A 144,179-nucleotide genomic window follows, 5' to 3' on the forward strand; every position below is an offset into this window, starting at 1 on the left:
TAATTTATGCAAATACGCTTCGCACAAATCTAAAATATTATTAAAATTAGACAAAAAAATGCTTTAAAAAATGAGTAGGTAATTTTTTCTTTACAAATTATTATGACCAACTAGCTTTTTTATGGAGTTAAAAAAATTATTTTAGAAATTTAAGATTTGTGCAAAGACCAATTGCTTACGGAATATTGTCTCGAAGGTTGAACGGAATCGGTCAAACAGTTATATGTCGAGTTACCGTGTGCGATCTCGCAATTAAAAATTTCGAAAAAAATATGTTTAAGGTTTTGAGCAGCATCGCAATCGAACACACGCTAGTTACATTAGTTGCATTGAGTAGAAAGGCCACTGAAGAGCTGCTACTGAATTAATGTGATATAATTGGTCAGTCAGTTTAAATGAACCAATCATGATGCGCATTTTGGGGTAGCAGATTAGGAGATGTTACATCTGCTAAACGGGACCATTAACAATTTTCCCATCATGTGATATTATGTGTGTATGAAAAAGGAAAGAGTCAAAGTCAAATATTTTGCAAATTGATTGATTGTATATTAAATATCTTAATGTTTGGTACAATGACTGTGATAAATTAACAATTTGCACAAAGAATTGTGCAAGCGGAGCAATACTTTGCATGGCAGCTATCACCTTATTTCTAATAACGGACACAGGTAGGTAATAAAAAGTAACGCGTTATATACAAATATTTCAAAATTTTTAATTTTTTTCATTATCAAAAGTCATTTGGAAATTTTTTTATACAGTCAACAATTTATTGTCGAAAAATATATTTTTGTTTTCATAACGATGCAAATCACTTTTAAAAGTAAATTTCTAATCTTTAAAACACATTAATCCATTGTAAAAGATATGTTGGGATGAATGTAGGATACGTTGACATAAAATCATAGTTACCATGCAAAAGTTTTCATCTCAAAGATGCATCGAAGATCTAACGTAATTCTACACTCTTATATAAAACAAAGCTCATTATCAAATTATTAAACGAAAACTGTAAAGCGACACAGCCTATGTACTGTGTACACATTAATTATCCTAGAATTTTCGCATTGCGAAAAAATCAAAGCGCAGGATGTATACGTCTAACTGCGAAATATAGTGCACACAGTGAGCAGTGCCCTCTAGATACAAAAATAGGTATTTTCCACTCTTTCACGTTGATACGAACTGTTCCTCACTCTTTCACCTAAAAACGGCGCTCGTATAAAGAACGTAGACCATGTTTTTGAAAAGTGTCGATATATGCTTTAGCACTGCTGCAAGAAGTTAATGTGAAGTTTGTAATTTCAAGTCATAATTATATAATACACGATAAATAAAATATCCAAGTAAAACTAGAATTTCTTATTTTATTTAATACTGCATTGAAAGCGAGTAATTCATTTTATTCCAGCCAACTTGACCGATAATTTTGTCAATGAATATACATACTCTACTATATATATATATATATCCATACTTTCGAATCCTGCCTAATTTGTTTTCTCCCATTGAATCAGTCTTTGGCTATTCGAGGATGCCTAGCCTATCGACAATCATTAATCGCATCGATCATCCAAACCGAAAGACAAGAGGATGATGCATAATTAATATTTGGCAGTGCTACGCACGACTACGCCCATACATACATGTAATTTCGTAGTTTTTCCCTTCTATGCAAAAGCTTGGAAACACCTGACATGGTACCTTTTGCGTAGAAATGTTCTCTGACCTTGAGTCTGCAATTTCTCACTGCAAAAACTCTCTTCGACAAGCTCCGCTTCGTCATCGAGAGGAATCTAGTCGACGTTACATTACGGACTAGCAAACGTGCATCACGATATTACATATCTACGTGCCATCCTGACCAATACTCTTAGCTTAATCTTTTCATTTTAATGTTTCATGTGTATGTGTGTACGTGTGTAGGTAATATGTGTTCTTTTTTTTACAGTTTCGTGCATCACGCACTAGGAACTGACCAGCAATTTTTGTTTCATAGTCCCCGATATAGATTGGACGATCACTGCCTCGCTCTACGAATGATTAGTATCTTACAGATGGTTGTTTATCGCGAAAGCTTTAATGAGGGAACGCGCGCGTTTTACGCCGAAGCGTGGAAAAGCATATATGATATAGCTCCTCGTGGACCAACGTCTGAAAGGAAAACACGAACGAGCCCACGCACGGAGCGTGTACTAACACCCTATAAACGCTTTGATACGCTTCTTACCAAGCGATGATCGAACGCACAAGGTTTTCTAGCGAATAATCGCACGACGCTGAACCGCCCCGCAGTTTCAGACGATGGTAGCTTTTCGTCACCGTGGAGAACACGGTCGACGCGACGGAAATAAATTAATCATGAGGGCACACTACGTGTGCGTATGTATAAGCAAATTTGTCGTGTCGTCGACGAAGGATTGCTTGACGGCGGCGTTGGTATTCGGGTTGAGGATCTCTTGGATGCTGACGTAGGAGCCAGTGACGAAGCCCAGCACACCGAAGCAGATAATGGCAATGTTCTTCCACAGTATCCAGTTAAACCTGCCAAGGCCGTTGTCCTGCTCCCACACGGTTACCAGCTCGATCACCGAGGGGAACATCAAGCCAAGAGTGGACAAGCAAACGGCTCCCACCAACGAAATGAACGGACCCAAGTTTGGAATCGCGATGGCTACGCCTGCCGTGAACACCACCATCGTAATCCGAATGGCGTATTCCGCCATCCTCTTCCTCGATCCAAAGTACTGCTTCAGATTCTTCCAAATGATTTCCATCGGCACGTAGAACTGCAGTCCGTAAGTGAAGAAGATTGCCACTGCTATCATGACCTTGACAGAATTAGCCAACACCTCCTTATCATTGAGATTCAACGTGATGGAAGCTCTGGTGTCTATGCCGTATTTCCAGTATCCGAAGAATCCCACGGTGCTGTACAACAGGACGACGAAGAACATTCCGGTGTTGAGTACACCGGGACATCCAATGAAATGTGTCGGTGTCTTCATATTGTTCTCCAGTGGCATTACCTGAGGGAAAATGCATCGATCAGTTATCAAGAGTGATCCGAAAAGCACGGGGAGTCTTTTCATACAGCAGTGCTGAAATAATACTTACAACACCGATGCCCTCCAGAGCAAAAATGGCGGTACCAAAGAAAAACGGTAGTTCCGACCAGCTGGAGAAGTTCGGTATATCGTCGATTTTTGGCAAATCGGTAAAAATGTAATAGAAGGTAATTCCCATGCCTACGGCGATCAGCACGTTGGCCACCATGGAGAACGGCGCCAGATACTTGAGATTCTTTATAAAGGCGAATATGAGGAGAAATGGCAAGAGCATAGCCATGTACACTCTAACGTCTCTCGTCGTACCGGAGTAAACGTCGATCACCTCCTTCAAGTTATCCGAGATGAAGACTATGTAGACGCAGCAGCAACCGATCAAATCGATCACCAAGAACGAATTTATCACAGCCCTGAAAGATAAGAGAAAAAAAACGGCCATTAGAGTATTATCACAAATAAGCAACAAAAGCAAAGAAAAAAACAAATCCAACAGCGAAGAAGAAACTCTTGAAATCAATGGCATGTTCTCTTCTTCTGCTGGAAACTGATATAAAATTGATTTCGAGAAATTCTTGCTCTCTGTGTATAATGTATCCAAAACACTAACTTTGCCAGCCTAGCATATTTCTGAACAGATTCCGGTCCCACCAAGAACGCAGCTTCCGCAACATCGGCAAAGCCGAGGCTGGGTGTTTGCGTTCTCCTGCAGAGATTGTGAGCGCATTTCACCAGTACGTGCACGCAGTAGGTGCAAACTGCGCCGATGAAGAAGGTGGCGAAGAGTCCAAAAGCCAATCCTGCGTGTTGGAAGGCCATTGGCATTGCGAGGATACCAGTTCCCAAGCTTCCCTTCAGCAAGTGTATCAAGGTGTCCATATCCGATGTAGGATGGGACAACTTCCGGTGTTCGAATGGATTGTACAAGGCGACATCTTCGTCGTTTGGTCTCTCTACGAGGGGCAACGTCGAACCGTTCGTCACCGTGATAGGAACGTCGTTTTTCTCACATTTGTATCTGCAAAACCATCGTTATTAGTCATTGGTTCGGACTGAGATTCATCTGCGAAGCAGCTTTCTCGTCGACAGTATCTCTTTAGGATGTGTAGCGTGAATAGAGATCGTCGCTTAAAAGCTAAAATGAGCGGAAGGGACCTATACGTCCGTTTCGTGAAATTTACACCTCTACTCTATATACATATATATATATATATGTTCTTTGCCAATCTACTTGAAGCACGTAGCGGAGAGAGACATCCGAAGAAGATCGACGCTAGATCTATAGCTTCTCTACAACTATACATGGCATACAAACATGTGGATATATATATATGCCACGGATGATCGTTAGCAAGTCGCTGAAGAAATTTCTACACCTTTCGGGTAAGCAAGCATATATATGTAAGGCGAACATTTATCATTCAGCTCGATGACATATCTATTGTGATTTTGCGATAAGCACTATAATGCTGCATGTTCGATAAACAGTGAAATTTTGAGATCGTTGAGCGCGTCAAGCTCGATGTATGCAGTTTGCAATAATAATTATAATCGTACACATATATATATATATATATATATGGAATTTTATCGTTCGATCGGACAATCTCAACGGAAGCAAATCTATCCGGTTGTATCTGAGGATCGATGATGTTATCAGTGATATTGGAGTATGGCGATAAAGCGACCCCTCCCCTTCCATTATTGCATCAGAATATCTTTCTCAGTTCCCCCCCCCCCTCTCTCTCTCTCTTTCACACACACACACATACACAAATACACACATTCTATCCCTAACTAACCCTCTATAGTCATCTCTCCGCAGAAATAAGTAAAAAAATAAATGAAGAAAGAAAGAAAAAAAATTCCGCTCACTTATCGCAGACTGAACGACGATCGCTATTGCGCTCGCACATTCGACTATTACTATTGAATTTTGTTCTATTCTTTGCATTTCTTTTCTTTTTGCCGTAGTTTGCTGCTCCGTCGCAGGAATCAAGAACCGTGACTGATTATAGATCTCTATATATATATATATATATATATATATATATATATATACATGTATATAAAAATTGTAATCGCGAGGTCTTGCGAAGAAATCGGTACAAAGACTGATTAAGGCAGTAAGAAGAGAGCAAGACCGGTAAACGAGAGACAGAATTGAAGTTTCAACTAATATCGTATAGGTATGGTGTGTAGGTATATATAGGTACCCGTTGAGGTGCGGTAGTTTCTCTCCATAGTCGAGCGAATAGTGTCTCTGTCTGTGTGTCACGTGACACGTGACAAGAGTTCACGCGCGAACAGATCTGGCGTTAGATAGGCAGCTGTCCACCACCGCACTGCATCACCGCGACGCCCAGCGCCACGACGCAGTACGACGACTAACAAGCCATCTTTTCCATTCAGACACAGACATTTGCGCTTCACGGACTACTCATACACGTTTACGAGATAATCAACGAGTGCCAATTCGATTTGTCTAATGTATTCAATCAAGTGTCTGTATTGTACGGGCCGCGACGTATAGTCTTATACAGTCTCGAGTCTTTCGTCCTTGGTCCCCTATGAGTAATTGGTCCGTCCGCGTCCATTCTCGTCCGTAGCGGTCGTTACAATCAAATCGCGCCGTCTCATTGTCCGTTACTGTCTATCACTTTCGTTCCATCTCTCTCTCTTAAGGTGACATTACACGGCGTGTGGAGTGACACGCCGCAAGTCTATACACACACACACATATATATATATATATATATATATATGAGTAGAAAAAAGAACCAAAGTAGTAGTCTTCGTTCCGGCTTTCTGTATAGGTAGGCCTATATACATATATGTATTGAAAGACGTGGCGCGAAGATCCGAACTTTGGACTTTTTTCAACCATACAGATACATGTTAGGCGTACGTGACGCGTTTTTCCAGACGTCGTACAATCGCACCCTTACTCGTGCATCAATTATCACTCTCGCTCCCTTTTGCACGCACGCACACAGCCATCTATACCTCCCTTTCATTCCCTCTCTCACTCATCCACGCACACGCACACGCACTCCGTCCCCCTCCTCTCTATCGTCACTCGACGTCAACATAATTACTCGACGACGCTCGTCGTCCATCAAGCGAGCGACGTCTCCTCGCAGTCCATTATTTACTTTCGCAAAGTCTTTACTCGTCTCTGTCATTTTCGTTTTTTGCACTTTCAGCACTTTCATACTGCCCGAAACTACGCCCGGAGTTTATACGCAAGTCTGGAATCATATAAATGCACATATTATACAGTAAAGACAGATTCTCCATCCTTGAGGGAAAGAATTTTTCATTATTGCATACCCCATGATCTCTCTTTCGAAGCATGCCCAACCAATGACGAAGGAACCACGACTAGACCCTCGTCTCTCTCTGCACCTTCCACTATATTATTCTATCTTACACTCGATATTCTCTATCCGTATACTCTACGATACACTAGACTCTGTGGAGAAACAACGGACAGTCTTCGAATTTAACGAGCTGTCTCGTGTATATATACCATAGAGAGCCAATAAAGTATGAGTTTTTTGCAACTGCAACTCGATTATGTATCATTATCGATCGCAACGTCATTGGAATATTTCTGCAGAGCGAATGCAGATTTTAATAAGGAGAGATATGTAACTGAAGTGTAAATATAGAATAACGTGGAAGGTGCAGGTGAGAGGAGACTTTGTCAAGCGCGCGTCACGGGGCTCGAAAACCTCCAAGCAAGGCTGCTGCTGCTGCTGCTGCTGCTGCTACTGTTGCTCTTTCCTTAAGCTACGTGTTATTGTAATCTTATATTGTGTGTGTGTCGTGTGTGTTTATCGCACAACGATCGCTCCCCTTCTTACCTCAGCAAGGGCAACAACTGCCGGCTACTCTCGCGCATCTCTATTCTGGAACGATGATCGAGTCTTCCGGAACTGCTGCGCGCACACTTTCCACGATTTGTCATTTTCGTACGAGCTTTCTGGTACATGTGTGTATGATATATTTCAAAGAAAAAGCAGAGCCACGTATTCCTATACCTCGCGACTGATAACGCTCCTCGAATATATAAGTATGACTGTAAAAAACTAACATTGGTCGTAAAAAAAAAAGAAGAAGAAAAATGCGTTATCGGAAAAACGAACACGAGCCAATTGGTAGGGGAGCAGCACCAATCGCGAATCAATCAATATATATATAGACATAGTCTTTCCATTCTGCGCTGTTTTTATTTTTCTAGTATCGTTGGTCGCTGATTGGCCGAGCGTAATGACATTCGTCGTTTATCATATAATAATTATCGTAAATTGTGCTAATGTCCGGGTTGATAATGCGTCGAGGTGAAATGCGAGACTTATGCGTACACGCTGTATGCGTCGTGACGGCGGCAGGTCAGGATTTTAGCAGCCAAGCGAGGATTTTCGGGACCAGTTACGCTTCAAGTTCTACGTCAGCGATCAGGCGGTATGCATTTGTACGTTGAAAGTTTATTATACGAATAGAAAGAGTAGAAGAAGAAAAAGAAAGAGAAAGAGAGAGAGAGAGAGAGAGAGAGAGAGAGAGAGAGAAGAGAAGAAAAAGAAAAATTAAAGTTATGTAAAAAAAAATAAATAGAAAAATTAATATTAATAAAGAAAATAAAATAAAAAAAAAATAAAGCAGCAGGAGAGTGAGAGAATATACATATATGTTGATAATGCAACAATAATACGATCCTCCTGAATTGTCACTCACGTTTGCCTGAGCACGGAGCTTTTGGGTTTGGTATAAAAGCAATGATGATGATTGGTCTTGGTGGCAGATAGCGATTGCTCGACTATCGTTGACCATTCTTTCGCGTCGTACTTAAACCAACTAGGAAACTTACTTGACAAGAACCATGTCTGACAGTTCTGTTTTCACCCCGTGCTTCTTCGGGTCGTATTCCGCTATCATCGGGCGCATCGGTGTTCTCTGAAAATAACAAAATTCAACGATCAGTCTTGGAACTTTGCACTCTCGATAATACAATGGATCGTCGAAAACTTCATTTGCATATAAAACAAACACGACGCCATAAATAACAATATTTCTCACGCTCGAATAACTCGTTGTTTTTTTATCGAGACGTCTATTGGTATAGACGCTGCAACAATCATCTGATATCGGGGCTCCCGAAAGCTTTGCAAGTGTCCACCGAGCAATAATTAATCGATTCGAATAGATCGGTTCTACGGTAACCTTCAACTCTATCTTGAGTTACTTTCTAAGTCACGCGTATAGAAATGTTTAATTGGTATTTTATGCCGTTTATTATATAGTTTTTTAGATATGTTTTACAGCTTTTTGAAAGATTATCTCTATGTTCTATTTAACGCAAGTATATTTATCAGATATACAACCCTAAGAGATTCTAGACGAGTGTTTGTGTACAAATATATTCTTAAAGTTTGTATTAATTTTACATTAATATAATGTTTTAGAAGGCTATTGACAACAATTATAAGAATATGTTACAAAAATATATGCGTCTATTGAAAGAGCCCAAGTTTACCTTCATTTAATCGTGAAAAAGCTAAGATTAAGATTAAATTCATTTTTTTAACCGAACAAGTGTTGTTCAAGTCAATTTTCAAACTCACATTGCATTTGTGAGATAGAAAATATCGATATGCTATATATCGTAAATAGGTTATGTCAGTGTAGCGCGGTACACACACATGGAAATAAATTCGTGTGCTTCTTCGTTTAAGATCCGTTAGATGGCTACCACTCGTAGTTCTTTCTCGTAAGCGACCGATGCGTATTCGTGAAGGATATATATGAAGTATAGATATATAAAATCATATTACTTTAGTATCTTATTTTTATATACTTTGTTCACACTAATAAAAGGAAGTTAATGACAACTAAAATTTTATTGCGAGTCTCCACTTATACCGAAGAAAGGGTGACGTGTTAAAAATGTGCAGGGATGGTTTTAAGGAAAACAGGTTAATTTAGAAGAAAAAAAAGTTAATGGAAAAGAAAGGAGAGAGAGAGAGAGGGATAGAAGGGGGAGGGGTGCGTGAAGAGAAATGAGCAGGACCCAGAACTACTCGACACATTTGTACAATGCTTTCATTTGCTTTGAAAACCGGTTGCATTTAGCTTTGCTACGAAGGCTGGTCGATAGATATTTAAGGAGGAGAATATAAATCATGGAATTTCTCGAATAAATACAATATATTTTTGGTTTATCGCCAGCTTTGCACATTTACATTACTTCATCCTTTTTACTTGACTTGCCTTTATTAATACCCCCTCCTTCTATTTCCTCTTCGTTATAATGATAATTTAAGGGAAGAAATAAATACAAATAACTTGTTTCTCTAGAATTTCTGTCTTAAAAATTACTACATACATTAGACTTAAATTTTCCATGATTATTGCTTTCTACAAAAACAATAAAGAACTATTTGGTTTATTCTATGGCCAGTGAAAATAGGTGCTTAAGAAACAGCTGTGATACTTTTGGAATGTTTTGGAACCATGAGTAAATCTGGAATTTGAGGAGATAGAAAACCTTTTCATATAATAAGATAAATTGTAAGGGATATGAAAGAGGGAGTACAACAAGGTGAAAAGCGGTAAGAGATAACTTATAAGGAAACTGGCTAAGAACTAGCAGTCACTTTTTGTAGAGCAATATACAATTGACAAGAGAGTAGAAAAATAAAACAGAAGAAATGTCAGTTTTGGAATGACATGAAGGGGAAAGAGTTTTTTGCGCGTTCTGTGCTTTTCGAATGGAGGCAAAGTGGCCGGAAAACCCTGGAGAACGCGGCGTGTCGATGAGAAAACTCGGTCAGGGTTACTGAAGATCATAGAGCGCAGTTGCTTGCTTTTCAGTAACTGTCAACTTTCAACACAGAAACCGAATTCACCACTATAAAGAAAATCCATTGTTTGCTCATCCACGAATCTTTGACAATGTCACAAAAACTCATACAACTTGAAACTTTTCACTTAATCTGACGGGACACAAATAACCCATGTGTCAAACTCGAGGATTCATACTGCTACAGCGAACCTTGATATTTTCGTACGGTAATAGAAAGAGATAAACTAATATGCGAGGAAATAATAATCGTTTGTTTAAACAGCCTTAATAATCGGTCGAGGATTCTAAAACGATCGCTTCATGGTTTATCGTTCACACTCATTTTTCAACGGTTTTCCTCGTACCGAAAAGTAGAGTAGAGAGTAACGTTTAATTGTCAATTTTAAATAAGCTCATCAGCTTCGCTAAAATAATTCTCGATAATAAGAGTAAAAAGACAGTATAGGATGTGTGCAAAATATAATCACCGTAATGTAGGGCCGGTCATCGGAGCTAGTTGGTATGGAGCTAAGCTCCAAATCGTCGGAGCTCGGAGTATTTCCCATTTTTTCGTCTCAGGACAATATCGATGTTGTCATGCCTCTGGCCTCGGTATATCAGGGGCAGAGCCGGGCGGTTTCGGAAAAGCCAATTAACTGACCAGCTTAACTATCGTTCGCTCTATTAATGGATTCAGGTAAGCAGCCAAATGGCACTGATGACGCGTAAACGTCACTGTTAAATATAACACGTGGTTGAACGATTATTCCCCGGTGCAGTGAAGCGCGAAGAAGCATAAACAGCAGAGCGGGTCTTGGTCGCGGGAGAGAGTACGCGTCTTCCTCAAAAGTTGAAAATTCGTGGCACTAGCCAAACGCCACTCCGTGGATGGAGTCACGGTCGTTCATTTCAGTCCCGATTAGCACTGGACCGTAGACACGCGAGCTTCATTCGTCGCATTAAAACGTTTTTCCTCGTTTCAAAAATATCCCCCTCTCCCCCTCTGCGCCTCACTCACTCTCACTCCGTGTTCGCGACGCGAGCGACTCACTCTGGCTGGCGTGGATCCGTCGCCGCTGGATTTCCGCGGGTAAACTATTCCCTCGACAGAAATTTTCTAAGAACGCGGCTAGCTCTATCTCTGAGCGACGCAGAAAAGCGCGGATCGTTGCCAAATCTTTCGCCAATGTCCCGAGGACGGCTGCTTATATACCAAACGACTACGAAAATAGGAAGAGCAAATAGACGCGCACTGTCTCACGTGTAACTCGTGCCTTTCCGTGCCGAACAGTCCACTGACCATCTGACTATTCCTCACTGACCCGTTAATTTTATGGAACTACGCAAATCACTGCTTTATATATATATATATATATATATATATATATAAGTATATATAGATTCTTCGAGTATTTACAACACACGTCCATGTTCCATATTCGCCGAACCTCTCAGGCGTCGGCGATTCCATTCATTCCATATCGAAAATACTGTGGCTATTTTATTCCTGGCCGCGCGTTCGATCCACAACGATTACTCATAACCTATATAAAATAAGACTCTTTTTGCCAAACTACAATAAAGCTGTATTTATAGGTCGATATCGCTCCTCCAGGTTTTCCTTGACGAAAATAAATGCGATAATGCAATGTTCTGTTGTAGACAAATTTTCCAGCAAAATTTATATCGAATACACGAGGCAGTAGCCAGGGTGTCAAGGCATTTCGGAGCGTACTGTATTACGACGATCCAGGAATAGCCATGCTACAAACACGGAGAGAGCCAGATGATACGTGTGTTCTTTCGTTGCTATGTCAAAGTGGTTATGACAATTCACAGGGTAAAAAACGTCAGCGGAGACGACATCGCGCACGAACCGCGAATAGAACTGTCCGCTTCCACTTTTACACGGGCACAGCATACATACATGCACACGAGTATCACTATTCTCTTCAGGATTCCACACTTTGTAATGCAAACATTAGGACGCACACGGACCAACGTCAGGAAAATATTTAGAAGGGGATAAATGATAGTCGCGAATTTGTAATAAGCAGAGTTTTCTCTGCCTCGCGACCCTTAAGTTTTCCGAGAGTTTCTCCTCCTGCTCTTCCAGTTTTCCGAATGAAAGCTATTTGTCTCGGATAATTTATTCGAACGTGTCACGCGAAACGTTTGATAGAGAAGCAAACGGTAGGACGTATTCGCAGTAGTGTGCTCTAGGCGACTTTTACTGTTCGATGTGCATTTCGTAAATATTGACTATTCGGGACGAGAGAGTAAATACTAGTTTGCTTGTGTAGAGTTGCCCTATTCTCTCTCTCTCTCTCTCTCTCTCTTTCATTCGTACTCTCCAGCGCTTAAATAAACTCGTAGTCACATACTCCCCTTTACCGTTTCTATCTCCGTTCCCTCTCATAGCCTCCTCGCCTCGTCTTTCGACCAATTCGACCATCCAAAGTGACTCGCACTCCCTGTCAGCCACTTCTTGGCTCACATTCGCCGTTTATTTTTATCACGGCGCCTCGGCGAAAGGCATCGTCGTCGCACCGGGATTTGGAGGTATCGCCAGAAATTATATTCTCGCTACTCTCCACTCTCGAGCTGCACTCGCGCTCCTAACTGATTAACGCACGCGCCCCATTACACTCCGACTGTCGCATTTCACCCTCTCAAAATGACTCTTGCGTAATCTCTAAATTTATTCAAACTTTCGCTTCCTTAAAATACCCGGTTTCGCAGAATCGAGCGTAGCCCCTACTTCCCAGAGTGAGCGTATGAAAAGAGGAATCATATAGGAGGAACGTATACAATATTGCATGACCATTTCATAATATCAAAATAATTTGAGAAATTGCCAAAAGTGCAAATAAAAGTGCTTTGTCTTGAAACTTTGTAAAATAATAGATATAACGTGTGTGTAAGGAAGATTCTCTGGATTTTCATTGGAAAATATTATGTGGTTTAAGTACCATTTACGGGTTTATTAGCAGGACTAGAGTAGAATAATAAAATGAATGAAGCAGGTCGACGATCCAGCAAGTTCGTTCATGAGAAATGTTTTTGCAAACGGTTAAAAATAGCTAAGCCAGGAACAAGTTTGCTCGAGCATCGTTCATTCTTAAAAGTCAAGTTGCTCTTACGGTTTAAGTTATCCCTCAAAATTTCTATTACGTAATAATGCAATGTTATCGAGTCGTGTAAAGTCTACGAGTATGGATAAATATTCCACACATCTGTTCGGAAGAGCAAACATTAACGTAGTCAATGTTTGATCCGAACCATTCTCTGAGTAGTCAAATTCTTCAAGCGTCAATGTTCACATTTAAGGATAAGCTAATAAGCTGCGATAAGAAGATCTCTTACGAAGCTTAATGGGTACTTTGTATTGGAATCATTGGGATAGAGGAGTAGGAGGGAGATTGGAGAAGGGGGAAAGCATTACTGGACTACTAATGAAGCAGTTGCAGCCTGTAGCACTCGGCCAAGGCCTCGGCTCGCTATCGGACCGTCTGCTTCCGTCTGTTACACGTCGAGATATTTTACACACTATGAACCCGTTTGCCTACCACTTACGAGATAATATATCGTAACGAACAGTCACAGAGCATGCAATCGTTCATCGGTCAACTTGTGAAGAATCATTGCAAATTACTCGACGAATTGCCCTTCCTTATACAAGTTCATCGGGCATGTACAGGGTGATCGCGGTGAACTCGTAAAACTGCAAACATTTAAACGGAGAATGGAATTCTAAGAAAAAAGTTTTAATAAAATTTTTTTTTCTCTCCTATAATTTCAGAATAACCGACGTTTGAAATGTATCTATTTCGAGACTTCCTATTGGTCGAATCTGTTAACCAATCCAAGGCAAAAGATTATAAAGTGCCACCGTCGCCTATCTTTCCACTTTTTGACAGCCAACTGAGAAAATGTTCTCGCTCAACAAGTTTATAACGACATTCCTTAGATTTATAACTCGAGCGTTCCAATATCATAATACAAACAATCCTGCGTCTACGTTATTTTCACATATTTTTACATTGTTGTGTTTCAGGCCAAGGCTCGAATCAATGGTATGCGTATACAGATAAAAAGATGAGAATGCTGTGAGTAAGTGAAGTCTATGGAAAATTTTGAGCGACGCATCATCGATAAAGACCGAGATTGTTATAGGTTATACATTTCTAGAGTATAGGAGGAGAAGGAGGCGCGTAGATCTGGGATGACTTTGCGAGTTGGGTGCAGTTAAAAGTAGGATCCGAATCGTAATTAGCTGGAATTGCGAGGGATCGAAGGTCTTGTTGGTCGTGGACGGTTATAGGAGGCACGTGATTTTGAGAAAGCATTGAAGCGAATCGACGCTTTAAAACGTAATAAGCCTACGTGATCAATTCAACCAGTCTATTTGCCAGTCGTAGGCAAATCGAGATAGGCGTATACGTAAACGGTTGATGTACGAGAGTCGACGCGCTGCTAATGGCAGGATTAACGAATCTGAGAGCACCCCTCGTTACATCCTCTCATATATCTATGCCTCGGAAGCCTCCTCCGCCTCTGCCTCTCTGGTCTCGTGACGCTCGCGTGGGAGGCCTGCGCGATCTTGCACTCGCCTCGTTTAGCCTTCAATCCTCGTACCAACACTCGCTCGTCTTTCGTTCAACCTCTCGCTAACAGCATTGACCTTCTTCATTCGCTCGCGCGTCATTCTAACATCATCCGGTCCTATTCCTTCAATTTTCCGCTTTTTACGTCAACTCCCCTATGATTCGTCCAATTCATTCTGCTCATTTGCATCTCTCATCCTCTGCCAAATATCACGCTCCGTGTTCCTGAACTTGTTGCAAATCTAACGCGTCAGGAACGTTCCTGGACTCGATTAGACACGTTGCTGCGCGTTTTTAGGAATGTTTCTGACGCCACTCGTATTAACGTACTGTACGAAATTTTCTTTAGGTGTGTCTATGGTTTATGCATGTATATAACGTGTTAAAAATATTGATGAATTAAAAAGTGAGACGTTTGATTAATTATTCTTTGTTTATCCTTCGATTACGAGGACTCGACTATTTGTGCCAGTAATAATAATATATGTTATAGGAGTGGCGGTTATAATGCCTATAATATAACGCGTATATGTGTATAACTGTGGTGAATCGATTGGCAACAGCATTGATCTTAATTGGATGGCGTGGAGTGAAACAATTTATAAGCGGTTCGGTCGGTGAGAGTGACTGGATTGGGAGGCTAATTGTCTGATTAAAACGTGCCTGACTCAACACGGCGCATGTCACTTTGGGATGTTGAACTCTCGTAAAAGTCGCACATCCATTTAAAGAGTGAAAGAATGACGCTTGTGAATAAATTGTTTCTCTCGTTCATTTTGTGAGCCAAATTCAAACCGTCTTTTCCACTAGGTTTGGTCATCGCACGATGGGATATTAAGATACCTAAATGGGGTTAGTTAAAGTGCAATTTTGGACCGTTTGAGGACGACAAATCACGTCCCCCCTTTTATATCATTAAGCTCGTATTAAACGTCAAGTATCATAACAATTCTATTTTTGACTCCGGACTCGTTTCTAACGCGTACTTGTCGCGTGTAATCTGGTCGGATATTCGGTAACATTGACCTTCTTCCTCCGTGATTTCATTAAATCTATTCAACCGCGATCGTCGCGCCACCCCTCGTCTGCCTACGGTTCTTCGGTGAGCGTATACGTATATGGTGCGCACACACACACATACAGTACGTACCACACAAAAACTTCGCCTGTAAAGAAAGGCGGCACAAGTAACATAAATCGTCTAGCGTAAATAATACGGTAAAACAAAATATTCCAATTAAAAAAAATAGTGAAATTCAAATGTTAGGTAAATATATATTTTTGCAGTGGCAAAATATAAAATTTTGAAAAATAAAAATAGTAACACAAAAAATTTACTTATCGAGGACCTGTTTTATGCAATAGAACTAAACAGCCACATTTGGAAATTACGAGAAGCAATGCTTCCATGCAGCACATTTGACTAAAAGTTGCCTTATAGACATATTCTAGTCACCCAATTGACTAAAAGACGCCTAAAAGATGTCTTTCAGTTATTTAATGCTACATGGATTGTATTGTAAGATAGCGACTTACGTAGGAACATTACGGGCCCGGTTCTAAGGAAAAGAGACCTACATCTAGCAACAAAATAAGATCCAGGAAAAAAGGGGGAAAAAAACCGATAATGTGATATCTCACAGGATTGCATGAATCGATTTTTATGTTTCCGGTCTCATTTTAAAGCTCTTTAAAAATATTCTAATATAAGCATATCGTCAAATCATGAAATCTTAAATCCATATAGATAAAAAGATTCAAAAATATTTTAGAGGTTGGGGCGTACAATCTTGCTGTGTAAGAGAAGGTAGTGACACGATGGTATATGCTTATATGTACTTGCCGTCGAGATACTAGTGCCACTACCGTGTCTCTTGATACGTAATAATAAGCGCGCGAAATGAATCGCGTGACTCTATCGAGAGAACGCTGAACTCTTCCAGGCAGTAGCGCCATCGATCGCAAACTCTCTCTTTCCCTCGTTTTAAGCAACTTGCGTCTCTGTTTACTCGCGCCGGTTACACGTGCCGTCGAGCCAAACCACAAAGATCGATAACCATGTGCCTTGTGCGACGCACGTTATTCCTACTCCTCTCCCCCCTCCCACTTTCGTCCGCCGACTTCCTTTTCCCTCAAAGACCCTCTTCTTCTCTTCTCAGTGCAAAATCTCTACCTAACCTAACCTTATATGCCCGTGCTTCGAATTTACATTGAAACTTTGTATGAGCCTCGGCATAAATCCGGGACTCTTCTAAATTCTAAACGGGTAATGTATTCCGGCCTTGTTCGTATGTACAATGTGTACCACGTGTGACTCGCGATTATGGATGAAACATGAGAAACCGGTACGAGCGAGACTTTTAATCGTAGCCACGTGCAATTCCAACTGGAGAGTCATCGATTAACCGGGCCAACCTACAATTTTCTTCGAAAAAATTACTGTAATTCTCATCCGCCTTTAGCTGGCTCACACGCCTCCCGATTCTTTGGTCGAATTGTACAAAGCTTTTCTTGCCGTGCAACATACGCATAAGCGCCGTGTTATTAATGCGCAGCCATTAAAATTGTGTGTATAAGAAAAGCCACCTTCCCCTATCGTCGCATACTCCATTATTTCTTTTACGAGCATATGCCAACGATACGACAAGCGAGCGCTAAAACTCTTTAAACAGTTTAACGGTTGTGCGTTACTATCTTCCACGTTGCTTCGACTATGAAAATAAAACTCATCTGATTTACAGATGAGAGTATGGGCTCAAGTTCAAATAGTACAGCTGAATGACAGAATTAGCATCCTTTTTCTTATTTACTGCACTAACTTTGTATTGCAATCTCTACAATCGGGACATGCAAATATTTTCTCGAGTTTTATCCGACAATATCTGTGCTATATTTCTTGTTTAATCAAACGTGTGGAAGATTTGGATGGAGATTGAACAATTTGCCATTGAAAGTTAATCTCGCGAAATCTTCGGAGATTATTAGATATCTCAAGTAGCTGCAATAATAATGCTGCAATAATTTATCGGTTGCGCGTGCATGACTTTCTTCTACAGAAATCAGTACATAGTTGCTACAAATTGCTTGTAAAAAATGAGGGTAAAGTTCCTGGTAAAAACTAGAAGCCTGGAAAATAACAGTTTATATTAATTCCTCTTAAATATAATCTTTACAACCATTTCTTTCGCAAATTGCAAAAAAATATCTTCGTTTATAACCGATGTTTCAAAGGTTTCCGGCCATCTTAAATTAATTCTTGTGGATAGTATATTTAGTATTTAATTGTTTGTTGACGATTATGTGTACAAGAAAAAATTGCAATTGGAAAGGACACCCGAAACACTCGTGGGTCACGTGTTTCATGACATTGCATAAAATGGCCCCAGACTCGCATTCCAAATAAGACAGCAAATGGTGGCTGAAATCCGTAGTGAGTCGACTTGTCATTATTTGTTTAAAATCGGCGCAATTGCAATTTGGCATACGTCACGTATATTACTCAGATCATTATCTAATCACGGCTGATTTTATCAACGGACAAATTCGAGGAAGTTTATACACCGCGTGTAGCAAGACTAGCGGTCGACGGCACTATTTCTTCTTTCTCGGGTCAACCTTATCGCTCGAGGACGTCTGGTAATTTTTTAGAAACCGGAAAAGATTATTTGTCCAGGGAGAAATTTGTTGAAACTAAATGGAAAAGCGTGGCACATGTGCGGCGGTAAATGGGAATAGGGGGTCTCTAATGCGATGGTAGAAGTGGTAGAGAACTCCCAGGGGGAGAAAAGGACAGAGAAAAGGGTAGAAGCCCGAAGGAGAAATATGGACGGGGGGGGGGGGGGTGGGGCACAAGAGGAAGAAGGAAGAAGAACGGGAGAAGGGATGTGGTCGAGAGCAAGAGAGTTGCGTAACGAGAAAGTGAGATAGGAAAAGGAAAGGAAGAGGGGGGGAGAGAGAGAGAGAGAGAGAGAGAGAGAAGGATGGTTATTCCGGCAGGGAATGGACGAGGAGAGACTGTCCTGTAGAGAAAGAGAGAAAGAAGGAAATAAAGAAAGGAACAACGAGAAGGAGAGGGAGAGATGTCAGTAAGGAAATTTCCATGACGTAGACAGCTCGCCGTCGTCGTTTGCCATGCGATTGGTTTCTCGCGACTGTTATGTTTGTGTGGCTGTGTCAGTTTATGCATGTGTCACCGCGTAGCTCCCGTAACGCGTCGCGTTAGCACCGAGTCGAGGAGCGCCGGCAACAATTGACCCAAACTTATTGAATTCTTAATTCTTAACCGTCCAACTCGGTGAGTCGTACCGGTTTCGGAACTAGTTTTGGTTACGAAAGGGCTCCGACCCTCATCTCCTTCGAGAGCCTCGTCGACCTATTATTAGCACGAACTGTTCGCCAATGAGTCTTTCTGACGCACCAGCGACCAATCGTTTCAGCGCTTTGAGCGAATTTCATTGGTCGAATCACGAGACTCGATCGTGGTGGCAGTATGTAGCAGCACTATAGCTTTAGCCAACCTTCGCGAACGTGCCGCGTGCCTTCTCTAGAAAAGCGACTTTTACGCCAGACCTATGCCATGGTGAAATTCTGCACTAAGCATTCGAGAGATTTTATCCAAACGGACATTCGCGCACGTGCGCAACGCGGAATTCTCAAAATCATTATTGACTTGAGAAGTATACTTAAACTGTATGAGATGGTTTATACGCGAGACGACGATCATCGGAAAGTTTTGAAAAAAGAAACCTTGTTAAGAAACGTTGCGCTTAAACCTTTCCGGACTTGATTGGTTAACGCGGTTTTAAGTACGTTTTTGAAACTCTATGTGTGCTATTTGGGGATTCACGAGGTGAGAAGGTGGAAACTCGACCGAGATTGCGAATCTCTGAGGAACGATGGGTCGATTTCGTAACCGTTGCTTCGCATTGTTTCGTCACGTTTCGCAAATGACGAGCACGAGCGTCGATTTGCTCGGAGAGAGAGAGAGAGAGAGAGAGAGAGAGTCCGGTGTAGTTGTTGGATTGGATCGATCGCCTTTGGATACATGCACGATACGATGGCAAAGTCAATGTACGAGCGTGGAATCGTTAGGAATCCTATCTATCTAGCCAGGTAGGCAGTCAAGCGATCGATTCGGGTCATAGTAGAAACTGGAAGTCCTCTCTTCTCGCGCGATAAAAAGGAATTTCGCCTTTTTCGTGCCGATCGAATTGAGCCAATTAAGGAAGGGAAGAAAGGCGCGGTGAAGAAAAAATCACCTCCTGGAAAGTCCAGGCGAACTTGGCGGAAGTCTCGAAGAGGAAGAAAAGATGCTTCTCATTAATAATGCATGCCTTGTAAGATAAATGAACGGCAACTATACACCGAAGCGACACAGCTATCATAATATTAACCTGACGTGGTTATACCTTACCGGTTCGGCTTGGTTCCATTTGCCTCTCCAACTCCGATGGTAACCACTTTTATCTCTTGGTTCGATCCGTTTAAAGGGAAATCGATCCGCGATGCAAGGAGCACGCAAAATACATTCGTTCCTCCGGGTTATACGCGCGATAATCCTTATAACTTACCCAGTACGTACGTACACGGTACATTGTCTTTCCAAAGTATTGCGCTTCAAAATGGCTCCTCTTATCGAGACACGATGTTTTTATTATAGAATCATTTAGGATTTACGATTGAGCACGATTCAGAATTTACATTACATTGATAATTACGAATTGCATGTTTGCGATATATAGATACGCTGGAAAAGTTTGACGTCCTCGACAAGAATCTCATCGAATATCGCGCTCGAATGAACTTCCAGCACAAGATTCGTAAACGATCGATAAAAGATTTGTTTTTTTACTAACGATTAAAACGAAATTTTTGACACGATAAGCATTTTCTGCAATAATTATAATTGTTTGTCAACCCCGAGTGTCGTTGTATTATTTTGAACATTTGTTGCGTGAATTTCTTGCAAACACAAATGGGAACGATACAAAAAGCGAATTAACGGACGGATTACGTGTACTTCCTAACACAAGACTTTGTTTTTTACACTACCGTGCGAGTTCCTGTTATCGAATTCGCGTTATTGTTATAAATCAGGGCGAAACTTGCATAAAACGCAAGAGTCTCGCACGGTCGCACCACGCATTTTTCTCTTAACGTTCATCCAACCATTTATTACTGACGTTTATTAACGCATAATTCAATTTCGTGGTACTTGTCAATGCGTAATTAGACAACTATGTGCAATGTAATCGCGTGACAAAAGTACATAAACTTTTATCTCGCCTGTAAAGTATCTATAAATTAAGTTTCTCGGGAATATAGCGATCCGATCGATAAGCATAACTATATCACTGTTCCTCCAGATTAAATTGCGAATCATGACGTTTCCCGCAAAGCTTTTAGCGTTTTCCAAACTGAAATTTTGGGCGAGGCAGAGCGCGCATAGTCGATTTCGTCATCGCTCGGTTATAGGAATTTTTAATTGGACGAGTTGCGCAACGCGATTCTTACAGGGATGTAGTAAAATTGTACAGGGCACAATTGGAAAATTTGCAAGTATGTAAAATGACTCACCTGAAATTTGCCCCCGTGAACCGGCGGTACTCCTTGATTCTGCATCTTGTGCGACATCCTTGCGAGACCCGCGCGCAACGATCGATCGAGTGATCTGAGAACTGATCGTAATATCAACCAATACAATAACCTTTCTCTGATCCGTTATCTCTTATATATATCTCTCTTCTTTTTTCTCTCTTAAAAAAAATTGGAGCGCGTGCTTATAGGTCACTCTCAGAAGTATGCACGCACACAAGCAAGCGAGCACATGTGCCGGCGATGGTCGGTGTGAGAATGATAAATATATAGAAATATATTTAGAAGTAGCAGTGTTTCCACGTAGATTCTTGAGGTCCGCTCTGGTCCTCGGTCGAGATTATTCGAGTCGACAGTCTTTTTCCTACTGGCTGTATTTCCGTTCGGACGCGAGCCTCGTCGCGATTCAGCTGGGGGAAGAAGGCAAACGGTAGCAGGAGGAGAGGGGGAACAGGTAAAGAGGATCAAGGTGGGTCCCCCGCTATCGAGCTATTTCCTCGGACAAGCACGAAGAAGAAGCAGCAGCCTCGTGCGCTTTCCTTTCCTCGCGAGTCGAGCTGTGGGTGATCGCAGAGGGGGGAGGGGGGTGTGAGGTGGTGGTCAGAAGAGTGAATGGATGGAGGAAGAGGAAGAAACGGCGAAGGAAAGGGCGAATTAAAGGAAGTACGAGATGACGACGACGAAGGAGAGTTTTTTTGTAGCTGCCCTCGGTCCGTTGCGGCGTTACTCGTCTATTTATCGCGAAGACTTGGCGAGGAATGACGATCCCCGTCGTGGGAGTCCGGTCGCGCGCCTCGGTTTCGTCGTCGATTCTATTTCTCCCACCTATCCTCCACACTTCCTACCTTCCAACCCTCCTTCCCCCACCCTACCACCGCCTCACCCCCACTCTCGCTTTCCCGCACGCGTGTGTGCGTCACACGCGTAGCATGCAAGGGGCACCCTGTACGCTGCACCAACACACGCGTGCGCTGTCACTGTACCCCATGCGTCCTCGACAGTTCCATACACATCTGTACACAATGTATACCGTCTGCACATACCACCAACCATACTCGACCGTAGCACTACCACACCGACGAGACGACAAAAGGACGCTCTAATTCGATATGTACCGAAACAACCCTGTGTCCTGGAACACTCGAGAATTGTCTTCCCGACGCGAGCGCCTTCCACGAACCGATTCCTCCTCTCGGCGTTTCCTACGAGTGCTTGAAAACAAACATCCAGTTCGCCTATTGTTACGAGAGATTGCGAAACCTCAGCCGGCGTACGGATTGCTGATTCACGCGATTCTGCCACTGGAGGATTTTTTTCCTTCGATCCAGCATAGGGTATGGCGTGTAGCGTGTGTTGTGATAGATAAAGGTATATGACATTAGTAGCAGCGTCCATTTCATTCTTATCTATAAGCCACTCGACGGTATCTTATTCGTCATGAGAAAGGCTTCGGCTACGGTGAACGATAAGAGAATGTACGCGCTCGAACTGAAAGACGACACGGCTAATCATTTCGTATCTAGGTATATCCTAGACCTTCCACGTACATATTCTAGAACGCGTCTTTCCGTTTACCATCGTTGCGACCTTTGTTCTTTTCTCCCCTTTGCCGCTTCAACGAACAAAAGGATCGAGAGAGCCCGGCTCCTTCGCCTTTTCTCTCTTTCTATACGAGACCCATACCCATAATCCCACTCTCTCCAAGTCTCTCGTAGCATCTAGCACTCGTGCCAAATGGTTTTTGCGTCTCGGTCCACGTCTACCCCCACCACCTTACCCTTTCCACCATGCCCTTCCTGGGGGCAACTGGTTTTCATCGTGGTAGCCGAGAAGCAAATGGTCCCAAATGGTGTACCAGCTCGAGGATATACGTGTTACACACGCGCGATGGCAAGAATTTCATTAAAGGGTCGGAAAGAAAATGATTTAATTACATATATGCATGTGAATATAATTCTTGTGAGAAAGGGACAAGCGGGACGCTCCGAGACGCGAGCAATCGTTCGTTAAGAGCGTCGAACCGTTATTGTCGAAGATTGGTGCTTTTGTCAGCAGATTTATCGGCGATTCGTTAAAAATTCCGTCGTTTTGGCATCAAGGTTAGCAGCACCATCAGGCTTCCGCCTGCTCGACTGTCGAGTCGCATTTCGCTTTGCTCAAGCGTGTAGATTACGTTCCGTTAATTTGCGCTCTTCCGCGCTCCTGTGGAACGTGCTACGGGCATGATTAGAACATCCCGTGAGTTTTGCTGGTTCGATAAATTTCTCGCGTTCCAACGTGACTCGATGCGGCCGCCGAAGACCTTTGGATAAAGGAGAATTCCACAGACGACGAGGCTACGCAATTCGCCGAATCGGGAAAAGAAAAGCTTTCCAAGAAGGAAAAATGTAGGTCTTCGCGCGGTGGGTAGTATAGGGAACATGCGTGCGCCTGCCTGCCGCCGGCCGCCCGCCCGACTACTGCGCTGCGCGCCGTGCGCTTAGTGGCCGACGCGGCCGCCCGGCTCGCTGGTAAAACGGAAAGTGGCCGATGATGATTGGTGGCACAACGAAGCCGGTTGGTCGGCCGGTCGGTATTGTTGCTCGTTTTGCGCGCGCACTCGTCGCCGTCGCTCGTGGCCGCCGCCGGCCGGTTGCCTCGAAAAACAAAAAACTGGAGAAAACGTACGTACTTACTCACTACCAAAGAAATATATCGTTCATGGCCGCGTAACACGACGAGACTACAAACTTCTTTCTCGCCATTATTTCCCATACTTCCAGAATTATTCATACTCTGCTGGAAAAAATATCGTCTTGCCTAAAGGAAAAAATTCAAGTTGGTACCAGCTTGAAAGTTTCGGGAAGCATAATACAGAAGTCGAACGTCCCAAGAAGGTTTTTGTACATAGATCCCTTACGATAGTACCCTAGCTTTCTGGACAATGCGTTAAATAATTCTAGAATTCCAAGTAAATTAGGAGATTGTTTGAGCAATGATGACGCAATGTCCAATAACACGCACTATCATCAGCAACGCGATATTACGTTGAGGATTTGAACTTCGCAACGTTATAATGTCGTAGGTAATACGAAACTCTTTCGTACTCCTTGTGCGGTTACACGTATATAGAGAGCGGCGTCCAAGAAGCAGAAAACTTTCCATTAAGTACTTACTAGCCGAAGCGGAATTGCCAATATCAGTTTGCTGTATAAAGACGATTAATGCACTGGCACTAATTTATATATTTGCTTGGATCTGTTCAATCGATCAAAACAGCTCGCTACTGCCAACGAGTCTATTGTTTATACTTTTTACGGGACTCGATAAATGCACCAGTACTCGTGTAAATTAGATTTTCATTGTACATTTGGACAATTGACTTGACAAGTGCCATTCCCCTTATACCGTTTAGTACCCATTGTGCTTAGGCCACTAAATTAACCTAACTTCAAATTTGTCCGGTTTATTCCAAAGCTCGAATAATAGAACTTCCAACTTCCCGAAACCACTTTGGTTTTTGCAGAAATATCAAAGTGGAAATCCTTGATATTGCATGTGCAAGACGTCATAGATATAGATTATATAGGACCGAAGCAAACCTAGGCTAGAAGTATAGAATAACCGGCGCCGTGTCATCCAATATTTTTCAAGAAGCTTCTCGCGCGTTTCGTTATTGCTATACATGCGAGTTAAATATACTATACGATCGATCGTTTGTTGACGCATCGTTGTTGCCGTCACAAAACACGCCTCTCTTCGCCGAATTCGGACCGACCAAAAGTTTCCCTTATAAATCACTTGTTTACGCGAATGAGAAAATCTATCTCTGTGGAGAATGAAAGCAGGAGAAAGATCGAAGGAGTGCAGTGACGTAACTAGACGAAAACCGAATAAAAAGGACGAATTATGACCTTGTACCCACGCTAACCCAGATTTGCCATTTGAACGTTATCCAACTGCTGACGAAAACAACATTTTTCAATGTCTAAAAAATTCATTTTTCTATGATAACATCTTCGCGACCATTATCGTTCCGCGCAGTAATTAAGGCGATATGCGTTTTTAGCGGCAAGAAAACTTTTGCGCTTTTGTATACTTGGAGCTTATTTTAAGAGCGTGTGGTATTCGCAGACAGCGCGTTCCTCAGGAGAGTGAGCATCTAATGCGAATATGTATGCCCTGCAAATACTAGCAAACGACAAACAAGGCACCTCTTAAGCCTCGACTATCTGACTGAGAGGGACCTGGGACCAAGCCACGCAAGCCCCGTCGCGACCCCTCGTGTACATTTCCCCACAAAAGTATTCGACTTGTCTTCCCAAGTAGTTCTACCAAATGTTAGATTCGCCACTTATCCCATTCATCGTATTTACTTCTCTTATTTGCTCGCCTTTCTTTTACTTTAGTTGTTATTTTTTCTTTCTTTCTCTAGCCGAAAGATCTCTTTCTAATCTTTCTCGATCATTCCACGTATTAATTTAGCGCGCATTTTTCTGTCTCATTGTCAGACGTAGTGTTCTAAAAAGCTGATTCGCCAACTTAAGGAATCAGCAAGCTTAGTAAAAAGTCCGTGTCTCAACTTTCTCAATATCTTTATTCGACTGCGCAGATGTTGCTTTACGTTTATTTGTTGATGTACTCGTTGATACTGGCCAAAAGATTATCTATACAGTCAATTATTAGAATCGTTCTCTTAGGAAAGAAATGCGTGTAGTATATATATATATATATATATATAATAAGCTAGGTATAATATACTTACGAAAAAAACAATTCTTTTATCTCTTCGTTTACGTTATCTACATATTGAACGGTGAGGCATATTTTATATACAGACCGCGCTAGGCGTACTAGGAAACTTTGTTGCTCGCTATGATTCTATGTTGCGGATAAAAGATTTACAGAATAAAAAGAAAATAAGCAACAATGTTACGTTAACGCGCGGCTACTTTTTCAATCATGCAACTTATGATCCGCTTGATTTTCATAAATTTGCAAATTAAAGCGATAGCTCGAAAGCTTTGCTGTGATAAGAGGAGTATTATTAAAAGCCCAAAGTGTTGTAACTATGGTGCATTCGGTTAATTGATACAGTGTAAGAGTGGCCTTCATTTTAGTTGCACGGTAAACGCAATCTGGTTTTTAGGCGCGGCTTCGAAGCGCTTGTAAGACAGTGGCGACCGAGTGTTCAGTGGAAATTTCCATTGCAGTTGGCATGCTGTGTGGTGTGACCGTACAGTCCACCATAAAAGTAAGAGCTTCCCTATTTTGTCCATCTTATCTACCATTTAAAAAGATTAACATCGCACACACATAATTCTCTTTCTAAATCGATATTTTTCTTGGAATAAAGGAAAAAGCTCCAAATAATTCCACATACTTTTCCATTTATCGACGGAAAGATTAGTCTTCGTTTCAATTGCAAAATAGTAAAATTTATGCAACCGATTAGAAAATCAGGATATCTTTTCCTCGTTTAGGCTGAAATAAAAATCGTGTTTTTATCGATCGTAACATGTTATCATTACGTAAGTGGCAAGCTTTGTCGATAAAAGAGGCTAGGATAAAATCATTTGTTCCATTTATACATTTATTTCATATCAACAAAACTAATGATTTGAAAATTGCGGCCTGCGAGCGAGAGACGAGTGATGCGACCTGTATGAAGATTCAAACATATATAGTTTCTAGGGCGCAAATATAATAGATTAAGTACACTGTATTTTCAAAATATCCTTCTATTTTAATCAATTATATTAGTCTGCCAAAAATATCATCTCTTATCTTTTTAACCCTTTCTAAAAGGAATTGTTTAAATGCCGCATGTAAAATTCTGTATACTATTATAATTATTTCTTTAATGACATTTAATACAAAAATAAACAGTAATACAGATGATTCACATCCCGCCACGAGGTGAGCAAGACACGTGGTGTATCGTTACGTCAGAGTTTTCGCAAATGGGAAACTCCTTTATGAGTGCTCCGTCAATACGTTATCCTACATTGCACATTCAACTGACGACGCTTTTTCTTCTATAACTATATACCTACGAATGGTAAGTATCAATAAAATATTCTATTAGCAATATTTGCAGGTAATATAGTTTTTCAATTCTGCGCTTATCCACGGTTAGTAATGTTGCTGACACTTTTTAAATGAATTATTACAATTATTATTGTAAACTTTTCTAAATAATTATAGACATATGGTGTATCAAACAAGTATTGGTATCTGTGATTTGAGCTAGAAATCTTAAAAATCTATATGTTCCTGGAAATTCTTAGTCTTTTCTTAATACAAAAAATAAATACATTTTTATAAAATAAAAAAAACATACCACATTGACATAATAGTGGCAAAATTGTTTCAGTGTATTAGATTTAGTTCTAGAATATTTTAGCCATGTTTTTGATAAGTACTATGTATATGTTGATTGCTAAACTTATATAACTTACTTTTTAATTTATTATATCTATTTCTTTAAGAATATATAGTATTTGTACTAACGGTTCCAATATTTTGTCGATATACTATATATACTTCGTTAAAACAGTCTTACTTTCCTTGGCCAATTTCCATTGGCATCGCTGCTGTAAAGCTGATAGTATGTATTTTCTTCATCTTAGATCTTAGAATTCCAAGAAGCTCAAACGGTATAAGTTCTCCTTCTACAAAGTGGCAATCAAAAATTTCTATATGACTTATTTCGTGCTGCATGTTTGTACAGATACAGATAACATAGTAAAAAGCTACTCGCCAGTACTTTTTACTGTTTGCTAATCGCATTCCTACATCGACTTACTCAATAAATTTATTATATAGTATAAACGCATATACACGGTGTCTAAAAAAAATTGGATATACCAAAATTCTTAAAAAAGATCAGATTTTGTAAATAATGAATAAAACCCTTTTGTGTATTTTTAAAAAAGCTATACTGTGATTGTATTAGGATGACCTTGAAAATTATCCTGAAGGTTACCAAGATTTTTTTAAATAGAACATCTTCCGCTCCGCTTTCTAGCTGCTGACGAATGATTTCTGGCATCACTGATTGTGGATAGACGATTTTGATGCGTATAGTAAAAAAAAACAATTCTATTGCACAATGAATATTGAAAACTAAGTTTGTTAATATTTTTAAATTAGAGCTTATATATATATATATATATATATATATATATATATTACTTAGGTATCTCCTATTAGGCTGAATGAAGTTATCATTTAAAAAAATTGACTTGCTTGTTTATGGAGTTTGAGAGTGATCGTTGTGATGTAATAATAATTGGATGCATCCAATTGGCTCTACCAAATTTTATTGGGATCAATAGAAAATAGACTCAACTCAAGAGTAATTTATCGAATATTTTCCCTGATTTGTTGTTAGACTTTGCCGTCTTTATTAAACGACCCGAGAACATGATGCTGCATGTTGAGAAACTTTGTTGTATTATTTTATAGAAATTGATATGGATTTACGACTTTCGTCATTAATAGTCACCTCATTCCGAATATTGGCACAATTATAAAAACTTTATACCCATAGGTATAAATATTTCACATAAAATATAACATCAAATATTGCTTAAAAACAATTAGCATGTTATCATTTACATTTTTGCAAATAAAATTTATTCTCAAATTAAATTTTTATAAGATAATATTTGTGTGTGGAAATAACGTAGGAACAAAGATATTCAGTTGTCGTGGGATACGAGATAATCTACGTTTAGAGCATTTACATCACTCGGTGCTAACGATGAAGACACCCGAAAACGAATTATTGAAACCGAAAGTTTGATAGAGCGAGCCAAGTAGTTTCAAGAAAATTGTCATAGACCATGCGTTAGATTAGCTGCACTTTGATGCACAGCTTATATACCCTATTTTTAAAAAACTTTAATAACTGAGGACGTTTCAAGATCACGCGGCTTGGAGATCATTGATGCAATTGTTGCATAACATTGATAAGAGAATAAAAATAAATTACCATATATAGTACTATATAAATAATGTTAAATAATAAGAAAATGTTTAATTATTATTTTTCTTTCGCATAGTTCTAGGTAGACGAGAAGGAGAAAGAATTATTAACTAAAGTGTCTAATGTACATCTTTACTCAAATTTAGTCGTAACGAAGAGGAAGTTTTGAAATCATCCGATGGAGTGAAACTACTGTGATGAATATTGCATTTCAAGCGGAGCAACGCGTTAAATTCCAAATATTCTTCTGCCTTGGAATGGATCAATTTTTGCGTCTTAGTTATCAATCTTAATGAAAAATGTTGGATTTTTTATATATGAAGTCTCCTTTTAATCTGCTCACGCTATAGGAGCTGTGGTACTCATTTTGGAGGATTCAGATCATCCACCGGATGTTAAGGAGAAAGCATTTTGTATTTAAGTTAATGTAGCTAGTGGAAATCGTGCTAAAGACCATGTAATGGCTAATGAAGACGTTTTCAAAAAGTTCACGAACCATAAACACTCTTATATTTGCTGCTCACATTTCCTACTTTAATTTCACTTAAAGGAGTCGATAGGGAATTCTAGGGAAAACTCCGTCGAAGCAAAGAATTCATTCTAGAATCAAATTTGTTAATATGTGCGTGAAGCAGGAGGTGCTTCACACGAACAAGAAATATATATATATATATATATGCCTGGAATGGTGCGCCCGAGGAGGCTTGGTGGGATGTTCAATTGATCCAAGAGTACAGAACTGGTGCAATTGTTGAAGTAAAAAGATTTTTCTTAATTCGTTGCAATACTTAACTGTTACAATTAGTTAAAATAAAATAAACATATTTTTTTCATTCTAACTTATTTCACTAGTACTGTGAAAAAGAAGTGATGTCAAAAGCTTCCACTTATTGGAAAATAAACTATAAATATCATATTTGTTTCTACTGTTATTGCTAGAGCTATTATTCGTGACAAATATGGACATTTTTCCCTTACATGTTATATGAAAAAGATAATAAATAATGCTTTTTAAAATTACTCAAAATGAGAGATATTTTTATTTTTACAAACTTTCTTACGTTAAAACCTAAAAATAATTAGTTTAAGTTAACTTACAATAATTTTAATCATATATTTGCCTATAAGATTCTGAAAAATTCGTACTTTGCAGTAAAAGAGGCCTGAAAAAATTACTGTCCTTTTCTCCATTTCTCATAGCTCCATAATACACATAACAATACATAACATATTGAAGAACACATACTCGCTACCGATGTGTACACTTCAAAGTTTTGCATTGACAAATTTAAAGGCTGACACCAATAATGATAATAGAGTTAAATTTCCTATGATAGGGCTTTAAATCATTAACATAATCTCGATATTATGATATTTCAATGTTTACTATTAACGATACCATAAATAAAACTTACATTCATGTATCTCAATAATTTTAATAATTCCAAATAATAAATAAATTACAAATGATTGCTAGAAATAAAATCTTATTTAAGATAAATACAATGTTTTAGATCTTGGGAAATTTTAGAAGCTTCAGTCTCTATGCAGTTTATGAAATAAACCACTATTATTAAACTTTAAAGTATAATAAATGATATAAAAATTATAATATATCTTTTATCCATTGCATCCATTATATTTATCAGTATCACAAAAACATTTTGCTTAATTTACATTTTGTACATATATAATAAGTGGTATAAATAAATTATATATTAAAAACCTAAATTCCGTCTAATAAAAGTATATGAGAAAATTTAATACTCCATAAAAGGCACCTATTTAACTTCCAATGCCAATAATTAACAATTTGAATATGTACAGTTGGGTGCAATAAAGCTTTTTTTGGCGCCTTCTACACGAATAACTTTTACCATGATTTATAAAGTATGTATGGTAAATAATAAACAGTGTCTAGCGTTTACATAAACCCAATCTTATGTATCCTGAGTTGTGAACTTTTATTGTTGCCTCCAACTGTATATATGAATCTAATTTTACTTTTCGTCATTAAAAAGTTTTCTATTGTTTTCAATAGAATAACAGCAGTCGCGACAATTAGGACAATGATTCATATAATTAAAAAACATTCGATGTATTAATAATACATCTGTTACAGTAGGTCTCGTATAATAATTATTAATTATTATTTTCCGTTTGGCATAGTGACGAAAGCATATCTTCATATTGATGCATACTGATTTCAAATGTTTCCAATTGTTTTGTAAGATCACCAACCTGTTCCTCTAGTGTTCTATCCTCTGTAAATGTTTGAAGCTGCGGTGCGCATTGACACTCGCGATAAAACGTACCCAAATCACTGCTAGAATTTGTTGCAGCAAAAGGACTTTTCTAAATAATTAAAAATAAATAATTATCTTGAACATAAGGAGAATGCATTTTTATGCAAATTATATTTAATTACCAAATGTACCATAATAAAACTATCAAAGGCGCTGGTCATGGAGCAACTGCTTCTTCTGGATCCATTTTGTGAATTGCATTTCGATGCACTATTATCATTACAGGGTGTTTCACTATTCCCATTGTTACTATCCACTGTGGTAGTAGTTGTTGAGTTAGCTTCTTTTGCATTTATAGTTTCACTTGTTGGTATTGGAGATGATGCAGGCTTCTTCTGTATTAGTAGAGAGCTAAATGGTATATCTGTCATTGCTAAATCCTCCTCATTAAGATTGAATGGATTATCCGGAGGAAAGCTCCCCGGTTTTACATTTTCACTCAAAGACTTAGCAGTTTCTTCCCTATAAATTAAAATGCATGATAATAATTACATTGTTATAATAATCCAGCAAACAAGCCTAGTTTTAATAGAAAATGGTACCTTTGCTGATAACGTATATGTTGTGAACTTAAATCTGAATGAAAGTGATCACTTTTAAGCATAAGGGAATCCTTGCCAGTTTGTGTTGGAGAAAATGTTAGTTTTGTTCTATAAGATATGCATAAGTGAATAGTGCCCACAGGTGTACACAATTGACCCACTCTAATGTTCTTATAGTTTTCACCTAGTATAAACAAAGTTATAAAATTCTTATTTTGATATTATAGACATAAAGATTTTGCTAAATATAAGTGTATTTACCTAAAGTATGCAATTGGGGCTCGCCCATATAAATTCGATAACATATAATATAAGAATCAGAACTTTGTCGTCTACTTAATTTATAGGCAGGTGTGACTCTTGATATTGAAAGTAATGATTTTAACAATGTACCCATTCTATTATAAACTGTATAAGTTACTTTTACCATAGGATCACTATGTTCTGGTAAAACATTAAGACTCCAATTTTCCAAAACCATTGTATCACCTTCAACAGTCCGTAAGGAAATCTCTATACATAGCGGTACTGAAGAGCTAATAATTTCACTGCACAATACTTTCTTAGCTTCAGCTAAAACATCTGGCACTTCCTGGACAGCTAAATTAAACTAAGTGGAAAATGAATATAAAAAACTTAATTATATCTTATAATGCAATTCAATAGAAAGTTTAACCAATAATTGCATAAAGACAGTAATTTACCCAATCAGATCCGATAGGATTGGGCCTACAATTCGTGTTGACCTTTTCTCCTGACCTTGACTGTACAATAATTTGAGCAGCTTTGAGCGCCAAGAACCTTGTAAACTTTTCTAAATCTTTTTTATCTTGCATGCTCAATTTCATTGCCGACATTTTAAATGGAACTGTGACCGTGTCGTCTCACACACACCCTTCTTTCCTTTCGACATCGACTAACACCACGCTACAGCCACGCCACTGCATTTAATATCGCCTCATCGAGCTGTCAGTAGATTGTGTGGGTATTCGCAACTCCCACAATAACCCTTCTCCCTATTTTAGTAAGCGCAAAGGTGACGGTGTAGGGGTTTTAAATTCCCACCGTTTGGCGTGACTGGCGTATGCCGTCATTGCCGTCTCTTCTATTAGTTCATTATTGTGTCTCGCTGTGGAGCTACGGTAGTTGAGCCAGAAGCGCCAGAAGCGAGGGTAATGATTTGGTTGGTAAGTAAGTATCTGTGCCACCTGGTAATGTTATGAAAATAATTGACAATTAAACTTTGAAATAATGTATGAGTTTACAAAATTATAGGATAATGTCAGAAGTGCTGGGAAAATTGTGCTCAGCACTTTTATTGGAGCACTTTGGCCCGATAGTACAAGCAGTAGGAGATGATTTGTTTAAGCATGGCACAAAAATACTAAATTATATTCGTGCTACTACCGGTCTTCCTTTAGTAAAGGTACATAAGATATTATTGCAATATTCATGTAATATACATTACATTGACTTAAAAACCACTTTAGGTGAAGGAAGCTTTGTGTGTTCTCATTAAATATGGCTTTGTTACATATGCAAAAGGAGAGAGATTTGTAGAGTATACTGTACTTCCTGAAAAAATAGTATTGATAGTCTGTTACCCAAGGTAAAGAATGTTTTATGTGTAGAAAAAATTTGTGATGTGTGATCAATTTCCTTCAAAGTAATTGATATTATTTTGAATGTTTACACAGGTACATGTTTTTTGTTAAAACCATATGTGGCGATGAGTCTGAAATGATGCTAGAAGAAGTTTTAAAAAATGGGTATATTACTGCTTCAGAAATAATCATAAAAGTTTATAAGAAAGTTGAACAGACAACTGGTAAAGTTGTATTTTTTTAAATCAAAATATATATTTATTTGTTTTAGTGTAACATGCATTATTGATATTTCAGAGCAAGAAAATTCAACAGTACCAATTTTGAAGGAAAAATTTGAATTATTAGTTAAAAATCAATTTTTGGTACGTTATATGGGTACTAATGAATCAGGTGATTTTGGAATGGATAAACCTGATTTCACTTTACCAAATCTTGATGTAGGTGTGATCACGGATATTTTAGAAGGAAATAACAAACAGGCAGGTGATAGTAATGTATATTGGAGAATTAATTTTGATCGTCTAACCCAAGATTTAAGGTATAAAGCTTTGGTTAAGGATTATAATGAATATAAGTAAAAAACACTTTTTATTTTACTGTTTAGAGATAAAGTTATAGTATCAGCTATGACCAAACGTTTTGATGAAAATGCAGGTGAACTAATGCGGCAGTTGCTATTTCTTATGTACTTAAGAACTGCCTCATGGGAAGACACATCTAATCCAATTCCTATGAGTGAAATCAAAGAAGTAGTAAAAAAATTAAATTATCCAACTCTTTTACAATACCTAGATCAATATTTAAGACTAATGGGTAAAAATTGATGTTTAATTATTAAGAATTGAACTTATTTCCATGATTTCAATTTCATTTACTTTGTAGAAGAAGATACTAGTCAGTTCTTAAAGCGTGTTGGTGATGCTGGAGGAGGACAGTACAGTGTAAATATGAAAGAAGCATTTAATCAATTAGCTTGGACGACCTTAGAGAATATCGTAATGGAGCGATTTGGCTCTAAAGCAGCTAGAATATTTAGGTATAAGAATGAATGGAAAAAATTATACACGCGGGCAAAAGTACTGTTTTAAACAAACGTTTCTTTTATTTTCTTAGGTTAGTACGTAGTAGAAAATATGTTGAGCAAGAGCAAATTCAGCAGCTTGCAATGATTCCAGCAAAGGAAGCGAAACATTTAACATACACGTTATTGCAAGAAAATTATTTGCAAATGCAAGAAATGAAAAAGGCAGGTGTCTCTGCAGTGCCTACAAAAACTTTCTTTTTGTTTCATATTGACCTTAATCAAGTGATTCGTATGGAAATAGAGCATTGTTATCACGCATTGTATAATATCGTACAAAGACGGGAGCACGAATCGACAAGCAATCGACGTATGATTGACAAGCAATTACGTATGCAGACGCTGGCCAGTAACTTAAAAGAGCATGGAGCCACGGAAGAGCAACTTGCAGAGGTATAATTTTAGTAAAATGAATACGATTATATTTCTTTGTGCCAAATAGTGATAATATTCTCACGAGGCATGACTTTTTTGCTCGATAGATCGCGGAAATAATGACGCCATCGGAAAAATTACACTTGGAGAAAATACAGAATATAATTAAAAAGCTAGGCATCAGTGAGCTACAAATAGACGAAACTTTATTTTTATTGCTAATGTATGTACGTTATCACTGAATAAATGTGTTACAGTAATTCATAAATTTTTGTTAAAGAACCAAATTATTGTATATTATTGCACGACGGTCCCCAGTACGCCCATCTGAAAGAAGCAATTGACAAACACGTGAAGTAACTTTATTCATTTATATAGATATTTATTTATATATATAATAATGATTACGCTTGTAAAATACAAACAACAAAGAGTACCTAACTTTGAAATTATTATAATAAATATAATCATATATGTCTATGTGTTTATAATAATAGTGCTGCTATCTATGTGATACAGTGCATTTGATGTCACTATCTAAAAGGAAAAGCCAGCTTGGAATGAACGGTTAGCAATTGCTTATTTTTAACCAAAATACAATTATCAGTTTTTACGTTTCTTTTCTTCCTTACTTTTTCATTACATTATATTATACGCAGTTGGTTGAGTGTGGCTATATAAATTATATTCGTCGTGCATTGAGATCACAGCCAGCTTGTGGTGCGTTAAAGCTTGATAATAAGATGTTTTCCCTTTTTTCTGTTTCCATGATGAGACGTGAAATGAGACGCCAAGTGCAATTAAATAATGAAATATGTTTGATTTCCAAGCAAGGGCTTTTCCTTTGTTCTACTATATGCTGTTTACGTTCATCCTAACACTTCTATCGATGGTACTGATCGGTAGCGCAAAAAATAATATTCAAGGGATTTATTACGAAGACTTTTTTCCCAACTAAATGTTGAAGAGTTGACACACCGAGTGTATACATACGTATTTATATATGATACAGTTGTTTAGATTATATATGCGATTAGTACCTATAATTTTTAAATAGTGTAAAGCGTTTGCGGGCGCGCAAGTGTTAAGATGATCGTGAGAATGTAATGGCATCCAAATCCATACATACGCCTGACTGTTCGTTTTTATACTCTCTCTCTCTCTCTCTCTCTCTATCTTCGCACACATTTGCTCATTACTGCATTACTATGTACAACGTTCATACATACAGTTTTCTCCTAGAAATAACGTCGTATATCTAAACCTAATATTGAATTTCGGTAAAGCGTTATTTTATTATATTTTTTTATATCATTAACAACAACGTATATGTAAATGAAGTGAATGCTTGGAATATTGAGATTGGATGTTAGTGTTCACTTTTTTTTACGTTAGAATATACTATAATATTAGTAGTGTATTCGAGATTTACAATTTCCTATTCTTACAATTTGCATTCGCACTGGTTGCATAAAAACTGGGATCTTATTAAGTAATCTCGCTGAGTCTGTCGCATAATGCTTGATTACTCGAGTAAGGAAGAGATTGCTTCGAATCAAGTACTTAAGATTGCTAGTTTCCGGCAAACGATCTCTCATACAGAAAACACGCTGTTTTTACCAACAAAGATTGCAATTGATGGAATGCACGATGAGAATTATAAAAAAAAAAAAAGAAAAAGACAAGAAACGCAAAGTATAGAGAAGAAGAAACGATGGTAATTATAATAATCGTTATATTAATAATAATAATAATTAGTAATAGTAAAAAAAGAAAACAGAAGCCAAAAGTAACAAATTAAATCGATCGATTTAATGAGAGAATTACGCGAGGCACACACATGACGTTTACTTTTCCGGTTACATTCGCATATTACACCGATAATAAGTATATACTGTCACGAATTTGTCATCTTGATTATTGCGATTGAGAATGAAAAAGAGGACATAGAATAACGAGTGCTTTTTCGACAAAGATTGAAAAATATGGCACAATTGGAAATAAAATGCAATATATGATGGGCATTGGTCTTTCGTTCGAAAAAGTTTTGAGCACTTCTGTCACACATTCGATTCAAATCATTTTCGCGACAAGGAAAACATAAAAGACGAAATCTCGTTGGCTTACAAATCTTTGGAGATCAAACTGGCGATAGAAAGTAGGCCCGACAGTTTAAAAATTTTTCTACGGATTATCTTAATCTTTTTTTTTTACATATTGTTTAAAATTGTGAGAGATTATTTCTTTCTGTCAAAGTCGACGAACCCCAGTCCCATTTTGACAGCTGACGGACGTCGGATGCGAAGTACCTGATAATGGGAATCAGTGTTTATTCGCCATTTTGGTGACGCGCGCGGCATTGAAAATGTTTCATTGAGTATTTTAAAGCGCGAGCAATGAACGAACGAAGCGTTCTTATACACCGCTGAAGTCTCGCCGCGTCGCCGCCATCGTCATCCTTTACACTGGCACTAACAACCTTGTTTCTTTATCACTAATCGTAGTAAAAAGTTTAATAAAACTTAAATAATAATATTTAATAATAATCATGTGATAATAGCTATATAAGAATGATAATAATAATAATAATAGTAAAAATTAATAATATAACAGTACTAAGTAGCGAAGACAGTTGATAAAAATCATAACGTTACAATCATTATCGTCATTAAAATAATCGTGAAATCATGATAATGAAAATAATAACATATAAGAGTCGCATTAATTAACGCGCACACACACATACATATGTATAGTAATCCTACAGATTCCGAATAACTTCATGTATGTATATATAGGTATACACGTGTGTAGTATATATATATATATATATATATATATATGTATGTATGTAGTTAATAGGCGCATCACAATATAGTTACACTGTACAGTTAATAATATTGACGCTTGTACCGACCACTCTTATTAATTAATAGCGGCATTACATTGTACCAAATCCATTATATACATAAAATAAATTATTATCAACATTAAGCTCTCCTAAATTTACGCCGTTTCATAATTTAAGCCCCAACTGAACGGGCACCGATAGATAAATCGAGGATACTGGCTCTCTTTATAAAATTATATAAGGTACCTTGTATATAATTGCACTGATTATAATAACACAAAAAGTGAGAAAGAAGACGTAAAAATTATTGAATTTTACGTCGAGCCAATGAGGCGACTCGGAACTGGAGGCTCCATCGTCTCGCGTCCGCGAAAACGCTATTTGGCACATAAGTATTATCACATCGATATCCCATACCCTTATTGCCCAATTCTACGTAAAGCCTTCAGGCTATAATCCAAATTTTCGTCAACAACGTCCATCTACTCGAGCCGACTGATATGACTTTCCCAATACGAAAATTTACGTAGCGAATTTTTACCGAAACATACATCCTCTTTCTTTTATTCTTCCAACCACTCCTCCTCCTCCTTCGCTTTAGTCTCGTTTGCCATTGGTTACTTTGCTTCAAACGAACGCGATTTCGTAAGAAAAGAAACGTACGAGATAATGCGGCATATAATAGTATACTACATATAATATAATGTGTAAAAAAAAACTAAATCTCTCCTTCTCACGTCAAAAGATAAATAACGATAATCTTGTTGCAATTTTTGCGATAACGGTATATTAATTAATGAATTAATTGATGCTGCACACACTTATCTCATTCTCCCTGTTTCTCCCTCTCGCTCACTCGTTCAAACATCATTCATGTCTCAAACACCGCATCTTTCGTTCCTCCTTTCCTTCCTTTTCTCCTTCCAGCAGTTATGATTATTACTATTATTATTTACTCCGTAATCGACTATACCATCCCCCTCCTGCTCCCTTCTTCCAGTTTACGTTGTACAATATTAAGATCAATAAATTAATGATGAAAATACTATAAATATTAAGTATTTATAATAAATGGACTTATTACTTTTCTATCAAATTGTGCAAGTGGAAAATCTTTTATTCCCTTATTTCAATTTATATTGCATTTAGTGTTTTCGCGTTTCTTCTATTACATATGACATGGTCACGCATAATGTTTAAATTGAGAGAGTATCGTACCAATGTTTAGGCATATGTGTTTATGTATGTATTTATTTAGTTTAAATGGCAATAGGTGCAATATTATACGCACAGAGAGAACGCGCGCGCATTAACGACGCCGAGCGGTTACGCTGAATGCAGGTAGATAGGTAGGTAGATTATTACGTACGTATATAGTAGATAGGGGGATCTCGATTCGATTTATAGGCGCGAGCGCGAGCGCGCGCGCGCGCATGAGTGGATGCACGCTAGAAGAGGAATAGGAACAAGATTTTTGGCTGGGCGTCGCATCGCTGCTCACACGTCGCAATAATCGTCTCGATTCTGCGCACCTTTCCAGAATCGTCGTGCTGCATAACTCTTTTTTAGCATCGGTGGCGCGGATGATGAAAACATCGAATCTCTGATTGATCCATTCGGCGTGCACAAGCGACTCTATATACTTTGCAGTCTTACAAAAACTTATGTGGATAGAAACTCTCTTTTGCCGTACCTACATTTTACATTAGATACTCGTCTCGCGGATTACATCATAAGGTGTACACGCACTTTTGCGCTAGTCTTGGCACATTGGAGCATTGCATCATTGGAGCTCTCGAGCTTACAATTAGATAGACGATAGCTACAATACGCACTCACGCACGCACGCACACTCTCACTCGCTCCCTTCTTCTACGTCTCTTTTTCCTTAATCGATTATTATTTTTTTTTTACGATTACGCGTGTAAGCGTACAAGCTACTAATGTGCTTTACCGATCATACAGCGCTAGTCGATTCTTCTCTACAACAGGATCTCTACAACGTTAGCACATTTGACTCGCGCGGGAGAGAAGCTTCACATTTTTCTCGCTGACCTTTCTCTTTCTTTCCTCAAGTAGACACGGTGACTCGACTTCGCGAATGGCCTTCCGTCCGGTTGACGCATGCAAGTTGACGCGACGAGTCGTTGCTTTTTATTCTCGAAATTATCGCATAACACATATACATGGTACATTGTCGAGCAACAGCAGCAGAGTTTGATCGCGATCGACAGGAGATTCAGTCCTCTCGATCGAGTTACAACGAAGAGTCGTACGAGTCCTAAAGAGATTCCTTCGCGCAGCAGGAGTACGCAACGGCTGCAGAAGAACACGAATAAGAAGCAGGAGATGCTAATTGGTTGCTCGGTCCTCGAACAACGCGCATTGGTTCCTGTGGCTGTAGGAGAAGAGCTGCTTCCAACATCTTCTTCCTCTTCTTAGATCGAGGCCGAAGCTTTGTCGAAGTACGGGACGTGACTTTGGTTACCAGAATAACTCGTGTGCGAGTCCTGAGATGGTCGATGAGGAGGATGCTCCGGGCGGCCATAGCGGCTGACCCGGAGCTGCGGTTCAATCCTCGTCGTGGTGCCGTGGACTCGCGTCGTATCCTCCGATCGAGCCCGAGTTCTCCGGCGAGAAGTTCATCATGTCCGTCGGCGAGAGACTATCCTGCGGATAGTAAAAGGAAGGATGATCCGTGCTCGGGCCGGCCGCAGCTCCGTTCAGCATCGTTGCTGGTGGGGAGACCGACGGTCTTGCCGATGGCCCTGGAGCACCGCCGTTCCCACCACCAGGATGATGCTGGGAGCTCATCTCGGAACTGACCGGTGACAAAAATCCCATTTCCGGTCCACCGTCCCGACACCAAAGCTGCCGCATTTCCTGCCTGCGCTGACGCATCAGCGATTTGTACTCGGAGATTCGCATCTTTTTCCCATCGACGATGCAGGTGCGTTTCGGACGTGGTCGGTACCTGTAATCCGGATGTTTCTCCATGTGCAGCTTCGACAGTCTCGACTGCTCCTCGTAGTACGGCTGCTTCTCCGAATTTGACATTGCTTTCCATCGAGCACCTAAAGTCACCGGAAATAACGTTCAATGTCGGAATGTCGCACAAAGTAACCCTTACATTTTTTTTTCTTATATAAGGTGTAGCAAAAGTTTTGCACCGTTCGATTCAGGCGATAGTCTGGCTATGGGGACTCTGAATTCTCGTTAAAATCATTGTGTCATGTATTAAGGGGATTTCGTTTATTTGACCATCAACCTTGACTCGAATCGGTGCAATGTTACTTGTTACGCTTGAACCTTCGTAGACCTTCTTACCGAGTATCTTGGATATGTTGGAATTGTGCATGTCTGGACACGCTTTCAGGATTTTTCTACGTTCGTCCTTGGCCCAAACCATGAAGGCATTCATGGGACGTTTGATATGTGGCTTGTTCTCACCCTCCCTCTTCTGCTGTCTCACCATTTTAGCTGAAGAGAAAAGAAGAGACGTGTTAGATATCACAACGTTGCGATTGCACGCGCGCACACACATTAGCGTGAGAATCGAGTTGCGACTTGTAATCTTCATCAGAAGAACTATTGGTAGTCTTTACCTTTTTCCGTGATATCTTCCGGAACTTTATACCCAGGTTCTCGCCACACTGTGAGAAAAAAAAATTGTTAATAATTTCTCACTCGATTCCATTACAAATATTCATACACTGAATTCTATAGAGTGTTATTCCGGCGCATGTTCAACAAGTGATTTCCACAGAGTTACGGAAAGAGGGACTTATACACACACACACATATATATACATAAAAATGTAAACCTACTATGAGAAGAAGTAAGGTAGTCTTGTTCCTCTTGAGAGGACTCTTCTCTGGAGCCGGAATGCTTCATCGGCCTTTGGGTTTGCGGCGAAGGAGGCATTGCGCCTGCGTTCGGTGGCAGTCCATACATTCCGTGCATGGCGAAGTGTTTCTCCACTGCAGCTACCGCTGCGGCAGCAGCCGCGGATCCTCCAGCCCCTCCAGCTTCCTCTTTGGCCATCGCTTTGCTTACTGAAAACAAATCGAACAATTCCATTTGTCCAAATCTTACGCTTCCTCCTCTCGCCCCCTCCCCTTTCTCCTCATCATTCTTTATTCTATATATATATATATATATATATATATATACAAGGCTCTGGTTCATTCGGGACCAGTCAATGGCGAATCGTTACGCCAGCCGAGCGTATAATAGCCGTATAACGATATACGCTGATTTTATAATGACAACCAGAAAACTGCAAGCTTCCTTTTCGACTAAACTCCGCGGTAATCTTATCGTGGAATCGCGTTACGCATCGTTGACTGCGTGCAATCGGACGCGAGAACCAGATGGCAAATGAAACGGGTTCTCCATAACGAGAAGCGAAGAGAAAAAGTCGATCGTCTCTAATCAGAGAGACCAGCTCGCTCAGTTGCGGGATGATTAAGCGATCATCGCGATTCGATATTTTTTTACACTATATATATATATATATATATGTATACCCGTGGTAGATGATAAACGATGCACATATTACCAGTAGAGTTTAATATTTTTGAAAAAAGAGAATTTTTCTCACTTGGCGTGGAGAGAGAGCTGAGGTGCGGCGGAAGTCCCGCGTAAGGAAGGGTAGGTAAATAGTTCCTGGGGATGGGGAGACCCGGTGGGAAGAGTTTCGGCGCCGTAGCCGCGAGGGGCTGCTCCTGTTGGCCACTGCTGCCTGCGCCCGTCGAATGGGAGTCGCTCCCGGGTGACGAAGAAGAGGGATGAGTCGCACCTCCGGACGACGACGACTTCGGCTTGGTCAGATTCAGCGGGGCGTCCAGATCCTGGTGCGACGGTGCAGTTGGTGCAACTGCCGTCGACGAGATTGGCGTTGGCGATGACTCTTTCTCCATTTGCGTTGTCATTTGCGCCAAATGCGCCGTTGCCCAACTTGAACCGTCTCGATGACCGCTGATCATCTGTCGTAATCATCATTGTTGAGGTTTGAGAATATTAATTGCGAAACACAGGACTATTTTGCTAATAGGTCATATTATACTCACATTGGCTATGGAGTTGATATGCTTGTTGGTGGCCGTGGAGGTGACAGGTGGTGGAGGTGGCTGCATCGGGGATTGCACGGGTAGGCCTCGTAGCTGCTCGAGAAAGGGCAGGAACATGAGCGACTGAGGACTCGACATGCTCAGCTGATTCTTCGTCATCTGCGCCTGCAGCTCCTGAATGTTGTGCTGCATTATGTGCTCCTGCTGCCGCTTCAAGTGCTCCGTCTGCAGCCGCTGCATCTCCATCTGCTTCTGCGAGTCGACGCTCATGTGCGTGGGATACGACTGCAAGAATCAAAAGGAAATTAATTTTTCCTTCTTTTCCCTTAGGACGTATACTGCTAGCATATCTTTATTACATTATTTATGGGAGATGAGCTTGGATATGGAGTGGGTATAAAACTGTGTAGTTTGAGATTCTTCCTATGTACGACAGTAACAATTTATAACATGGCCAACATCATTGTACTTTCCTAGAGGCTGGCTATGATCCAGATATGCTTGAAGTTTAAAGTCTATTTTGGACGATAAGGAAGACGTTTATTCATCCAGCCTGGGCACCAGCTGAGACGTCACACGTGCACGATATTAAATGCACCCGTGTCGTCCTTCTCCCAGGAAGCTACCTCGCGATTATTATTCGTTCGATTCTACTTGCCAGGGACCACAATCGCCTACATACCGATCGATGTACAAGTGTACCATTGATCCTCCCGTCGAATGGAAACGCCATCTTCGTTAAGAACCGAATTTTTCTCCAAGACTGTTGCTCGATACCGTAGGATATCAGGAGAGAGTCCCAGAGCGATCCGCTAAATATAGCATGGTTTATTCGGTGCGGGGCGAAAAAATGAAACGTGGGGCTTGTGTTTCAGCGGTTAACGCGGTTGACAGGTGCGGTTGCTGAGTTACTCTTGCGAGTGTGGTGGGTGTCGAGCGGTCGTCGGTGTACACGGGGTAGCATTCGGCATTGTCCCTCGAGGAAAGCTCTCTTAGCGATAACGAAGGGTCGAGGGGGATCAGCGTGCATCGCAGGAACTTTATCGGTGTACCCGATGAAGCATCATTATTCATTTGCAAAGTTCAGTTATGCCGATGATACGTATCCGTGACAGCTATACCGCCCACAGCGGCTAAATATAAACAGGCGGGGTGCCAGCAAGTTCCATTCACATTCACACGCACAGGCACAAACGCAAGGGCTACGCTGCACAAGAATATGAAGAGGCCCGTTCTGAATATGCATCCGCGCATTGACGCCAACTGCACCTCCTAAACTTAGCCACGCAATTACCGAAACATACCTCTACTTACCTACCGCTTTTACTACCCCCATAATTCTCACTCTCACCGATTAATTCTCAAATCACATTTTGCCAATACCTTTCAAGTATTCTCTTGTTTTGTTTTGTTTTTTTTTTTACGCTGCTGGGACACAGTGTACAGTATGATAAAAATGATTTTATACAGGTGTACACAGTCGAGGAACGAGATATTCGGTGAGGATCGAGAAAATTTGGTATCATCGTAGATGTTGAATAATTGTATGGAATAAAAAATACACAAGTGCAGTGAGGAGGATATGAGAAGAGAGAGTCGTGTTTGTGTCAATAAAACTGTGGTCGACTGGATGCAAAGTTAAAGGCTACGAAATTTCAAGTCTAGATTTAGAAACAGAGTCGCTGGAGAGTGCAAGGGGCGCGCGGGATGACGTGGGTCCACCGGAAGTGGTTCATACTTCACGTGCGTTATAAAGACTGTCGCAGGGAGCGGTGGTACTGTCTAAAATTACGGTGGACTCTCAATAGTGGCTTGAACGCGCTGCTGCGCGGAAACGCTTACGATTTAAGCCCCCCGTTGTCGTTTCTCCCTCGCGACTCGCCACGGCCTATCGAAGGGGGAGTGAGGAGGATGCGAGAGACAAAGCGAAGGACGCGACTACAACTGCCCCCCTCGGAATACCGCCTCTCTCTTCTTCGTCTATTTCAGGAATGATGTGAGTCTTTGGTCTTGAGGATTTCAATAATAATAATAATATAACGATAAGGATATTTCTCGTTGGAAAACTTTCTGCAGTAAAATGCGATAAGACGCGTAGGATTTTTTATCGATCAATTTTTTCCCAGAAAATGGAGCACAATCACGAGTATCGATATCACATGGGTTATACACCTGATTTTCAAAGAAGCGCGTGCCAAGAGGTAATAATTTATTACGAAGCTACGAGATGACGAGGATTTGGGGCCAGGAGGAATATATAATCGCGTAAAGAAGGAAATTATGCGAAAGATATTCGGCAGAGTGAAAAATAGGAAAGGGAGGAGGAGGAGAAGAGGGGGGGGAGGTGGTATTTTGGATGGAAATTGAAGGTTGGTGAGTTGCACGAGGCGGACTCGCGTCGAATGCGTGGAGCGCTCGGCATGAATAATTGAGAGCAGGGCGGTTTGTCCCGCGGATCGAAACAACGAGAGACAAGGGCAAAAAGCGACGGTGCACTCTTAATGGAATTTTAAAGAAGAGTCGAACGGCTCTCTCTCTCTCTCTCTCTCTCTCTCTCGACTCCCAGTCGAGGAGAGAGAGAGAGAGGGACGGATACATAAGTTATGAGGCGCCCTGAACGGGATTCGCTGCAGTGAAACTTCTCTCTATCTAGTCTCTCGTGAATGCGGAATCTAGGCCAACCGGAAGCGGTATTTTCGTGGCGCCGCGGCGCACAGCGCCGTTTCTCGAGTGGTTTGAAGAGTGGATCGTTGTCGTTTCACGATGCTATTGCCAGGGAGCCTCTTCTTTGCTCTCCTCTTTTCAACATCGTTGAGATCTCCGAGAATAAAAATTATACACGTATACTTTCAACGAAATAATTCCCTTTGGGAATATCGCGAGAGGGAGGGAGGGAGGAGAAAGGACTCGCGCGCGAAAGACAGCGGAAAATCCGTATAGATCGTATAGCTGGGACGCTTCTGGATGGATGAGAAACGCGTAAGGCCAGATATACGTTGCACCGGAGGTATTTTAGGATAGCTTTATTGGCCGGTGTTTATTATCTATTCGACGCCTCTAATCCTTTTGATATTCCCCGCTGACGGGTAAACAAATTGGACGATTGCTTTCTGGAAGTCAGTCATATTAATAATTCGCTTTGGCCGATATCGACCGGCGATATCGTGGCGGCTCAACGTTCTCGGCTCGGCGTTTACTGCGAAACAATCACAAAGGCTACTTTGTCGAGCCAGACAGTAATTATAGACGCGCATTAGTCGGAAATATGAAAGCAGTTTGTGTATTAGAGTATACAGCGAGAGAGAGAGAGAGAGAGAGAGAGAGAGAGAGGTCAGCAAGTATATATATATATATATATATATATATATGCAGAGCATAGGAGTATTGCATAATTTGAAAGCTTCCAATGCTACTGCCAATATTCTTTGGCTCGCTGATAAACTTTTGTTTGCGCTCTTTTATTCGTTGGTTCGTTTGTTTGTTTTTCTTTGGACGCGCAGGAGAGTACCGTGCGAGGACGATTTCAGAGAAATGCGACGAGTCAAGGGGAGAACGATACTTGTTGGCAAAAGAGGTTGAGTGTACCGTTGAGGTTTTACAATGAAATCTCGATTGGTAAGTTAGCGATGAAGTGAGACAGACCGAAGGAGGGGGGGGGGGCTCCTCAGTGTTGACAATCGAGTAGGTAGCTTACTCGCAGAGTGCGAAATAATTGAAGACGGTGCACGTGCGTTGTCGGGTTCCATTATACGAATAGCGTGGCTTAATTGGAAACGAGACTCGGTTGTTTCATCGTTGTCCCTGTCTACTCGTGCAGATCCATTTAATCTACTTTTTTGTTGGTACAGAAAGCCACGTATAGTTTATGTATCTTTAATCGTAGGTTGTGCTTTATTGACAAGCTAGAACTTCGATCACGACTGTTTTTCGAAAAGTTCGCAAAAATACGGGAGATACATATGCTTTTGGAATTGCGGAGTTATTGAATAAGAGTAGAAAAGGTCAGAGCAAAAATGAAGAACAGCAAGAAGATTGACCGTCAGAAAGACAATTCTCGGAAAATACAGTTTTAAAATCCTAATTTCGTATGTATTTTTACTAAATACACAAGCTAAAAAGCAGGGATGAAATAATAAAGTTCAAACTGAGAAATGCAGTTTGCACAACGAGATAAAATTGTGTGTTTTAACAAAAAAGTACGAGGATCTGTCGCATTTTGCAAGCTTCGCGATATCTGGATTTTAATAGCCTTGAAAATATAAAATAAACGTTAAGCTATGTACTCGTGCACAGTATATTTTATCCATTACTTATCCAAACGTTTTCTCTATATTTTACAGGATTAACTTTCTCTAGCTTTTTTAGCGAGTATGTCGTGGAAATGAATATGTACAGGAAGTATATATAAAAATTTAATAATTATCACACAATTTTACCGTTCTTCGTAAACTCATGGCGAGTTTTGCTAATTTTTCGTTAATTCTCTTACGTTCGTTATACAATAGAATCTCACGTATTAAGAATTAGTCGATGGATGCAAGGAAGCATTTTTGATGTTGGACAAAGGAGACTCTTGGTCAGAGCGAGGATCTTAACGGTATTAAAGGTCGGATCATGCGGGAGAAATATGGGGATGGTGCAGTGGAAGTGAGGGGTGTAGAAAGACTAGACATCGGAAAGCGGACTTTCTCTTACGTCAGTGGTTTCTGAAAGCTTTGGCTAGCTAGAAGCGAGAAAATAAGCTCGGAGTGGGGGGCAGCTGTCAGCAGGATTATTGTCTCGGACCTGTTATCCAGCGAGTCCTTTTTGGGAAGATCGTTGTGGGATCGCGATTCCCTCGGGACCAGGGACGTCGGGACGCATCGAGACGACTGAACACGTCACCTTGAGCACAGTCAATTCGACGTGTCGGTAAACTCGCTTCCACAGCGATTTTTCTTTTCATCGACCAACGTAGAGACTCTCCTCAAAATTCACACTCAAAACTACTCCAGTCATGTATAGCATATACAAAATTATCACTACAAAAAAAAAAAAAAGAAAAAAACAAAAGAAAAACCTTGAATTTTCGCTTATTAATTCCCACGCTGTTGCTCGATGAAGAAATAACAGGCAAGTACCGTATTACAGCGAAATTCGCAAGATTCGTTTCTCGCAGTGTGGAATTAACGCATTACGCATTAACCGGCTTAACGCGTCGTGCCTAATTCTTGCTGCGTCGACGACCAGCCAAGGGTCAAGGTAAAGCAAGAAATTATAATTCTTCATTTTAGCAAGGATTGAAATAAAGGGTCTACCCCAAGCCAGAGGCTGTGGCTTCTCCGTAGGATCAGAGTGAGCCGAGTGCACGGCAGTTGTGCGCGGAAAGTGATTAATTCTTAACAAGACGAGGTTTGCTCGGTACTCGAGTTAAAGGGAAGAAAGAGTAGATCGAGAAAAAGAGGAAAGAGCAAGAGGGACGGAGAAAAGAATAATGCGCTGCTTCGTGAAAAACACTACAATGAGAGAGTGGAGATCGCGTTCGCCGAGGCGCCATGGAACAAACGGGTCGGTCCCCTTCGGATCCACCGGCTTTAATTAATTTTCTATGTGTTGGGGGTAGGAGATGGCGTGGAGGTAGTAAAGGAGTGGGGCAGGAGGGGGGGGGGGGAGGGGTAGAGGAAACTACGAGAATGGGGAGGGTATCGGATCTCTCGTGCCAGAAGCTTCGTAACTCTCGTGGTGGTTTGCCGCATCTCGAGGGCGAGCTGTGGAATACTTGAATCGCGAGTAGAATAATGCATGCACGCACGGCACGTGCCACGCAAACACATGCCCAAACGTGCGCGTGCCTCTAACCCCTATCGAAACCACTGTTGTTTCACCATTCTAATTCATTGGCCGACCTACCGCCTTTTTCTACTTATTAATCCTCCCCTCCCCCCTCCTACTTCAATCGAGCCACCAAATCCGGCGGTAAACGCACCGGTGCACGAGTGTTCCTTTCCACAACTCAAAATCTACTTTCTCCCCAGCGTAAAATGTACCTGGTTTTTATTAATTTATAATATGACAGGTTTTTTCTACTCGAAACACACAAAAGATTTCTAAAGATATAAATTTTTTATCAGATTGAGATCTTACCGTTTTTTTTTTATCAAGATTAAAATTTGTTGACCGTATATTATTATAAAGGATGATTTCGTTGGTTGCGAGGGGGGATTGAGCGGTTTAAAGGGACTCGCGTGCGAGGTTGGAATGATTTGGTAATGTCGGAATTGCCATTGTAAGACGATATCCGCGAGAATCTGGTGGCGCGTGCTTCCCAAGAATGCAATATTTATATCGAGAGAAAGGGTCGGAAGAGAGGGAGAGAGCTGGGAGGGGTCTTCATCTTCAGACTATATATATAATTGTAGGAGAGTGGCACGCGAGCCTTGGCGTTAACCGCCAACCGAAATAAAGGCTTGACAAAGCACGGGACGACAGTGACACCGGGAATGAATGGCCGCCCGCGCAAAACCGAGAGAAAAATTCCAACGGGAGGTATACGTATAAGAAAATTGTGTCAGTTATGAAACTGAAATGGCGCGCGCGAGCGCGAGTTTTCATCGAAAACTTTATCATCTCGGAAACATAAAATCCTCCGTCTAGCCTGCAAATTGTCCTAGAATACGGCTGTTTTTTGTACACTTTTATGTATACAGGAAGCTGGTGCCATTAATACCTTGGGCCAATCGTATGTTTTCACCTCTTTCTTTTTTTGTCGCTTTATCACCGCGGTATAACCTCGAACAAGCTGTAAAGATAATACGGCGTAAAAAGTTGGAAGGAAGCATATAAAGTATATGGAGCAGCATGCCGTGGTTAATGATTGGGATTAAGAAGGGCGATTGGTTATAATGGTGAAAGGGTTGAGAGTGCTGGTGTGGGTGAGCGTAAAAGGAAGAGGAGGAATATTTAGCATGGAGGAACAAGTGTGTCGGTGAGGGTACGAGAGGAAGAAGCTGAGAAGAGATGAAGAAGAAGAAGAAGAAGAAGAAGAAAATCGCAGTGATGGCACACAGGAATGTGGCAGCTGCGGGACTCATTCAGATCCGCGCGGAGGAATTCTTACTACTTGCGTTCTGCTCGGGCCAACCGGGGCCCTCGCACGCTCGACGACGCGCACCGTGTGCGTCTCGGTGCACTCTGTCTCTCCGGTGTATAGGGCAGAATCCCGGGGTCGCCAACTCTCGCCACTCGACGCGCGTCTCTGTCGTCCAAGTTGCAAGTATAAACGGCCCTGGCGCATCCTCAATGCTCGCTCTACCCACTTGAATTTCATTCTGGAGCGTTCGCGACATCCACATCCACTCCCTCGCTTTGCCTGTCGCCAACGCGCATGCATTCATAAACAACGCGCTAATTTCTCTCCGTGGCTCGAATTTCACTATTATTAGTATCCTCCCCCCATCTCTTCATATTTCCAAACCGTCGACGGAGAATTTTATCAATCTCTCTGCATACTTACACCGAACGTCATTGTTCCTCGCAAATATTGCATTTAGTCCGATGTACGTATAGTCGAAGAGGAAAACACGGCGAACCGGAAGAATACTATATCCCTTTCGAGAGAAGCACTCATCTTTTCGCGGCGGTCATAATGCAATCAGAATCCCCGAAGGAAGAAGAGATTAGAGGGTACCACTCACGTATGGTATTTACTTTGAACTATTTTCGGCACTGTAGCCGAAACGCATTATCTGACGCCGTCTCCGCCACTGCCGTCCGTCGCGCTGCCACCGACGCTTCATTCTTCCTCCTCCGTATACCAACACGCTAGATTATATGTATATGTTTCTCCGTTATCTTCGATATTAGTTTCCTTGCCTCGTGACGAGATTAATAATTTTACACCGGGGAAGCTACACTTCCTTAACCATTTTTTCTGAAATTCAATCTTCTTGTATAAATAAGGTCTAAGAGGTGGAAGGGTGGAGGGGGTGGAAAGCATTGCTGGTGAAGATTTTATAATAGAATGAGAGTGAGATGAAGCGAAGAAAAATTTTATTTACAATTCCAAGTTTTATTTCATTAATTTAATCGTTTCTCTTATAGTGTAAAGAAAGTTATACAGCCTTGAAGAGTAAACATGGATAAACTATAGTATTGTTATACAAGGATCTTAGTCGAAGAAACACGTAGGATAAAATTAAGACGAAATATTCGTTCAAAATTTTTGTTTTAATAATTAAAAAAAAAATGATTCCTCGTTCCGCATAGGGAGGCTACAAAGAGTGGGAGGGTCAAGGGGGGTGAAACACGTTGTACTGTAAGCAAAGACAGTAGTCGAAAGAGAGTAAGGTGAAATAAAGGAAAATTTCCGATGCGATGAGATGACGAACTCGCGACGTGCACTGGGAGATAGAGAATAAGTAGAGAAGGGCGCGTTGGCATCGCAGTGGAAAGCTGAATGGACGCAAGAGTGAAGAATACAATAGAGCACCGTTAGCGTAGCCGGAAAACGAACAATGCAGCCTCCTGGATTCAGTTAACAATCCGTGCAGCGAACATGGGTCGCGTCGATAGATAAGAGAGAATGCAACTGTCAAGAGTCGCAACAACAGTCAACATCCGGTGTGCGAGGACAATCTTCGCATAACGCGGTGCCGCACACAGACACACACAATCCTTGTCAATTACAACACTGCGAAATCGAGCCCGAAAAATTGCATAGAAGCAAAGTGAAGTATTTAAAATCTTTTTCTGTATTTATTTTTACTAATAATATACGAGCGAGCACTGTGTGTATATAAACGTGCCCTTTATACGCATTATTTTCGAGTGGAGTAAAATTCTGATTTGGAAAGATAATCAAGATAATTAAAAGTAAGCGTAATTTAGCTTGAGAGCATAGTTTTATTAATTTTATGGTCTCCACGAGTCGCTAACGATCCGCTGGAACAATGAGGCACAATGTTAATGAGAAAAGTAATTATGTGAGAGATGGTTTTCTCCCCAGGAGTTGTTACGCGCAAGGAGACCCCTTAGACACTCGGAGCCCGTAATACAAGAGCCGAGTGGTGGTCCAGACGCCGACGTCGACGCCGACGCCCCCGCCAATAAGGTATACGACGCTACACGCTACAAGGAGTAGCCAAGCGAAGCAGTGACTCTTAGCCTTTAGAATGCACTTTCCTTCTTAAAACAGTCTACCTACTCTGCCCATTTTCTCCCCTTCTTCACCCCTCCCCTCCTCCACATACACACCTCATCCTCCACCACGCAAACTTTAATGGCTCATCTAGAAAACCGCGAATCGTTTTTCTCCACTGCTCAAGACAATCATAATAATTAGCGGCTAATAACAATACCACAAGGCGTTCCTCCAAGGTGTGCTGAACACCAGGTGTATAATGCCTCGGGTCTGCGGTCTGGTGAAGCAAACTCGATGTATAATCAATGTTCCAAATAATAACCTGAATTTTACCTTTTCAAATCGCTCAATGAATAAAAATTATGCTCTTTAACGAGATTGTTTTACCTATATACTCAAAAATCACTTAATTATATATGACGTTATTTTTTAAACAAATATATCTCGAAAAAACGACGCTTTTTGCCTTGAAAAATGGGCTCCTGATGGAAGACAAGAGTTGTAGTGCCGATCATGATCTAGTCACTTAGTATTATATATGTACAATGCAAATAATTCCCAAGTGTTCTGAAGTGTATACGAATCGACGAGCTCTTTCAAATTTTTGCAATTTTCTGAACGCACTCAGTGAAAACTATCGATATTCTTGTGTGTATTGGTCATAACACGTTCATACGCGTGCACACCTGTTTGCAGCCAATTTTTGTACAATCGAGAGGATTTATAATTTTGTAGCTAAAAATTGCTTTAACATCTTTTACATATTTGTAACATAAATTAATTACAAACAATTCGAAAATTTTTTAAATATAATTGTTTTTAATATTTTACAATATTTAATTGATTGAAAGAAATGAGACAAATTTTAATTTTATTAAGAATTGTACCTTTATATATTTCCCTTTTGCAGTAAGTCTTTTGTTTGCGAATAAGTATACCAATCGGGTTTCCCCCGTTAATATTTGCATAATAAAATAAAGAGGTAAATAAATGACGTGTACGAAGCGAGGTTTATTGTGCGTATAGCTAGGAATGTACACCAAGAGAATCGAGCGAATGCAAAGACCTCTCCTTCAATCCTATAATTGTCACTTGGGACTTTAAGATCATTTAGAAATCGTACAATGGAATCTTAACGGTGTGATTACTTTCGTCGAATGCAGAGGTATACACGCACTATGCAATTGTTGCGAGTGCTTCAGTCTTGACGAAGCGATAGAGAGATGCTTGTCATATGCGTGAGAATCGTTTTCAATCGATAATTTGATTACATCCAAATATGACGATGCATTTTTGCAGCGGTCCGCGGGATCAGAGGTCCAATCATCTAAAACGCAAATATTTCCCATTTTTTTGTTTTTTTTTTTTTTCAAGAGAATTCATGTTTTTCTGAGCGAGTCACGCGAGTAATTGAACGCCATTGACTCTTTACTTCCATTGCAGAAATGTTGTATACAAATTTAGATAGAAAGTAGTGTATATATAGTAATAGCAGCTGTAAACAGATTAGTAAAAAGTTGTTTATGACAGGAATAATGAAGCAAAGAGATACTAGTGAAATACGAGAATGCGAATGAAAAAAGGAAGAGGTCGTATGAAAGCTCGAAGGCGCACTTTGAGGGGGTAACATCCGCCAAGGAAACTTAATGAGGTTAGTTGCAATTACATGCATTAGCAGGAATCGCGAAAGACGGGAACAGCAGGAGCTTGGCAGTCGACTGACTAACTGTGAAAGATGGAAGAAGGGCTTGCAGAGTTTACTTTGCCGGATTTGTGTGGGACAAGGACAAAAAGTAAGCAAGAGAGGAAATAGTGAAAAATGAGAAAGTGTTTGCAGAGATATAAGTTTTTCAATGGAGGATAATGAACAAAAGAGTAATAAGAACGGTTATTAAAGAAAAAGATATGTTCGTAAAGATAAAGCTTATATTTATGAATAAAGGGTAAAAGGTCAAGAAATATGGAAGGTAAGTGGAGAAAATAGCGTATTTGTGAAAATATAAGCTTATAAGCAAAGGGCAAAATTCAAAGGAGAAGCTAGAAAAATATAGCGATAGGAATATCCTTTGTGCAAGTGTAGGTTGGTAAGTAAAGGACACAAAATAAAGGAAACGAGGCACATAGTGAAAAACGATGGAGTTTGCAAAGTAAAAATTTGTAAGTGATGAAGATGAACAGGTGTGGGAGAAGGGAAGGATAGTGAAAAAAGTAGCGCGTTTAAAAAATTAAATATTGCAAGGTTACAAAATAATAAGGGAAAGGGGAGGCATAGCGAAGAAAATACGCGCTTGCGAGAATAAGTAGAGGGTAAAACGCAAGGGAGAAGGGAAGTGCAGTGAAGAAAGTGTAGAGCTTGTGCAACGTTACATGTTTTTGAGCGAAGGGCAGAAGGTAGAGAGGAGTGGGGGAAGGATAACTAAGGAAGTAGCGCGTTTGGGGATGTAGAATGCGTTAACGACGAAGCGACTCTGTACTGTCTGGTGTACAAACTCTGGATAAACAGGGAGAGGGGGGGGGGTTGTGGAAGGGGATGAGTTACACGCGTCGTTGCTCCGCGATCAAACGAGCAACGCCGCTAAGCTGTCGCGATAATTCTTTGATCGAGAAGCTCGAAAAGCTACATTTTCCAGCAACCACCAAGAGAGGAGTTGTTCAACGAATTATCGAACCCCGTTTCCTCGCATTTTGAGCAAATTCAAAGAGAGAAACGACATCCTAGTTTAATAAACGACCCCCTTCCACCCACTGCTGCTTCCATATATTGTATTTAAAGTCTGAAAGCACAACGCAGTGTGGCAGAGCTTTCGCGAGCGTGGCTCGGGAGATAATATTGCGGCGGAAGGAAAATTCGATGGGAAAGTTGTAGCAAACGAGGATGATGAAGAGAAGAAAGCGTGATTCGTCTGGGGAAAAGTTGTCGCGGGTGACTATATACGAGCTAGCTTTTGTCTCGCTTAGCGAGGCTGCGACTATAAAGAGAGGGGTGGGTGGCGAACGTTGTAGCGTACGAAACATAAAGCACACACACACATGCATAGTTGCTTGGATGGATCGATACGGATTTAGCGAATCTCGTTCTCGTGGGTCGTTGCAGGTGCAGTGGGATGGGAAGGGATGGCGAGTGGTGTATACATTGATATATATATAGGAGCGTGGGGGTGGAGTGGACGGTGGACGCTCGGATACGTTTGATACAATATAGTATAAGCGAGATTCACAAAGTAGCATTCTATTGACAGAGAGACCGACGCTCGTCGGGTCCGTTGGTGATTATACTTGGTGATCATATCGCTCGCATATTGACAAATACAGAGTTGTACACAGAGAGATGGGAGTGCGGGGGTGGGAGGGGGTGTATGGCAGAGAGGCGAGGTCGAGCCAGCCTGTGTGTTTCTGTTTCTGTTTCTGCCCACTCCCTAACCATCCCTCTATTGACGCGTATCTCATTCTCTTGTCGCTCTCTCCTCTCTACGAGCGTCTCTCGTTTTACCGTATCGTGCGTCCTTTTCTAGGCACGAATCCCCGGGTCCCGCGGAACGACGTGGCGGCGGCCCGTGGGCGCTCCTCGCGCACTGCTGCACACAGCCCGCCCACCGCCGCCCCGCTGCAACCCACAATACACCGCTAATTCCCACGAAGCGGTCGAACCGATACGCAAATGGACAAACGCGTCTGCCTATACGCCCCCTCGTCTAACAGCCAACCGACCACCACCACCTTTCTCCCCAAACTCCCAACTAGACCGACCGCCCGCGGGATTCACCTTTCCGACTATACTCGCGCGTAATAACCACGGCATTCCCTCTGTTTATCCACCGGCGCCCACAATTCTATATGTATGTAGGAACACGTAAAAAAATAATTTCAAATCGATCGTTTGTTGCGTACGAATCCGTCGGTTTAAAGACGGATGAGTACTACTGTCTCGAAAAAGGGTGTGTAAGCTTATGCTCTCTCTCTCTCTACATATATATATATATATATATATATATGTATAGAGTATATGTAGAGAGCGAAGTTGAAGGATCTCGACTGGGCGTGACAATTCGGTGCTGCCGTTGGTGCTTCTGGCGCTGCTGTTGCACAGGTGCCGCCGCGAGAGCAGGTAGATTATAGCAGGAAAGGCAAAGGAGGGCAAAGGAGGAAGGAAGGAAGGAGAGAGGTGGATTCTTGCTCGAGGCAAAGCAGTCGAGTCGAATCGCCCACGCAAATCTACTGCAATGCCTCGACCCGAACAGTTCCGAAAAGAATCTCACTCTTATACGCGTGCGTGACTCTGGCTGTTGCTTGCCAGGAGCTCTCCTTCGTTCTCTCTCTCTCTCTCTCTCTCTCCCTTGTCTGATTCAACAGTATCCGTGTTGGTGCTGCACACCTGTGCCGTGCAGAGGCGGTACATGGCATCCTATAACGTATAACAGGTGGAAGAAGAGAGAGAGAGAGAAAGGAGAGGGAAAAGATCCAGGAGGCCCCCACTCGACCCTGAATCTGCCAACTCGAACATTACTATACGCCCTCAGCGACCCGAGAGGAGGAGAACCATCAGACTACCGCCTTCCTCCTACGTCCTCTTTTCCTTTCTTACCATTCCTCCTCTTCCACCAGCCGCGATCCAATAATACTACAATTCTTCATCGTTCCTCTCCTCCTCTATAAAATTCATCAAATCTAGAGCAGAATTATATACCAAAGATATTTCGAGAGATCCCAACTGATCAATGACTACCGCGAGACAGAATTTTACCGAGAATAGAGGAATCGATTATTTATCGCCAATGAAAATCAAGATATAGACTGGGATAATCGTCGATGAACGAGGGATCGTTACAGCGAGGAATTAATAAGACAGGTATTAAGAGAATAATGACATGGCTCGCGAGCGATAGCACTAATATCTAAGAATAATCCAGTTACGTGGGACAGGCGAATTGCCAGGCGCGGTATTAATTCGCTTCTGAGAGGTGCCTCGTATTATAAATGTACTATAATTACAACAAAAGTTGATTTGGATTTCGCGCGGTGGCCCTTCTGCCCCTCGGCATATCGTGTAAGCCTAGCTGCTATTTAGCGCTATAATTTATAATCCGTTGCCGCATAAGAGCGTTATAATAACCGCGCCTCTGCTCTCTCAAAGGTCGTACGGTAGTAGCGCTGTATGGGTATTGTGTGTGTGTGTGTGCGTGTGCGGTACCAGCAGTGTACATGTATAGAGATCCGACGAAACGCACCTCCATCCTAGCCAGCACGATCGTTAATGTTCATCGCAGCTATGGCAATTGCGAGTCTATACCCCGTACCAGCACGACCGGTCGTGTTTACTTAAATGCATTCGCAGAATTTCACCGAGGGGCAAATTTAGCGGGATATACATCGGTAAAGAAGGAGCATCATTTCCACCACGGCGCAGCACGTAAATGACCGATGTAATAACGGCAATACGCGCGTCGTATTATCTGCACGCGCCCCCACTTTTTTCTCCTGCCAAATCTGCCTACCTATAGCACACACACACACACACACACATGTACGGACGAAAGAGCGCAGCTCAGCTTCCTCGCGTTCTTATCCCAACCACGCGATGACCCGACCTTTTTTTTAGGGTCGACTGAACCATATAAAGAGCTAGACTCCTTACCGATGCTCCCCGGCGCTGTTTCTAAAACTCTCCCTCTTCCATCGGTGTAATTCCAATTTGAAAATTTAATAGGAATATATGCGGTTAAGGTCCAAATCGGGCCAGATTTCCTGTCATTGCGAGATTTATCACATCCCGTGTCTTTGACTCCCTTATTAATAGCAGCTCATTCATTTTCCCGATATTCGATCGTTGCCATAGTGCTGTATAGCCAATCAATTGACAATTAAAGGGACGCGTAATCAGAACCCCCACTCCTCTACACTCCTCTTCGATATACTCGCTCCATGTGTGTTAAGAGCGAAAAATGTGTCAAATCAACCATGCTCGATCAATTTAGCCGACTGATAAATATGCAGTGTACCATCCATATATTACCAACGAAATCTCATTTTTTCTCGGATAGACGTCCCGGGAACGTTGCATTTTTTTTCCAGTTTATACGTCGATTAATATTACTCGACAGGGCAGCTTCGTTCGAGTTAACGGAATTAAATGCACTGTCCCTTATACTTAGCACTGTTCGTGTCTGGTTAAAAACACTCGTACATGCGAGAGTATGCACGTGTATGGGTTAATAATAGCGGTCGACGAGAACAGCAACGTTTAAGAGAATGGTCGGGATATAAGCCGAATATGTATAATGTATTTCTGCAAATTGATCTGACACTTTGTCAATCCGACGCTCCTCGAAGAGCTCGTTAATAGAAATACACCATGTATCTGGCCTGCGAGTGAATTAACCTAGTACGCTAGTTCAAAGTACCAATTTGGAACTACCCGAAGAATACCTGAGGTATATAGGAGATAAATAGAACGAGTGTGTTACGGGAAATTAATTTGCACTGATAATGACAAATTCGTTACCTTGGATTGGTCCTGCTGTTGCAGCAATTGTTCCCTGAGCAGTTGCAATTGCAGAATCATCTCGGATAGCCTGCGTTCCTTCTCGACGAAACTCTCGGCGCAGAGAACCCTGTGGAGGGCTGCTGCACCGTCCTGCTGAGTTTGTCCTTCGCTGCTTCCTATCGTCCTTCCGGCACCCGTCGGTGATCCTGCCACGTTATTCGCCACGTTGCCGCCGCTTCCGCTGAAAGGTCATAGGTTCTTTGTAAGAATACCTTCTATATATATATATATATATATGTTTATAGAAAAAATAACGCGGGCGAAGGATAATTTCGAGTAAATTGCTGGAGGAAGGGTTGGGGCGAGTTGCGCCGAAGAGAATGAAGAGATGCGTCAGCCGGGAGGATACGGCAAAGTGGATGCAGGTCGCGCCGAGGCTAGGCTCGGGGATCGCTTGAATAATAGATAGGGTCGTAGCCGCGCATAATCACGGTGAACTGAGTGTTTGCGCCCGTGATGGAGCCCTTCCTCCCACGCAACGGACGGTTCTTTTATGTCTGAGAAAATGGACCACGAATAAGTGATACAGAGGCCTATTGTGCTCCGCGCGGAAGCCATCGTGCTGGTCTTGCCGCCAGCGAGTCTCTCCTACGTACGCGCGAACCTACCTCCACTCTCTCCCTTCCACTCGCGGATAGAGATTTTGCAGATCTGGGCCAATTGCATCGATTCGATGCCCAGTTTCGACGCTGCTTCTTCGCCCTTTATTATTATTCCACTCGTTCGTTCATTATTAAAAAAACCGAACAATTACGCTTTCGCGCCGAATAAAAATGCAAGGAAAATCGCGTGGATCACGCGTTCGCGCGAAGAGACGCAAACGATGCTTTTCGAGTCAATGTTTATTTATATCCGCGGTGCACGAAAAAAGCGAAGCCGCGTGATTTACGAAGCATCTCTCTCGCGCGAAACTTTATATTCCTTCTCTCTATACCGTTGTGAATTGTTTTCGAATAAAGAGGAAAACAACTTTTGTCAAAGTTCAATGCTGTTACCGTCAGTAGGATAATAATTATACCGTATAGCCGTTGGTAATTGTTCGATAAGGAATTCGAAGCTGAATTGATTGTAATGACGTCGTATAACGTGGAAAAATATTGAATGGAATGGAAATTGTTGGCTATTGAATAGGAACTATATAGTGAAATGCGTATAGGCATATCGTATGTGTCCAGGGTGATTTATGAAAGTGAAAGACGCGTGTTTCAATGTAATGTTCGGCGATCCGATGCAAATGCCAATGTGCTGCATGCTTTTTTTACTTCAGCACAGTTTGATAACTGAATTTGCGTTAGCTGATTATTTAAGTGAGACGTCACACATGTTGATAATCTCTCTCTCTCTTTCTGCACCGTGAGCATATTTCTAAAGAACAACATATACGTGGCAAGACTTCCTCATTGACCAACGAGGCACTCGTGCCTCTATATCTCGAGCAGTAATTAGATTTCAATGGCAGAGGCATCAGAGTCGGCGTTGGATTTCGGATCGCACAGTTTTCTCGCTATTTCTGTTGTTCAGAGCGCTGCCAAGTTCACACGCATTATCCACACATTGAAAATTATCAATCGACACGTTGCGTCTCTCTCTCTATCTCTCTCTCTCTCTCTTCTGCGCCAAACAATCGCGCTGCTGATTTGTCGCAAATTTTCAGCGTTAGATTCGCTTCGCTTTTACAATTATTATTATTATTTGGAAATGTTCTCTCGACTCGTACATCTATATATAGCCAAGGCGTCTATACCGCAGAGTACCCCGCAACGTGCACGCACGTACAACTAATAATAATATATAAAAATCTCAATAGCTTATCGGCTGGTATGAAAGGCTATAATGGATTTTACGGCGACGATCTCACAATCGTGGCTCATGACGTAAGCCGTCGCGATCATTTAGAAGCGCGCGTGGACAGTCCATACTCTGTCTCGTTCCATCCCGTCTCCCCCCCCCCCCCCCTCCCCACTATACCCCCCGGGCTCGACTTTGTACATTGTGTGCGCGATTCAGCCAGCCGCGCCGCTCCGGACGAAAAAAACCCGTCGCCTTCATCATCTCGCTACAAAGAATCAATTCATTGACGGACCTAATTACCTACGACGTCTATTACAAGAGAGAACGCACCACGTGTCGGATGCAAACTACCAACAATCTTCTGCACGAACAATAAGAGCCAGTTTTGCTTTTTGCCAGGATTTTCTTGCTTCTTTTATTCTGCTATATATTATCTCTGTCTCTTTACGCGAGTTGCGAGGAAACTACGAGAAGAAAGAAAAAAAAAATCCACTGTGTTCCATTGTTATTTCTCGAAACTTGAAGTTTTTTCAGGGATAAACTTTGAAGGATTGTTCTACTTTAGATAGCGATATTACCGTATCTCGAGTTTGAATTGGTCGACATAATCGAAATTTTTATCTATACCCCTTTTCTTCTCTTGTCTCGGAGATTAGTGGACCATCAATGAATCCTTTGTTTTTCAGCGGATATTTTCTCCCCTCTATACCAGCGAGAAGCGCCTGCTGCTTCTTTCGTTTAGTTTCGTTTCGTATCGCAGAGTTTTCGTTTGTGACGCGGGCCTGCAACATTCTTCGAGTGTACGCACTACAATGAGAGCTTTTGAGAGCAACAGCAGCACCAGGCTCGCTCTGGCCGATCAGCCTTCTTCTTCTTCGTCGAGTGTTTCGGATTTCACGGCACTGCGAGAAGAAACCGAGCGATAGAAAAAAAATCTATTTAACCGTACGAGAGCACGAGTTGCTTTTCAATAAACCTTGCAGAAAGAATTAATCTCCTTGTGGATGTATCCAATGAATTATTCCACTGGTTGTATTATTATCTTTCACTATTTCTATTTGCCTTTTATTCGTACGAATAGTACGATCTATTCGCGCTTCAATTTTCCTCAATAATCGATCGACGTGTCGCTAAATACGCGACACGAATGCAAGCTTTATGCATTACCGATTAAACAATTAGCAAGAAGCTACAATAACACGCTAGATTGGAATAATAATATGCTCGAGCAGATCGCTTAATAAAATGTTTTTAGAAATCGTTTCTGCAGCCTTTTACCCAGCCTGAATAATTCCGTGAGCGCATTAAAAGTTTATCGGGTTTTTCCGATGGCATTTTAGTTTTAGGCGCGCATTAAATATAAATTACTATAGCGTCTGTAGCATTCGTGTCAATGTAACACGAATCACTGATACAATGCTACGTTCGTAATAGAGAGTATTACGATTATTGTGTAATTATACATGACATACATACAAATGTGAGATAGGAAGAAAAAATTGCAATCGTCTTACGCAAAGAGCGTCGGTCATTTCTTCGTTTAGAAATTAAGCGCTTATCTTAATACTCGCTCGTACGTGTAAGCGTGGCACACGTATACGTTAAAATGAGAGAAAGAGAGAGAGAGAGAGAGAGAGAGAGAGAGAGAGAGAGAGAGAGAGAGAGAGGGATGTCGGTTGATTTTATGCCACTGATGCCAACATCAGTTGCTCGTCTCATTTCCTTCGAGCGAGAAGGTATTTCCTGGCGATGTTGGGCCGTGCCGAAATCAACCGGAAGTGACCCATCACACCTACCCAACCTAAATTCAAGTACCCTAGTACCCAAGTATCCAACTTTGCTCTTCCTTAGTCGTTTCTAATAAAATTTACAAATTTCAAACTCTACATTCCTCGTTTATAAAGTACACTGCAAATTTTATTTTAATACAAACATTTAAACAGTTGCTTTGTACAATTTTCCATATGTCTCAAAAAAAAAAAAAAAAAAAATACTTTACAAATAGTGTCTATTTAATTCGATAATTTAGTGTAGTTTGTAATAGTAGCAAATTTGGAGAAAATTCGTGCTGGAATTACGCTATTTGTATGAGAAAAGGCACCTTGAGATAAAACAAAGTATACAAATTGATTTAAAATGTAATTGCGATGTATTTACGTAGGAAGTTGCAAAACCTTCACAAATGGAACATCCTAAGTGGGATAATGCTCGAATATCGCCTGGAGATGATTATCGTCGTTTCTCGAAGGATTTTCGGGGCTCGACAAGGACGAGGCTTAAACCGAGTAATAATGCAGTATTTTGCGCGGTGGTCTAGGATGGTAAATAGTTGATCGGTGCGATGCTGGTCAGTTGCAGTCACGACACGTCTATCATCTCGTAGCGACAATTTGCGTGTTGAACGCTTCCTTCTACATACACACATAATGGTTAAACGAATCTCGTGACTCGTTAGCGCGAGAGAATCGATATTGGTAATCCGCAAAGCTTCGGGGCTTTGGCATCCTTGCAACCTCATCGCTATATACGATCCGGTGCACCTGGCCAATAATAGTACGTAGCGCAGAAATAACGCTTATAGCTTTTCAACGGAAATGCCGAGTTGTTGTTTAGAAACCTCCGTGTGTTTGCGCGCGCAGCTATAATGCAATGAAAAAAACTTGAAACTAACCTATGCGTATTGTGTCCGGTCGGCGTGGATGACCTTGAGGGAGTGTTCCTTCTGTGATTAGTCGTGTCGTCTTGCAAGGACTCACTGTTCATTTTACAAGTGAGCCTCTTGAGCACGTCGTCCATCGATCTCTTGCTACCCGCCGCGGTGGGGTTTCCTCCGTTGTTATTGTTATTGTGATTACTGCTGTTATTGTTGTTTTGCGTAACGGTGTTGTTATTGTTGTGCGGATGATGAGCGTAATAGGAATCTACGGAGAGCAGAGTGGGCGGCGAGCCGCACTCGGATGAGCTGGCAGGTTCGATGATACTGGCAGAATTCGACTGGTTATTGTGATGATTGTGATGATGATGGTGATGATGGTGCGAGTGGTAATTGGTGGAGGGGTTCGAGGCGTTGTAATGGTGATGATGGTGATGGTGGCGCGGAGGGGAGGATTGTTGTTGAAGATGCTGTTGCTGTTGATGGTGGTGATGAGGAGGATGATGATTCTCTTGATTGGAGAGAAAGAGGAGGCGCTGGCGTTTGTTCGTCCTGAGGGAATTTGGCGATGGGGCTGGTGAGTCCCTGATGTCGGGCTCGCTGGTCGTGGCCGGGGACGAGCAGCCAGAGGAACCGCAGTCTAGCGGCGGCCTCTGGAGCGGATAGCACTCCTCGATGTCGAGCTGCGTGGCGGCGATGGTGCTCTCTTCGCACGTGACGTCACCGGTAGCTCGCGCCGCGCTTGCCACGGAAATCGCTTCGCTACCGGCAATAGCAGCAGCAGCGGCAGCAGCGGCAACAGCAGTAGCAGCAGTACCACAACCACCACCACCACCACCACCACCACCACCACCGCCACCACCACCACCACCACCACCTCCACCACCACCACCGCCACCACCACCACCAGCACCACCGCCACCAGTCGATACCGGTGAACTCGTCTCCTCCTCCTCCTCCTGGCTTCCCGCCACTCCACCCACGCCTCCCCCGCCCTCCGATAGCTTCGTTGGTGGTGACTTCCTCTTTGAGGACATCCTCACTCTGCAACACAAGTAATGCTTCGCTCAGTTCCAATGCATCTCCAATGAAACTTCTCTAGATAGTATACACAAGCTATACAATAATTCGCTAATTAATTCTCTAAGATTTTGTTCGCGAAAAACCAAATGGACCGCGATTCTGCTCCTCGCAGAGTCCCTTAATTGCCAATATTCGCTGGGACTGCCAGCCATCGTCGGACGAGGGAAGTTTCCTTAGGTCTCTTGCAACCTTGGCTGTGTGTATTCTCTCTCTCTCTCTCTCTCTCTCTTCCTCTCCCTCTCCCTCTTAGTCTTCTGGACTGTGTGTACCACGTGCAACCTGCTGGCATTAATTTAGTTTCGGCCTATACTACCGAACCATTCATTTCCGTCTCCAAATTACTAAATCTAAATCGCGCGATTGACCGATGTCCGGTGGAGAAGAGTCGCGTACGTCCAAAGGAAATTCCTCAAGATTCTCTCTGTGCGAATTTCGCGAGAGAAGCGATCGAGCGACGATGATCGCACCACGACCAACGAGACGATCATCGCTTTAGCCTTTGCTAACGCATTAGCTTACATAACGCGACGAGAGAGAAGGCGCAATAATAAAACGCGATTATCGGACGTGAATTATTGTTGTGTGCGCGTGTCGTAAGATTCTTTGCATCGATCGGTGGCGGCTAGATGCGGGAGGGAGGTGGGAGAGGTAGGATACGAACGAGTGAGTGGCTGATTATCGCGGCTATCGAGGTTGTAGGTCAGAAACAGCCGACTCGTTAGAGTCGAGAAAAAGGATCGGGTTTTTAGATAGATCTGCCTAAATTTCTATTTCAACTCTAACCCTCCGAAAAACTCTCATCTCTCCCCCCTACCTTCTATTCATTCTCCTATATATATACGCTTCGAACGATATTTATCCTGCATCGGTTTATTTGCCTTTTTCCTCGCGAGATCAATTTATGCCGTGAACCAATATTAAGCGAGTTTCGCATAAAAACACACTTATTCTTCTTACAAGTTATTCGTAAAAAATGAATCGGTACGTAATCAGGTAATTCCGCGCGTTTAATGATAGTGACGTTTTTTTTTAAATGGCTCGTTTCATTATTCGCAACAAACACTTGTTTTTTTCTTTCGTTCTTATCGTCGCGTCTTTGTCGTCAATTTCTGCTTATTTTATAATATTGTTTTACGGTTCTGGTATGTTAATGAGCGGAGGTAATCGAGATTCTAAATCTGTATAGAGCGTCGTATGCTATATATGTACTATTACAAGCTGGTGCAAAAAATGTGCTATCAGGAACTTTGCTACAATCGAGTTAAAGGCTGACAGCGATTGTTAACCAGTCGATTATTATTACGGTATATCTCGCGAGCTGCAAAATCGGATCAACAACGAATTGGTACGCTTATTGGATGGACATTTTATTATACCCTGACCATTCGCAAAACCCAACGAACGATTCTTCGCGAATCGTATAGCCAGGCAATGGAGAGAGTGGTCCATCGCTCTGTACTCGATTGACCCGGATAGTGTGACGCGATAATATCCCGAAATTCTTTTCCCTCCTTATCTATCGTCCGGATACACAAACAAGCCTGAATTGGCATAAAGAGAGCCAGAAACGAGAGCCACAGAATTTATTTGTCGACACAAGCACAATGTAGCGACTAAAATTAATTCCGATAAGAGACTAACATTAATAGAGATTTCTAGGTTTGCAACACATTTAGAAATATTCTCTAATTACACACAAAAATTCTAACGTGTTTGGGACGAGACGATCTGCGAAGACAGAGGTCGCGGGGAGGGGGTGAGCTTTGAGTTTTCCGAGGTTAAAATTCTTTTCTCTCGCCGTCTGCTCGTCTCTCGGTTATGCCTCCGCGTAACGGACTTTCCATCAACGTCAAGTTGCCTGTTTCGTCTCCAACTCCCTCTCTGTCACTCTTCTATTTCCATTGTTCTGGGAGGAGAGGCCGAGTGTACGCTAGGTATTCGTGCTTCCGTCTATCTCGCGCACGTAAACACTCGTGTCGCTTATACACGAGGGAAGTATTTCTGTCGCCAGACTCCCCTAGCCTGGCATAATTACTTCGCGAAGCGCAGAACCGAGCCTAGGCGTTCTAGAAGCGGCCGAACGAAAACAGAGCGCCGGAGGAAAAAAATATTTTTAACCGCCAGATGCCATCGGAGCTTCGTTCGCTCGGATCACGACGCGTGCACACGCACTCCTTTCCCCGTTTCCTTGGCTCTTTTTTTTTCTTTACTGCCTTCTAACCACCCCCCCCCCCCCCTCCCGTAATAATACAATGCATCGATGCTTCGAAACTAAGGCGAGAAATGGCAGCGGAGGAAGTTCAAAGAGGAAGGCGATAACTCGCCAGTTTTGCGTGTATACTCTATCTGGCGTATTGTGCTTGATAAGAGTGAGAATGTGGAGGGGCGATAAGGGGGGGGGGGGGGTGGGGGAGAGGCACAGTCCGCTGCGAGCGCGACGAATCAGCGAATCTCCCCCTTTCCTGCTCCCCAAGTACTCTCTCGCCGGCCATGCAATCTTCATTCATTCAGATACTGATTCATTAAGTTCGTGAAACGGACGGTTGCGCAAGTACCTTTTCTTTCGTGGATACAGAGCCACTACGCAATAACCGTCGTTCCAATTCTATCTTTTGAAAACGAAAGCGCGTCTACTATACACTGTAAGCATCTGGCACAATGGACCAGTAGTTGCGCAATGCATAACAAATCGCTGCTAACAATGCGACATTAGACAGGTGCGGGGACTGATTAATTGGGTCAACTATTTCGGTCGACGGAACTTTTGCACGTTTTTCCATGCATGGTCGAGACAGTTTTTCCTGTTGTGCTCCTCCGTTCGCTCTGTCGATAATAAAAATGTTGCTGCTACATTGTAGCTTATTGTGCATATAGGAACGTGGTCTTTGCCTCGCGTTAATTCGGCCTCTCAATCGCAACGCGGGTCTTATCGGGAGAGGTCGAACATCCCAGCTACGCTCGTTTCACAGATAATGTATAGATGTTATGACTATATTTAATATTACGCTCTATCTTTATCACGGTGTACAATAGTGATCCAACAGTGATCAACCTCCGCGACTTTTACTCGATAGTATACGACCGGGAGCACCCCTCAGCTGCTAAGACAAGCGTGGCAAGCTTTATCATTCCTTATAATAAGTTTTAATGGCATATCGCACTGTGGCAAGAAAGTTAGTAATGACCCAATTATCAGTGTTAAACGCGTTTAGAAAAGATCCAATTCACGATGATAACAATAGAACGTAATCGTTCCTCTGCTCTCGACCATACTCGAATTCCTCCATTTAGTTTATCATCAATCCTGCTGTTTCAATTGGAGATTTAGAGAGCTTGCGAGTTCTCGGTGGTTTGTAATATTTCAGCTTGGCACTGATCGAAAAATGATCCTGAAAGTTCAGGAGAGTGTAGAAAAAGCTAGGGGAGGGGGGGGGGGGGTAATGGGTGGGTGAGCCAACGCTTGACTTTCTATTAGTGGCACAATGGGAACGTGGTTTTTTGGGGATGCAGCATCTGTTCCAGCTCAAGTAGCAGAACAGAGCTGGAGGCAGCAGAGGCAAAGTAGAAGAATAGAGGGGAGACGAGAAAACAGAAGAATCCTGTGAGAGAGTGGGAGGGAGAAGACGTTGCGAAGCGGATGGAATATGGTGCCTAGAGCCAACTCGAGTGAAAACCATCTACAAAATGCTTCTAGATAGCGAGTTCCTCGTGGAAAGTCGACCAGTGTTGATCTATGTTACGTGTACGGTATTACTGCGAAGCAATTGAGAGAAGTGGAAGGTGGAAGGGTTTGTAAATATTTCTCTCAATCCCAAAAATTTCTATCGGCCTAGTTACAATATGCTATACAATCGGTTCCTGAATGTGTACAAATATTTAGAGATTTAGTAGAAATCGGTGGAGTTTTTTCAACAAAGTCTATATATAATTATATCAAGGGTACCATCGAAGGAAGGACATAAGACGTGTCTCTCGATCGAGGAATCAACCTGGCGATGAACTTTGGATGACGGAGTAAGACGGAAGGTTTAAGATGAAGTTGGTGAAAAGCGTAATGCACATGTAGCTAGGAGAAAGCCATATCGTTAGTATTCTTTATAGGAGCGTCGTGGGATATGCTCTACATAATGGAGTCCCAGCTAGCGTCTCTTCTTTTGAAGCCATGTCGGTCGATCTCTTGTTTATGTATGAGCGGGTGCGACCACACTTACACACAGAGCTAAGCTAACCCTGCAGACACGCACGTAACGCTAACACCAGAAGCATCCGTTACCCTCCCCCACCCCAACCCCCCTCTTGGAACCTCCTCGTGCCGACATCCAAAGAGAAAGAAAAAAAAAAAAAAACCAAAAGAGACGGAAGGGAGGGCCCAAGTCCGTCCAAAGTCGTCGGTTTTCACGAGGCGATGAGAAGAGCGTACAAATGGACAGAGACTCAACTAGAAGAGAGGGAACCACATTTCGAACATGATCCCGCCTAGCCGTTGTAACACCAATCATTCTCACTGTCCCTCTCCAATGATTTTCAGTCTTTTCGAATTTTCCAATTTTATTTTCCTATTTCACACTCGTGTCTTCGTGATAGGAATAATTCCTGTTACATGAATGGTAAGGACAGAGTATCAAAATAAACAAAACGTGACAATCAAAACTATATTTGGAATAGGCTATTGTCTACATAATCTTATAATTTCGCTTTTGGCAATTTTCCTATTATTCTTTCATGCTTATTTCTTCATGATGAGATTAATTAAATCTACACGACAGTAAGAAGACGAGAAGAGTGTACAAACGGACAGAACCGGAATAGCACGTTTGTAAGAGAATCTCTAATACAAATTACTTTCACAGTCCTTCTGCTGATTTGAAATCTATTCGCTTCTATATAAATTTTTATTTTCTTCTTTCTCACACTCGTTCCTTCACGATGGAATTAATTGAAACCAGCAGTGCTACATTACGGCAGGAATAAGAGGAAGAAGACGAAGAACGAGGAGAAGACATAAGATTTGTAGTGTTCGAGTTATATCGACGGAATGAGGGACGAGTATGAAGAGTAGAGGCGACGGGTGCGTATCGGTATTGGCAAGAAGCGCGCAAATGAAGCAATGAAAGCGAAGAGACGGATGAGAGAGACGGATTGGCGAAGAGGGATGGAGGTGAGGGGAGGGAGGGGGGGAGTAGTGGGGGGGGGGGAGGGGAGAAAGAGAGGGATTATTAATTTGCGCTCGCGCGAAATCGAGCCGTCGTGATTAATTGCTGTAACTCGATTACGAGCAGAACGAGCGTACCACTGAACTTCACCGAGAGAAACGAGATTAAAAGGAACGACTGATTGCGGGGATCGACGCTGACGTTGATATACCTATTAAAGCGGTCGGTCGTTTGGTGCTGTTGTTATTGTTGCTGATGTTACGCGTCTACTTTGTGCGAGCTATAAATAGCGCCTAAGCTGCGGCGTACAATAAATTAATTCGTTTTATTATCGAGCATGCTGTACATTGGACAATTTCTCTTTCTTATTGAAAAAAATCAACAACGAAGAAGCATTGTCTGGAAAAGATGTGCGAGCAAAGAATCGTGTCTCTGACTTTCCAAGAAAATTCTTGTTGAAAAGAAGAAGAGAGTGCCCGATGTTTCCATACGAGAGTCAAAGGTTACCGGAGGTTGACATAAACGACGAATTTGATGAGAAACGATTGAAACAAAAATCTAAACGACGAGGACAGAGGCTGGCAGTTGGGATAATGAAAGAAGAGGGAATGGGAGAGGGATCGAAGAAAGAAAGAAAGAAATAGGGAGAGGGTCTTCTGACCGAGTGCGGGTTTAAGAAGAAGTGGGGCCATGTGTTCAGTGTCAAGTTGCTCGAATCTCAGACTCTACTTCCTTGCTACACCCCGCACACTCGGTGGACCACCGACCCTGTCCGAACGCTCCACCAAACAAATGGGAGTGTCCGTGTGCGGACCATTCTACTCTAACGGCTAAATCAAAAGAGCAATGTAAAATAAGCGTTTGGTGCACGCTCGAACGTGCCTTGACACTCCAACTCGACTTTCGGGCAGTTTTTTGGACGACTTGAATAATCTAAGAAGAATTTTCACATTGTGTCTCTTAGCGCGTTATTATATAGGTTTCAAGTGTATATATATAATAACGCGTGTAATTATCGAGTTGGTTTCGAGTGAAAATTTACATTTTTTAATTCTTTCGTTCCTGCACTTTACAGTAGTATACACTTGTAACGTGTAATTGGGAGCTTAACGAATGGCATAGCTTCAGGAGGATAGACAGAGCTGAGAGGAATCCGAGGAGGAAAAAGAAGAGGGAGAGTGAGCGAGGTCAAGATAGATTGGTAAAGAGGCTGGGGAAGAAAAAGGACTGCTGGCATCGCGAGAGGGCACGCACCGATGGGAACAAAGCACGCAGCATCTGGAACGCGTTAGAGTTCTCCGCTATCACCCCCGCTCCCCCCCCCCCCCCGCCCTATACGTAAACGTGACACTTACATACTCCCACATACACAAACATCGTTTTCCATGCATTCGCGCGTTTTCCTTCTTCCGTCTTTCTCTCTCTTTCTCTTACTGTTTCCCGTCCATAATCATACTCGAATAATACAGAAATTCCTGCCTGAATAATGACGAGAAAAATATTGTAAATTGAGAAAAGGTCTACATTGATGATGTAGCAAGATCAATAATATGTACGAGTTTAGGAAGAAATATACAAAATATGAAGTACCCAGTTTTATCCACGTTGATGAAAAAATTAAAAACTTCCAGATAATGGGCAGCAAATTTAGCAAAATTTTTCTCTCTTGCAGTCTCACGATTATTGTTCACGATTACAATAATGTTATTCGCGTTGAAATTGCAATTTGTGGAATCGGGTAGGCACAAAACTATACAAAAAGCAACGAAGGAAGGACGCGTTCGAGTGAATCGATAAGAATAATGTGCATCGAGTTGCTGCTGTTAATAAATTTACTGCACTTTGCGATGACAGTGAGTCTTTTGGTAGGAAATTAATCCGCACTCTGTATAGAGGGCAACAAAAGATACGTGCGTGTACAATCGTGGATACGTGCAGGCTACGGTAGACATACACATTTATACACTTCAGTTATCGGTTCCTCTATTCATACATCCCGATGGATTTCAGATTAACAGAGGGATAACGGACATTGTGCGATTTCTGGATGACTATGTCCGACCACTGTGCACACCTGATTCGTTTTTTAATCGGCTGAAATACTCCGGACTGAAATACCACCACTACCACTACTATATCTACCTTGTGCCATCCACTAATCCTAAATTAACGCGCGCGCTCCCTGCTTGATGAGAAAGGGTCTATCTGTCGTGCACGCGTACACTCCGCATACGCATTTACGAGTGATAAATATCGCGGAGGTGGTGGTGAAAAAAGAAACCAGAGAGCGAGATAAATATCTTTTGCGTATATAATAATAGAGGTACAAGTAAGCAGGGATGCTGAATAACGATGCGCGATCATGACTTTGAGCTTATCAGCTCACAGGAAAAAGAATAGCTATAATGTATGAGGAAAGAATTAGTCCATCCTGGCAAATAGTATTTGTTACAGATAATGACTTTTACGGTCTGCTTAATTCGACCTTGACCTTACAGGAAGGCAAATCAGTACGAGCTTTTACGCACTGCGAGCACATTTTTCATTCTTACACTGATATTTATTAGTCGCTCAAAGTCAAGTGCAATTCTTCGGCTTGTATAACGATATCGTAAAAATTGTTTTGAGAAACGTTTCCACGCACACGCGCACGTTTCAATCGGTAGACGTTTATCAATCTCGTCGTTGGTATTAAAATAGCACATATATATATGTGTGTATACGGAGATCTATTAATAAAACGTTTTATGGCGAGACATTTATTGTTAATAATAAGCTCGGTAATTTTCGAGAGAGTTTTTCTTCCGCGTGCAAACGGTCGAACGTGCAAGCCGAGGGATCTCTTGCACAAGAAAGAAAATTGACCGCGATTTATCATTGTTTACGTTATCAGCGTGATTCCGCGAAGCAGGCATTATACAATTTTCACTCGACGTATCGATGATCAGTGAAAAAGAAAAGGCTATCGCTGCTCTCTATTTTTTTCTCTCTTTTTTACTTGACTCTGGTCCAGCAGAAGCCAGAAGATTTTATGCCTCGGCGATTCAAAAGTCGTGCTTTGTCTTTTTCGCGGCAAGTGATGCAACGAAGATATATATATATATATATACAGTACGAATCTTTATTGTCAAGCGTTACGCGCGGATTCCGAAAATCATTTGTCGCTCGAGATGTCACACATAATTATAGAATTGTCTACATTTCTCACTCGAGATCGTGCCAGGCAAGATTTTCGGTTTCTCTCTCTCTCTCTCTCTCTCTCTGCACACCACCGGGTGATATCGTGCTCTACATAAATTTTTGCTCTGGAAACGCGGTGACTCTCGTATCTTTTCTCTAGTGCGCCTGAACGTGTGTGTGTGCGCGCGTGAGTGAACCGACACGTTGCAATAAATCGCGCTCGGCTGTTTTAGCAAAGAAACGCGTATTTTACGAGAGGTATAATATTGTAACGAGTGGCGCGATTATTTTGTCAAGCCCGATTAGGACGATCGTTTGATTTGTGGCAATCATCCTGTATCGTTGGATAATGGTTTCTCGAGGAATGCGAGAGAGTATAAGAGAGCGACACGAGCAAGTGGGAGAGGAATTTTTCGAGGGTCGCCGGGAGAGACTCGAAGGGGATCCGAAGGAGAACCGAAATCTGGCGAGTTAGGGTGAGTGAGACAGGGTCACTGGGTCAGATGCGTTCCACGCACCGTCTCTCTCTCTCTCTCTCTCTCTATCAAAAGTCTGCTCATTCACTCTCTGTCGCTTTGGTCGGATGTCACTTTCCTTCCCTCTCATTCAGCATATGCTTAGCCACTGCCTCTTCGACCGGCAGCAGACACCACATGCACGCGCTTCTATTTAATCGCTTCACCCATACCAATGCACCCTCCTCTATCTACGTGTACAGCCAACTACCGAATCTCAACGCTAAACCGAACACCAAATTTTCCTAAGCATCGAACAATTTCACCAAGAACCGTAGCTTCTTCGCGCTGTACACGTGTTTTTTGCTCAAGAATTTATCTCTCTCTCTCTCTCTCTCTCTCTCTTTCGATACACGTGCGTTTTTACGCCGTACCAGAGTGCTTCTAACTTTTTACGCTTTTCCCAGACGTTCCTTTTGTTAACCGCGTGTTACAGTTTTTACGCTTCTATTTTGTTATCGTTTCTTTCTTCGATAGTCGTAAGCATCACAACAAGGAATGCTACTGGGCTTACGATTATTAAAACGACAGATACGTCGAGGTGAAAAACAAATAATAGGAGATTAACGAAAAACATTGGCAGGATAACAGTGTGAGACCCAGGAGTGAGTTTTACGGTTTTCCTAGTGAATCGCGAGAGACGGTGTGATAGAGAGGAACACATACATATATGTATATATAAACACATTAGAGAGGATGTAATGGAGAAGAGCACGTGTTAGCAGGTAGATGAAATAACACGAAGCGGCAGCAATACACACTCTCGCACACTGACACAACTCACCTGCCGAGCGTGCTCATATCATCCTGCTGGTGGCTGGTTAGGCCGATCCAGGAAGTTCACTGGTCACGTGCACGCGCAAAATAACACCTCGCACAGACGGGCAAAAAAAGAGACAGGATTAATCGGGTCAAATCACAATTCTAACCAAGCATCAGCAGCAGCAACAGCAGATCCAGAGCTTTCGACCTTGCGACGTTTACGAAAAGGGATCGCGCGTCACTGGCCACGTAGCACCGAATATAAAAGAAAAACTTGCTCGGCGTTGTTTGATAGAATGGTCGAGTGCAGTCGGTATACCGAAGCAACAGATTACTCTTATCCTTTTTTTCTTCTCGGTCCCCCTCTCTCTCTCTCTCCCTCTCTCTCTCTCTTTGAGCACCTCAGGCCGTCATCCTTTTGGCGGCAAGTCTCCCTTCACTCGTTCCTCGCGTCGACCGCAGCTGCAGCAGCTTCGCACCTGACCAAGCCAGTAGCGAGACTAGAAATTGTATCCGGCATCGACGTCGACGCCGACGTCGTCGTCGACGTTACACGCGGCGAGCGCTTTAGCGTCGTGCTTTTCTCGCTCTTTCCGGAGGAGATTGGTCGCGCGGATCGCGCGCTCCGCTCGACGAAGACGTTACTGCTCGCGAAACGAGGATTCTCGCAGTCGGGGAGAGGAGAGCGGAAAGGGGGAGAGGAGAGAGAGGCTCGTGCGCGGGAGCAGCGGCGCCGAGTGGTGGAAATCCCGAGCGAGGAGCGAGACGAGGCGTGGTAAGAGAGGCGAGAGTGTGTTGGTGGCTCGTGGTATATGGTGTGTACCAGTGGTGTGGTGGTGGTGGTGGTGGTAGTAGTGCTGCTGGCGGCGGTACCGACGCGAGTGCACGCGTGTCTGTGAGAGCGTGTGGAACGCACGGCGTAGCGTGGCGTGGCACTGGCACACAACGGCATACAATGGGAATAATCACCGCGTCGGAGCGTCGACTGACCGACCGAAGCGAAGCCTCTCTCGTTGTGCCTGCCGTTCTCGCTCGCAGCCGCTCGCTTCGTCCTCGCGCGCGGAGAGAGCCGCGCACAGCCACACGGACCACGGCGGAGCGGTGTGTGAGTGCAACTCCAGCGTGCAGTGCGCGAGCGCGGCCGCGCGCACACGTGTGCGCCTGCCAGCTTCGCGATTTTCATCCCCACCGCCGCAGCGTCGGCGACGCTCCTCTCTCCCCCCCCCCTCTCCGCCTCTTACCCGCGCGTTGCCCTAGCTGCTGCACTCTGTACTATCCCCACTCCGCTCTATAATCTATACTCTCTCGCCGCCTGTACAACCACCACCAAGCGCTCCACCTCTTCTTCTTTCTCTTCCTCTTCCCTTCTTCTTCTTCTACTTTCTCGTCTCTCGCTCTCTCGCCGAGCGTGGCTGCCCCCACGCCTCCACCCCCGCCAGAACGCACGAGCCGGTGGGACACAAGCGATTTGCCACGCCTCCTACAGTTTCGCTCTCTCTCTCTCTCTCTCTATCTCTCTCTGCTCACGCCCATCCACGTCGCCGACGTCGTCGTCGTCGTCGTAATCATCCTCGTCCTCGCCCTCGTCCTCGTTTTCCTTATCGTTGCTCCTTCTTCTTTTCCAATCTCTTTCTCATTCTGGTCCCTTGTGTCCCGCACACCCATATATCGTTGCGTCCACATCAAAACTACTAGCCACGTTTCTCGCCCTGTATTACCCCCACCCCTTCCACTCTTTCCCTTCTTCCTCCTACCTATATAGACGCTACTGCATCTCTTCATTCCTCTCCCGCTCTTCCTTTTGCTCTTACGACCTTTCGTTCAATCGACCATCCCAAACCTTGCTTTCTTACGTCAGGGTCCTACGATCCCCCTCCCCCCCCCCCCCCCTATCCCTCATAATTCCTTCGCGAACAATCGTTTAAAGGTCCAACCTGTATCCTCGGAGATTCACGCCTGTCCGTACAGGTGCACGCTGCTCTCGCATCGAGCGAGAGCGATGCGAACGGGTGCTAATTGCAAAATGGCAGTTTTGCAATTAACAATTGCTCCTCTGTAGAGTGGTGCAGCGAGTCTCCCTGCTGACGCTATGGACCGACTGGGCGTATTCGCAGCAGAACGCCCTGTAGCGTCGATCACAGCCTGGCCGAAGCATCTCGGTGCTATTGGAAGAGGCCGGACAGTGTGTCGGTAGGTGCCAAGTGGCGATAGTCTGCGAGAGGAGAACGGAAGTGGATGGAATTGGATGCCGTTCACTCGGGATTAATGTGGTTTATTGCTTATAAAATTCCAGAGATCGACGTGTACAGGGCGTTTCTGAACCATGTGGAAGGGCTGTGCATATGTACAGGATGTACCTGCGGGAAAGGTGGAAGGATAGACGGAGGAACACGGAGGAAATGAAAATGGCGAAAATAATGGTGGTGGCGGTAGCGGTGGTTGAGCACGGCACACCCTCAGGCAGCGGCATTCGGTTCGGCTTGGCGGCGGCGGTGGCGGCGGCGGCGGTGGCGTCGGTGGCGGTGGCTTGGCTTCACTGTGGAGAGGTGGTGAAAACCGACCAATAGGACGTCAGGCACACCCGCGCAAATCACAATGCTCATTGTTGGCCTCGAGCCGTCCGCCCACAACGCAGGTCCTTCGCTCTTTCCCCTGCGTCATCGCGTGCCCCCGCTCTCGATCGCCTCTTATTCCTCCTCTTCTCTACTCCACAATTTCTCTCTTCTTTCTTTTCCACTTTCTCCTCTCCACCCAAAACGTCTTCCTCGAAATCAACGAATACATAGATTGCGAGGAGCGAACGAATTTAAGGAACGTATATGTATATATAGTTTATTCTTCGCATGGCTTTATCCCGGATGGCTATAGGGACACGATATGCGAGCGATGTGCGCACGTACTAGATATAATTATGAGCCGAGCACACGAACCTGGCTTCCTCGTAAGCGCGTATGCATGTATACTGTACTATATTAGCATAGATGGAGTATTATGGTCTACTACTCTCGCTGTTCTTACAAAGAGAGAGAGAGAGAGAGAGAGAGAGAGAGAGGGGGGGGAGAGGGAATGAGAAGGGGGAAAAGGGGTGGCAAGGAAGAGAGAAACGGTGGAGATTCGAGAATGGCGTCGATGCGCATCCCTTTCATGTCCTCCGCAAAGCCCATTCCCCACCTCTGGTCCTTACCTTACCCTGTGTGCCACTCTCCCACCTCGCCCCCTCGCACACCCACCACCCTCCACCCGCCGACCCAGTACATTCGCCTTCGCTGCCTTGCCTTGCCATACTCGTCCGATGCACCATCGCTTCTATCTTCCACTATTCCGCACACTTCCCCTAGGCTTTCCTTCGACTCGCCTCACAAAAACTTAATACAATCCAAACAGAAATGCCCTTTTCCAATTTTTCATCCAAACTTTACCTCTACGGATATTCGATGAAATAACAAGAAAAAGCACAACTTTGCTTTCAGAATTACTATATATATATATATATATATATATATATATAGATACAGACTTTAAAAAATAGATGTTTGTTTTTTCTCTCTTGCGAAAAGCCACGAGCGAAATTTTTGTTTTCCGATCCATGGTGGCGTAACGAGTCTTTTCACAATTTGCATAAGCCTAACTGGAAAAACATAAGTTTATGAAGTTTTAAAGTAACTCTACCGCAATCAGGCGATGCATAATCGGCTTTTCCAATATAGCAGAAACTCCTGATTTCCATCGACTCGCATTTCTTCCATATAAAAGCGGCTGGACAACATTCCGTCATAAATTATGATGCTATAGTCGAGTAAACTCTCTAAAAAAGTGCTGCGTTGATTTGCTCCTAAATTTAATTGACACGTTAATTACTATTTGCACGGTATCTGGGAATGCTATCGAATAATAAGGCTAATGATAGATCTAATAAAACTATATTTGCATAAATGTAGAAATGTAGGAATTACGTCTATCCCGATTAGGAGATGATTCTACGAAAATAATAATTCATGACTACTATACGCTGAAACGATGTAAAAAATCTTCTAAAGTTGCATTAGAATTCTTAACAGACTAGAATTTAGTTTAGGAAAATTTTCACATTTCCTTATAATTGAGTCGATTACTTCTTATGCGATTATGAATTAGAATACTGTGTCAAATGACTCATTAGTCAAGTGCTCTATTATTTGCAGCTTTTTTATAAATAGAAATTGCGACGACTATACAGCTATTTAAAAGCAATTAAAGTTACAGGAATTTTCGTGGTGTTTCGGGTACCCGTTGCATGGCTTCTCTCAAAAGATCGTATTGTGCAAAATAAAAGTCATCCTTGGTTACTATTGGCTCAATGGTAATGTATTCTCTGAATAAGATGAGACATGTACCATATTACAAAAGATTCGCGCAAATTTTGTGCTAATCTCCGTGAAAATTGTTGCCTTGAGTGAGAATATTTCTAAATGCTGTGCAGAAATATAAGCGTTGCAAAAATCTGCAATTAATTTTCTAGAAATGTATATAGTAATGCTAGTTTAATATTTATCGAGTTAAGAGACAATTATTTATATTAAATGTATAGGGGAATTTATGTTAGCGTTACGAATTAAGAAATTATTTGACACGCAAAGCGTCAGCTGACGAATTATAATTTGAGATAATAATATTTTAATTCGAAAGAACGTGCTATAATCTTACTGCGAAATATTACTACAGCATTGAAATAATAAACCCGTCTAGCTGGAGCGAGGGAATATGTTTTGACATACATTAGACTTGAAACGTTAGATATTACCTTCGAATATCAATTATATATACTTCATTCAAAGAAAAACTTTATTATAGGTATTTAGCTAGGTGAGATATTACTTCCAGCAATGTTCCAGCTCCTCGCGTGCAAGCTTCGAACCAATCAAACGATTTCCTTCCTCGCAACGAGTATAGAAAATGTGCTTGCAGCTAATTACTTCAATTATTTGGAATTATTTGAATTTTCCTGAAACATATTAAGATTTAGCTGTACAATCATTGCAACGGTAGAAAATGAGAAAGAGGGACAAACCAAGTGGAGAGCTGAAAAGAGACGAGGAACGGGACGACTAGAGATTTATGTCCCCTCTCTCCCTCTCTCTCTCTCTCTCTCTCTCTCAAGACGTTTTGCTTCCATTTTCCAGCGACTTTCCAACAACTACGACATCGTTCGTTGGACGACGCGATGTGGAAGGGAGAAACAAAACTGGAGCTCGGAGGAGAAGAAGCAAAGAAGAAGACGAAGACGAAGACGATGACGAAGAAGGAGGAGGAGGAGGAAAAGTAAGCTGAAGAATACAACGACGACGAAGATGATGCTGACGAAGCTGAAAAAGGACGAAAAGGAAGAAATCGACGACGAGTTTGTACCGTTTGTGAATGAACATTGGCTCGTGCGCGTTTCCGGTGCTCTCTCTCTCTCTCTCTCTCTCTCTCTCTCTCTCTCTCTTATCTCCTTCTACCATTCCATCAAGCGGTCTCCTCTTCCTCCTCTCTCATGAATGAGCATCGCAGGCATATAAGAGAGGAAGAGATAGGGGTGGGGGTGTGGTAGCTAGCCGGACGAGCCCGTTAAGCCAAACTGCACGCTCGCGCGCGTTACTGCCGTTGCTGCTGCTGCTGCTATTGCCGAGATGAATTTAGATCGGGAATACGAGGTAACCGAGACGAGGAACCAGGACGGGGATAGTGGAGGAAAGAGGTAAAAGACACAGGAAGCGAGAGAGAGAGAGAGAGAGAGAGAAGGCAAATAAAAGAGGCTTCAGAGGCGAAGAATGAAAAAGGATACAACGGCCAGATTTTCCACTCCACTCCCTCGCGCTAAACTTTTTGCTCTCTCACTCTTATTATTCTTCCTAGGCTTTACTGCTTCCATTATTAATATACACACATACACATTTGTCTCTTGGCCGCGCGCCTTCTTCTCCGCCACCTCCACCTCCACTTCCAACATGGTGCTTCTATTCTTCGTGGCCGCGCAAGAACATACAACGCGCCGATTATAAATAGTAACCTTTGTCGGACCAATATTACACAGCGTTCCTTGTTCGTCTTACGAGAAAACCGCCTCTTCCCAGTAGATTCCCCATTCAATTACCTTCTCGCAAGAACAATTTTTGTCTCGTCGATGCATAATTATCGTGGGCGCATGCGCACGTGCGAAACGAGGCTACTGGACTATAATATCTTGAAATAGACCCGATTCATTGTTTCTTCCGAATGATTTTTTCCTGAATTCCACTCTCGAAGGAAAAGCTTGTTTGGTATCGATTCTCTATTAGCCCACGCGCATGCGCACTAGCAAAACGTGATAAATGTATAGTAATAAACGCGAGTATCCGCTGTTACTCGTCGTATCCCCGAGTCGATTCTCTTCAGGCCAACTCTACCCAAGAGCAAACCACGTTTTCTTATCAAAGCATTAGCGCGTGCGCATGCGCAGGAGCAAAACGTGACTACCACCGCAGTGATAAGTACGCGAGTGAGCGCGATTTGTCGCGTCGACCAGCTTCTTCGAGCGTGTCGCGTGGTTTAACCGTTATACTGGACACGCGCACACGCAGGCATTTATTAATAGGCGTGCACGCGCGCGACATTCGTGACAGGTGTCCGTTTCGATAATAATTTATCCCAACGGGCGAAAGTTTGCTGATAACGTTCGTCGCGATAAGGATCTCAGCTACCGCGAAGCTTGCCATTTTATAATAAATGCTTATCGAACGAAACTTGTTCCGTCGTGGCATTTCTATTCGGGAAGAACTAGTTCTGAACGTATTACCGGAGACTTTGCCAGATTCCGTATCGTTTATACTTTCGCGTTATCGTATAGCGATTCGTTATCGCGTTATAACTTATTATGTCGTTCCATCGGAATTTGCGTGCGAGACAATTCTATTTATTCGACTATAATCGTGTACTGTACGGTGAAAGGGACTAATTTTTCGCTAATTGCTTCGTTAATAGGCGATCGATCAATAATATCCTCGCGTATATCGCAACAGAGCGTGGTCGATGGTGCGTGGGCGGGATATTATTGGGTGGTTTGATTGAGATGGGAGCATGCGATCGTTTATTTATAAGAATTGCTTTGCACAGCGAAACACGACAATGTAGTAGACCAGGTATAACGAATCGTGCGGGATCGTAGTTCCCGCATCAGCCTCGGGACAGAAGCATTAATTATAAAGGGTGGGGGGAGGGTTATCGAATTTCGATTTTTTCTACAAAAAGACCGATCGGCGATCGATTAACGGAACCACCTCATTTATAGCAGTGCCGAGTAATTTTAATTGTGCTGGATTGGATGGCGCGTTTTATTAATAGAGACGCGCGAGCAAGTTGTCCGAATATATTAATCCCGCGCAAAGCAATATAGCTCACGGGACAACGACTCCGTTCGGTTATTAATAGCGCTCACTTTTCTTGGGCTCTTTTAAGACTATACTACTCCCCACCCCCCATATCTCTCTCTCTCTCTCTCTCTCTCCCAATCTTGTTTCAATCATTTATGTAATAAGCCATATTTTCAAGAAACATTTATTTATTCCACGAACTAATTTATACAAGTAACGTTATACCGTATATCAAAGTCTCGATTCCTCATAGCAAAGGTATATCTCGCATTAAACTGTAATAATAAGCAAGTTCTCCAGCCTATTAAAGTATATATTGTCGACACCTTGATGGGAAGGTTAAGTTTCCCACTTATAAACAGACGATTTTCAAGATAAGCTTTATTCATTATCACAGTTAATTAACTGTGTTACACTCTGCATTAATTCCATCAGATAACGCAAAGTCCAAGCGACCGTCCAAAGCCAATTTGTATTGAAATGAGATTCAGCAGTGGCCGTAAAAATGCATTGTTCGTCTCTGGCGAAAAAATATCAATCTCTCATTCGATCCACTCGCTCTCGGTGCAGCTCGGCAGGAACGAAGAACGAATCCTCCGGTCGATCTGTTGCGCTACCCCGACACTTCCGCTCTCACGCAACTTCTCGCTTTAATTATCAATAATAAAGACTATGAATTCTGACGCGCCAGCGATTACGCGAGCAATGCACGAACCTCCGCAGTAATTGTAGCCTCGAACAATGGATTCTCGCTTGCTCACCTGAGATTTCATTCGGCGTTCACCTTCGAATCAACTTCGACTTCAGTCTCGAATTAATACGTAAACCGTGTGAACGGTTCTCCTCGGAGCACCCTGACACTCTGTGCGAAGTTCAGAGATAGACGAGACAAAAAGTTTTATACGTCACGGAAAATGAAGATGATTTTGAGAAATACAGGCGATTTTTGACATCAGGATCAGAAGTGAGACACGCACGCGCGTGTATAGGTAAAGCACGCGCAATTAAAGCGTCCCGTTAGTAGTTTGCGCACAGTGCATATCACTGTTCTCCATGTGGCTGCTGCATTCATGAATGAAAGCCGCGACGAGTGAGTCACGGGTAGGAAAGAATGCACCGGCAGATATTTCATAAAGCGAGAAACCGACTGGATGGATGCGAGCAATAATTTAGCGCTTTTTTTACCTCTCGCTTCTATTATTATCGTATACTTCCCCCACTCCTCTCTTTCCCTCTTGCTTTAAACCCTATATTCTCTTACCCTCTTCCGCCATTGTCTCGTGCCTTTAACCAGAATCTGTTTTAAAACCACGCGCGTTTCTTCGATTAAAATTTGAGTAAAGAAGCGAGCCATCAGCTGCTAATTTCTTTCGCGAGTAAGCTCGATGCTTATTGGATGGACGGAATAATTGGATGCGCGTGGAACGTGCACGCGGAGGCTGAAACGAAGCACGTCCGTCGCCAAGTCATTGCTCGTGTTTGGATTGGCGTGTGACCAGATCGTTTCAAACTTTGAAGGTAGATGATGGTGTGTCTAACGAATATTCAATTGTTGCTGCCAGTGAAGAATTATTTGTAGGGGTATGTGTTTTGCGCCAGATGGAGAAGACTAAATCAATTGTACAACTGTTTTCTTTTTACAAGCAAATGGAACATAAAAATAGAGAATCAATTATTGCTGTTTGGTAAAGAATTATTTGTTCAAATTTATTCTTACACGTGTTTGGGTATTGGACCAGAAATAAAAGAGTGAATGGATTTGATAAAGATTTTTTTTCCGAATGCACATATAACATTACCAATCAATTGTTGCCGCCATTGAAGAATTATTTTAAAATTGCACAATGCTCTATTTGCTTGATTATCGTGTGGACCAGATAAAAATAAATAAATCTACTTGATAAGAACTTTATTACTCTGTGTATGTGTGTGTGTGTGTGTGTGTGTAAGAACACACATTACGAATCTATTTGAAAATTGTAAAACGTTGCACCTGTATGGGTATTAGTCGAGACGTAAAATAAATAAATCCATTTGACAAGGATTTTATTTTGCAACGTTCGTGATATAATATGGCGAGAGGAGTGTCCAGTTTGATTGGAGATTTGTAGAAACTGTTGCTCGTTGTGCCAGATAAAACAGAGTACGAATCCGATCTTGCGACTAGACAAGTTAATCGGCTACGGAAGCACAATAAACTCTGGGATAATAAACGAAACGCCGTGCGTTAGTTTACCATAATAATGCCTTCAAGCATGGCAGATTTCGCGCTGTAGCGGCAGTCCGACTCACTCGGTTGGTTGGCTAAAAGCGAATAGAGAGTTATAAATAGTCGAATCCTCGTGTTCGTTGCCGCACCCGCACTCGAAGCGGCGTACCAGCGAATCTCCTTTGATTTTTCTTAGCGCACCAGAGCCGCGAGAGAGAGAGAGAGAGAGAGAGAGAAAGAGAGAGAGGGAGTATATACCGCGCGCGTGCACCAGATAACATTCCCGTGATAATGCCAACTAAACGCACGTTTCTCACTTCTATCCCTTCTATATATACAACAACATGATCGAAAAAAAATAAAGACACTATAAAATTCAATTGGTTATTTTGAGAAAATCAACACTATTTGTTGACACGGTAAGAATGACAGGTAAAAGGAGAAAAATTGAAAAGTCGAGTGGAAGAAACGGAAAACGGTGTTTTCCGACGTTGTTTTGTGGTATCGGAAGTGGTAGAGCGAGGGAGTGGGGATGGGGGGTTGAAGCAATGAAGCATAGCGTAATTATTTGAGGTCTGTAAGAAACGTCAGCGGTCTTAATAGTGAACCGCATTACTTGGCGTGAAAGCTGTCAGCATTGAGCGAACGAAAACAGGGTGCTGGCGTCGAGAAAGAACAACTTGTGGGAGAAATGGTAGCGAGGAGGAGAGGAGGCGGGGGGGGGGGTGGGTCTACACCCCGTGGTAGGGTTTTCGCGTGAGGGGATGGTTTAGGATCGCGGTGACAGGAGTGAGCAGCCGCAATGATTAATGGCTTAGCGCATTAACAGGCTATTGACAAACACGTTTCTCATCCGTGCAGTCTAACCCACCAATCTCGCTCGTGCTCCTTCTAGTAGTTTAAGAGTGGAGGGCGACGCACCATGGACACGGTTAGCTATCCCCCCTCTTGCCCCTCTTCACCCTACCTCAACCATTCCATCGTCGATGAAAGGAAGGAGTCGAAAAGGGAAGAAAGATCGGGAAGAAAAGAAGCTTGCCGAGCTTCCTTAAATGCGTCTGCGTCGTCGCAGTAGTCGTACATGCCGCTCCTTGGTTCTTCCTTGCCCACCTCGGTTCTCCAGACTCGCCAGAGAAAGAAACGCTCGGTCTTTTAACGCTTGGATCCTGCACAAAAACCCGTCTTACTATCAAAGCTTCTTCCTCCCTTTTTCTTCTTATTCAAAGCTCGCCTCTCTTTCTTTCTCGTCGATACCGTCAAATGCGTCCCGCGCAAATATATCCACTATCGAACTCTGTCAACCAACATCCTATTTCCTATACATAGTGTATACGGCACGATTTTAAAATAGCGAGGCTTCTTTTCAATTGGCCAATGAGCTATAGTCCAATTGGGCCTTTCAGGGAGAAACGTACAAATATTGCCTACTCACATCATTATCATGTCCTCGATATTTTTTTTTTTTTTTTTTTTTTTAAGTCAATGAGAGTCGGTGAAAATTGTACATAAAGAAGCCTGGCATCAATGCGATGAGGAAAATAGGATTGAAAAAAGGTAGGCAGGATAAACTGATAAAGGAATAATAACGAATCTGAAGCTGGAGAGCCATGGGCTGTGGAGAGAGATGTTTCGTGGAGAGGATTGGGGAGGGGGGATCGCGCTTGGAGAGTATATAGAAGCGTGCATGCTCGATTCATTGAGGAGATTCGACGAGCAAGCACGGATTGGCGGCTTTTGGTAGGGCAAGTCGGAGCAGGGAGCAGTCAAATGCCAGATATGTACCAACGTTTGAGTGTGAAACTGCATGTCCCCCACCTCAAATTGATATTTCATCAAAAACAACGATAAGTGCACGGTGATCGTCTTTCATTTATTGCACTTTTGTCGATCCACTCTTTTTTTCCACCATTGCAATATTTCAACCACGTATAGCTGCTACCAATATTGAATTCATCCCTCTCCCCTCTCAAGCTACCGAACGTGCATTTAATTCACGTCCCCTTGTACACGTTTTATCGACACGATTGAATGGTGAAAAATTGAAACAAAGTTTCGATAAAAATGAAACATTTCTTAGGATAGTGCACGGTAGGCGATCCTTGTCGTTGCAGCTCGATGCTACGGACGTGGAGAGGGGTATATATATATATTATATGTATATAGTATATACATGTATAATATATATGTATATAGGAGGAAAGGCGAGGGCGGCGCTGCTGGAGATGACGCGGAGGAAGGAAAAAGGGAACTGGAAGAGGATGTGGCTCAACTCGTTCGGCCCATTCACATCCCGATGAAAAGGCCGCGTCGAACAGACATCGTGAAAAGAGAAGAGAATTATTATGATTATTATTATTAACGTTTCTATAGAGGAATGATTTCCCCTTTTCCGTCTGTCTTCAACTTGCGCGGGATAAAGCTCGTGCCCGCTTGCGTTAGACAGGGAACTTTTCAGCAAAGCCAATAAGGTCGTATAGCAGCTAGCTAGGTAGCCCAGTCATTCTTCGGTCCAACTTTAATTGGCCATTTTGTTCCAACATTGGAGAAATTGCTCGGATGCTTTATGGCCGTTTTTCGAGGAGATTTGGTAAAGAAGGTCGCGCGAGAGAGCGTGAAACAAACGAGTCACAATGGTTCTGTTGTTCGAGGAGGCATGCACGACTAGAAGAGGATGAAATCAGTTGGAAGGAGGCTGTGAGTTGTAGAGACTGTCGAAGGTCATGGGAGGCTTGCACGTGTTGGGGCCGGCTGTCTGGCTCACTGGCTTCGTTCGAGCTGGACCACGACGATATAATACGGACACGCTATATACCTACATATAGTGGAATTCTTCCCCAGTTTGCAGGACTGGCGTTTTTCCTGGCATCGCCATTCAAAACACGTGGTTCGTATTAGCGGTATCGTCGAATAATGGGGCGCCGGTGGCTGTTGCTCGATCGCTGCTCGAGTGCTCGAGGACCGGCTCGAGTGACCAGCCTCAATTATTTCAACTACGAATCTCTCGCATGCACCATTTTCTGCCTGCATCGGATATAACGAGCTGTGGCAAACGTTGTTAAACCAATGAGATGCAAAGCTATTGGATATTTTTTCGCGTGTTATATATATATGTAGTTCATCAGGGTTCGTCATCGACTTTGATATCCTTGTTTCTGCTACATACTAACGACGAAGAGTGTGTGTGTGTGTGTGTGTGGACTGGTGTAGTTTGGCGAACGAGCTGATAATCGCGCGTTTGATCGGTTAGCAGTGCGGCACTATGTATATGCGTAGTGGAGGAAAAAAGAGGAGGGGGAGTGGTGCGAGTGCCTTTTCTTTCTGCTTGAAAATGCGGTAGGGGATGCCATACAAAGGGAGTCTTGTCGGGGTTCTACGGAGAAAGAAGTGGCGCGTGGGTGTGCGTACGATACACTTTGTAATTAGTGTACATGTAGCTCCATCTCTCGCTCTCTTTCTCTTCCTAACCCCCCCCCCCCCCCCACTCTCTCTCCTATACACACCAAGTCTCTCTGTGATCTCTTGAGGGCTACGCGGCTCCGTCCAGCCGCCCCACAGAACCTCTAGCTTTATTCTTCGATAAAGCGAGCAAAATATTATTCGGGACGCATAAATGAAAGTACAGTCCCCTCCCCTCCTAATACCTCAAAGTAATTTCATGTTTCTTTTGCCTCGGCAAATATGAATAGGCTTGGGAGATTCGTCAAGTCCCGCACTTACCAATGTAAATTAAGTTTATATATATATATGTATACCATTACTCTGCAGAATAATACCGTAATTCGATCAATTTGGATTTCCTTTTTAAAATTGGTCAAGTATGAGGCTTTTTTTACGATTGGTCTGCGAACGACGTACCGTGTAAACTCGGGAGAGGCACTCGAGATTCCAAGGCTGAAGCCACGTCGCCAGAGGACGAATGGTGGCAATTTGAATGGAGCATTATGAAGAAAACAGAAGAATTAAAGAGAGAAGAAAATAAGGTTTTGGTTTATGTAAGAAGCGGGCGTAGATAATGGTAGACGCGAGCGATATTTAGTCGAGTCGAGTCGAGTCGAGAGTGGAAGGTTAGTGGAATATCGGTAGCTATAGGCAGACGGACTATGGTAATTCTTCTGGTTGTTCGGTCAGCTTCCGCGTGTCAAGCAACGTCCATAATCGATATAGCGCGTACAGTTTACATATGTAGGTGTGCGTAATGCGTTACGCCGCAAGTAGCCCGTTGCACGGTGGCTCTAGAAGCTCAATGCTGCGTGTATGTACGTACAACGCCGGTGAAAACGCCGATGGGTAAGAGCTGTGACGCTACGGAATCACGGGCACGGACAGTCCTTACAGCCTTTGCCTCATTTGCTTAATAATAACAACGTCAATCTGTCGCGAGCACGATAATGCCGCTGCTCGATTCACATTTTTAACGCTCTTTGTCGGCTAGTCGATCTATTATCATGTAACTAGACTCCGAGTATCGACGCTACCACACACACACACACACACACACTACACTCTGACAGCTTGACAAATACATTCTCATCGGCCTTGTATCGTTTTAACAAATAACGCTTCAGCAGAATAGCCGTTCTTTCTCTTGTTCTTTCGTCCTGCTACAGCGACAAAAATCAAAATGCGTTACGCGCTTCATCGATGGTCACAGCCCTCTACCACTATTGTCTCTCAAATTTCCTGGTAGGATTTTTGTTTCTTTTTTGTTTTTTTCTTATGGTAGAGAGGTACGTGGGCAGGGGTTGCAAGGATCAGCCAGACTCGAAGGTCTTAATCGTCCTTGATCATTATACCGGAGTCATCGAGCCAGCTATGATCATCAAGCTGAAAGAAAAGACGATGGACGTAATAAATAAGTTGAGTTATTCCGGTCACGGGGTGCCAGGAAGAGGGTGCCGCCCTACCGACGCAGCATTTTAGGACTCCTGGACAGAGTCTTCTTCTCTATAATGTCATAAAAATAATCAGCTCTCCCCACCCTGCTCCCTTCTCACCCCCCCCCCCCCCCCCCCCCAATGAGCCCCGAGACCACTTTGATCTCTTTGCATTTGATTCTCGACCAGACTCTCGCTACGAGTCTTTGTGCGCGTGTCTTCGGCAGTTCTTTTTTCAAGCCGTTGCGAGGCGCAAGAACGGGACTAGCGGGAACGAGTGTATAAGAGGATACTGCGCAGGGGAGGAAGAAAAGCAAAAATATGGATTAGAAGCGTAAAACAAGGAGCGAGGAAAAATGCGAGGCATAAAGTTATTTCGCCGTCTCGAGCAGCTTTCGTTTCAGCTTTTAAAATAAAAAGTTAACGAGGAGAAATAGGAGGGGAGTAACGGCTACTTAGCTCAACTCTCCTGATGTAAGAAACGTTCATCAAACGTCGATTGACCATTTGGAAATTGAGAGCGCCACAAGTTCAACGGTAATTTCTGCCTCGTATCTTCACTGAAGGGCAATTTGCCTTCGTCGAGAGATTCCTACGGAATTTCGCCAGTCGATTGAAAAATGCACACAATTATCCGCAAGTATTTCTTTGAACGGACAGACGCGCAAATAAAATTCTCAATATCGTTACATCGAGGGGTGTCCACAAGATATTCATTTCCCTTCATTGCGAATGCGGGAATATAACAGTGACAAAAATCGAATAATAGTATTAATAATCGTAGAAAAAAATCCAAATTTTTTCTTGTAATAAATAAACTGTATAATAAATTAAGGAGATCCTTGAGATGTATAAAATTATTATATATATCACTGGAGTAAATCAATCAATATGAAAATGAATCTTCGGAGAGAATGGGGTTTTCGGTGAGATTCATAGTCTCTCTCTCTCTCTCTCTCTCTCTCGAGGCAAGAGAGATTTTTGTGAAAATTCAATGGGTCCCGCTACGCTGTTGGCCAATCTGTCATTCAAACTGAATATTTCTGCTTAATCGATCGCAACAAACGCAACGCCGGCGGACGGGCGTTTGCGCGTCTATAGATATCCATTGAATGCAGAGTATCGACTGCATGCTACGAGCCAATGAGAGGGTACCGTGCATAATGCATAGCTAGGATATATCGTACAGTCGCACGGTACAGCTAGCTCGCGCGAACCTACACAACCAAGCCAACTCATATACACGGAGGTACACAAATATATATATATATAGGAGCATAGAGGCGCAACTATGAGCGCGTTTTCGTCTCTGTCGACGTCGCGGTCTCTCCTCCCCCCCTCTAACCCCCTCTCCCTGTATTTCCCCTCCCACACCCCTTTCTCCACGCTGCAAAACCCGAGCTCTCACTCTCTCAGATTCTCTTCCCCCTCCTCTTGCTCTCTCCATGCGTATATGTATATATATATATATATATATATATCCTTCTCTCAATGTTTCTGTGTATTTACCTAATAATTATGATTACGACATAGCGGATCTGGCACATCGCGTTGCCCTGGCAACCGTCTCTAGTCTATTGATTAGAACTGTGTCCGGTGGTTTAATCAACGCGACATAAAATAATCACTCCGTGTTTATGCGTCTGATATGCTGCGTTCAGACTTTCGCTATTTCAATGGACTTTTAAGTTTTTCCCGTTTTTCTTATCAACGTGTCGCTCGCTGTACATTACATAGACGAGGATTGGCGAGGGTTTGAATCCTCTCGCTTATATAATACAAATATATGAACGATCGGTAAACGATAGCGCGCGGGTATGAAAAGAGGAGAGGAGATATAATGATAAATTCATCATGGAATAATGATGTTGATGAATACGAGGGGGCACAGGGAGCTGGTTGCAGGGCAAACAGGGTCGAGGTTTGCTGGGTCGAAGAACCGGGACGGTATACGGGGCAGGCTATGAAATATTCAGACGGAATCAATCCTGACTGGATGGTCCAGGTTGGACGAGGAAACTGTCGAGGAGAAATTCGGCTGGAGGGCGAGCGTTTCAAGAGTGAGAGGGGTGGAGGGGGTGGGGGGTGGCGCAAAGCGTAACGGAGGCTCGCTTAACCCTTGAGTTTGCGGCCGGGACTAAAGTAGTTATGTTTGTCCTTTGAGCTGATAGGAGAGCCGTTGCGGGCCAACCCGACTAATCCTTCGGGACTCGATCTATCCTGCTAATGGGCCCGTCCCTGTGCACCAACTACAGAGCAACTTCCATAACACAGTGCGCGCGAGCGAGTGTCGCGTTTTCCTCTAGCTATATCTACAGCAGTATATATGTACTACGTGTATATGTATATATATACATATAGGCAAAATTGCCCGTACCTTGGAGTATTCGGGAGTAAGTGCAGCCACGTCCATGCGTATTATCCGTAGCGAAGGTGTGTATACAGGTGCACGCGTCGCGGTCGGCTGCTAAACTTATTGTCGAAACCCATTACTCGTTATACTGTTGCTAGACCGGTATACCGAAAGCTTGATTTAACAATCCCGCTCATCGTCCGCAACGACGTATCGCTTCATTGATTAAGAAAAATTAATGTCGTTTTAAAACTTGAATCTGTATATATGTATATATGTACATTATACAGCTTTAGCCTAACGTGCAACGCAAGACCGGATTAAACGAATCGATTAAATTTTTCTCTCGATTCTAATATCAATAATTTTTGTTCATGGGGGAGGCGGTTGAAAATCCTGTTAAGAGCCTGTTGAGCAGGTGTTTGGATGAAATTGCGAATGATAAAAATTGAAACGGTAAATAAAGTCTGAGCCGTATTAGGAAGATGAATGATTGAAAAATGCATGAAGGAAGAGATAGGAAATTCTACCGGTTTTGCGATGAGCGTCTTGCCGGTTCGATTAAAGCACCGGGAAGTAACGGGCTCGAGACTAACGAACGTGTTACGTAAGGCAGGTGTAATCATCGTCTGACCGGAATCCTGTGTGCTGCTTTCGAGAATCGCCGAGACTATTCCGTTGCCAAATTGACGCGGACGACGCGCAGCGCGTACGTATACACAGCATCGCGTTAATTGCGATGCCGAAGGTCATTCGACTTCCCTCACCTATAATTAACGTTTCATTAATCGAGGCAGCGGCTGTGCATCAATAATGGAAAAAAATTCAGAGGCAGGATTAGGCGTGATAGAAATCCTCCCCCCCCCCCCCCCCTACGACCCCTCCTCTTCGACGCCCTTAGGCTGCGAAAGTACACAGGAGCGCATTGTAAGAAAGCAACAATGAATAGTGAGCAGCACATCCTCGTAACGGGAGTGTCAAGGCAATACCACCCGAGGGAAATGAGAGGGAGATATATATATGTACAGGATAGGATATAGGATGACGGGGTTACCACTGTATGGGGATAACGACGGAGAAACGGGAAACTCGAACTTGCAATGACCAAAGGCCATGCAATGACGAACCAAAAAAATCTGTATTATATATATGTGTAGCAACGGTGCTAATGAGTCTTTGCGAATGATTGATTCGCTACTTCTCTTCCCTCTCCTTTTTACTTTTCCTTTAATCTACTTCGCTTTCTATCCTTAGGCGTCTCTCTCGAGTCTTCCCCGTTTAGCGCAAGCCTTCCTCCTTAACCACTCGTGTACCACACGCTCACTTATACAGGGTGTGACAACATTTTTGCACTTTTATTCATATTATTAATTTGCATATCAACCGAATTAAAACCCTTCGAGTCCCGTTAAAATCGGTCCAGTGGTTACCGAGTAATCCACTTCGAAAAATCAATGGCTTTTTGTGACGTCACACTGTACAGGTGGCTTCTGTCAATTTTCGTAAAGATCTCGATTGGACTAGAAGAATTTTAAGAGAGAGAGATAGGGAGAAGTTTGTTGGTAACGGTTTCATCTAAATTGATGTGATCATTTAGTAGCAGCCTGTATATTTTTTTCGATTGAAATGTTGTACGTCGTGTAACGAGTAATTTTAGCTAATTGTATCGATTCAATCTTTATATATAAATTATACGATATTCCTTTGGATCCTTTCGCTAAAATGTATACCTATATATACATATAGTATACACTATATACTTGCGCCTAAGGGAGTCGGTGTAGTTTTGGCGGTGATAAAAGGCGGAGGGAAAAAAGGCCTGTCGAATCGGGAGAACGAGAGGTGGTTTATCGGATGATTTGGAAGGCTGATGCCGCCGTTTGGAGCGAATCTCTATTAACGAATATAAATGAGGAAGGAGCAGTTAACTGTGGATAAAACGTGTGGCAAGTTAGTGAATAGCTGACTCATTGCGAATGGTGGTTCCAGCTTACTCATTCAGCTTTTATTTATTACACGCTTATCTGGTGGTCGCGCTTCGATCAGTACCCTCTCGCGCGTCGTTTGCCTCTTTTAAGCACGCTTCTAGAGAATGGAAAATCTCTGAATAGAAATAGGCAACTAGCAGTACTCTCTCTCTCTCTCTCTCTCTCTCTCTCTCGTTTCATTGCTCGTCCTTCTTCCCCCCCCCCTCTTCTCTCTAACCGACCCGCTTCTGGAAAAAAAAAGGCTGAAATATTCGAGCGTTATCGAGATATTGTAGACCCGTCCCGTGGACGATGGATCACGCGCCACTAATAATATAATTCTGCATCGAGTGTCAGGCAATAAAGGTCTTTTTGTGCACCGCATGACGGAGTACCCTGCTGCTCCGTCCCATATCACTGCGATATATACAAATTTGACAGGATCTCTCGGACCTTGGACCTTGGCCACATCATTTACGTAATTGTTGTATACATATACGAGTATACACACAACTCGGATTTAACAAAATATTGTGAGAAAAATAGTTATGTATAAATATAGACGTACTCAGGACGCACGATTGTTTATTCAGGAAACGTACAACCGAAAAGCGTTCAGCGTCGCGCTGAACTTACTTACATGTTTATGCATTCGCAGTGCTCGATCGTGCGGCTATTTATTAAAACTCGGGGGTCTCCAGCGAAGAGTGATAAAGTTATGAGACGCGCGACGGTTGAATGAGAGTAGGATACGCGAGCGTGGAAGAGGCAAACTCTTTACTCCGGGGTGGAAAGCGACCGAGTGAACCGGGACGAAAGCGAGCAATCAAAGGGAATAATTCAGGAGGCGACCACATTGTTCCCGACTCCCCTATACTACTATCCCGTGGGATCGCGACTACCAGTTAGACACGCGCGACTCGATAATACCGCCTCGAAATTGCATGATACGCCAACGCGCAGCAAATTCGGCCCGTTCAAAGCGCTCTGCACTGTACCACCCATATTCCCCCAACTTTCTACAATTTCACGCAAATGCCATTACAAAAATGAAAGTGCATCCAGAATCCGTGTCTCTTCAAAGAAACAAACGTCCCAGCTTTATTCAACAATTTATTCCACTCTCTTCCTCCGACGCTCACCGACAAACGCAAAAACACGTGAATATAACAACGGTCTTCTATGTCCGCATTTTTATCCTGCAACGGAAGAGTATTTATTATTGTTTAAGCGGGAATTTAAACGTCTCGTATACGCGTTGGAAATATGCTTACGACGGGAAGACACCTCAGAGGAATCTCTCGGTGATTTGTTAAAGAAAGATAAAAAAAAAAAGACAGGAATAACAAAGTAACGACGCTGGACGATGATTTTTTATCGCGAATCTTCGCAGTTGGCAGTGAGAGGTGTTTTTATGAGAAACGCAGATGGAGCTCCGGTGACCGGTTGCAAGTGGCTCTCGATAGACGTAAATTAGAATGATAATGGTGGATAATGGCGAGGCGATTATGGCGCTGTGTCGATTGGCAGAAATGGCAGGGCTGACATCGGATTCCTAGCGCTCGAGGTATATTGTACACCTATATATATACATACATATATACGTATGTAAACGCGCAGCGAGATGACGAAGACTGTGGAGTGTTTGTGCTTTACCCTCGTAAGTACGATATTATATTATAATCCTGCCGGTGACTTTGGCGAAAAGCGTGAAGGGTGAGTAGCTGTAAAGAGGCGAGAATCTCTCGGTGAAAAAGAAAACGATAAAATAGAATGAGGTGGAGTGACGTGAGGTGGAGATTGAGGGGGTGGGAGGGGGTTAGGAGGGCGAGGGGTTAGCGGGGACTTGTCTGGAAGATTAGCACCTCGTATAAAAGTGCGGTAGGAATGGAATGGAACGGGAGAAAAGGCGAAAAGAACCGAGGCAGGCAGCTAGAATGAGAAAAGCGAGCTGCGCGAGAAGGGGGTGGTACAGCGATGAAGACTGTGGCTGGGGATGGTAGAGATCTGAGAAGCGGCGAAGGCCGCTCTTTTCCTTATAGAAGCCTCCCACACTCCCCCCTCCCTCCTCCGCCACCTCTCTCTCTCTCTCTCTCACCCCTCCCCCTGCACAGCGTAGGAGCAAAATTAGTTTTCAGAAATTTTTATGAAAGCCCTGAAAAGAAGCTGTAAGGTTCCTTTTCTCATTGCTAGCTATTTTTGTTCAGAGAGGCATAGGATATTCAATAGGCTTTATTTTACTCTCGTGTTAATACGCCGTACCGCATCACGTTTGTTACACGTGTATGCATGCTCGCGTGTGCGCACGCACGGCTACTCCGCACGATGCTGGCATCGTGAAAAAAAGAGCAGGAAAACAAAAACTGAAAAGTCGGCAATTCCAACACTGCGCCTATATACATATATATATATATATATATATATATATATATATGTGTGTGTGTTTTGAAAGAAAGGCCACCGAGCCCTTTACGGAATCTGCCTATCAAACGAAACGCCCTTTACGCTTATATATACTATATACAATGTAGCAGAGCTTTGAATTTAAATCACGATTCTAATTAGTCGTCAACAATTGAAAGAACGAGCCTTTTTTCTTCTCATTTTCCCATTAAACACTCGCTCGGACTCGTTGTCGGAAAATACGCTGCGAATATAACGTTCTACATCGCGCGATGTATACAAAACTTTGCTTCATTCTTCTTCGTCTCCTCGCCTCGACCAAACGACACTCGTGGCAATTCTCGCGTGGACGTTTACGGCGACTCGCTGTTGAATAAACACACGACCGAAGTAACTTTAAATATTTGCAATCTTGCGGATAGTCGAGCATGGCTCGAAAAGTCGTTAGTTTTCCAGACTCTCGCAGAAATTGCGTTTGAATTTTCAGCCTCCGAACTGCGCCCGGCACTCGGGTGATTTGCCAAAAGAACCGAGGCGAAATGCTAAGCTGAAGAATACCAGAGGACGTGCACGCTCGATTTAAGCTATTATCTTACCACCACTTTCCGTTGTTATCCAACAACATTTACACAACGTTCGCTTTCCAATTATTTTCAAGATTTCCGTCGAGCACGTAACGAGTCGATCGAATCATCGTCGTGCGTGGACCATAATTCTTACTTTGTAAATATAACTCGGCTGAAATGGATTGCTTCGGCGAGCGAGCGCAGCTCGTAACGTTAACGCGGCATTATTGCACCGGTGCTTGAGATTAGAAAGCGGATGGAATAATTTTTGCAACTTTGTAGAGAGGAGGGAGAGGGGGACGGCAGTTTTACGCGTACTTATAGACTACACATATACTATATATGTATTGTATATTCGTAACTCTGCACCGGCGATTCACATTGCGCAACCTGCCCGAGAGGTTCCAACGATCATCGAGTTCTGGAATTTCTCTATTGCGTGCAAGAAATCATATCTCCTACTTTTGCCCCGAGTTGAGACTATTGGAATTTTCCTGGCGAGGGAGCACCGGTGTGTCGGAGGGAGGCTAGTGGTCGATACATTGGAAACAGAGAGAGCCTCTATACTATACCATATATATATATATACATATATAGGTGCCTGCTGTTATCTTACGTCGACGTATATGAGGTTTGCTGGTATGCGTGTGTGTAAGAGCGAGCGGAAAAGCCGAAGTTAGTCGGATAAATTGAAGAAGGCGGACTGGACGAGAGAGACTGGCCTAGGGTGGGGGATTTATACTGTACACGTATAATGCGTGAGCATCGTGTATCTGTGTGAGTGATATAAGAGCGCGCGAAGGTAGCGCTCCTATGTTCTTAGGTCGGAATGCGGTGGCAAAGCTGCGTCAATACGCTTGCCCGGACTAAGGAAAAGGGTCGAGGGGGAGTAGGATGAAGTTGCGGTGGGGAGAGGGGGGGGGGGGATTGGCGCGCGAGTGTTCGTAGATTCTATGTAGCCTCTCGCGATTTGGGGGGTGGAAACTTGAATCGAGTCTGGAAAGCAACGCGAAATAGAGAGAGAGAGAGAGAGAGAGAGAGAGAGGGAGGGGGGAGAGGGTGGAGAGAGGACTCTGAGCAAGAGATCACTGCGCCGCCAATATTACAGCCAGCTCGAAGATTACCAATATCCTTGAGAGGCGCTCTAGTCCCGTCATAAAAGACGAAGCTTACCAAGATATTACCCATCTACCTATCTCGCGCCACCACTATCACCGTCGCCAATGCGCCTACACCCAACAACCATCTCACTTTTGCCCAACTTTATTTCGCTGATTAATGCGATTATTACAAAAAGAGTCGCGGTATAAAAACTTGTTCCATTACTCTCACAATGAATCGAGATGTCGCTTACAGTAGACGCGAATATCGTCGTTACTTCGGACTTGATTTCGTACGAGAGTCGTTTGTCAGTGGTTATCGCTGGTAAAACATTTTTGGATTAAAAGCGGGAAAGAGAGAGGAAGAGCGTGTGTGGTGTAAAAGGAGGATTTGTCGAGGGAACACTATGGGGTGTTATGTATCCACGCGTACCACGAGTAGTACGTCTGAATTCTTAATAGGAAAACGACCAAGTTATTACGTCCCGGCAGGGTGTTGCATCGGCTAGGTTGCCGTACAATGGAACGACCATTGTGATAGCGCTTTGTGCCACACAAAGCTTTAATCCGTGCGCAGATCTGCTAATGTCAACATCGTGTTGGCTGGACTCTCCCCCCCCCCCTCTTGCCCCCTCCACGGTTCTCGTTCTCTCTGTCGCTGCCGGCACTGATATACTATAGTATACATAAATACATACACGTATCCTCTATTCGCCCGCTGGGACGCGGCCTTCCATAATCCGCCCCAACACGAATAATCGCTATATTGCTCTCTCTTTCACACACCCTCTCTCTAACGCTCGTTGTTGTATCGTTTGCCCCCTAAGCTGTCCCATTGCTTCGCTTCCAACAGTCCCGACCATGTGTTCTCTACGTTGCTGCGCTATATACATATATGTATGATGTATGTTTCCCGTTATGACCATTCTACTAATTGTCAAGCGCAGGGAAGCCAATAATTGCTGCGTTGCTCGTTCGTTCCACCAACCGATGATACGATGAACTCGTCGAATTTCGTAATGACGTATCGATATATCACTTCCGTTATACGTACACGTTTTGGTGAAAAACGTTATACGGTTTGTCTGATATTGAAAAGCGATATATATATATATATATATATAGTTTACCTGCATTATAACATATGTATTGTAGGATTTAAAAATAGCGTTGACTTTGGAGTGAAAGTTGAGTGTGAGGCGTGCTCGCGTGTTCGAAGCAGCAGCGATCTCGTCGGAATTCTTTTGGCTTCTTCTCGTCCGGAAGGCGCGTGAATTAATCCTGACAAAGAGATGCTTGGTACTCTTTCAACGTCAGGTTGAAAGGCGGCTAATCCTTCGGGCGCTCTCATTCTTATTCTTGCGCGGTACTTTTATTCGCTTGCAGTGGCCGTTAGGAGATAGAAGGGGGGGGGGGAGGATACGTCGTAAAAAGTGGTACAAGCCACTGCCCCCCTTCTCGAGAAAGAGAGAGAGAGAGAGAGAGAGAGAGAGAGACGAACAATAATAATTTATGCGCGCAGAGCGGCGATTGTTTAATCGAGGAAACACGCAACTGTTACGAACATAGTATCAAGAGAGAGAGAGAGAGAGAGAGAGAGAGTTGGATTTAGAATTGGAATCAATCTTTATTACCGTGATAGAGCACATGCATCCCTTAATCACGGAGAGAAGTAGACTCGAGAGAAATAGCGTGTGCATGTGCGTAGATGTTTTGGAGGGAGGGAGAGGGAAAGTATTCAAATTCCATAGGCGTCCTCAGACTCGAGTTTCCTCACTTATTAGCACCACAGTAGCCACGTACGAGTTGCTGCCTACAACGAAATTCTCTAATCCCAGCACCGTATGCATGCAGTCTACAGCGCGACACGTGTAGCACGAAAGCTCTAGTCGAAGAACCGTCAGAGTCTTTACGGAATTCTTGAGAACAATCGACGAGACAATTTCTGGATACCGAAGAATTACGACGTTATCAAAGTTGAGCGAATTTTTAATGTTTCGTTATAAAAACTTTGTACCTCTTATCGAGGTGGATCGTGTAGCTTGGATATAGTGGTATAGAGGAGGGGGGAGGGGGGATAAGAGTAGGGAGGCCGAAACGACTAGTCATAGAGGTTTGATAAACGGCGAGACGGCTTGTCGAAGACGATCATCTCAACGGATCAGGCCGAGCGACGACAATCATCACAATGTAATTACTCGGCTCGTGAACGCTGGGGGATTACGCGAGCGAGCAAAGAGCCAGCTTATTTTGACATTCTTATCGGAGAATCAGAGTGCGGTAATCCCCGAGGCGGCGTGCGTAATCTCTACCCTCCACCTTCCACCTCCACCCTTCTCATCCTTCAGGCGCTTCTCTCGCGACCCTTCGACACCTTCTCTCCTCTCTCCATCCACACGCTACCACGCACACTTCGATCACGCTCTCCGTACAGCGCTAATCTACTATTAATTGCCACCACAAAGAAACTCTCTTGCTGTGTGTACTGCCATAGACCGAACCTCTGATACTCTAGCTGCTTCTCCCTCCTGCTTATATCTGTCCTCATCAGTTTTCCTCCCTCGCCTATCATCACGCCTTTAATTCCTCAACCAGCTATTTCCGAGTTTCTTCCTCTTCATTCGACGAATCAATGTGTAGGAGAATTAAGTCATTAGTTTGAAACAATTGGTCGTACTCTGGTGCATATTGTGAATTTGTGCATTTTTTATTGCGATTATGAAGAAATTTTGTTGCTGTGAATTTGTATAAACTTAACGTTCGATATTCTTACTTTCATTGTGTTTATTTCTATATCCTCGTTATAGTTTCCTTCCATCATTCATCACGCGTTTAGGCGTCAAAGTGAGCTTAACAATGAAATCATCAATTGTATACAAGCGTGATTACACTATAACGCAGCGTATATAAGCTATATACTGTGTGTCTCTTGTCTCATATATGCCTGTTAGGAAGATCGGTCGGAGGAACTCTATTGTTACTCGAGTGTTGTTATTACCTATACACTCTAATTCTCTCTTGTCCAAAGTAGTGATTTTTAGCCGGCAAAACAGATAATTGCCTTTGGTTAATCACTCCAATTAACCGTTTCTTCTTTTGGTCCGGAGTTTTCTTTCTGCTTTTTGTTCTCGCTCTCGCTCTCTCTCTCTTCTTTTCTCATTTCCCCTTGATTCCGCGCTCTTTACTTTTCAGAAGGCTGGCTCCGCGTAAATTATGAATGCACGAGCATGGATGTAGATTATTATGATCGCATTAAGGTAAATTTACTCGGCTTTTGTTTTTCGATTCTGTACAGGAGCTCGGTTGATGCTCAATTACGTAGGAAGAAGTATATATAGATGCGGCCGCCTTAAGATTGAAATCCTCATTCAGAAGGGATGAGAAAGTCGCGTAACGAGCTCGTGTTTTACGCGTTTTCTTAACGGAAAGCCGTTTTAGCGATTCCCGGTGTATAATGGCCGTGAAAAGGCCGCGAGCGCGAGTGCTACTAATGGGAGCGAGCGAGCAGCTGTCCTTCTCCTGGACCTTTGTTTCCTGCTGCGATGCCCCGGCTACTCCGATGTTTCGTTAATGCACGCATTTGTAACTTTATCTCGCGTGATGAAACCGCTTTTTATTCGTCCTTCCTCCTTCACTGAGAGAGAGAGAGAGAGGGAGAGAGACGGAGATAGAAGGAGACACGCTAATTATTTACTTTCGAAATACAATTAATTCCGTTGAATTTGCTTAATAGCGCAATTTGCATTATGACAGCTTAAAAAGAAAAGATTTCGCGATAAATGCATCGGTGTAACTTTGATCGAATAAATTTCGTGGCTGGATTATTATTAAGAAAATAGTATACGAGGACTGATGAACTATGTTATATAGTCAATTCTTATAATAACACAATTAACTTTGGAATACGTTATCGCACAAATATTTGTCTCGATCACTTTTTGCGGTAGACGTTGTAGAGATTTACTCTTTATATTCGCCGAAGCATTAACGCGCCTCAAACGACTCTGCGATCGGAGTTATCCAAGAAGAGAACTGCTGGTGCTCTTTTGTTTTTCGCCTCGATTTAGGTCGGTACTTTCTTTCGTCTTCAAGGTCGTCGTACTGACGGAAGTCATTACTCAGTGGTGCATACGGTATAATCGCTGATGCGACTGAAACCAAGATATTTCCTCATTGCGGCATGATATATACCGTTGCTCGATAAGCGAAATGTAGAACGTCTCTGAGGTATGTGTGTAATTGGAAAATCGATACGCGATCGAGACGCTTTAACGGTCTTAATATACATTAACCGATCGATAACGGTAAAAGCCCGCACGACCAAAGCTTTATCATCTTTCTCGTCCTTTTTCTTAACATACGTATAATAACATGCCACTCGCCATAATCGAGATATTAGACAAGTGCTGATGGCTGATACGTTTTAACTTTCGATTGAAAAACTTGTATAACTTTGACTAGATATATATTTAATCAATTGTGATAGGTAATTTGTACTTGTATATTTGATTCGATAGTAAAGTGGATGGTGGAATGGAACTTAAAATTGAAGTGAAATGAAACTAAAGGGATTGTGAATGATAAAGGAAAAATGCAGAACCAAAGCTCTTTATTAATTTTCTCATTCTATTTCTTAACTATATAATACTAAACCACTCGATATCATCAAGATAATAGAAAAATGTAGATTACTGATACACGTCTTCACTTTCAACAAGAAAATTCTTAATTAAACAATGTCCGATTCTTAAGTAAAATCGACATGGAAGCAACCCTAAAATTAAAGTGAAAGGAATTAAGGGTTGCTGATGATAAGATAAAATCCATGGATGAAAGAAGATGATGAATAAGTTAGATTTTGGGTCTGGGTAAGGTACTTGTGGAGTCGGTGCTTGGTATCAGTGTACGAGGGAGCCAGCGAGCATCGGCGACACAATTTAACGATGTAAATTTAGAATTGCTAGTAGCGCAAGGCGAGCGGAGAATGCTGGTAATGTACGAGGTACGCCTGCACTCTGGGATCTCACGATCATGAGCGATTAGAGACGCCCGCGTCCACGTCCATGTTTCTTCTCTTCAGTTCCGTTCCAAGTTCCAAGTAGACGGCTAAGACGCGGGACGCGAGTCCAAGGCTGGCATAATAAATACAGCGTAAAGCCCCGAGGGAAGAGCTGCTCCCAGCATCCGGTGGCAAAAGTGGAGAAACTCCTGGCGCGACCAATAATAAGTATAATTGTTGCCAGAGGGCTCTGCCGAGGTGGTTACAGGGTGGTTGACACTTGTTCCTAATTATTGTCGTTTCGTGCCGTACGTGCGATGACACTGCAACCTTATACTCCAGCTAATACCGTTTATGTTTCCCTTACCCTCTTTTCTCGAAGCTTCGAAGGACCCTAGCACATGCTATTTCCGCTCCAAATTTAAAGCTAATACCAAAACGCGTAACTTTCCATCGGGCTGTGCTAGGTCAGGGACGTTATGCGTAATATATCAGTCCGGTTCTCTCCTCGATGGCTTCGAATCGCCACACTTTTTCCTCACCTCGTAAAGTCGTAAATATATATATATATATATATATATGACTTGGTCTTCTCCAAAGACTGTATAGTGCGATGGAAGGACGATAATTGAACGACGCATCAACGCGAGAAAGGGTCGAGTCCCGCGCCGTGACTTTTGAGACGCGGGGCGTTGGTATTCGTCTCTTGGACAATAATAATTTAGACACGTGTGGACCATACGTGCCCGACTTGAAAGATTCGAGGATACCGTTGTTCCGTCCGTTATGAAGCGTTTCGGAATAAAAGCTCTTTCTCTTCTCCTTCTGCTCTGGTTTCGCTTACACAAAAATTTCAATAGACTCTAAACCACAAATTCTCCATTATATATATACTTTTCTCTCCGTAGAAAAGACAGTTGACTCTTCCACGAATGTACACGACGCGCCATGATTTGTGGCAAGTGATCGGTTCGATTGATTGGTGCCCCGTTCATTCTTGATTGTTTCCAAACTTCATAAATCCACTCTAGCGTTACCATAAATATCATAGTGCAACGCATAAATAACGCATATTATTCACACAGTGGCAAGATTACCGGCACGATGAAGCTTCGCAAAGGCGCATTGGAAAAGCAAAAGCAAAAGCAAAACAGGAATAAATCAGTGCGAGCTAAAGTAAACGGTAGGCTGCTTGAAATTATCGGCGACAGCTAGAACAAACCAACGAAGCTTTCTTTTCTCCGTATCTTGAAAGATGCCGACGAAGGTTTGCTATATATGTGCTCGTTAAAAGCGTTATTCTTTCACCCATGGACAATTTTATCGCAGCGCGGAATTGTCAATAATTATATTATATTCCAAGCGTGATAAATTATTTAACGATGAACACCAGGGAGTTTTCGTTGGATTTGAAGAGTTTTAAGCTCACGTATGTATACAATTGTTCGAAGCTGAGGAAAAATACTCCTTGAGAGGCATCGATAAATCGTTTTGTATATATATATATATATATATATGTATATAGTGTGCACTGTGTGCAGCTAATGGAAGGAGGGTAAGAGAGATAGTTGCGGCGGTATTGCGGTATTGGCGGCAATTCCGGTGAGGTGTATAGGACGGGTGAAACGCGAGGTAGCGAATAAATACTCGGAGATGTAATCGCCGAAGGAAACAAGCGGCGGGATTGTTTCAAGGAATAATTGAAAGCGCCGCTTGAGCTTCTCATTCGCATTCCCATTCCAATTCCAATTCCTATTCCCGGTACAGTGGTTGCTACAGTGCTACTGCCCATGGCTGGCTGCTCTTGCTTCTCCTACAGCTGATCCACTGCGCATAGAACGTGCGTGCTCTCTCCCTACCACCCCTTTCTATACCCCTCTCCCCCCTCCAACCTTTTTCAAGGCGCTCGCTCGCTCGTTTCGCGCTCGTCTACCGACCGATTGCTACCATCGACTCTCCATGCAACTTGCCACCATCGTTGCTATTATCATTGTTTTTGATCAAATTGAATAAGGAATTATAAAATTTCGATATTTTTACACTTCTTTTTTATGTTTTTGCTTCGTTGTTTTTTTCCCCTGACTTGCAAATTAATGACTGGTTGGATCAGTGACTTTTCGATGCACGATAAGATGGAAGCCACGTGACTCGAGTTCAAAGCACCACTCTTTTTTCTCCTTCCATTTCTCTCTCTCTCTCTCTCTCTCTCTCTCTCTCTACCCTCTTGTTCTACTGTGTTATTTGAATAGTTTTTCCTCTCCCGTTATACGTTGCTTTGCTAATTATTGACACGATTAGAGCGCAGAGTTTATTTTTCTCGACTGTTTATGAGTTTTTCATAAAAACTTGATGGAGAGCTCTCGCAAAAGCTTTGCGGACTGATTATCGTAAAAAAGTGATAATTGGCATATACACGGAATACTCGAGCTCTTTTTGCTTTTATTTCATCAAACGTTGTATTTTGTTTTGACGAAAGGGGATAGGTGACGATTTCCAAGTGAATTCTCCATAGGAAATCGAGCAGGACGAATTTCGGGGTGATACGTGTGGATACTTTGCTGGTTTCCAAACTTCCGATGAAATCATCAGAACTTTCGGTTTTGTAAGGGATTAGAGGTGGATAATCCACGATTCGCCCGAAACGGAGTGTGAGTTACGTTGCTTTGAATTGGTATTCCTTTCAGCAAAGACGACGCTATTCAAAAGGAGGCTGCATTCCTGAGACTATGATTAATATCAGCGTATCTGTTGAGACGTTAAATAAAATAGTGCAAATTCTGATCTCGAGGAGTAACATGGGTGGGTTGAGGAGCGTATTTTATTTGAGACGAAAGTACTTTAAGCTTTTATCCAGCCAGAGACTATATTGAGAAAGAGAGAGAGAGAGAGAGAGAAAGAAGACGTACCATCTCCTGTACCAGTCTTTCGCAGTTTTCGAGCTGGCTTCAATAATACAGACGGTGGGAAATTGTGATCGAAGGATACTATTGGAAAGCGATAGCTTAGCCCAGTTGCTGAATAAGTAATGGGACAATATTTTTAAAACGCCTATAATTCGTGAGTTTGGCTCTCCTACACCCTGGGATGGACCTGTATTTATCGGTCCATGGAGTATAGACGCGGCCAAGAAAGAAGCACGATCATTTATGGTTATCCACCCCCCCCCTCCCCCTCCCCCCACTTTTCGTTCACCCAAACCCTCCGTAAGGTAGTTGGAGCAACTCGCCCAGACTTTCCATCCTCCCTTCTCACTTTTTACTCTACAATTGCCAATCGTACCAGGCGAACCACCGAATTATTGCGGCCATTTATCCAGCGAACTCTCAATGTTTTAGTAACGATGTCCGGCGCACGTGCGCTACGCCTCCCCGCAACAAGAGTGGCTTCTTTCTCGTTTCCGTTTCTGCTTTACAGCGGTGCGCAGCCTACCCCTCGCGCCACTGTCACGTGTTTCTCGCACGATGCTATAGATGGATGAAATATTAATTAGCCACGTGCCGTCACTGTACGGAAGAACGAACAACTTTCGTGCTTTTGCAACCCTTGCGATGCATAAAGATGCGAGTATTGTAAAAACGCGCGCAATTATGCTGAAATACCGCGAGCGTTATTAAGGAAATATTAATAAATACGAGAATTATTTATAGCAGGTATACGCGATGCGTTGTGACGCGAGAAAGTTGCAGATAATAATCTATACGCGGAAACATTTGAATGGAGGATGATCGGTCGATTGGACTCGGTATAATTTCATCAATAACGTTGATTCTGTGTATATTTGTGCGAGAGAGAGAGAGAGAGAGAGAGAGAGAGAGAGGGTTCTTCGGAAAATGTTGCTGGACAGGTTGCGCGGGGATAAAGATTGTTGCGAGGAAAAAGTTGGAGGGGGGATGGGGTATTTGGGGTAAGAGAGAGAGAGAGAGAGAGAGAGAGAAGACGGTATTATTAGAAGCCGATGGCTGGCAAAGATGCCGCGTCATTTCCAGGGATCATCGAGGAGGAGCAGAAGGTTGTAATTGCTCGAACGTCACATATATTTTTTGCATCGGGCTGAAAACTTATCGGAGGATTATGCCTATAGAGACGAGGAATAATGAGAGGAGGATGGACGAGGAGAGTTGCGTGCGCGTTCGACAATCATCCGACGATTTCGATTGACTATAAAACTTAAAACTCCGCGGCTTTCTATTCCATTGGTATGTATAAAGGCGGATGGACCGGCTACTTTCTCGTGCCCGCATTGGATTGTCGTGAAAGCAGGACGCACTTCTTGCACGCGCGAGCATCGACGCACCGTCCACGCTGCCTATATATCTGCGTGTATGGGTGTACGTGTATGTGTAGCTCTGTGCCTGCCTACCTGGCCGAGTCATCGCGCTTATTGTGCTTCCCGTTGTGTACCGCGCTCGTGTGCGTGCGTCTGCTACTTGCGTACCTCGCGCTGCTCCTCGCTGGCAAAAAGTAGCCCGCGGAGAACGACCAGCGAAAAAGAAGCACCGCAATTTATTGCCCACGATAGTGACTCCCAGTAGTCTATCTTCTTCCGCATCGTACCCTAAGCAACTCTGCTACCGCTTCTTCTTCTTCTTCATCATCTTCTACCTTTCTTACTTCCCATCTCTCATAATTCCATTCAATCCCTCAAAAATCACCAGCTCCTCGCTGAGATCTTCCTCAGGCTCGTCAACAAAAGAAAAATCGTCCGTATGTACCAGATAACCAAACGAGCTTTGCTTGTTTCTCGTCTGCCTGCAACTAGTTTGCTTATTCCTCTGCTATCTCTACCCTCGATTGTGTGCTGTGCATCATTAGAATTTTTCCGAGGGCTTCTTTGTTGATTTTTCCATTTATTTCAGAGGTTCGTATGTGAATTGCAAGGTTGGAATGGTTTATTATACGGGAAAGATGGAAATGTTTAACGCAAGAAGATTCGATAGCGTCCATTTGCAATTACAGCACTTTCAAACATCGATGTATACCAAGAGAGAAAAAGTCTTTCTTATTTTTATAAAGAAAAATGGTATTTTGATAGCGAAAGCTTTGAATAGCGGGACATTTCTGTAAGATGTTCAATTGTGGATCATAGTAAAAATGGGAAGAGAAAACAGTCTGTTGGTGTGTTCCAGCAAAGGACTGGCTTGTACCGGAAGGCAGCAATGCTCGATCGGTGAAAAACAGGCAAGGACCAAATTTGGAGAACGTCGCTGGGCTCTTGGATGGATCCGGTTCACGTGGAAGGGGTAAACGGGGACCAAGATGGGTCTGAGAGGGCCATGGAGTGGCCCATGAGTGGTCAAAATAGCATTTTTTGGCCGGATCGTTTGCTTAGGTGGGATTACCGATAAATTTGGCCTTTTGGTAGTTGAAATAAAATTCGAGGAATTGTGACGAAACTTGGTTTGCATGTTTTAGCGGATATGAGAGAGAGAGAGAGAGAGAGAGAGAAAGGGGAAGGGAGGGGGAGGTTATCAGGGAGAGGCACGCGCAGGCAAGAATGAAGAAAGAACGGTCCGAGCTGTTACTGTGATTGGGAGTTGGGCAGGAGACGAGGGGAGTGGGGAGCGGGGGCGAGGAAAGACTGGGGACAAACACATGTTGCACACTCGGTCAGCTTGGCCACACATACACACTAACCGTAAGGAGAGACTCGGTTCTTCACTCTTCGCTCTTCGCTCTTCTCTCTTTCTCTCTCTCTCTCTCTCTCTCTCTCTCTCCTTCTTCTGGTAATGTAAGACTAACAACACAATGGAAGCAACAGCTGCATGATAGATGGTCCCCTGCCTCACCGATTTACCCGGCTGTTCTTTCTTCGAACGCTGCCGACTTCTTTCGCGAACCGGTCGTTATCGTCGCATTTATTCGCGGAAGCGTCACAATGACAGGAATTCAGCGCTTTTCGCCCATAGCAGTCATTCGGTTCTCGCTACTCGCCGAGACTCTGTTTATCCTTCCGAAAAACAAATCTTTTCTACCGTGGCACATCTGGACAGTTATACTCGCTTCGACTCTCCAGATACTCGCTATACGTAAATAATACTTCATCACAATAAAAAAAAACTCCAATGCTTCATCCAATCTTTCAACATGTGGAATGTGGTTCCACCTTCGAATCTTTTCGAGAGAAAGAAAATTACATATTTATGAGCCCCGCGATTTACCTGGAATTCCATAATAATTAAAGTCGATTAATTTGCTGCTTTTAACCTACTTTCGTCGATTCTTCGAAAATAAAGTGGCGCGAAGAATTGTTCGTAGTGGAGAAAATTCCTTCGCTATCACCGGAGAGACTATAATGTCTAGTATCAATATACGGGATTCAAACGAGGAAGGGAAAATTGGTAGGAGGACTTCCGGCTTTTGGATCATCGAACAATTCTTTCGAGCGAGACAAAGTCGAATCAAAAATGATAATCGCTTAATACCGACATTCATCTCGCGGAGGGCTAGTCTGGTGTACGCATGCGCGATCGCGTTCACCGACAGGGAGCTTAAGGACTTTAAGACTCGAAGCCTCGTGCGACTGGTCCACTCACCATGCACACCCACGGACACACGCGCGTCACCAAACTTCACCATTTAAATTCCGAAGGAACTGCTGACTGACGTACCAAGTTATATACGTACGTTCCCCATTTCTCCCTCTCCACCCACGTAGCCCCACCAATCATCCGTAAGCCTTCGTGACCAATTAATCCAAACACTTACAGATTAAGAGTTTTTCGCGCTCTTAACCCCCCCCCCCCCCCTTCCCCAACCTCCTCTCTCCACCGAACCTTCTTGGCACCATTATGTTACGTTCTTTTTTACGTGGGTGGCAACGCTGAACCCAAAGCAAGAATAAAAAAAGGAAACTAGGATCCTTTCACATTTTTTATGCTTCTTTTACGAGAGTCTTTCGTTTCCTTCTCCCATATACTCCTATACTTTCCATTGTTGAATTCTTCGTCTGATTAGAGCATGCACGGTTTGGGTAATACTATTACAATATTGAGAAAGGTTTCTCACACTGGTACATCAGACTTTCGTATAAAAGCTGAAATACGTATGTAAACAAATGGTTTGATTGAATTTGCTGTTGTCGGGCTCGCACAGCCTCCCTCTCATCCTCCAGTCGTATTTTTCACGAAATCTAACACCTTCCTTTCGCAGCGTGAGCGTTTTAGATACGGACGCGTCGGGACAATGGATGAAACGCTTGGCAGGTTGCGCGCTTTTAGCGGCAATCTAGCGTTAGCCTCCTAGCCGATACGGGGACTGAGGAGTCGTGGGGACGAGAGAGCCTGGAGTGGAGACAGCCTGAACCGGCCTGAATCAAACTGACTGAATAACGCAGCCAACGCAGGCGATCCGCGCGCGCGCGCGCACGCAAATCGAGCGTGCGAGCCAAGCCGCTTTGTGCCACGCTCAAAGAGCACAATGTCCATAGTCCCGCACGACAATGGGCCCTCCACAACTGGTTAATATCAAGGTTATTTGAAGGATAGTCTCTCCACTTCGGTGCCTTTATCGAACCAAGTAGCCAGCGTGTCTATCTCCGTGATTCTTCCCCCCTCCCCCCTATACTCTCTTGATTCGCGTTAAACGATTAAAAGAGTCAAGAGCTGGAGATACGAAATTTTCAAAGAATCTCCAAAGTCTAGGGGGAGAGGCTAATTAGAAGCTCATGGCTCTTATGAAGTAGAGGGGGTAAATGTGAAGGAATTAAAAAAAAAAATAATAATGAAAATAAAAATTGCAAAAGAATGGCTGATGGTCCTTTGGCCGATTTGCAAACAAGGCAACGTATCTGAGAGAGTTCCCGTTCGAGTGGAAAGGGCGCATGGTGAAAGGAAGAGGAGAGGGGGGGTTGGCAAAGGATAGCCAGGAGAAAGAGAATTGGCGTGGAAAGAGAGATAGGATAGGAGGAGAAAGGGGAAAGGAACGAAAAGGCATTAAAAGTAACGTGGAGAGGGGGTGGCGAGGGTTGGGGCTAGGTGGAAAGGGGGGTTTCAGAGCTGGCGTTGGTGGAATCGGGGCAAGAGAAGGAGAAAGAGAAAAAGAAGAACCGAGAGGGAGAGATTTTGTTCTCCGGGGAGCAGTCAAAGCGACGTCCTAGCCCTTGTGCCATGACGATCTGAGCATCAAACAAGCTGATGCTCTCTGACTTTGAGCAACACCCTTCAACTCCCCCGCCCCTCCACTTCTCTCTCCCTCCCTCCTTGCCTTTAATACACCAGATCGATGCTCAAAGACTGTCAAATTAAAAGAGTAATCGATCAATAATTACCCCCTAATCTTCTTCCAACCAATTAACCGAGTTGCGACTCGTTATGCTCCTCCCATTAGCAATTAGTCTATATTAAAACGTGACAATTTTATTGTTCCGAGTGCGGAGTAGCTTGGCAGTTTGGGCATGGAATGTTTAAAGGTAAACGAAGCAAAAAAGAGGTGGTTTATCGCACTGCGGCTGTTTTTTGAAGCAACAAAAAGAAGGCGAAGCGCAATATCGTATGGCGACTGTGGAAAGGCGAGTAACGCGGGATTACCACGTGGGTTGAGTGTGCGCGGCCGAGTATTTCGTAGTTTTTAATTTCGCTTCAAAGTATAACGACGTAGAAAAAAAGCGCTAGGTGGGTTGCAAAAAAATGTGGGCGGGAAGAGAGGGTAACGATGAGATACTGCAATAAAGAGGGAAGAAGAGGTCGAGGGATGGGGGGAGGGGGGGGGGGGGCAGAATTATAGAATTAATCAAAAGAAAAAGTGGCGTAGAGGAGCAGTTTTGTCGTATCCAAAGGCAGATGCACTTTCCTTGCCGAGCATAAGACTGAAATTGTACTCTAGGCGAAAGATGCTGCGTTGCAATTTCATGTAAATTTATGTAGAGCAACGCGCCATTAAGATTGCGGATTACGAGGGAAGTGGCGGCTCGGCGACGACGCGTAGAGGTGCAGTGGTGTTGGTAGGATCAGTGGTGAAGGATGAGGGGTGGAGGAGGCGGGCAATGGCGGGGGAGGGAAGAGGTGGAGGAGGAAGTATATACAGTTGGAGGTGGTGGGATGTTCGGTCGAGCGTACGCGCACGTGCTCTACGTGCCACATGGACTCACGCGACTTCATTGCCGGCCTGACCTCTTGCCTACTTTGCCCCTTTAACAGATTTTTAAGAGCCAGCCGCCAATAACAAATTTATTCGCTTCTAAGTGACTCGGCAAACGCAAAACGAACGAATTATTAAACACTTTTTATCGTATACTCTTTCCAAAATTCATTGCAAATCTTTACCTTTGCTAATTTCCGCCGCAATTTATTTTCAGAGAGAGAGAGAGAGAGAGAAAGAGAGATATCAGTATAGTCAGAGACACCTACCTTGTATTATATTAAGAACGTAAAAATACTCTATCTCTGTAATTATAAATGTTAAAAATTATTAATAAGTACATTTTTTTTAATAAAAAAAAGTACATTTCAAAAATAGTCCTATAGAAAAATCTAATATTTTTTATATAATTACCGATATACACGTATTTTTACATTCACTCTCTACGCTGAATTAAGTGGCTCAGTACTGTATATACTACCACGCTATATACTACACATTTAGCAGAGCAGTGCAAGGTGGATAAGAGACGGCAAGGCGCGTTCTGGCCTAGTAAATCGTTTGCTACTCTGCTGGTTTGATATTGCAGAGTGGTTGCTTCGGTAGATGTTACGTATACGTACGTGGAGTATAGGGGAGATATTTTATACATGTTGGTACATAGGTTTCTATCCAAGGCACACACTATAGATAGAGTACACATGCACCTATATACCCGAATAAGAAAATTCTCCTTCATTCTCCTATTTTATTTTGTGGCTCGGTCATGGTATCGGAGAGGAAAAGTTGGGGAGTCGTCATGCGATAGCATAGTACTGGCTTCCCCCGGGGAGCAGCAATTTATAAATAATTGAGTCGAGTCCGGTAAAAAATGAATTACGCGTCCCTGTACAATATGAGGAGTTGCTTTACAGTAAAACGAGTAGAGTACCCGCGAGACTCGTGGCTCCGGCGCGGTGTGGTCGCTCGTCTTCTATCCTGGCCAAAGGGAGAGATGAGCAACGTGTGCTATTTCGACGAGGAGGAGCGACCGCCACATGCAGCACCGCGTATATACCTCCAGTGTGGAGGACGTTGAAAAGACAGCGGGCGTTGGGGGAGGTAACATAAGCCGCATCAATTTTGCAATTGGAGAATTTTATGTTCTCGCGACCTCCATATATTATGAACGAGACTTTTTCACAGTTTTCTCTCTTCTTTTCTCTATCCTCTTTACTTCTCTCTCCCCCCCCCCCCCCTCCCCCTTTCCTTCTATCCCTAACTTCCACCTCTGGTTGTAACTCAGAGACAAACGCGTGTTTATTTCCAATGAAAACATTATTATTATATGCTACTTTCTTCCCCGCCAATCCTATCTATCTTTTACCATACAAACTGTCAATTAAAACCATTTCCTCTCGGCAAAATTATTCATCCTCGATTAAAATGCATTATAGCGTTATTGGGTTTTTTCGCTTAATTTTAGCGATCGTTCGGAATTGGCAGATTTAACGAGGATAGAAATTCACGCGTTGTCAGCACTCGTCTACACTGTCCTCTCGATAATAACGGTAGCTACCAATTTTTTTGGCCACAAATTCTAGAAAGTACTGCTGTTTTACATTCGTCGACCAACCGGTTTGTTATTATTGGTTTTCTTAGATCAACGCACGGTTCGTTATACCCGTTGATTGGCCGGCGTCTAGAGACCATATCATTATTACAAATACCGGCGCATTTTCTAATAATAAACGCCGTTCTACAGGATTGCATAATCTTGGATGCAGAGTTGCGAAGACGAAACGCAAAGAGGAAAATTCATCGTTGGCGAAAGAATGTACAACTGCAGGAAACACACATATACTATATATATACGAGCTTTATTTAAGAGATCCTGTCTCGAATTGTCTTCAACTCTCTGCTAATGATAAGCGGATAAAAAAGGATAGTTATATTTCCATGTTATTTCTCTCTAGCTAAAATTAAGAAAACAAATACCTGCCTTGGAAGCGATGAGAGATAAAAGGGAGACTAATACGGCGCACTTCAGAAGATAAAGTCGGTAATGCTTTTGGCTTTCACGCAAACATCATTTTAATCCTCGTTTCGGCAAAGTCCGGACTCTGGAAAAGCGAGGTCGCGTACACTCGTAAAGGGGAAAGGAAAGAGCGATAAAGAGAGAGAATGAGAGAGTTTGTGTGTTGTGCGCGAGAGAAAGGGGGAGGAAGGGAGAGAACGATGATAAAAGAAGAAAGAGAAGCGAAGTTCTGGCAGCAGCAGCAGCAGCAGCAGCAGCGTAGGAGGGCCGGAGAGGGTATGTGCTGGAAGAGAGGAGAGAGAGAGAGAGAGAGAGAGAGAGAGAGAGAGAGAGGGAGAGAGAGAGCGAGCAAAGCAGCGAGTTGAACCGAGGCGAGTAATCAGTGAGACATTATTTTCCCTTTGAGCCCTCCCGTGTTTTAATACGAAGGAAAACGTATAATCTGCTTGTACAGTTGAAGGTAGCGAATGCGCCGATGCGGCCCACCCTAGCTATCCATCGCCCCGCACCACCACGACCCATCCTTCCTCGCCTCGTCTTCGCTTCGCTGATCATTCGCAATTGACGCGTTCGATAAAAACACGCTCGATGCTATTTTACCTTCACGAAGGGAAACACGCGGACCGACTGATCTTTTCTTTTGCTCTCCCATCGCTCGTTACCGTCTAAAAAACTATAAACGATCCAGTCGCGTCCTTTTTTCCCCTCCTAAAATAATTTGCGATTAATTACTCGCGTGAAACCAACGATATATACTTTTCCTTCCCATCGAATGGCTAATTCTTCAATCCGACATGTATCGAGCTAATTTATTAAATCTCTTCATGTACGTACCTGTGTTATACCGCACGGAGGATGCTGAAATTTTCTTCTGGCTTGCGTCGCGATCAAAACACAGTATCTTTATGATATATATATATATATATATTTATTAAAGCGTTCCTCGTATTAATTACTCTGCGGGAGAATAATTTGCGCTGACAGAAGGAACCGTTAAGAATCTTTCTCATAACTATGAGTTCTTATTTCTCGTCGTCTCATAATGCGTACTAAAAACATGTTGCCTTCTCGTTCCTGACTCTGTCGGTTTCTCGTGTCGCCCAACAGAATAACGTTCCCACTTTACGATTATGCCTGCCTACTTTTTTTTGTCAAGAAGGTTGGGTCTCGGCGTCAACGGCAGATTCACGATCGGCGTATTCAGCTAACTCAGACGCGCGAGCGTTCTCTTTAAAATCCAGCGCGCAAAGTAGCAGGACCATCGGCGCAAATGGCCTCTGACAAGAATCAAAATTCTTTAATCCGATCAGTGAATTCTCGCTTCTACGGATTTCTCTTTTCTTCATCCCCCTCTTAATCTCTGCGCTATTGCGAGGTTTCATTCGCAAAGAGCATTGATTGCAAAAACCTGAAGAGCGAGATGTGAGGAAACTGCGATGCAGTGGCCTTAAGTCGTCCAAGAAACTTTTCGAGGGGCCGGCCGAATCCTTTTCGTTTGTTAGAACAAGCTCGTTAGCGCTAGAAGGAGTATACTTATCAACCTATACGTATAATCGACTTGTCACGAAGCTAAGGGGACAAGGACGTTCCTTTGCATGATCGGTGGGCGTATTTCCATTTTTCAGTCTCGACGACAAAAGTTCGGCGCGATGTTATTTTCATCCGCGTTCCCATATTTTATTTCACATATTTTTCACGTTGCTTCAACAGCTTTTCACGGTGACCGGAAATCGTAAGAACGCGTACCAACAATATCTTCCCTTCTGCGATTTTTCCTTCCCCTTTTCTCTCCTCGATCCCTTCAAGATGCTTCCAATAACCCAACCGAAGCGTCTCTTCGACATTCGCATCGATAAACTCTTTCTCCACGACCACAATGGCTTTTATTGGAAAACACGCGTAAATAATAATCTTGAAAAATAAGTGAAAAAATATGATGACAGCACTTAAAGCGCTACGTGAGAGAATTTACAATGACTGCTCTTTTATCCGGGAGGAAAACAGAGGAATAGATTACTCTTGCACCTGTTTGAACTTTTGACAAGGGGCTTTTAATAATCGTCGTGGGGCGCTTTGAAATTTTTTAAGTTACGATTGCCGAATGCCTCGAAGAATGTGCGGGACCTGTTTTAGTTCCAAAGTATAGTTTAATATAGCAGCTGAGTGATGATAAATTCTTTCGATAATGCTTTCACGAGAGAGAGAGAGAGAGAGAGAGAGAGAGAGAGAGAGAGAGAGCTGGAATCCTCTACCGAATTTAACTCGGTGAGCACTTTTGGTATCTAGGCAGTGAAGAGGGGAGAGGGGGTAGGGTGCTGAAGCTCGAAATTTCCTTTGGCGATTTTCTAGATCTCTGATAATCTTCTATCAGGTATATACACATGTATATATATATATATATATATATAAGTATGTATAGAGGTCTGAATTATATTTACGTTCAAGGATGATAAGATAAAGTAGAAATCTTCCTGATCGTCTAAAATCGCACACGCGGGAGTTTTTATCTGAGCGGTGCGAAAGATACGCTTCGCGCATTTGTTTGCACGTATGAGACGGAGAACAGATACTCTCTGCCCGTCGCTATTTGCCAACCAGTGTTTCCTTGGTAGCGGAGAGTCAATACTTATTATGAGAAAACAACACATCCGCGTTTCAATGGGAAGCAGCGTCGTTGGATAAATTTTGTCGCACGATTCCTGTTGCGTCATGGCTTTATCAAAAACTGGCCTCAACGGTGCTAACAAAACTTGTCGAGATACCCATGCCATATATGTTTACTCACACGTTATGCGTATATATATATACAATAATACGCGCATTGTCCAAGCTTACCAAACTTTCAATAACAATTGCAATTTATGCTTCGACTAGTCAAGTATTCGCAAGTAGTTGTCTTTTCGTCTTATATATACATACACACTATTATACATAGTGCACCGATGGAGAAGGAATCGAACAAGGACAAATAAGTGAAACGAATCGGAAAGTCTCGCAAAAGAGTAATACGAGATTCCCTTTGCGTAATTTGGTCGAATCGCGGTTTCCCATTGTGGGCGCTCCATGCTGAAAAATACTGCACCTCCGTGTCTCCATTTGTGCATGCGTTAACGGTCGCGTATCGAGTTAAATAAGAAAATTCATAACTCGTTTGCTCCACCTACCGTATTGTTCCAAGCGGCTCTCACGAGCAAAACTCGACGTTCGCTTGGAAGTATCACCCGTACGAGTGTGTGCGTGAGCTTGGTAAATCGATCGTGCCATGTCGAGCTTGAAAACGATCTGCTCGTTAAGTATCAGCTGGACCCAGGACTGCCGGAAAGTGATCCGGCGTAGATCGAGATCGAGGAAATAACGGGGAGCTCCGCGTTCGCACCTCTCTTTTTTACCCCAACTTCTTTCCCGTATCTCGATATATATATATACATATATAATGTAATGCGTCTACCTCATTGGAAATCCGAGACAAGATATTCATCCGTCCCTACACTTTGTCCTTCTCCGAAGCTCCAAACAATCTCCCCCCCCCCCTACTCTCTTATTTATTATTGAAATACACAGCCAAAATTTGAAGGAATATATCAATGATAATTTTATCACATACCTAACTACATACTCATTATCCTGGGATAACTCCCAGTGATAAATAGCCTACATCCACCCACGCGATCTCTCGACAACCGCATCGAATTACTTCGTTTCGCGGTTACACTTTCGCACGTTCCATTTTTGGAAATCATCCTTACAAGTATTCGGACCATAAAATCTTTTACCTTTTCCCAGTAAAATTCCAAGGCATTGTCATAAGCTACAGAGTCATCGAGAAGCCTCCAGCTTCGATATGTATATACATATATACAATAAATGTTTAAAGTTGACACATATGTAGTTTGCGAATGCTTTTACAGGGTGAGATCTGGAATGGGGTAAATTGAGGGGGGAGTGGTGGGGGGGGGGGGGGTGGGGGGGTTGATTGGAGGAAAGTCTGGTTTTCGCGGTGTTAGCCCGTATATTGCATGGGAATATAAATCTTGCGGACACTCACCGGGAGGGAGACTGGACACTGGACGCTGTCACCGGACACGGGTTGCAACGACTGCAACAGATCGCGTGCGTGGAAGAGAGGACGGCTATCAATGGCTGCATTATACACTCTTAGTGGTAGTGTACACGAACGAGCAAACTGCCGTAAGTTCCTTCGGTTCGGCTATATAGGCGACCGCGTGCCTACAACCACTACTGCCTCCACCCAACAGGATACACCGTGCTCGCTCTGCCAGGTATTTTCGCCAAGAATCTCTCTCCCTCTCCCGTATAACCCGTTCGCATATACGACAACCAATGAAGAGACACGAACCGACGTTCGAACGACAGAATGAAATCTGCCACTAAAACCGATACACCTTTTCTGCTCTCGCGATTTTCTTCCCGCTCCTCGACATTACCTTTTGGCTAATATCTCAGGTTGCTTGGAAATTCAACCCTTCGTATTTTATTGTATTGGGAGAATATCGGAGGTACGGATAATGATGGAGTTAATTCGAGGGGAGAAGTATTGGTTAATATAAGTATAGAAATTGTATATCAATAAACTTTGATTAAACAATCATTTAAGAATATGTAAATATCTGATTGCAAATAGTAGATTTCATTGATTGATAGAATGAATCACGATTTACTCTGAAATTAAGAATATTGAAGTTTAAGTTAAGTTGAGAAGCTATAATTATTGTTTTGGAAAGAATCAGGATAAATTTGCAGGTAGATTTGGGATATTGATGATTGTTTTTTTAATAATAGTTTAATAAATCTTTTCGTGTAGTACACTAGAACCGATAAATCTTTTTTCTTTTCGGATGTGTGTGCTTCGCGTTGCTCGTGTCTACTTTTAGACGTGTATACCGTACACGAATGAGATATTTATTATTTCGTTATTATTATATTGTACAAACGAAGAAGGTACGAACAGGAAGATCGACTTGCGAACGATCAAATTAATTTTACTAAAATCAGTGCACCTTCCTTTCTCTCTCGATTTTCGCTTCAAACTTCTCGCATTTATACCTTTCGTGGGTATATCGCAAAGAATTTAGAAATTTATGCTTTCTATTGTTATACAGTGCAAGGAATATAAAAAGCTACATTTATATAAAACAATATTCGAACGACAGAATTAATTGTACCAAAACCAATAAATCCTCTCATCTTTTCACATTCGCTTCAAACCTCTCGTGTTTACCTTTTCCCGAGTGTCCAACTTGCATGAAAAATTTCTTCCTATCGTATTATCACACTGCAACAAACGAAGAGGTACAGGTAAACCGACTTGCGAAGGATATAGAGTTAACTTAACCACTAAAAAACCAGTAAAGCCTCTCTTCTCTCTCGATTCGCTTCACACTGCCGCGTTTAATTTTTCGCGAGTAACGCACGCTCGCTCCGTGTGTTGTACACTTTACCGAATGAATAGACACGCGCGGACGGACGGACGAATCGGCGTAGGAAAAACAGAACAAGATCTATACCACTAAAACCGATATAGCTTCTCTTCTCTTCCATTTTGCTCCACCCTGAATCTCGCGTTTACCTTTTCGCGAGCATTGAACACCGATTAGATATCTCGCCCTTTTGTACAAACACAGATTATTGTTACTTCCAGAGCCCCCCTCTCGCGTCCTGCATACACGAAAATTGCGCAACAGCACGGATTTGTAGTGCCTTTATCGACGTAAAAATGGCAATATCAACAAAGGCACAGTGGTGCTTTTCGATAAGGATATCAACGCTTGGAATAATGATGGAAGGAATATTCTGTACTTATACCATCGTACGTAGACTATAAATATGTATATATATATACATATAGAATCGTTAGACTCACCAGTCTCGGATCTCCTGCCAGCTGATCGGGTTTACGGGCGTGACGACCCCATCCACCGTCGAACAATTACGGCGGGCATCAGGAAGCTCTCCGTTCTGCAAACAAAAGCAACAAGTGTGCACGTTAGTTTCGCTCCTGCTACTCCCATCCCCACCCTCCGACTGTTCTCGCTCCCATTTTCGCTCGAGCTCCCGTTCGCGCCTCGGGGACTCGCCAGCTCCGAGGAAACAATTCGTCCAAAGAAAAAACCAGTTAATCGCTGCTATACCGTGGCTGGAATCAATTTGCTACAATATATCAGCCTCTCATCCAACGAGTTTAATTATATGCGTTTGTGGAAAACCGGTTTCACCAACCAACACGGCGACCCTTTTGTTTTCTCTTGTCTTCTCAATTTATCAAGCACGAGATTCTCTCCTGCCAAAACGCAAACTATGACCAAGAGTCGACGAATAATCATCCGTGGATACTGTGGGACCAAGTATACATCGTCATAATTAAGTTGTATATAGTTTTAAAAATTCATCGAGGTTTTCGTAAGTATATATAATAGATGAAGAATAAGAAGAAAGCTTTCTTGAAGAATCGAGAATCAAAGACCGAGAAGACAAAGGACGATGATGATTCGCGTGGAAATAAGATGGATAAAAGTAAGTGGTAGATTACACGGGATTTCTGAGAAGATGTGTACTACGTCACTGTCCTTCTCTTTCAAACACATTGACTCCGTCCTTTTCCTGCCATCCCCAGCCAAGCCCTCCTCGAGTTTTAACGTTTTCGTCCGCGAGCCCCGACATTCCATTTGCATTGCGTGGAGCTCTTCGCGATAAATCAAGTATTTTACGAAAAATCATCGCTCGCTTGTACACGGAAGGTACAGGTTACACGAGCTGCTTTCTCGCTTTGCATTATCCATGCTCATTGTCCGAAAGAAGAGTCCCGAATAAAGGAGAAAAATGCAGAAATTTTCAGAGTATATAAAAAATGCAGTAAAATGAAGGAAGCAAGTGCAGCATATTATATATATATATATAGGAATGTGAAGAGTGAATCCTGCGGCAAGGCACCTGCTTTCCGACACGCGATAGTCGTATCGGTAAACGCGCATTATACTTTGGTTTTTCCGTTTGCTGAAAGATGATTTTTAAGGTTTCCGGGCCGAGCATCGTTTCGCAGAGCACTTGGCAATTTGCGGAGCCACGAATGGATAATCGACTGGTTTGCGGCACGGCACGCGTTCTCGCTGCCGCTGCTGTTGCTGTTGCTCTCTGGTAGGGGTATGCGGGAGGGGAGAGAGGGGGTTGGGTGGTTGCCAGAGGGAAGAATCATTGTCTGCTCTGCATGCGATCGGTCAAGAAAGAAGGAGGGCTCGGTAGGCGAGAGAGTTGACTGCTGGTAGGTGACTGGACTTGAATCGCATTGCATTGCATCGTTTGTATACGATGAGAGGCGAACGAAGCCGAGGCGAGCCGAGTCGTGGTGGTATGGCAGCTCTCGGTGAGAGTCGAGGAGAGTTGCGTTGCTCTCGAAGGATGTTCAATGTTGAATGTTGGAGTAGGAGAATAAGGAGAGGAAGGAGAATGAACAAGAGTAGGAGGAGGAGAAGAAGAAGAAGAAGAAGAAGAAGAAGGAGCCAAAGCCGAGCAGTGGCGGCACGGCCGGTGTGGTCAGGTGGCTCGCAAGGACGCGGCAGGCCATTCACCCGTTCCCATCCCTTTCCCCTCCGACCACCTCTTTCTCCTCTCTCTCTCTCTCCCCACCCCACAGCTTTATCTTCTCTCTTTTCCCTTCTCATTCCCCCTACCACCTACTCGATTCTATTCTCTACTCTACTCTACACTCTCTCGGCAGTCTCAGCTTCTGCCACCCAATCCTCTCTCTAACTCCTTCGACTTCAGGAATGAAGTAGAGATAGAGATAGAGATAGAGATAGAGAGAGAGAGAGAGAGAGAGCGGTTGTCAGGTGGGATCTGGGGAATGGAAAAGGACCAAATGCCCCCTTCCCCTCCCACCCTCTCTCCTACGTTTCTCCTGGTTTGACTGCCTGCTTCAATTCCCCGCTCTACCACCATCGAACTTGCACGAGCTAAGTCTTAACTGAATTACCGGTATTCGTACTCCATGGAATCCCTCGTACCGGACTCTGTATTCCTCGTGTAAACACGATAATTGGGCTGTTACACTTTGCTCGCGTATTCCGTAAGATCTCCCTAATCCCATTTCAACATTTTTTCTTTTTAATTCCTTTCGTTAGATACGCGCATATATATATATATATTTATTAATGAGAATTATTTAAAGATTACTTTCAAATGGACCGTTCTCTCGAAGAAACTTGATTTTTTCCTCGATAATCCACGCGTGACATTCAAGTATTACAAGGCAAGCAAAGGATTCCTCTTTCAGAGGAACACGAGAGACAGATTGGCATTCTCGTAAACGTTATTAAAGACTATTAAAGTCAAGATCTATGATTATAAACAAGAATAAAACAGGTTTGCTCGTTTACGGGTTAATCCATCTTTAATTTAATAGGGCAAATTGTGGAAACGAGCAAACGCGCTCTCAGGCATTCTGGTGCTCGAGCATAAATCTTAGAATCCGGAAAAAGACACGGTTGATGGTTGGTTAATGCGTTAATACGGGCCTCTCGACGATTCGTTTGGATTAGCGTTGCGAATTTCTCACCTTATGACCTTTCATCGTTGCTCGACCTCTCGGACGAGTATTACTTTGCGTGCCGATAACCAGTATAACCAGCGACTAATCTCTCCAGATACTATACCAAGTTTCTATATCGACCATCAGTACACAGTTATACGTGCGTCATTTAGACATTTTTCTGCCCTTCGTTCTCGGCCAAGGCCCCCAACGCGAGAAAATCAAAACGTCTTTTGTCCATCATTTTGGAAAGAAATAAGATTGTACTTGTGTATACAACAGCGTTCCTTTTATAATGGAGCGAGGGAGAATATGAAAAAAATGAGTGATTCTTATTACCCCGCAGGAGCTAATAATCGGGTGTATTCGCAGGCGTGTCCCAGGCTCGAGCGAGGCGAACCGAGATGGAGAGAGGGAGATCGAGGTAGAAAACGCACGCGAGAAACGCGTGGATCGGTGATGTAGTTAACAGAGGAATATCGAGGATCGGGATTGGTTGGTAGACGCATGTCAACGCAGGTAGACGATAAACAGCAGCCAGTGGCTGTTATTAGCTTTCTTTTTCGTAATACGTGGCCTGTCAACGGCAGGAAATAAGAAGTATTCGTCGGAGTTGACTTTGTCAGCTGGCAAAGTAACAATAACCGGTGCTTGCACGCTCATTCCCCCAACTTTTGGCTGGGTTTCCCTAACAGGATCCTCAGGCTGTCCCTCCCATCATCGTCACCGTCGTTGTTGTCGTCTCGCCGTCCTTATCGTCGTCCTCGTGCAGCAATACAGTCTCCTCTGCTCTGTACACTATACATCTACATCTATATATATATATAGACGTATACTTGGATCGCACCCGCGCGCGTACCCTTTCCTCTCTCTCTCTCTTTCTACCGAGCACGATGCAAGCCTGATGGAGAGAGGGTGCGGATTGGAAGAAGTCGATTGAACAGAAATTGAATGATTGGGGGGCGCGAGCCTCGAGGGCGCTTGATTGTTCATTCAAACAACAATCGTAATTGCATTACACGCCGCCAGACAAGTACCGAGGGAAACGGACGGTAGCTACTACTACCTCTGCGTCTGCACTAGAGTCAATCAGAAAACAAGATGTACGCGAAACACCATTGTCAATGATAAGAGGAAATTTTGCAGATTTTTAATTTAACTTTTATAAATGATTGATTTTCCTCAGTTGTCTAGAATTCTACTGTCTACCGAGAGTGGAAATAATGCTCTATATACATACGTATAGACAAATTAAGGCGAATTTAATGAAGCAAGTTGCGATAGGGTGAATAAAGCAACGGGGAAGCAAATCGAACATGGGGGATGATGGCTCTTGACCTGTGGGAACTGCCACTACTGCGTCAACTACGTGCTAGTACAAGTAGGAGGCTTGTCAACGACTCGTACGTTATTAGGGTTGCGCGTGTCTAGTGGCCAGCTGCAAGAGCTCGCCGATTCCTTCTATTTACGCTGCTATATAGTTGCTAATACGACTCTATTTCTATCCTGCTCTATGTGTCGAAAGTATTCCAGTCTATTTCGTGCATGGTAATATAAGAGCTTGGAGTAAAGCAATGCGTGTTTTGCAAGTGAGTAACACGCAGGCAGGTGTGATAACAGTGTCTATAAGCGTAAACCAAAATGATTTATTTGACACAATAAATTTGATTTAACGTATACGAGTACCCAAGGAGATTCTAGCGTGCGCGTAGGTGAGAAACTCGCAAGATAGCGAAGAATAGTTGGCGCATAATGTTCCTTGGTGTGGTAGCACTGGCCCGTGTAGGTGTTTGCGGACTATCTTTCGAGTATCTGCGTAAAAAGTCTCGGAGAGCAGAGAGAATCGAGTGAGGAGATGTTCAGGGGAGGGTGTGGAGGGGGGGGGGAGTAGGAGAAAACTAATGATTTGCTTAGCTAATATTTGTTCAGCTATGTATTCTTTTTCGAGCCACTTCCTAAATTGAGGTTGGCGCATTGTTGCCGAGTTGACTGCGATTAACATAATAATGCAAACACAATGACACGCTGGGCTTGACGGGACAGGCTCTGTTTGAGCAGGTGAAAATTCCATCATGGTCATGTCGAATTACGTAGGCGTTGAGGTGAGATTCTTATTTGTGTGAGAGGGAGAGTGCGTGCGTGCGAGTTGTTTGTTCGGCAACCATATACCAGTGTAACGCGTGACAATCGTTTTCTAATGCAATTAGTGGTGGCTCGCGAACTTTCGGTGAGCTCGCCTATTCTTGGCCAGTGGCCTTCGCGCTTTTCTTCTTCTTCTTCCACCTCCTCGCGATTGCCCGGTCAGCAACGGCCAACCAAATTATCAAATACGAGGTCGAATCGAGTTATGTAGCTAAATATATATATATATAGTACACGTATTCTCCGAGTGATCGTGCCTTCTATTTAAGAAAATTACACCGTAAGTGCGATAGAACAATCAATCTCAATTAAATTGTCCATAGAACGCGCTCTCTTTTACACGTATAAAGGTGCAATTCCCCTAAGCAGTAATTTTAATTTTGTAACTTAGGCTGCGCGTGTACGTGGTTTGTACGGGAAAATGCATTGTGTGGGGTAAGACACTGGACGTATGTACACACCTATTACATATACTTTATAGGTATGTACTATAGTAAAATACGCTTGGATCGATCGTAATAACTGATGATGGATTGCAGGGATCACGATGCTTTTGCAGATTTTTCTTCCAAGCGAGCGAAGCATTGTTCCCGATGAAGCTCGAGAATAGAACGAGGGGAAAAGTAGCTGATGAGTGAGATGACCCGGGACCAGGGACCTTTAGCGCCGATCAAAAGGATTTTTCTTGCTCTTCTCTGTCTTTTCTCTCTTCCTCCTTTTTTGTCCATTGAATACTTTTGACAGTCGAGAAGAGCGTATCTACACCGGAGATTTCTCATTTCCAGGTAATTAATTTACAATGAACCGGACGAGAGGGGAACTAATCCTTGCTCGGAGGGTTACTTATGGACTTGATCTTCCGTTAAAACCAAGGGGCGTTCTTTCGCCGCAAACAACAAACAGTGGGCTCAGCCGATAATTGAGTACGCCTTAAAACCAGATCTTGCTCACGAGGCGCAATTTATTATCCGCTTCAACATTTTCCTCTCGATTTATCGCTTCTCCCATTACCTGTCTAAATTTGCACTTATGCTCGCGGATGGATTATCTATAGTGCAGGAAGAGAAGGGAGCTGATGCGTTTGGTAAATTAAAGTTATAATGGTGTGTATCGGTGGAGAGGGTAGAGAGCAAAAATAGTTAAAAATCCAACACAGAATCCAGCTGGTACATCCGAGGGATAAAGAAAACTGGCGAGCTAGGCCAATAATCAGTACAGGGGCTAGCGGCCGAGCGGTGTGCACGTAGAGAGGACACTTAATCGTGGAAATAATTGCAAAGTAGCGAAGAAGAAGAGTAACTGTGCGCGGAAAAAGCTGGTACTGCCGGATGTTGGCCGGAAAATGACAATCACTGGACACGCTGGCGTTTCCTCTGTCTGACGTCAATATCTCCCACCACTACTACTATCGCTACACTGTTACGTATGTACGAGTGCATTGGTGTCTCCCGGGGGATGGGGCTGATCGGAGGGATACAGCACGCTTTCCTACCGATAGAGCGAGCCTCCGGCATTTCAACCCCCGAGCTTCAATTTGTCCGACGATCTTTGCGCGTCTATCAGAATTACAGTTCATTCGTTAATACTCTTGTTCCTTTTTTCCCTTCGTCTTTTTCTCCCATTTGCACGTACACTCGCGTCACCTATCACCCCCCCCCCCCCCCTCCCCCTTTATTACACACTCGACAGTACACGCACTTTGTGAGTCTCGCGCTGAAAAGACACACGACGATTAAGATGCTGTCAGTTCGATTACAACCTCCATTGATAATCATCGTGATGGATATATTTATCCGTGTCATCGAGTAATTTTAATTAGCGAGGGTATTTAATTATAGTTTATAAATTGCGATTGGAGAAAAACGCTTAATGTCTTTGTAGAGAGCGGGAATTGAAGGATGATCCGAAGACGAGGCACAAGGGCGAGAATAAGAGGAAGAAGCGAAAGAGCGTAGAAAAATCGATGCTTCTCGATTAGCCGGGGCAAATTCTGCGAGCGTCGAAAAGCCGGAGAGTCGAGATCGATAATCGTCGAGGGGATATCGTGAGAAAAGCCTGTCAATTGACGGTGGACTCGTTAGCCCTGCGGTGATATCATCTGGCGTCGGATCGATACGTGTAATCCTTCTTTCATCGAAGGAGGATGAGGATGAGGCTGAGGAGGGGGTGGAGAACTGGCTGTGGCGTGGAATGGCACGGGGCAGCTCTAATTATACGTCAATTCCTTTTTTACCTGACTCTGCTCGATCGTGTCATCGGACCCAAAAGACGGACGGACAAGTCTGACAAACTAGGGAACTATCGTCGCGTCGCGTCGTCTCGCGATGACTCTGTCATCGTTCGTCGCAGCTGACACCGTCACCACTGGATAAGATAAAGCCCATACGATAAAACCAGTTCGCCAAGCTTTTTCTTCGACATCAGACTCGATCACAATGCGTGTGTCTTTTCACGATCAATATTTACACTGCATTTCCTACATACTACATAGAATATGTATATATATATGTATACATAAAAACACCGTTTGATGCTTTAATAGACTCTTTAGATATTTGGACAAATGACTATTTGCCTTTCGTTTGGTAAACATCATCATCGTTCATCCATCACCTGTGTGGAAAGACCAATTAAGAATCCTATTAAAATTGATAGATTTTTCTTTCCAAATACCAGTTGGAACAAGAGCTATATAATGCTCGTTCGACGAATTTAACGATAGTTTCACTGGGTGAAGTTAGCAATACCAATAAAGTATCTCGGAATTGATTTCAATGTGGAAACCAGGGGATGGTTTGGACTTTCTCAGACACAAAGTCCTTTGCAATTTTAAAGTATCGCAAGGTATAGGAATTATTGATTAAAACTCCCAAGCCAATCAGGCATATTGGCTGGCAATATCTTGAAGATAATTGCTTGATAGTTCCAATTGGTGGAAAGAGTGGGGAGAGGTATAGGCACAACTTTTAATCAGTCAAGACGTTGCTAAAAAATCTAATCTTATTAACACGATTATCTCGAGTTTAATTTATCTGTTTCTAAACTATATAGACAAGAATTAAACAATGTGCAAACTGCGTCTGATCGTTCGGTAATTAAGATTTCCCGAATAGTACATAAATATGATTTAAATGTGAAAAATATATAATTGTATAATGATCATCCAGCAACATTGTTCAGTAAACAATAATAAAACTATCATCGCGAATGAACTACCTATAGCGACGAAGAAGCGAGATAGCGGAACGGCTTAAAGATCCATATAGGCCACTCGGGTGGGCAAATTTTCTACAGTCTCTTTTTTTCATCAGTGATGCGGTCTTTTCCTCCCCACACGCACACTCACCCATACATGACTCTCCTCCTCGTGAAAGGAAGAATATTTCTCTTTGAAACATTAGCAATTCTACGATTGCTACCTTTATTTACAGACGGCCGTCGGTGGCTCCATTCGCGAGCCACTTCCGCTCCCCTCCCACGCTCTCTTACACCTCCTCAACTATTCCGCGTAAAGTTCGCTGTTCACCGTGCTCCGGTGCAGCCTTTCCAGCGAAAGCTCCAGAAAAGAAAGCAGACGTGGCCGGAAGCGTGCAAGCCACCGGTGCCTTCTTACAAAATACTTTAATTAATGACTCCTCGTAACAAATTTACCTTCATTATTAGCACATTCACGCATCGTGCGTCCGTGTATAAAGATTGGGGGTGGGAGGAAAAGAGGGAGAGAGCGAGTGTGCGTACGTATCTACATATATATATATATATATACAAGGCACTTATAAACTTGTACGTAGATAAAACCGCACACAAAGCTGCCATTGTTCGAGACGCTCATAAAAGGCGCCTGTTCTTGCGCGAGCTTTAAATAATTCAATTCACCGAATGCTCGTCCCGCCGAGGGACTCCTACAACCCCTCTGTCCATCGACTCATCATTGCCTTTCGTCTTTGCCCTTTCTTCCCGCAAGCTTATTCGAGCGAAAGCTTTTCTCTCTTTCTCCACTCGAGTTCTTAAGGAAATTATTCTTCCAGGACACCTTTCGATTATTCAAACTCCTCGGTTGTACCAGAGAATGCTTTTCGATAAATGCATATTTATTTACGTTTCGCGATTGAGAGATATCGAGGTTAGATAAGGTAAGATCCTTCCTCTTCTCACGGCAAGTTTATCAATCGAACAAGATTGCCATTGATCGTAACCTTTGAGACCTCTATGCGTGACTAGTTACGTTGCGACGAGATTTCCGCGGGCTCGTGTACAGATACCGCGACACTTTGCTTCTCTCTTATTCTCTTGCCATGTCAATGATGCGCGTCATTGATAAATTGCACTCACTTTTGAACAACGTTGTTCCACTCAAAGCCAATACATGGGTGTACGACTACATAGTGTTGTGTATAACGGTATGAAACGATAATTTCTTGAAAGAATTAATGAAGGGAGAGAGAAGGAAGTAAAATGAAAATATAATTGAACGAACTGTTAAAATATAAAAGACTGAGACCAAGAAAGATGGATTCGTTGTTTATTGGTATAAATTACGTAATTGTCTCATTAGTGCTTCGGAGGGGACCAAAAACAAAGCTGGAAGATCGAAGTGAACGTAACGCTCAGATGTTTAATCGAACTTTATTTAGTGCAATGTAATTTAAACGTCAACCTTTCTACCTGGGTGTAGAATGATGGCCGAAAGTGATAACATCGATTGGCCTGTAGAATTGGCATGGGAAAACAGGATTGCTTTTACAACTGGTTTATTGCTTTGTACTACCTACTTATGATGTTAATGACAGGTGTTGGTCAAAGGAGAAATTGTTGAGTTTTTTTACACGTAAAATTACAAGTATGTACTAAGACAGACGCGCATACTTGGCTCGAGTCCCGTTTTCTATAACGTAACAATGACTTTTTAGACAATGCAAGCCAGTGACAGTGATATATACCATACTCGCTCTTATAGATTAGCTAGGCTATACGTTATTTGGTCAAACGTCAGTGGATGAAAGTTTTGTTATAACTATTTTACTTTTTATGCATTTTTCAAGCAGTCGGCGTGCCATTATTCGCTCGAATGGACACTTAATGTTCTGTGGTAAAGGGAAATAAACTTTGATGATTTCTTATTTCGAATCAATTGTGCGTGACGCCTATCGTGCTCTTTTTAACGCTCTTTTATGCGCGGATAAAAAACCCACTGGAATTATGCTTACTTAGTGCTGGTCCTCTGGCTTCGTCCAATCGAATCGTACTCGTGCGAGATTCGAGCGAACATCGGATATAAAATAATTGCAGTGTTTTTTCTCTCGCGTTGTGGTATTGCCGTTGGATGAAAACGAGAGAGGAGGAAATAAGGTGGCGAGGTTAGGATCCGAAGAGACGCCTTAGGAATTGATGCGGGAGGTTTGATAGGTTGGAAAAGTTAGGTTAGAGAATGGAGGTAAATTGCTGGCGATTGCAAGAGTGGCAGATTCCAGCGAGACAAACAAACGGACGGACGCTGGCGCTCGGTGTTGAAAGGAGTGGAAGAGAGGAGAGAGAGAGAGAGAGAGAGAGAGAGAGACTCGGTGTTTTTGCGTTAGCCGTACAAGTTTACATTTACGGAGTGATTTCCTTATGCGTTGTCAGCCGCTGGCCATTGCAACAGCATCGCAGCGTCCTGGCCGCCCTTGTATGCAGATGCGAGTGCAATCGTTGATTATCGGGGGCCATGCAGTGTCCCATTCGGACTCCTGCTCCTTCCTCTCTTTAACCGGAACAATGGCTCTCTGGTGCAAGGACATTAATGTCTCGCCAATTCTTTTTACTCGCCTCAGTTATCGCGTACAGGTGCCGCGGATCAATGGTAATTGGCCAAGCCAGCTGCTACCTAATCAGGACGACTTGACATTGCGATCTCGAAACCTCGCCTTCTCCTTAACTCGCTTTTGTTCGCCTTTTAACGAATTTCACAAATTTCTCCTTTATCCTCGAGGCCCCGGCCAATCAGGCCGAACGATTCTTTTCTCAATTACCATGCGATTCAACCGTATACACTCGCTCTCTCTTATTTTCATCCTTCGCTGTTGTTTACGCGTTGACGTATATATATCTTTGACAGGAGGGATGATAAATCATTTCGAAAATTATCCTCCTTTCGAATGTAATGATAAGTACTAGATTCTGCCACGATGATTGTTTCGCAACAATGGACTAATTCTATATAGCGTTGTGTGATTCATTGGGTTAATCGAGTGGGACATTTTTCAAGCGTTATACGTAGGTTCTTTTTGAAAGAGGAGGACACTCGTTTCCGGTGATATTCATTTGCGCCAAATAGCGCTATAAAATATCCGAGAACGCTTTATAGGTTATCGGGAAACCTGCCGGATCCGGGTATACTCGTTAAAGCATCGTCGTTTTACGTTAATTGTCAAGTTTGTTGCTCTTGTGTTTTTTGGCAGAGTCCTCTCGCTCAATGATAATTAGACGAGGGTTCGTTCCCGCTGCTCAAATGAGCGGATGTCTCGACTTTTCTTTATTTTCGGCAAAAAAATAACGATTGTTCCGAAAGGATGTGCTTCTTTTACAGGAGAGCCAAAGGTGTGATGCTCGACCAGGAGGAGCTTGGTATTTAACGAGGGCTCATTAAGCAGTTATGAGACTGACGTAGCACACGTTTTAACGTTTCCCCGTGCCTCTTTAAGACGGTGATAATTGAGTAACGAAGCAAAAAAATTGGCATAAAAAACAAAACACAATAATCTACGCGTCTCATCCGATTTAAAAATAACGACCTCACTTACCGTATTTGCAAATGCGGAGTGTTCCTACAAAAAAGAGTCACGTGGGATCGCATAAATTCTCCTCAATCGTTCGATCAATAAGAGCATAATCGACGTGCTTTCGTCGGTTTCGTTAAATTTTTTCTCAACGGACTCATCGAGTAGCTGATGTGCATGCGTCCTCTTCTTCTTCATTTTTTTTCTCCAGCTCTTTCTCTTTCCTTCCCTCTATCATTTCACTTCAATTATCCAGTTTCACCGGAAGCTTCGATTAATTATACATACACAAATGTGTATATTATATACTGTATACATATATTTCTCATACGAATGTATTTCCCGAGAATTGCGAGCAAAAAACAAAATCAAATGCCTCTATCGTGCGTTTTGCTGGTGCTCAGAGGCAACTTTTCTCGGAAGCTTTTACGACTCAATCAAACTTACGCGAGACTATAACGGATAGAGATTATTTTAATTAAGGAGAAAAACAGATCTACCTGATTAAGGCGAATTAACGTGCACTAGCCAGGGGTGCAGGACGCAGGGAGGCTGCCACTTGGAGTGTACTATCTCTAATCAACGTATTCCAGTCGGGAAGTGGAATATAATAAGCCATATATAGATTGGCTAGTAATTTTTCCACGTAACCAATTTTCAAATCACAAGTATATATATAGGTAAGGAAGGCACTTTTCAACAAAAGCTTTATTACATATGTACTCTCTCTCCCTCTAAATACCGAATGCACGATTAATTTGTGCCATCACGAAAACCATAGATGGAGCAGGTGCCGGGGAATCAGCAAGAAGGACGGTCAATTACGAAATCGGTGAACGATATCAAGAATGATAATGTATAACGAGTGGCCGCAGACTCGGCTTGATTGGCCAAAAACTGCTCTCGGGTTGTACGAATTTTAGTTTTTCCTTTTTCTTTTTTCTCCTGTACCTCCACAAGGGTAATTATACCCTTTCCTCCCCTCCCTCGACTACTCTTTCTCTTTTTGTACTTATACAGCAGTTTCTCGAACGTGCGGCGAGAGAGAGAGAGAGAGAGAGAGAGAGAGAGAGAAACGCCGCTATATAACGTCTCAACGGAGACTCGTCGACTTGTCGATAGACCAGAGAACCTTTATTTACTTTATTACAGACTCCACTAACGGTATCAGTTTCATCTACGTCGTTTCTCCATTCTCCTATTCCCTTTTACGAATTCTTCTATCGATTCTATTAGCCAGCTGAGATGTGTAGAGGATCCGTCCAGTCTCCGGACTTCGATAATTGTGCCGCCTAAGTGCCCGAGATGGATGCGACAAAGTCCTTTCCTCTTTTAATTTACAATCCTTCGGTGCTTTATACGAAAGCTTGTAAATCGATTAGATCGTTAGTCTCAATTAAAGGCATACATATACGTGGAGAGATAAATGAGTTTGGTGTAAAACTAATTAACGCTGACCGCTCTTAACCCATTTATTGTTAATCTCGAATTTTAGAAAATTAACGAAAGCAACGGCTCGTACGGAGATTCTCTATTTGAAAGTTATAATATACATGAAAATAAGGAGAAAATCAAACTTGATGAAAGCGAAGAGGCTACAAAGATCACCGCTGACTTGCGGATTTAGATTGATGATTTGTAGAATCTTTCATTGTGCATTTACATTAACGTCTTTTTTAAGTTGTAACTCGCGTGATTCAAGCCAATCAAATGGACAGCCGTGAGGTAATTAATAATCGTTGTGACACAATTAAATCCGATGATTAAAAATATTCCGTATTTGACTAATAAAGAGTAAACGGATAAAATTGAATTTCAATACCTATATATACGTTAATTCCTTCGGTTATTGTTAAAATAGAAAAAAAAAAGAAATGAAATTGAAAGATTGAAATAGATTTTCAAGTTTATACAACGACTTCGCATCAGCTAGCAAGAAATACTCTCACTCAGGTATTATAGTTTTATCTGTGCTTATTACCAAACACGTTGAAGAGAGATGAATTTATTTTACGTATACCTATACTGTAATTTCGGTGTACTATATTGCCGATCGTTAAACGTTCAGTAACAGCCTTGGTAAATTATTATTATTAATTTAATTGTTGTTCGAAAATAGCTGATACTTAATAGTTAATAGGAGAGTTGGACCGGTTGGGACAGATAGGTTTGTCCATGTGTAGCGGAAAAAAGACTGAACAAGAAGGAATGAGAAGGAAAGACAATGGGGATGCACGCGTGGGTGCAGGAGAAAATTTATTACCGTTGAGTTATGTCGCTCGTTTAATCATTCACGCGTGTACAACCGTGCATGTGTGGGTAAGACCAAGAGTAAAATATCTACGAAATGTTCACTGTTACGTGTTCTATTATCTTGATTATCATTATTCTCTATATATATTCCCATGTGTGGCAAATGCGTTAAAGGTCTCTTAATAATTATCGCAGAGTGTTATTTTAAGCAAACTTATTTCTTAATTTCTTTTGATACTGAAAACTGTCTTTGATAAGTTTTGATTATATTTTGTGCCTTAATCTTTTCATGAAAACTATTGAGAAAATAGAAATTCATGGAGACGGTTGTTTGTATGAAATGTCAGCAGACAAACGTATGTTTCGAAAATAAAAAATAAGTCCCTTTGGAAAGTTAGTCTTTTACTGGTTGTAGGTTACCGGATGTAGCAGGAGAGATGCAGCTCTATAGGGAACGTAGGGAACCTTTCGAAATAATCGTGCATGGTGATAATTTATGTGGGCCCCGGAGGCCCAGTCGGCGTCTTTTCTCGCGATAAGATTGGATCGTCAGAGGGCTTTACACAAATGTATCAAATCGCTAAACAGTTCCTATTAACATCTCTCGCAAGACACTAGGATGCGCTTTCCGATCACAGCAGCGAATTTTTACCTATAATTATTTCGATTTCGCCAATAAATATTAACGATTCCACGAAAGAATGAAAACCAAGTAAAACGTAGCCTAGAATTCATGATATCCGACGACAAAAACTTCTTTAAAAAATCCAAAAACATATTATTAATTTCACGATAAATTTAAAATTGTTAAATCTCCCGAGGGATATGAGGAAGACTCGTTTTCGATTCCACAAAGATTAAAAATTCGATTCGCGCTGAGATTCATTTAATTCCTTTCGCTGTACAACCATCAGGTGAGTATCAGTTTCAATAGAAAATCTTGAAGTTAATACCTAAGATTTCCTTCGCTTTTGTGAGAATGTAGAAAATACGGAAGGATTTTAATAATTTTTCACAGAATGTCGAAGATTGCAAAAACCAGAAGTAACATTGCACCTCTTTTACGGTATTACTTACAGCCTATTAAGGCGGGTGTAAGAAACGCAATAAATTACAGTTTTGCGAGATGTCTTATCAATAGGTCATAACTCTTTTGCGAGGAGCGCATTAACGCAGGGAATATATTTAGCGAGATTTATTGGTCAGGACGGTTTCTACTGATATCGCATTACAGACACTTTAATCGTTCGTTCATTCTCACATTAGTATTTTAGAAGTAGCTGTCGTTTATCGCTATAATCGTCCGAGCAAAGATTTAATAGAACTTTGAGCAATTAAAAGAAAATAGCGGCAGGCAACGAGGCTTCGATCGAGTCAATGAAAATGTTATATCTTTTAGAATATATATATATACACAGTTTTTTTTCTTAAGCCGAGATTCTTGGAGATTTAATAAGCACGCGCTTGGCCTTACGTGGCATCTCACACAGGGATATTTGAGCTGGTTCGTGGCACGCAATAATTTGGCGTTTTGCCGGCCAGGTATGTGACAGCGACTGGTCTGGTTCGAGCGTTGGTTTCGATCTTAACTGGTCAACAGCTCGACTCTACCTTCTCTCTCTCTCTCTCTCTCTCTCTCCCTCTCCCTCTCCCTCAACCACCCTTTCCACGATCCTCGTCTCTCCGCGTGTTTTCTCATTCTACTCTTTCCTCCTTCTCCGCGCGCCATATCTTAACTTCGTCCTGATTTACGCCAGAGCTCACCTGCTCATCCGTTTCAACGGTAGTGGTCCCACTTGTATGGCTCATCGAGTCTTCGACATCTTTCGGCTAACTTTATAATTTCTCTCGAATCGAGAAGCGTGGGAATTTTATTTCATCCGGTGTTAAGCATTCGGAGAGCATTTAAACGAGAAATAAAAATCCAGAACCGGGAATGTCCTGCACACTAACTCCCCACCGCCCCCCCCCCCCCCTTAGATTCATTAATACTTTGTTCTTACGAATTGTTTTCTTGAATATATATATATATATATATATATGTATATGCAAATTGTATTCGACGTTATAGGATATTTTACGACTTGGTTGTGGCGAATGAACAGCAGAGTATCTATTCTATATACCATCGTTCGCTAATAGTCTGCCCTTTAAGTTATTCCTGTAAATCGTTGATGGTGTTACCGGTAAATTAAATAAATTATACTAATTGGCCTAATGTAACATCCGAGCCACCTCGTTTGGTTTAGGTTCAATGTAAATTGAGTATTAGGCTCGTAATTACCCTGCATTGCACAAATGATATTTATTCTATAGAATTCTTGACGCTTCTTCTGTAGCTATTAGTTTCCATGTGCAGATTTGTTAAGAAAACGAAATGGGGTGAAAGAAAAATTATAATTATTCTTAATGATTTTAAATAATGTCTGCCTATGTATACTGTAGTCAATTGAAAAGATATTTTTAATGGCAGAATTTGAAAGAGCCAAAGACCATCAATCGATTGGTAAACAAATATAGATACGCGAGCCACACACACTCTATAAAAATATTTACAAGCAAGTAATTGCATTAATTATTCGTTACATCTTCTTTTTGATTTCTCTTGAAATAATTGATGGCGCAGAGCCGTTAAACAAGTTCAAGAAATGAGCCATCCAAACCGATTGTTAACTATGGAACGTGGTGCATAAAAACGTGCATGTGCACTGGGTTAGAGAGTAACAATTTTTTTTCTCCTCTCTCCCTTTCCAACATTACAAATGGCACTGATTAAAAAGCCAAGATTTAATGAAAGTATTATCAAAGAAACTAAGTGACGTCTAGCGAAGGTGGAAAAAGTTAGAAGAAAATGTAGCCAATAAAAATGCCTATAATTCTAGACAAGAAGCTTAATTAAGGAAAATAACTTGTCTTTTCATCTGGAAAAAAGGAGATTTTCACGTCATTAGCGTGTAGGCCGTTGGAAGCGGAGAGCAAGAGCGGAGATCGTTAAAGCGCCATTACACTCTCCAGCGTTAAAGAATCGTCGAGAAGCAATAATAAAATAATCGTTAAACTTTAACGAATGTATATCGAGAAAGTGAATATAGGCGAGACTTTCGACACTCTCCAATTACCGGTGGATCTTGCTAAAGATTTCAGCGTTGTTAATTTTCGGAATTGTACCGATGTGGAGGCTAAGACAAGATTCGAGTAGCATTCGATTCTCAAGAGCAGAAAGATTTTATCTGCATTAGTTTAGCGCGGTGCGTAGGTCGAGGAGGTCGCTTGCTTATGGAGCCACGTATAGCAATGAGTATGGATACCATGGTGGGATAACCATCATCATCATCATCATCATCGTCATCATCATCATCATCATTGCCGGGGGTGTAAAGTGTAAGCGATACGCCATCGAGGGTTCGAAATATTGCCCGAGCGATAGCCCATGCCATTCGATTAATCGGGAACGGGTTTGTCTGGGACAGGAGAGGTAGCACTATGGTATATATATATATAGAGAGAGAATGAGAGGAGAGAGGGAAAGGATTGGAGGAAACAAGGGAGAAGGACCCTCTTCCCTTCTGTCCCCTTTAACTTTCGATGCTGGGGTACACAGCTATACTAAACGTAGACGTTCGACTTGGGTGCTGGCTCATTCGGTACTTGTGGATGGTGGTGGTGGTGGTGACGAGAGGAGGAAATCAGAGAAAGAGAGAGAGAGAGAGAGAGAGTAAAAGGGTCTCTCCTTCCCCCATAACTTGCGATGGTAGCACACTATTAAACGTGTTGCAGCTTGAGTGCTGAGTGATTCGGTACTCGTGTATGGTAGTGTTAGTGACGAGAGGTTCGAATCGGAGAAAGAGAGAAAGTAGAGTGAGAGCAAAGGGATCTTCTTCCCTTCTGTCCACGTATCTTTTGATAATAGTAGACTACTAAACGTAAACAGCGCGACTTGAGTGCGCCGGGTGATCCGGTACCCACGTGTGATGGTGATTGTGCGAGGAAAGGAGAGGAGTGAACGAGAGAGAGAGAGAGAGAGAAAGAGTATATACTATAAGGGGGAGGACTCCTCGACTGTAAAGTATAAAGCATTAAGCGTTAATCTCACCGGTGGACAAGATAATGCCCAAAGTCGGCTCTGTGTGAGGAGCCTCTGAGTGGCTATTTATCTCGAGTTTAAATCGATTTGTATGCTAATCCAAGAGAGAAATCCGCCAGCGTGTACATAAAACTGAAGGAGGCCTACAAAACTTGGCCTCCATAAGATTCCAGATATATCCCTGACTAATTAGGCCCACCACCACCCTACCCTCCTCCCCAAGAGGGCCCATCCAGCTATATTCGCCTCCCTCCCACCCTTGGCCGATCACTTGTTTTTCTCTTCTGGAGAACACTCTCCTCTTTACATTCACCCGATGCTTTGTCGAACCTTTCCAAGACCATTTGTGAAAGAGACACCGCGCGACTGGAGGAGAGAAAAGAATGAAGAGGGCAAAGGACGAAGTGCGAGGGATGAGGTCTGCTTCGTTACGATGGCGACAACTACCTATACGACCGCACGAAGACAACAACGACAACGCAGCAACAACCAGAACGAACCTTCTAGTCCCGATGGCCGATCGTCTACCTGTATTAACTCTGCCTTGAGATTCCAGGCACCGGATTACTATTATAAGACCACCCTCCCCCTTTACCATTTCACGATGCTGTAGCAGCAGCTCGACCAAAAGCAGCACGAAACCAAAAGATCGTCCAAGCTTCCACATCCACATATCAACCAAGAATTCATCTTCTCGAAATCGTCAAGGATCCTCTCGTCCTTGGCATGGATCAAGCTTCGATCGAGCATCGCCAACGCGCTTCGATGCTTCCCTTGACGTTTTCAGACCTAAGAACGAGCAAACTTGTTCGGAAGAAGCCGCCCGGTTCGGGTCGATGACCGTTACATCGATATCGTGAGGGACTCGGGCTAATGTTTCGAGAACCCGTATAGGTAAAAGCAGCGTTTGCCTTTCAGAATTTCGGGAAGGCTCTCATCATTGGAATTTCCATTCTTAGAGAGATCCTAACCGTACCACACAACCAATCTCGTCCAAGAACCCGCCTTTATTTTAAAACATTCTTTTTCCTATGCATGCCACACTGCACGCGCTGCCTAACAGCCTCCACTCGCGTTCGAGCACCGTTTTATTATTACGATCACCGAAAGGACAGTTAAGTGGACCCGATACGTTTCTTCCCCGAAACCTTCCATATACGTGATGCACGCAGAATGCCCTGGAAATTCCACGCGTATCAATCATTGTTTTTATCGTATTCTTCACTCACGCTCGCGCAATTTCGCTCCTTCCTTTATACACACCCCGCGAGTCGACGAATCACCATCAAAGACTTTTCACCTCCTTTCTCATTCTTACCGTGAAATCGCCGTTCGACGAATTTCGATTGGGTAAATCTGAAATTTACATTTAGAATTTTTCGAGGTATTCTCGCGATGGTGGAATATAAGATAACGAGATAAAGTTCAGATATCACCGCGGAGCAATGTAGTGACACGATTGTGTGTGGGTAAAAAGTTTAATTTGCAATCGAGGCGTGATCGTTGAATTGAAAACTCGATAGATCGCTGGATAATATTTGCTCGTGGCGGTGTCAGGACATTCTCGTGTAGGAACGGGTGGTCTCGGCTGCAGTCCGCGCTAGGCTAGTTGCAATACTCGCCGATGATAATGGTGGAGCTTAAACAAGAAATAAACAAAGGAACTCTATTAGGTTCAGCAGGTATTTTCCATGCCAAGGCGAACTGGACCAGCACGCGATACGATATTATGCTTCACAATGAGACACGTCTCGCATTGTACTACTCGCTCAAACCATATAAGCGAGAGCACCTGTTTCGCAAAAGACAGACTCCATTGCTACAGCGCTCTGCACAATTTTTTCCTTTCCTTTTCCCTTTCCCCAATACATTCGTTTCTATCTGCTCCACTCTTATTCGTTCGTCATTACGCCTCATCCCGCCGAGCAAAGCAAACTAACTTAATCCACTGCACAACGCACTCTGGTACTATTATACTATATATATATATATATATATATATATATACGCTATATTTAAATGTACACGATTGATAGAGTCGAAACATGCGAAACACGCTGTTTTATTGAGAGAAACAAAGTTCACCTCAGATCTGATAGGAAACGCGCGAAGTGTGTCAGTATATATATATATATATATATGAGCCAGTCAACAGTACTGGTGATTGTCAATACAGATTATCGCATTTGCGTCCAAGGCAATTATATCGTTTAGCTTTTCTTATATATATATAATAAAACAAACGATAATAATGCAAGTAATTAAACACGAGTTTCCGTCAACTTTAGCATTTTATCGAATATGCATGGTTCATCTTCTCCATGCAGCCGAGTGTGGATCTACCGAGAGACTTCGGTAGATTTTTGACAGTTCTTCTCTAATTACGTGAATTCACGAAGCGTGCGTGTACAAGCCGTGCAAAGGCGTGTATTTAAAGGCGGAAGACACGAGTGGTAGGATGTGAAAAAAGATGAAGAATTTTCGACAAGAGACACACGTCTGTTTGGTAATGCGCGTCGAGATTTCGTAACGGAGTGAGCAAAGGGGGGATTACGTCGCTTTCGAAGGGCTGTAAACCGACTCTCTTTTGTTGAGCACCGCGTAAAGGGTTTAACCCTTCTCCGTAAGGGGCCGTGCCAGTCGGTGAATTCAGAGCAGGGATGCTCCTCGATATTTTCAGATCCCAAACGCATTCGCCTTTTAGCCAAAGACCGCAGGTCAAACACTCTGCAAAATAAACCAATCGATTGCACAGCAATGTCTTGTTTAATTTTTAGAACCTGGTTGTCGCAAGGTGCCCTAGCTAGAACTATTATTTCACCAACCTCGTCGAGTCTCGAAAATCTCGAGGTGTCTTGAGAAAGCCAACTCTCGGCTGTGAAATTATTTGAAAGTCATTAGGGCAAGCGGGACTCGCTATAATCACGTGACTGGCTCGCGCAGAGGACACCTTCAGGTGCATAGAGTGCACGCTTGGGGTCGAATGAAAAGTGTGAAAGGAAGAAAAAAATATATGAACAAAATATGAAAAAACTGGCACGTTATTGCTTGTTGAGAGCTAGTACACGCGATAATGTTCCACGCGGTTATTCGTCATAATTAAAATTATGACGAAGCATGGAAACGAGGGTGTTACGTGCACGAAACGTTTAAAAAGCATCGCATAGTAGCTGGTCTCTGCACAAGCACCTTTGAAGACTTGCATCCACTCGTGGCAAGGATCATTTCGTATACCTTGCTTCACGGACGTCTTTACGATTATCATTAATAGTATAAGAAAAAGAAAACTCTGTCTTTTAATTATATTACTTCCAATTATCCCTACTGCTAAATATATATATATATAGTTTATCAGTTTCATTATTATTATTATACAAGGATGTTTCACGAAAGCCTCCTTAAAACTCGAGACGGTGATATTCTTGTTTTTTCTTCTCTTCTCGTTTCTTCGCGTCCTTTCCGCTGAAATCTGATGGCACGTCGAGTGGCCGTAATTGAGATTTGAGAAATTTTTCTTTCATATGTGAACGCGTGGAGGGGGAGCCTGCACGGGGATTTCGTACATTCGCATCGAGTATCGGAGCGCGAGGCTTCTAAGAAAGCGGGTTCTGGTTTCCCGGGTATAATCTCACGGCAGAAGTTTTACGACATTCGTCCTGGCCATAAATCGTCCGTCGTGAACCGATTTATGCATCGATATCGGTGCACTTAAGTATACAAATGTGCCCTTAATTGGACTGTCTCCTTCTGTGCGCACTATATGTATAAAGCGGTACTTCACTCTCAGCACCCGCATCACTGTTGGTCGCTCGGACTTTTTTAACTGGAAACTCTGCAGGTAGTTATAAAAAGTAGCCCTGTCGTCAATATTTCTGAACCAATCAAAAAGCGAATTTCAATGCAATAATTTGACGGATGTTGGAACTCGTTAAATCGATTCATCGATAAATTAGCTTTCTGTAGAACGATGACAAAAGTAGAAACCGCTTATAATACGAATGAAAATTCATTATTTCATTTATCATGCATGAAAAAGCAGATAAATTGGAACGTGTGGCAATAATCTTTATTCGAAATCCCCAAAATCGTCGGGAATTCCTATATCGACTAGAAACGTATAATTATGCACATGGATTAATAAGCAATATTTCGCGAATTGCGCTTTCACTTGGTGGAATCATATGAAAAAAATCTAACTTTAATAGCCTCTATATAAATTCTTAGCTTCCCTCCCTTCTTTGCTAGTCAGAAATTTTACTACCAATAAATATATAACTTGTCGAGGAGAAGAGTATAATAACTGGGTCCAGCTTTTGACAAATTCCAATTATATTCTGGATTTCTGCAATTGCCGTGTAAAAAAAGAGCTAGTGGTAGTAATTGAGAGGTACGAGAGGCGCACGAGTGATGCTCGAAGAGATTTCGAGTGAATCGTGTGTGATGTTATTAAGATAAATTCTCAGCACAAATAGGATAAACCGTATTTAGACAGAAGAATGTTGGTAATCACGTGTATTCACGATATACGTCACGTGACTGCATGAATCGGTTGGTCCGGTTGTACTATGATAAAGTCGTCCGCGAGAGGCCAAAGTTTACAGCGTTGTCAAAAATCGAAACTTACGAAATCGAGCGAATCGTCACTCGCAAAAAAGCTTTACAATATTTATCATTTATTTTAGTTCTCGACTCTGTTACTCACTTATTGGGACTTGAATCATTGACTCACCATTAAATTAGCTGATGCGTATTGAACGCGGAAGAATCACCGGAAGCACATAACACTTATCACGATTCAACTATACGATCCTAATTCTTTGCTTAAACAGTAGAGAGCTTTTCCTTGCAACAAAACGCTCTCTTTATTTGTTTTCCTGCACCCACGCCGCTGCAGCTGTTAACGAAAGGCTGCTAAGTAAGGAACTTGGGCACCTGTCACGTGTTATCACTGGACCGAATCACAGATCTCGGCCGAATCCCCTCACGTTAACACACACTCTATATATATACATGTATATAAGACTAATTGACCTATCATCTGGGTCATATGGAGCACGTTGAGCGATGACAAGTCGGGAACCAGCCCGTATCACAACACACACTAGTATACAATATAATATATGCAATCAAGACGTTCACAGAAGCAAAGGTATATATACACATACATATATATGGCACACTAAAGAGTTTCCTTATTTTTTCTTATGACACAATCACTGAACAATTGATGAAGAGATGGTGGTTTGGTAGTATATATATATATATATATATATATAGAGAGAGAGAGAGAGAGAGAGAGAAAGATGGAAAATAAAAGAAACAAAAAAGAATAGGAAAAGTAGAAAATAGAAAATAGTGACGAGAAAAAGAGAGAGAGAGAGAGAGAGAGAGAGAAGAGACAAGGAAAAAAAATTAGAAGGGGTATGTTTAATTTTCCATCAGACGTTGACGATCTTTCTCGGTCCACTCGTCCCGAACACCGCTCTCGTCCTAATCCTGTGAAGGCAGAGGTCTTCCTCGACAAAGAGATACCGAGAGGGACGAAAAACACGGACACGGGCTTGTTTGAGCACAGGTTGACGTTCCAGAACAATTAACCCCAAAGTCTAATCGATTTAATTAAGCGTCAGCCGTGTGTAGCCTCCTGGCGATCAATCCTGCGTGGCTGATTCGTTGCCTTAACACTCGACGTCAAAGGACCATCGGCCTTCTTCTTCTCCTCAATGACACAGAGTCTTTGTATCGATCCTCCTTGGTCAATGGATCCTCTCTCAAAGACACGCCTTTAATGTTTTGTTTTCCACGTGCTCTTGAAGCGAGCCGCATGCGCGGCGCCTCAGCATCGCGTACTGTCAGAGCGCGCGGCCAACGAAACCCAAACGGTGGTGGTAGCAGGAACGGTGGTGCTATCGCTAGCGAAATTCATCCTGAGACCGTTCTCGTCTCTCTCGTCTCTCTCTCCCTCTCTCCCTCTCTCTCTCTCTCTCTCTTTCCCTCTCGCACAAAACTCTGTAATCCTGAGGAAATCGGTGGAGGAGTCACACGTGACCTTGGCACTGTCCTTTCTGGCAGGAGGAAGATATTCGAGAGACGCGAGTGTCGAAGGAGGATGATGGCCAATGCCGAAGCGCGCGCGAGAGACGGCGGGAAAATTTGCGGGAAATGACGAGCGATGAGAGGAGGAGGAGGAGGAGGCGGAAGTAAGGGCAGCGACGAGCGGAAGTCGGTAGAAACGGGCACAGCGTGGAAGAAAAAGTGTCGGCCGATCGCGCGAATCGCCGCGACGATGACAATGATAATGATATAACAATAGCGTGCGTTCTCCGCTGGTTCGGATCTTACACTGAAGAGCGAGCAACACATACACATGTGTGCCGGCTCGACCGGCAGGTAGAAGAAGGAGGTAGTGGCCGAGAGAGGTAGGAAGGGGGGGGGGGGGTGGAGTGTGGCTCTCGCGGGAGGGGAGACAGCGGAACGCTCTTGTGCACCGGCTCTCACTCTTCTCCCCTCTCGCTCTCTCTCTCACCAGTTTACTCTCGAGCGCATACACACACGCGCAGCCGTATATACTAGCCTCGGACACGCACGTATCAGAGTATACCGTCACGAGAGAGTATAAATCTCACAATCGCCTGGAATCGAGAGCCCTCTTTTACTCCTCTCGTTCTCTCCTTCTCTCTCTCGCAGGCGAAGCTATATAGACGGACGCAGGCAGGGGGGGCAAGGCACCCAGGAAAGCAGTCAGCTTCTCTCTTCTTTAACGCAAGTGCGTGCTAAGGTATGTTGGTGTGCGTGAGTGTTGTTTGGTTCACTCGAGGAGCTACCTCTCTCTCTCTCTCTCTCTCTCTTTCTCTCTTTCTGAACTGGGCTACGGTGCGCGGCATGTGCGTGGCTCAACTGCGTGCGAATGCCAGTGTGCGTGCTGGAGCGTGTGCTTACACGCGAAGAGACAACGACATACCGCGGCACGCATACCTTCGCCACTTCTCTCAACCCCCACCCCATCCTCCTCCACTACCTTCTTCCACCTTGCCGTACTTACATACATACATGCATACGTACGACGATACATACATGTAAGAACGATACGAACGAGACGGCCGCAAGGTAGGCAGGTAGTGTACAAGAAAGGGAGACGGAGAGGGAGAAGGAGAGAGAGAGAGAGAGAGAGAGAGAGAGAGAGAGAGAGAGAGGAGAAAAGTGACCAGCTGAAAAGGATGCTAAGATAGAGGGCAAGTTGGACAAAGATTGGACAGCATCGCGAAGAAGCAGAGAGAGAGAAAGAGAGAGAGAGAGCGAGATATGGTCGACATCAGCAACCACTACCTGACTGAGAGAGTCCTCGCAGGTTCAAAAGACTAGACAAAGAGGGAGAAAGGTAGAGGGGATCCAAAGAGCGAGTGAGTTGAGACTAAGGAAGATGAGGTAGGAGAAAATAAGAGAAGCTTGGAGTGTGGAGGGGCGTAGAACTGCTGCTGCTGCTGCTGCTGCCGTTGGTGATGCTAATGTTGATGCTGCTCCTGACGCTCATGTCGAATTATACCGTTGCTCTCTCTCTCCCCCTCACTCGCGGATACAAGCGCGAACCATCATAAACGATCTTTTCTAAATCCATAAATAAGAGTGAGAGGAGAAACGATTCGGGGACGAAAAGACGTTTTGGAATAATTCAAGAAGCACGCGCAATGCTCTCCTCCAAAGGGAACCACCAGCCAGTCGATCCGGCAAGCTGTATGGAAACCACTCTATCCACT

The 144,179-nt window shown here is 42.8% G+C and overlaps 4 protein-coding genes across 10 annotated transcripts; 1 reads left to right on the forward strand and 3 right to left on the reverse strand.

Annotated features, from left to right (window-relative positions):
• Positions 1-320: 320 nt before the first annotated feature.
• On the reverse strand, positions 321-21,877 carry LOC136785368 (proton-coupled amino acid transporter-like protein pathetic). Of its 4 annotated transcripts, none has more exons than XM_066746406.1 (5): positions 21,099-21,877; positions 7,942-8,027; positions 3,679-4,086; positions 3,121-3,481; positions 321-3,032 (listed from the first exon to the last, which is right to left on the reverse strand). In XM_066746406.1, exons 1-5 carry the CDS (start codon positions 21,153-21,155, stop codon positions 2,376-2,378), a joined length of 1,569 nt encoding a protein of 522 aa, XP_066602503.1. In that variant the 5' UTR covers positions 21,156-21,877; the 3' UTR covers positions 321-2,375. The 4 variants fall into 4 exon arrangements, with proteins under 4 accessions (XP_066602503.1, XP_066602497.1, XP_066602509.1 ...); XM_066746400.1 differs by lacking the exon at positions 21,099-21,877 and adding an exon at positions 10,404-11,251; XM_066746412.1 differs by lacking the exons at positions 7,942-8,027; positions 21,099-21,877 and adding an exon at positions 6,402-7,905.
• Positions 21,878-30,706: 8,829 nt separating this feature from the next.
• Positions 30,707-32,847, reverse strand: Atg13 (Autophagy-related 13). 2 transcript variants are annotated; one of them, XM_066746869.1, is made up of 5 exons: positions 32,641-32,847; positions 32,198-32,546; positions 31,937-32,120; positions 31,526-31,856; positions 30,707-31,443 (listed from the first exon to the last, which is right to left on the reverse strand). In XM_066746869.1, the coding sequence occupies exons 1-5, from the start codon at positions 32,791-32,793 to the stop codon at positions 31,231-31,233; spliced, it is 1,230 nt and encodes a 409-aa protein (XP_066602966.1). In that variant the 5' UTR covers positions 32,794-32,847; the 3' UTR covers positions 30,707-31,230. The 2 variants fall into 2 exon arrangements, with proteins under 2 accessions (XP_066602966.1, XP_066602965.1); XM_066746868.1 differs by having other exon boundaries at positions 31,517-31,856.
• A 175-nt stretch (positions 32,848-33,022) lies between these two features.
• Positions 33,023-39,788, forward strand: Polr3C (RNA polymerase III subunit C). 3 transcript variants are annotated; one of them, XM_066747040.1, is made up of 9 exons: positions 33,023-33,127; positions 33,212-33,362; positions 33,427-33,545; positions 33,634-33,764; positions 33,838-34,081; positions 34,148-34,356; positions 34,426-34,579; positions 34,657-35,017; positions 35,107-39,788. In XM_066747040.1, exons 2-9 carry the CDS (start codon positions 33,216-33,218, stop codon positions 35,239-35,241), a joined length of 1,500 nt encoding a protein of 499 aa, XP_066603137.1. In that variant the 5' UTR covers positions 33,023-33,127; positions 33,212-33,215; the 3' UTR covers positions 35,242-39,788. The 3 variants fall into 3 exon arrangements, with proteins under 3 accessions (XP_066603137.1, XP_066603138.1, XP_066603135.1); XM_066747041.1 differs by having other exon boundaries at positions 33,088-33,123; XM_066747038.1 differs by lacking the exon at positions 33,023-33,127 and having other exon boundaries at positions 33,143-33,362.
• Sox102F (transcription factor Sox102F) lies at positions 35,357-74,662 on the reverse strand. Its single transcript, XM_066747037.1, has 10 exons — positions 73,742-74,662; positions 63,940-64,070; positions 63,045-63,732; positions 58,541-58,763; positions 42,924-43,208; positions 42,455-42,839; positions 41,679-41,906; positions 41,456-41,503; positions 41,178-41,330; positions 35,357-40,924 (listed from the first exon to the last, which is right to left on the reverse strand). The coding sequence occupies exons 1-10, from the start codon at positions 73,756-73,758 to the stop codon at positions 40,422-40,424; spliced, it is 2,661 nt and encodes an 886-aa protein (XP_066603134.1). The 5' UTR covers positions 73,759-74,662; the 3' UTR covers positions 35,357-40,421.
• Positions 74,663-144,179: the final 69,517 nt, after the last annotated feature.

Source organism: Prorops nasuta, unplaced genomic scaffold (genome assembly GCF_024137725.1).
Source record: "Prorops nasuta isolate Cenicafe-Biocafe unplaced genomic scaffold, Cenicafe_Pnas_1.2 PNAS00003, whole genome shotgun sequence".
NCBI lineage: Eukaryota > Metazoa > Arthropoda > Insecta > Hymenoptera > Bethylidae > Prorops > Prorops nasuta.

Coding starts and splice junctions, on each gene's coding strand:
- Sox102F (XM_066747037.1), bottom strand. Junction 58,764..63,044: donor ACCGGACACAATACGCATAG/GTTAGTTTCAAG, acceptor ATGACCTTTCAG/CGGAAGCGGCGGCAACGTGG. Junction 41,907..42,454: donor CAGCTCTCTCTCCACGCCAA/GTGAGAAAAATT, acceptor ATTTGTTTTCAG/TAAGCAAAGCGATGGCCAAA.
- Polr3C (XM_066747038.1), top strand. CDS start 33,192: ATGAGTTTACAAAATTATAGGATAATGTCAGAAGTGCTGGGAAAATTG. Junction 33,363..33,426: donor CCGGTCTTCCTTTAGTAAAG/GTACATAAGATA, acceptor AAACCACTTTAG/GTGAAGGAAGCTTTGTGTGT. Junction 34,082..34,147: donor CGTCTAACCCAAGATTTAAG/GTATAAAGCTTT, acceptor TTTACTGTTTAG/AGATAAAGTTATAGTATCAG.
- Atg13 (XM_066746868.1), bottom strand. CDS start 32,793: ATGTCGGCAATGAAATTGAGCATGCAAGATAAAAAAGATTTAGAAAAG. Junction 32,121..32,197: donor GCCCCAATTGCATACTTTAG/GTAAATACACTT, acceptor TGTTTATACTAG/GTGAAAACTATAAGAACATT. Junction 31,444..31,516: donor GTTTTATTATGGTACATTTG/GTAATTAAATAT, acceptor TTAATTATTTAG/AAAAGTCCTTTTGCTGCAAC.
- LOC136785368 (XM_066746400.1), bottom strand. CDS start 10,481: ATGGGAAATACTCCGAGCTCCGACGATTTGGAGCTTAGCTCCATACCA. Junction 8,028..10,403: donor ATGACCGGCCCTACATTACG/GTGATTATATTT, acceptor TGTTATTTTCAG/AGAACACCGATGCGCCCGAT. Junction 3,482..3,678: donor AAATATGCTAGGCTGGCAAA/GTTAGTGTTTTG, acceptor CTTATCTTTCAG/GGCTGTGATAAATTCGTTCT.